The following is a 144,179-nucleotide window of genomic DNA, read 5'->3' as shown; positions in this document are numbered from 1 at the left end:
TACCCCATTCTAGAAACTACACCCCTCAACGTACGTAAAACAACTTTTATGAAGTCTGTTAACCCTTTAATTGGTTTACAGAGGTTAAAACAAAATCAGATGCAATTTTGAAATTACATTTTTTTTGCTAAATGAATGTGTTTTTCATAAAATGTACAAATTCTCAGTGGATAAAATACCAAAACGCTCCACAAAATTTGATACCCAATCTCTCCCGTGTATAATAATCCCCCGTATGTGGTGGCTATACAATCTTTATTTTTTTGGCAATTTGGACATACAGTATAAGGGCTTATTTTTTGCGACATGAGATGCACTTTACAAATACTTCATTTTAGTGGATCTGTAGCTTTTTGATGGGATTTTATTAACTCTTTAATGTATGGAGGAAAAGTAAATTTACAATTTGGGGTTTTCTTTTTTTTGCATATCTAATACTATAATATTTTTATTCTATAGATCACAACGATTATGGTGATACCTCATTTATACATTTTAAAATATATTTTACAATTTTACAGGAAAAAAACGAATATAAAGAAAATCTCATTTGTTTTTGCATCGCAATCTTTTTGGAGACATAACTTTAATATTTTTTTGGTTGACATAGCGAGTTTAGGGCTTATTTTTTACATGATGAGTAGTCCTTTTCAGTATTACCATTTAGGTGCACATAACTATTTTTTGATCACTTTTTGGAACATTTTTTTGAAGGGATTTTATGAAAATGTACATTTTTGGCGAGTTTTGGGTTTTGTTTTTACGGCGTACAGGTCCAATAACGGTTGTTTACCGTACAGGTCCAATAATGTTTCTTACTTATTGTACAGATTGTTACGGACGCGGCGATACCAAATATGTGGGGTGTTTTGGTGATTTTCAGGTTTTTTTTTACTTTATTAGATGTGTATAGGGAATGTTTGTATTTAGGGGACTTTATTTAATTAATTCTTTTTATTAAAAAGTGTGTTTATTTCGTGTTTTTAACTTTTTTCTTTACTTTTACAGATTAGCTTGAACAAGCGATCCACTGATCGCTTGTTCAAGCTATTTTTCACCTAATACAGTGTAATACAAATGTATTACACTGAATTATGTGACACACTGAGCAGTCCCGGGGGGGTCCGATTCCAGCTAAATGCCCCTGACACGCTGTGGTCAGTGCGACCGCGGCGTGTTAGGGGTTACCACCCGCGATCGGAGAAATCTCCGATCGCGGGTGTTAGAGGCGGGTGTTGGCTATAATATATAGCCGACACCCGTAGCTTCTGGCGCCAGAAGCTTGGCGTGCTATTACTGCATATTGCGGGAACGCACCTCCAGCCATGCAGTAATAGTACGTCAAATGTCAGGAAGTAACCACTTATAGTGATACATAGCAGATTTGAAAAATGGGGCTGTGGCCTAGAGGCCAAAATAGGCTGAGTCCCAAAGGGTTTAACCCTTTCCTGACATCTGACGTAATAATACAGCATGGCGGGAGTATACTGCTTCTGGCACCGGCTCCTGAACTGAGCCGGTACCAGAAGTATGGGGTGCCAGCTGTATGTTACAGCTGGCACTCGTCTCTAGTACCCGCAATCGGAGTTTCCTCCGATCGCGGGCATTAACCCCATACATGGGAGGGGGGGGGGTACGTTCCTCCGCTCCGCTGCCAGTGCCCCGGGGATGCGCGGCTTCTTCCGGGAGCCGGGTCCTGCCTTCTGAAATCTAAGCAGGTTCTGCAAAAGCGTGATTTTGAGTTTGTTATGAAAATTTGAGAAATCGTACCTAAAGTTCAAAGCCCCATAACATCTTACAAAAATGAGAGGATGCATAAAAAACATGGATACATAAAGCAGACATTCGGTTAATGTTAGTTATCAAGTTTTTTTTCTGTTATAACTACGTATAGAAAAAGTAGAACATTTTCAATTTCAAAAATCAAGACTTTTTTCCAAATTTTCACCAAATATCTGTTTTCTTTCATAAATGAACGCAACACATACCACCAAAATTTTTCAACTAACATGAACATGTACAAAGTATCACGAGAAAACAATATATAACTTAATGATTACAGGGTGGGATACTTTAGTTGAAACGCACTAGGGGGTGCTATATACCGTATATACTCAAGTTTAAGCCGATCCGAGTACAAGCTGGGACCCCTAATTTTACCAACAAAAACTGGGAAAACCTATTGACTAGAGTATAAGCCGAGGGTGTAGATACAGAAAGCCAGACCCCATTTAGTATACAGCCAGCCAGCCCCATGTAGTATACAGCCATCCCCAAATAGTATACAGCCAGTCCCAAGAAGTATACAGCCAGCCCCCTGTAGTATACAGCCAGCCCCCATGTAGTATACAGCCAGCCCCAAGTATTATACAGCCAGCCATACCCCTGCAGTATACAGCCAGCCCCCATGTAATATACAGCCAGCCCCTTGCCAAGTGCCTAAAAAAACTTAATAAAACCGAGCTGAGCTGAGGTTTTTCAGCACATTTTTTGTGCTGAAAAACCCAGCTTATACACAAGTATATAGGGTTTATGTTACCGTATTGCGGTGCTGTGCATACTGTAATTCGAGTATTATATATAAATATATTTACAGTATTTAATGAAGGGATGTTTTATATGTGTGGGTGCATGTGGTCAGTTGTGTTGTGAGGGGTATATAATATTTAGGAGCACAGTGTTGTTATCCAAGTGACTTTATACTGTAAGTGTCTGTGTTATTTATATGGACACCGGGCGGAGATGTGCTGCACGGAGCTGAAGGTATCTTGCTGTGAATTCAGCAGTGGATGAAAGAACCCGGAATAAAGTCCTCTTCCTGATGGAAGAGAATCTCATCTATAAGGTACTAGAAGCCACCAATGCCTCTCACTCAGATTTGTCAGATGTGTTCCTGTTCCCCTGCCACATATATAGCAGGAGAAAAGAGGTAGGCTACTAAAGGATTAAGGGGGGGGGGCATTTTAATTTTCGCCTCAGGCAGCAAATGGCCCTGAGTATGATGAATTCTGAAAAATTATCTCTACTGAAGACGCATCAGTTATGTATAAAGTTAAAGTTAGGAAATGGAACTTTAATAAAAGATGTTCAACATTATAACTTGGTAAAGCCAATAAGTCATTCCTAATAATCCCACTTTTCAAGTTTCCCAGAAGTCTCATAATGTTTAAAAAAAGGGACAAATTAAATAAATATGTCTATAAACTACTGTTTGACCTTTAGGATTACACTGTAAGCCTACTTTTTCCCTTTCTGAGAGTACCATGTGCTAGGAAAAATTTCAGGACCAATTCTATTGAATTTGTTTTCGTCAGTTTGTTTTATTTGGAACAAAAACAGCTTTTTCTTTGGAACACTTAAACTCCAAATGTTCAACAGGCTTAGTTACTTAGAGGCCTAGCTGACTTTATTTAGCTATGAGCCAGGTCTGAGATTGAATCATTTAATATTTCTTACTTCATATTAACTCATGAATCAACCTTTCTCAATTTCTGACTGCTAAATGTATGATGAACAAATACCATTCCTTTGAATACTACATGAGCACTTTTCAGCAGTACTGACTGCACACAAAAACCACTTCTTCGATTGCTGGCAACCAAAGATGAAGCAGAAATTAAAGGGAACCTGCTATTCAAATGAACCCACCCAAAATATATATTTAATTAAGAAACTATGATTAAAAAGCATGATTAGGGAAAGATGGTGGACAGACACACAGAGAAGAGCGCTGCCACCCACCAGCGCAAGCATGTGGCCTGGATGACGAGCGGCAGCAAGGAAGAGAGGGCTTGGGTCCGCTCCTCGTCTGCAGCACCATGCGGCCAAGATGGCGGATGGCTGCATGAAGGCAGGTTCTACCGGACCTGGTCAAGATTGTGGATAGTGGCAGGGGGAAAGCATGGTTAGGACCTGGCTGGCACGCATTATACAGGTGGAGGCCCTGATACATCCAGCCCCACCTAGGAGTCCGAGTACACCTGAGGCGTCACAGCCTGAAGGCTAGCTGCACCTTTTACCCGGGCCCTGCAAAATACTACACCCTACTCCTCCTGCCCAGACCCCAGAGCCATTGGATATCCTGATGGAGGACTCACGCCTCACGCTATGTTGTCTCATGAGGCACTCTCATACCCCCAATGTTCGCAGTGGATGGAGGGGTGGTGATGTCCTCTGCGCCCCAGCCCTGTAGCCTGAAACAGGGGAAGAATGGCCAGCAACTCATGTGGCACATACTCATGCCCTTCCCGCATGTCTTCCGCACAGCAGCTTTTTCAGGACATGGACTACAAATCCAATGCTCACAATAGCCATACTGCACCAAATACTGTTTATTCCCAAGAGGGAGTCTTTGAATCCCAGCTAGTCATGCTGTCACAAGAATTTGGTGCCATGCTCTGAGCTTTCATCTCTGCACCATTCCCACCAGGGATGATATGGAAAGCTACGTAGCCAGACTAGAACAGTCCTACACCGCTGAACTACACGCGAGGAAGTTCAATAACTAGGGGCCCATGTAACCTCCACTGAAGCTACTCAGAATGATCTTAGCGACTTCCATTGCCACTCATACCTTCCAGCTCCAATACTCGGCAGACCAGCTCGATGCCACCGAAAATAGAGGGCGGCATGATAACATCATTGTTCAGGGCCTCCCAGAATCTGTGGAGACTCCTATACTCCACAGCACCTTATGCCAGTTGTTCAACACCATCCTGGAAATACCAGTGGATATGCCTTTAGAATTGGACAGGGCTCATCACTCAACCCAAACCCTCCACATTAGATCAGCGAAGAGACTTTATCTGTAGGGTACATCGCTACCAACTTAAAGATGCAATCATGTCCAAGGCAAGATCGGTAGGGAACATTGTGTTCCAAAGATCTGACATACAACTCCTACCTGACCTGTCTAGGCTGGCCTTGAAGCCTTTCTTGGAGGAGCTACAGAAGGCTTTCCATCCACAGATTTGTCTGACAAATGGATTGTAGCAGCTGCAATGGACATTCCAGTGGCAGATATCCCGTAAGAAAAGCATATTGGAAAAATGTTAGTTTTCAGCTGTTGCAGCTATAGGAAAACTTTATACATTTTACAGGTACACTTTAAATACATTGGGGCTTATTTACTAAGGGTCCCAAGGCTGCATTTTCGCTGAGTTTTGCGACTTTTCGGGATCGTGCCAGGGATTGTGTCGCATGTGGTAGGATTTTGGTGCAATGGCGCCGGCTTTCATGTGACACAAATTGGGGGTTGGGTCGTCGGACGATCCGACGGATTTGAACAAACCGCGGGATTTAACTTTGAATTTGTGTCGTAAGATCATTTGCAGCAATGTAAGTGTTTACTGCCTGCGACAGTCATTGTTTTTGTTTGATTGTAATGTTGGGAATAAATGGGAAGGGAAAAATATCTGATTTAAAAAAAGAAACTGAATCACCCATAAGAAAAAAATTCCATTTTACATGATAGCCCCATCTGGATATATACCAGACAAAAAGCTAAGGGAGGGACTGGCGCCTGTAGAATTTTTCTTCCGAAGGATAAGTCTCTCCCGGCTTGAACATCTAGGTGGTAATAATTGGCAAAAGTCACAAAGTTTGACCATGTAGCCGTTTTACATATTTGGTCTATGGAAGTGCCTGCTTGCTCAGCCCAAGATGTCGCTAAAGCTGTAGTAGAATGAGCTCTTATGTTGTTAGGAGATTCAAACCCCTGGAGTTTGTAACAGTCCAGAATACAATTTTTTATCCATCTTGCTATGGAAGACCTTTCTGGCTCTTATTTTTTCTCTGGAGTTGTAAGACAAGATTCAGATCTTTCCGCCAAGGGTTGGTTATGTTGATGTAGTGTAGAGTAGTAGAATAATGCACCTTACATTCAAAGGAGGACTTTGGGAGAGGTATGGTTCTGACAGATAGAAGATAATACAATCTCCTGGCTTCAATGAAATTTTGAAGATATTTAAGGAATAAAGTTTGGATCAAGAATTTAAAAAATTGTATTGTCAAAAACTCTTAGATGGGTTCATTGACAGAAAGGGACTGAATTTCCACTAAAGTCTGGCTGCAGTTATAGCAACTTAAAAGGCCACTTCATGAATCAGGTCTTTAATGCTAGAGGAATCAAATGGCTTAAAAGGAGATTTAGTTACACATCTAATACTATATTTAAGTCTCAAGGGGGAACGTTGCTTCTTATTCTTGGACAGAGTTTAGAGGAAGCTTTAATAAATCTTTTCATGAATTGCCAAAGGGTGTATCAAAAAAGATGCTGAGGGCCAAAATCTGGTGGTTAGGGTGATAGTCTTCAGACGTTTCTTTAACCGCTTCCCAACGCATGGCGTAATAATACGGCACGCGTCGGGTGCAGGTGCATGGAGAGGGCTCATGGGCTGAGCCCTCTTCATAACCGGAAAGTCTTTGCTGCATATTGCCGAAGATCTATTGCTGAAGATGGTCGCTCCCCGTGACGTCATCGGGGACTAGCGGTCCATTGCTATGACAGCCTCGGGTCTTCCGAAGACCCGAGGCTGTCTCGTTTTAACCTATTCATTACAATGTGCTAATTGCACATTGTAATGAATCAGGAGAGAAATCCCCATATACGGCCATACTGTAGTATGGCAGTATATGGTAGGAACGATCAGACAACCTAGGGTTAAAGTACCCTAAGGGGTTTGAAAAATAGTGAAAGTCATATAAATATAAATAAACAATAAAAATCATAAACACATTAGGTATCGCCGTGTCCGAAAATGCCGATCTATAAAAATATAATAACCTTTTTTTTCATTGCGTTTAACCCCGTAACGGAAAATAGTGCCCAAAGTCGAAAATGACACTTTTTTGCCATTTTGAAAAATATTAAATATTCAATAAAAAGTGATCAAAATGTTGTACAGTCCTAAAAATGATATCACTGAAAACTATCACTATGAAGTGCAATTTGTTACGCAGAAAACAAGCTGTCACAGAGCTCTTTATATTTAAAAATAAAAGCGTTATAGATTTTTAAAGGTGGAGAGTGAAAAATGGAAATGGAAAAAAGTGCAAGGGGATAAAGAAACTACTGGATCCCAGAGATCATCAGATCTTGAGCTGCTACACACTGAATGCATACAGCCTGGCCATGGAGTCCGGGCTGCACAGACAGACAAATGAGCCCACAGTGCCAGGACCAGAAGGCCATCGAGGATGAGGTCTATTTCCTGCAACACTGCTCCAAATACCCAACAGTGAGGGTAGGAACAATCACTAGTAGACACACAGCGGGCATTGTAAGTCTCTACCTGTCTCTTCATGTAGCTGCACTCTCTACAGGTATTGTCTGAGACCTGATTATGTATTGCCTGTGGGCTTTTCACCATTTGTAGTCTGGCTGCTTTCCTACCAATACTTGCTATATGCTGGGACAAGGGGTGGGACAATGGGTGTGGTTTAGGGCAATGGGAGGGGCTTTTTGTCTCTCTTTCTCTAGCCCTAAAGTTTGGGAGGTTTGTTCCCCCTGTATCCCACAATCCCCTATTCTCCAAATGCTTTGGCAATGCTAATTTTATTTGGTCCTGCCAATAAAGTTTCTTTGAATATAAATATCTATATATGAAAGTAAACTTATAGTTATATGTTACTGGTGCAATCTATATTATCAGTCATTTGGTGGCATAGGTGTAGTTAAACCTTTCTACCACTGGATGTCATTATTTTATCTTGTGGTCTCTGTTTTTACAGCTTTCTTCATGCACTCTAAATGACAACTCCTCTTTACTCGGTTTTAGTGGTTTAAAAAAAAATTACAATTCTTTATACAAAAACAGAATATGCTAGTTTTGCTGCAAGTTTTAATATATTTGGGACCTAAATGACTTTTATTCAAATATTTATAGATGGAAAAATGGTGAAAAAGTGTTGATTCAGACATTTTGGACCCTATTTTCTATTATGCTGCTCACGCACAATAGGATAAGGGATAGGGCCTAACTTGCTTATCAGTGGGCGTCTCCGTGCTGAGACCCCCACAGATCATGAAAACGAGGGGTCCAATGGGGTCCCATGTCAGACCCCTTGTCGCTCCGTCGACTAATGGAGCGGGACCCCCACTGATCAGCAAGTTAGGCCCTATTCCATGGATAGGGCCTTACTTTTCATTGTGGGAAAACTGCTTTAAGCATGGAGGGTCTGATTGCTGATATATTATAATGCAATGCTACTGTATTGCAGTATATTGCAATTTCACTGCTAATCAGTATCCATGGTAGGCCTACAAGTCTCTGAGACTGTAAGCTGCCATGGCAACCACAGGGGGGGAGCTAATTAGCCATCCAAGATGGTGGCTCCCACCGGCAGGGCTGTTAGGTGCCATGGTCAGGTTCGACTGTGGCACTTAACAGGTAAACAACAGCGATTGGTGCCAGTACCAACCACTTAGTTAGAGGCACCTGCCCGTGAGCTCTCTTCATACACTGCCTGTAGCACCATGTTGTTATAGTATGTTGTGGTGTGCAAAGGGGTTAAACTAAAAACATTTAAACCTTTTGGTCTCAAGGAGATGTCATAAAGTATCCTTAATAAAATATGGGGGGTGACTGGTGGCAGTGATTACACTAGATTGAGGAATGACGTGACAGTGATTATAGTAGACTGAAGACTTACTGGTGGCAGTGATTATAGTAGACTGAAGACTGACTGGTGGCAGTGATTATAGTAGACTGAAGACTGACTGGTGGCAGTGATTATACTAATGCAGTGATGACGAACCTTTTAGAGACTGAGTGCCCAAACTGAGACCCAAAAAACACTAGCTTTTCCCAAAGTGCCAACATGGCAATTTAGGCAGTAACAAACTTATTGCTACCAGAATTTTGGTGCTCCAACCTAACCCTGTCCACACCTTTTCACTCTTTGGACAGGACCAATCAGCACAGGATGGGTCACTTTAAAATAGCAAGGCACTACTTGGACTGCCTGAGACTGCAGGAAGATGCCATGTCTGGCAAACTCTGTGTCTGGGAGACAGCCCGTGTGCAAACAGAGAGGCCTCCGAGTGTTTACAACAGACAAGAATAAAACGAATTCATCTATAACCCCTTTAACCCAGATTAGATTTTGCACTCTCAGAGACCGTCTCTGAAAGGGACGGTCAGAGACATTGGGGCAAATTTACTTACCCGGTCCATTCGCGATCCAGCGGCGCGTTCTCAGCGCTGGATTCGGGTCCGGCCGGGATTTATTAAGGCAGTTCCTCCGACGTCCACCAGGTGGCGCTGCTGCGCTGAAAAGCATCGGAACGCGCTCAAGTTCACTGGCCTATTCCTAGTGAAGGTAAGTGCAACCTCCGCAACACATTTTTTGTTTTAAATGCGGTGGTTTTTCCAAATCAGTCGGGTTTTCATTTGGCCACACCCCCGATTTCCGCCGCGTGCATGCCAGCGCCGATGCGCCACAATCCGATCGCGTGCGCCAAAATCCCAGCGCAATTCAGGGGAAATCTTCGCAAATCGGAAATATTCGGGTAACACGTCAGGAAAACGCGAAACGGGCCCTTAGTAAATGACCCCCATTAACTGAAAGAGATGGTCAGTGCCAGTCAGTGAAAAAGACTTCAGAGATAGTCACCGAAAGAGATGGTCAGTGACAGTCACTGAAAGAGGGTCAGTAATAGTCACTGATAATCAAAGAAACAGTTAGAAAGGGTCAGGGATAGAGACGGTCAGAGACAGAGATGGTCAAAGAGAGCTAAAAAAATGATGTCAGGTAGTTGATAGGGCTCTAAGGGAACCTGTCACTAGCTGTGTGTGTAAATGTGGTTACAGGTTCCCTTTAAACCTGCTAGCACCTAAAAACATTGCAAACAATATACATTTGTGCAGCTCTTGTTGACCTCACAATATAAACCTATTTGTAGTAAAGGCTGTTGTCAGGCTTACGGGATGTGGATCCACTGGACCACTGCAGATCATGACTCAAGCCACTAGCTGGGACCGGAGTCTAAGTGGTACCCAGTTTTCACCATAGCCCGCCGCAAAGCGGGTTAGACAAGCTGCGGCGTGGTACCACCCTTTCGTTCCTCAGGCATGACTTGTTTGCAGTGGCGGCCAAGGTTGAAGTACAGAAACAGCAGTCAAACTCGAGGTCACAGTCCAGGCACAGGGTCAGGGCAGGCGGCAGAGATGCAATGTCAGAGTCTGGTCTGGGGTCAGCAACAGGAGGTCCAAGCAGAAGGGTACGGGAACACAGCACACACGACAGCAGCATGGAGGAACACTGGTACACGGGAACACGGAGGAGGTCAGGTAACACAGGAACAAAGAGGGAGTCAGGAACGCAGGAGACACTGTAACGCAGGAGACACTTGAACGCAGGCAAATCGCAACAGAGCTTTCTCTAAGGCTGTGAGGCACAAAGATCCGGCAGGGTTAGATGGGAGAGGCAGATATAAATAGCCTCCTGGGAAATGACCATCGCCAATCAATGACGCGTTGGCCCTTTAAATTTCCTAGAAGTGCCGCGCGCGCCCTAAGGCACGGGGCCGCGCGCACACGGAGCGAGGCCGGGACTTGTGAGCGGGGAGAGGTGAGACACGCTGGTGCGGCACCTGCGGGGAGCGAGGGGCACGGGTGAGCCCGCGATGTGGGTCGCAGGTGCACCCGTGACTGCTGTATGATGCCAGAATTTAATGTCAAAGGGATTTTCCACTTCACATCATGTTTACTGAAATGTGTGTGTAAGTGTGGGGGCAGAATATTAGGTAATTCACCAATATACTTCTTTTAATCGTTCTCCGCTGCTTTTTTATATGTAAAATGAAGCCTCCAGTCTTTCAGACAGACATTCATGAACATAAATGGCTGCAAATGGAGGGTTATGTTAACTCTAGCTTCCATGAACAATCGCCCTGTCAAGACCTACATTCATGATTGTTGTCATAAGGTTTAGACAGGGCAATTGTTCATGGACAGATTAGATCACATGAACTTCCATCTGCAGCCATTTTATGATCTGAAAAGTCTGACTGATAAAGTAAAAGACAGGAGGTTTCACTTTACATATCAATAAAGCAGTGCAGAACTTTAGATAGATTAAGGTACAGTGGCCAACCCCTGTAATGAAATAGAATGGCTAAACAGAAAGGAAAAGAGAATTTGGAGACAGCTCCAATGAAGATATACTGAATTATAAAATACAGTGTTCCATTATTTTGGTTCAAAGAAAGAGATACTAACCTTTAAGCTTTTATCAATGTTATTATTCCTATAAGCAGATAATGCTATTTTATACAACAGGACCATTAACTTTTCAAACTGTGATCTAGCATTTGAAGACTTGCCTTTACTTTCATTGAAAGTGAGATATGGTGGAAGCCATTACTATTTTAAAAAAAGCCTATCTCCGATTATTTGTGTCTGTGAAGCCTGGCTGTGGCAGGATTCAATCGGCATAGTGTGAAAATGTCATATATTGTATTGCAATAGAGTAATCAAAGAGAGGCATCCTGTGTGGCATTCTCTCATTCAAAAGCACCAAGGTCTTGAAGATGCAGTTACTATTGAAGCGATCTCTGGAGCAGGTGAGGGGGGAGCTGCACCGAGCAACTGCTACATTACCTGAAAAGGCTTGTCAAAAGAGCTAAATCTATGTGTGTGTACACAGATTATATATTAAAAAGATGAAAATGTTCCAATCCTTAGATTTAATGAACACAAACATAATTTGGGAACATGTGCTAAGCATTGTAGGTGGCTAGTACTGTATATGTTCTTGTAACGTCCGTGCCAAGACATTTCTCTCTGCGCAGATAGCAGTTTAGGTGGCGTTCATTTCTGTTGTGTTTCCTGTGTGTGAACTGTGGCCACGGTTTCTTATGTGTTTGAATTGATTTATCCACACCCTGCTTTCTGCAGTTCAGCTCTGTCCAGCAAAGTGTTACTAGTCTAATGGGCAGCTGCTCCAGTCTGCTGCGGGAGGCATCCAATTCCATTATACTCTGCTGGTTATATTACTATATCTTAGCTGTGTATTGTGCTCACCTGTGCTATTGATGTTCAATTGCTTACTCTGTTTAATTGATCTTGGCTACTTTACCATTGGTTTATTGTATCTACTATCCCTATTTCTGTACCATATACGCTAAATTGTTGTGACCCCTGACCACATATATCATCTATACCCTTCACACAGCAATTGATCACACTGTGCTCTCATGTATCATATATACACCACAACTGACTACACTGTGCCCCCTACATATTTCATATATTCCCTCAGACCACAAAATACCCACACATATATTGTATATACCACTCAACTAATCACATAATACGGCCACATATATCATATATACTCCTAACACCACAACTGACCACACAGTACCCCCACATATATAATGTATACCCCTCACACCACAACTGACCACACAGAACCCCCACATATATCATACATACCCCTCACATCACAACTGACCACACTGTGCCCCCACATATATCATATATACCCCTCACACCACAACTGACCACACTGTGCCCCCACATATATCATATATACCCTACACACCACAGATGACCACGCTGTGCCCCCATATATCATATATGCCCCTCACACCACAACTGACCACACAATACCCCCACATATCTCATATATACAGATTTTTTGCAAAGAATGTGGGCACTAAAATAGAAACTGTCTCAGATTGTTAACAAGAATGTGTAAACAATATGTTAACAAAATGTAAACAATTTGTTAACGAAACCCAATTGTAAACAACGTGTCAACAAACCCAATCTGAAAACAATTTGTAAACAATAAATTGTAAACAACCTGTTAACAAAAAACTAATTCAATTTGCTTGTCTCGATATAATATTCAATTACAATAGTTGAAGACTAATGTTTAAGACTTTTAAAAACATATGCATGCATAAAAAAATAGCGATTATGTAGACAAAAGACACAATTATACATAGACAAAGAAGTAAAACATGAAATCCTTTTTTAAGGTACTTTCATAAAGTTCCCAAAAGGTAAAAAAAGGTTCGCAGATATTTGATAGATGAAATCTATATTTGTTGATTAACATATATGTGTTGAGGTTTACGACCAAGGGGTAAGTGTTCCAGGAGGTTTGTGTTTTCAGGTCATAGGGCCCTATGCCTGTAATACACGTTTTTGTATAAAAAAGAAAATAAAATGAAAATTAAAAATAAAAATAAAAAATAGACAATAAAATTTGTTTCTTTGAGCAGCTTTCAATCTTTTAAGACAATTGTAGCCTTCATGTGGTACCTTTATGGTTTGTAATATGCGACTGTTTGTTATATTATTTGGCACTCACGGTTAGTTGATATTCAGCTGGGCTGATGATAGCGTTTCTTAGCGGGACCGTATTGCCTTTTTCCGCAGGTTCCGATCACCAGCTATGTCTATTTCGCCGCTTTGTCGTCCCAGGGGACGTTATGTAGAGTGTCTCTGGGCTGTGCAAGCTGGATGCGTTCTTTGTTCTGTAGTGGCGTTCAGAGCGCTGTTGAAGGCGCCTTTGGCCGGCTTGTGGATCGTGGGTTTTCACCTCCTGCAGCCCAAACTAGCTGATCTTGATATCATGTGTTGTCAGCTTTTGTAGTACACACGGCGTTGAAGCTCCGGAGCAAGGTTATGTTGTACTTTCAAATAAATAGTCCACCAATGTGAATCATAGATGTTGTAAGGTATGAAGCTGCTCAATCCTTATGACATATGCTAGACGCGTTTCGAAGCGTGAAGCTTCTTCTTCAGTAGCTTTAAAAAATGTGTATACCTCCTTCTGTTCACTCACTTTTATACCCCTTGTTGGTTGTTTGTTAATACCCGTCCTGGATTCCTTCCCCTGGTCACCTTGTAAACCTGGTGTGGATTTTTCAAAAAGTTCTTTTTGAAATCGTTATATGAAGATTACCTACACCAGGTTTACAAGGTGACCAGGGGAAGGAATCCAGGACGGGTATTAACAAACAACCAACAAGGGGTATAAAAGTGAGTGAACAGAAGGAGGTATACACATTTTTTAAAGCTACTGAAGAAGAAGCTTCACGCTTCGAAACGCGTCTAGCATATGTCATAAGGATTGAGCAGCTTCATACCTTACAACATCTATGATTCACGTTGGTGGACTATTTATTTGAAAGTACAACATAACCTTGCTCCGGAGCTTCAACGCCGTGTGTACTACAAAAGCTGACAACACATGATATCAAGATCAGCTAGTTTGGGCTGCAGGAGGTGAAAACCCACGATCCACAAGCCGGCCAAAGGTGCCTTCAACAGCGCTCTGAACGCCACTACAGAACAAAGAACGCATCCAGCTTGCACAGCCCAGAGACACTCTACATAACGTCCCCTGGGACGACAAAGCGGCGAAATAGACATAGCTGGTGATCGGAACCCGCGGAAAAAGGCAATACGGTCCCGCTAAGAAACACTATCATCAGCCCAGCTGAATATCAACTAACCGTGAGTGCCAAATAATATAACAAACAGTCGCATATTACAGACCATAAAGGGACCACATGAAGGCTACAATTGTCTTAAAAGATTGAAAGCTGCTCAAAGAAACAAATTTTATTGTCTATTTTTCATTTTTATTTTTAATTTTCATTTAATTTTCTTTTTTATACAAAAAAGTGTATTACAGGCATAGGGCCCTATGACCTGAAAACACAAACCTCCTGGAATACTTACCCCTTGGTCGTAAACCTCAACACATATATGTTAATCAACAAATATAGATTTCATCTATCAAATATCTGCGAACCTTTTTTTACCTTTTGGGAACTTTATGAAAGTACCTTAAAAAAGGATTTCATGTTTTACTTCTTTGTCTATGTATAATTGTGTCTTTTGTCTACATAATCGCTATTTTTTTATGCATGCATATGTTTTTAAAAGTCTTAAACATTAGTCTTCAACTATTGTAATTGAATATTATATCCAGACAAGCAAATTGAATTAAATAGTTTTTTGTTAACAGGTTGTTTACAATTTATTGTTTACAGATTGGGTTTGTGTAACAAATTGTTTACAGATTGGGTCTGTGTCAACAGGTTGTTTTCAGATTGGGTTTGTTGACACGTTGTTTACAAATTGGGTTTCGTTAACAAATTGTTTACATTTTGTTAACATATTGTTTGCAAATTCTTGTTAACAATCTGAGACAGTTTCTATTTTAGTGCCCACATTCTTTGCAAAAAATCTGTGTATATTTGTTCCTTTTTTGGTGAAAAGGTCTTGATGGTAGCACATAGAACTGGAAAGGTTGGAAATTGATAAGTGCCACTACAATATCCCCAAGCATATCTCATATATACCCTACACACCACAGATGACCACGCTGTGCCCCCATATATCATATATGCCCCTCACACAACAACTGACCACACTGTGCCCCCACATAAATCATATATGCCCCTCACACAACAACTGACCACTCTGTGCGCCCACATATATCATATAAACCACTCATACCACAACTAATTTGACTGTGCCCCCCACATATATCATATATCCCCCTAATAGCACAACTGACCACACTGTGCCACCAAATATATCATGTATCCCCCTCATGCCACAAATGACCACACTGTGCCTCCACATATATCATATATACCCCTCACACCACTACTAATCACACAGTACCCCCATGGGCACAGCCCTCCAAAGAAATGCCACCCCACACCATTACTGACCCATTGCCAAACCGGAAATGCTAAAGGATTTGGCAGGCAGCAGATCGCTCTCCATGGTTTCTCCACACTTTCACACGTCTCTCACATGTGCTCAGTGTGAACCTACTTTCATCTGTGAAGAACACATCTGTGAATTTGCCAATCCTAGTTTTCTATGACTAATTTGGCAAGCTCTGTGTAGCGCTAAAATAAATAAAGGAATCTGGCAAATGGCAAGCAACCTGTGAGCACAACCCCCATCGGTGGACATTGGGCCTTCATACCATCCTCATGGAGTCAGTTTCTAACCGTTTGTGCAGACACATGAACATTTATGGCTACTGGAGGTCATTTTGCAGGGCTCTGGCAGTGCTCCTCCTGTTCCTTCTTGTACAAAGACGCAGGTAGCGGTCCTGCTGCTGGGTTGTTGCCCTCCTACGGACCCTCCACGCCCCCTAGTGTACTGGCCTGTCTCCTGATAGATCTGTCATGCCTTCTCAGGAATAATGCAAATACGTTTTCCAAGGTGTTAAATGGAAAACAATACCTCCTTTTGCTACCTTGAAAGGCAGCCCCCTTAACATCAAGTATGACCTACAAGAAGTCTAATAACATGATGTGGGATTTAGCCAAACCAGTATATCTATTCCATAAGGAACAGACTCCCAACTGTAGACAGCACTGTTTCAACCTGGTTGGGTCTCTTCAATACAGTGTAGGGAACTGATTTGGCTGTGTGAGAGGCTATTGACTAGGATCAGACAGTAGGTGTTCTCCTTAAGGAGACAATGCCAATTAAGGCCACCTTAAAGCCATAGATGCTCCACTAGGGAATTCTGGGAATAATGCAAATACATTTTCCAAGGTGTTAAATGGAAAGCAATACCTCCTTTTGCTACCTTGAAAGGCAGCCCCATTAACATCAAGTATGACCTACAAGAAGTCTAAAAACATGATGTGGGATTAAGCCAAACCAGTATATCTATTCCATAAGGAACAGACTGCCAACTGTAGACAGCACTGTTTCAACCTGGTTGGATCTCCTCAGTACAGTGTAGGGAACTGATTTGGCTGTGTGAGAGGCTATTGACTAGGATCAGACAGTAGGTGTTCTCCTTAAGGAGACAATGCCAATTAAGGCCACCTTAAAGGCATGTAAGGTCTCTCAAAATTTAATGACCGGCCTGAAAGTTACAGAGCATGGAGAGCTTCTTTCAGGAATGCCACAGCAGGCCTTGACCTCTCTGCAAGTGAAGAGATGGACCTGTTAGTGAAGTGGCGACGAGTCGACAGAGCATGCAAAACGCATCAGAGATATTAACATCAACTACCCGAGCAGAGGCTTGGACATGTTATGGGAGAGGCTCAATGAGTGCTACGGCTCCTCAGAGATGATAGAACAATCCCTCTTTAAAAGGTTACAGGACTTTCCTAAAATCTCAAACAAAAACTTTCACAAGCTAAGAGAATTGAGTGACCTCTTGACAGAACTACAGGTTGCCATGTCTGAAGGAGACTTGCTAGGCCTCACGTCCTTAGGTACAGCTAGAGGCATCAAATTTATAGTGCAGAAGCTACCTTACAGCTTACAGGAGAAATGGATGAACCGGGGCTCAGAGTACATAGAAAGACACAACGTGCAGTTCCCACCATTCTTCTTTTTTGTAGATTTCGTACGTCAGCAGGCGAAGATCAGGAACGATCCTAGTTTTGACCTTTCCACCGTAGACCTTGTCAACCCAGGTACAGGTAAGCCTGCTTTAATTCGTAACCCCAGAGGCACACCTATCACCGTACACAAAACAAATGTATCTCCTGACAATTCATCAAAAACCAGTGGGACATTAACAAAAGACCCAAACACTAAGTGCCCCTTGCATAAAAAGCCCCACTCACTGCAGAAGTGTAGAAGTTTTAGTAACAAATCTCTTAAGGACCGCAGAATGTTCCTCAAGGAGAATGGCATATGCTACAGGTGTTGTGCATCTACATCTCACTTAGCAACAGATTGCAATGCCAGTATTTCTTGCTCCGAATGCAACAGCCAAGAACACAATACGGCTCTACACCCAGGGCCAGCACCACAGATTCCTTCACCCTCAGACAGTACTTCAGAGCACGGCAGGGAGAGGATAGACAGTGCACCCCCTGATGTGTCACCTCTGTGTACTCAAGTTTGCGGAGAAGGTCTAGGTAACAAATCTTGCTCAAAGATGTGTCCTGTTACAGTTTACCCTATAGATCACAGAGAAAGAGCAGTTAAACTGTACGCCATCCTGGATGACCAGAGCAACAGGTCACTTGCGAGCACAGCCTTCTTTGACATTTTTCAGATCAAAGGACTTTGTTCATCCTACTCTCTTAAAACATGTACAGGAGTAAGCGAAGAAACTGGAAGAAGAGCAACAGGATACCAGATTGAATCGCTAGATGGTCAGACATCCTTGTCCCTTCCTACACTAATAGAGTGTAATTCAATCCCGAACAATAGGGAAGAGATCCCCACACCAGAAGCTGCTCTACATCATGCACATTTGAGAAGCATAGCGCATCTCATCCCCACACTCGATCCTCAAGCCAAGTTGGTCCTCTTGCTGGGCAGAGACATTATCAGAGTCCACAAAGTGAGGAAGCAGATAAATGGTCCTCATAACTCACCCTACGCTCAGAAAATAGACCTAGGATGGGTCATCATAGGGGACGTTTGCTTATGAAACACTCACAAACCAAACAACGTAAATGCTCTTTACACAAGCACATTAGAGAGCGGGCGTCCATCCTTTTTTCTACCCTGTAAACAAACTTCTTGTGAAAGAGAAGCTCACCAACCCAGCATAACTGAACACTGGAGAGGGCAGCTACGCCACTGATTACCTGTGTGACGGAGATGAAGATAATCTAGGGTGTACTATTTTCCAAAAGACCAAAGACGACCATAAGACATGCCCAGAAAAACCAGGGTTATGTATGAAAGATTGCTTCCGAATTTATCATACATCCCTGGATTTTTAGAGTACCCTGTTGTTACCCTGACGCACAGCTTATACATCATGCCGCATGCCGCACCTTCCCTTCTAAGCCCTGCCATGTGCCCAGCCTGTAGATTACTGTCCCGTATGCTTTACCCGGGAAAACATGCATCATGATTTTTAGGGTGTTTGTCTCCCATGGCAGCAGCTGGGCACAAAATGACATAATGGATATTTTTTACTATGCACTATCCATTATGCACTTTTTCACGGGTCCACCTGTGGGGTTAAAATGCTAACTATACCCCTAGATTAATTCATGGAGGGGTGTAGTTTCCAAAATAGGGTCAGTTCTTAGGGGTTTCTACTGTACTGGCCCCTATTGGCATCTACAAATCTTTCATGATGCCAAAAAAAAAAAAAGTACAATGTCTGTGCTCCAACAAGTTATTCCCTTTTGAGCCCTGCCGTGCATCCATCCTACAGATTATTGCCTCCTATGGGGTATTGCCCTAACCGGGGTAACCCGCAGAATGATTTTTGATGTGTTTTTCCCCAGTGGCATGAGTTGGGCAAAATACTTTTGTCACTTCAATGGTATATTTGATAAATTGCAATACAATTGTTTCTCTGCACTACTCACTTTGTATTACATTTTAGCCAGCACCTTAGGGGTTAAAATGCTCATACAAGCCTACATACATTCTTTGAGGGGTGCCCTTTCCAAAATGGGTTCACTACTTGGGGGTTTCTATTATACTGTTACCTCGGGGGTACCCCCCATTACCAATCTAGTGAAAACGAAGCTTGAAAACCTAAATTGTGCTTCTTTCTTCCTGACCCCTGCCGTGTGCCCAGCCTGTAAATTATTGGCACATGTGTGGTATTGCCGTACTCGGGACAACCCGCAGAATGATTTTTGGGGTGTTTGTCTAAAGTGGCATGGGTTGGGCACAGTATATGAGGCACTAAAATGACATTTTTGAGATAAAAACGCAATTTTTACTCTGCACCATTTACTTTGCATTCAATTTTGACCAGCGTGTTAAGGGTTAAAATGCTCACCACAACCACCGATAAATTCTTTTAGGGGTCTAGTTTCCGTAATGGTATCATTTATTGGGGGTTTCTATTGCACTGGCACCTCACGGGCCCTGCCAACATGACATGGCACTCCAAATCCAAACGTGTGAAAACGGAGCTGGAAAATCAAAATTTCACTCCTTCCGTTCTCATCCCTTCTGTGTGCCCAGTCTGTAAATTATTGGCACATGTGTGGTATTGCTGTACTCGGGACAACCCGCAGAATGATTTTTGGGGTGTTTGTCTAAAGTGGCGTGGGTTGGGCACAGTATATGAGGCACTAAAATGACATTTTTGAGATAAAAACGCAATTTTTACTCTGCACCATTTACTTTGCATTCAATTTTGACCAGCGTGTTGGGGGTTAAAATGCTCACCACAACCACCGATAAATTCTTTGAGGGGTCTAGTTTCTGAAATGGTGACATTTTGGGGGGTTTTCTATTGTACTTTTACTTCAGGTGCTCTTCAATTACACTGTGGCACCACAAAATATTTGCAGCCAAATTGGCCTTCCAAATTCCCAGTATCGCTAACTCTGTTCTGGACATCACTGTGCGGGGAAACAGCAGCTGACATCCAGATGTCTGGTATTGCCGTACTCGGAAGAAGCAGGGCAAGAAATTAGGAATATATATTTACCTCAAATTCCTTCTGAATGTATACATTTTAGGGTTAAATTGGAAAGATTGAAATCAAAAATTGAAATTTCAAAATTTCCACTCCATTTTCATATGCTTCCGGAAAAATAATTAAAGGGTTAACAGACTTCAATGCTGATTTGAATAGGTTGAGATGTTAGGTTCATAAAATGGTGTTACTTGTGGGGGTATATAGTACATAAGCCTTTATAGGGCACTTCCAAACTGAATTGATCACCAAAAAGTTAGCATTTTTCAAATTTCAAGAAAATCTGAGAAGTTGCTACTAAAACTTCAAACCTTCTCACATCCATAAAAAAAATGGAAACTTAAAACAAATAATGGATATAAAAAGAAGACCAATGGCAAAAGGTTTCTATCAAAAAAAATTTGTGGTATCACTTTTTGTCTAAAAAGTATAACATTTAAGAGACAATACCTTGAAGACCTTCTCTCTGATCCACCACTCCAATAAGACAGCCTCACCATTCCTTGCCCTTGCTCTGGATGCAGAAAAAGCATTCGACCGGGTGGACTGGGGATTCCTGGAGCAAACTTTATCCCAAATAGGTATTGGGAACAATATGCTATCCAAAATTAAAGCCCTGTACAACTTCCCCAAAGCGCAGATCAGGGCCAATGGCACCTACTCTACCCCGTTTACAATAAGTAACGGCACTAGACAGGGATGTCTCCCCTCTCCTCTACGCATTAATCATTGAACATCTTCTAAATGCCATTAGGAAACATCCTGAGATTAAAGGAATCCAAATAAACAAAAATATATACACATGCTCAGCATTCGCAGACGATGTTTTAATATATCTGTCCAATCCGGGCAAGTCACTCCCATGCCTAATGGAAGTTTTACAAACTTTCGGTTACTTTAGTAACCACAAAATAAATCTGTCCAAATGCACTGCTATGGGAATTGGTCTTCCAGACACTTTAATAAAAGCTCTTAAAAAGTCCTATCCATTCACATGGAAAAGTGACGCCTTCACGTACCTGGGAGTACAAGTTACCCCAAACTCTGACTCCATATATACCCACAACTATAAACACTTTCTCACCACAACCCAAAATGATCTCACAAAATGGGGAAATAAAAAGATTTCTTGGATTGGAAGAATTAATTGTGTAAAAATGACGATCCTACCAAAACTTCTTTACCTCTTCCAAACAATCCCCATCTCCCTCCCAAAAATCTTCTTCAACAAAATCACAACTATGATCAATCGCTTCATTTGGTCCTCTTCTCCACCCCGACTAGCCAGAGCCATATTGATACGCAGGAAAACACAAGGCGGTTTGGGTCTTCCAGACTTCAAAGGCTACTTTTATGCGTCAAATCTCTCAAGAATCCTAGACTGGTTTCACCAAGACACCAAACTATGGCTTAAAATCGAAAATGACATCTCACCTTTCCCACTGTCAGGCTTACCCTGGTCATCCAGCTCACTTTCACTCCCCCACCAACTAAACAATCTTCCCCTGATAGCTGCCCACACATTGAAGACAATACGAAAACCTCCAGACATAACCGAACCCCACGGCCCTCTCACTCCAATCTCAGATAACCCGGATTTCCCACCAGGCTTTGCAGCAGACTTTCTGCAACCACTCAGACCACACCAAAAACCACTAAGATTTAGAGACTTGCTCAACTTAGGATCCCTACCTTCAATAGATCAAAACACTAACCTCTCATCAAAAACCAAATGGGAATACATGCAGCTCACAAATTTCTACATAAAACACAAGAACAAACTCAACCTGCAAAGAAACCTAACTGCATTTGAAGAACTCTGCATTTCATCCTCGCCAATCACTCACACCATTTCAACAATCTATAATCTACTACTGGACAAATGGTCAACTTCCCCTGCCCACTACATCAACTCTTGGGAAAAGGAGCTTAACATCTCACTCTCCCAAGAAGATTGGTCCAAAGCTCTATTTCGCACTCACAAATCACCTTCTGTCAAAGCTCAGGAAACCAATTTCAAAATCCTCTCTAGGTGGTACTGGGTCCCATCCAAGCTCCATAAAATCTACCCCTCCAGTCCCAACGAGTGCTGGAGATGTAAGCTCACTGAAGGTACCATGTCCCATATTTGGTGGCAATGCAAAATTATACAACCTTTCTGGACTCAAGTCTGCGACACAATCTCAAAAATCTTGAACCACACGATTCCCAATGATCCCTCCATACTACTTCTCTCCATCTTCCCAGATCATCTAGACCACAATAAACATAAATTGCTTTCCTTCCTGCTTACAGCAGCACGATCGGTGATTCCAAGACTTTGGAAACTCACCAGAGCTCCATCAATCACGGAGTGGTTCCAAGAAATACTCCACATACAAAAAATGGAAGAGCTTTTGGCGCAAAGTAAAACAACTCACGAAAAATACTTAGTAAACCTGGTCCCCGTGGATAGCTTTCCAAAAGACAACAGCATTTCTTTCTCTCCCAGACTAATTAAAATACACCAATAAAAATTGTACTGATAGGTAATATAGATCATCTGGATAACCTCCCCCCACCCGCATCCTTACCCTCTTTCCCTGACTCTAGTCCCCTATCCGTTTTTGTTATTATTAAAAATTTTATAGATTTTATACCTTAAACATTGAAGCTTTGACACATTTCACTGATACGAATTACCTTATGCGCTCTTCCCGAGCTTGTCATTGTCTACATACTAATGTTCGATAACTAAATTAATGTTACTACTGTTACGAATTCCTTATGTAATGCTATATAACTTTAATTGTTATAAAATGTATGTATATCTATTTTCTCTGAATCTTCCTGCAATAAAGAATGATACAAAAAAAGTATAACATTTGAAACTTTGAAAATAGTAATTTTTTTCAAATTTTTCCTAAATTTTTGAATTTTTACCCCCCAAAAAAGGAACGGATCACCGAAATGACACTACTAACATAAACTACAATGTCTCACAAGAAAACAATCTCAAAATCACAGAGATATCTTAAAGTGTTGAAAAGTTATTATCACAGGAAGAGACACTGGTCAAATTAAAAAAAAAATGTAGCGAGCCTTAACCTGCAAACAGGCTGCGTCCTTAAGGGGTTAACTGAAGTTTGATTTATTTGGAGTTATATTGTGTAGTTTAAGTGTTCCCTTAATTTTTTTGAGCAGAGTATATAACTCTCACCCCACAACTGACCAAACTGTGCACCACATACACTCACCGGCCACTTTATTAGGTACACCTGTCCAACTGCTCGTTAACACTTAATTTCTAATCAGCCAATCACATGGCGGCAACTCAGTGCATTTAGGCATGTAGACATGGTCAAGACAATCTCCTGCAGTTCAAACCGAGCATCAGTATGGGGAACAAAGGTGATTTGAGGCCTTTGAACGTGGCATGGTTGTTGGTGCCAGAAGGGCTGGTCTGAGTATTTCAGAAACTGCTGATCTACTGGGATTTTCACGCACAACCATTTCTAGGGTTTACAGAGAATGGTCCGAAAAAGAAAAAACATCCAGTGAGCGGCAGTTCTGTGGGCGGGAAATGCCTTGTTGATGCCAGAGGTCAGAGGAGAATGGGCAGACTGGTTCGAGCTGATAGAAAGGCAACAGTGACTCAAATCGCCACCTGTTACAACCAAGGTAGGCAGAAGAGCATCTCTGAATGCACAGTACGTCGAATTATGAGGCAGATGGGCTACAGCAGTAGAAGACCACACCGGGTGCCACTCCTTTCAGCTAAGAACAGGAAACTGAGGCTACAATTTGCACAAGCTCATCGAAATTGGACAGTAGAAGATTGGAAAAACGTTGCCTGGTCTGATGAGTCTCGATTTCTGCTGCGACATTCGGATGGTAGGGTCAGAATTTGGCGTCAACAACATGAAAGCATGGATCCATCCTGCCTTGTATCAACGGTTCAGGCTGGTGGTGGTGGTGTCATGGTGTGGGGAATATTTTCTTGGCACTCTTTGGGCCCCTTGGTACCAATTGAGCATCGTTGCAATGCCACAGCCTACCTGAGTATTGTTGCTGACCATGTCCATCCCTTTATGACCACAATGTACCCAACATCTGATGGCTACTTTCAGCAGGATAATGCGCCATGTCATAAAGCTAGAATCATCTCAGACTGGTTTCTTGAACATGACAATGAGGTCACTGTACTCAAATGGCCTCCACAGTCACCAGATCTCAATCCAATAGAGCATCTTTGGGATGTGGTGGAACAGGAGATGCACATCATGGATGTGCAGCCGACAAATCTGCGGCAACTGTGTGATGCCATCATGTCAATATGGACCAAAATCTCTGAGGAATGCTTCCAGCACCTTGTTGAATCTATGCCACAAAGAATTGAGGCAGTTCTAAGGCAAAAGGGGGCCCAACCCGTTTTTAGTGTACCTAATAAAGTGGCTGGTGAGTGTATATCATAAATACCCCTCACACCAAGAATGACCACACTGTGCTCCCCCATGTATCATATATGTGGCTCACATCACAACTGACCACACAGTACCCTCACATATATCATATATTTCCGTCACACTACAACTGACCACACTGCACCCCCCACATATATCATATATACCCCACACCAAGAATGACCACACTGTGCTCCCCCATGTATCATATATGTGGCTTACATCACAACTCACCACACAGTACATCCACATATATCATATATTTCCGTCACACCACAACTGACCACATTGCGCCCCCCACATATATCATATATACCCCACACCAAGAATGACCACATTGTGCCCTCACATATATCATATATGTTGCTCACATCACAGCTGACCACAACGTACCCCCACAAATATAATATATTTCCATCACACCACAACTGACCACACTGCGCCCCTCACACCAAGAATGACCACACTGTGCCCCCACATATATCATATATGTTGCTCACATAACAACTAACCACAACGTACCCCATATATATATCATATATACCCCATTTATAATTCATTAGTCCTTGGCTGCAGTATATATATATATGGATGTGGAGTATATACTTGTATGTTGCAGTGATGTGTAGATCGTGGGACCCAGCGCCAATGATAATCAGGACCAGCTCATACATATGTCTGTGATTTACATGACTGCCCATGCCTCAAAGCTTGATTTTCCTGTCCAATTTGCGGCTCAGGCTGTCTTTTCTCTTGTCTTCAGTGTGTGATCTCACAATCTCACAATCCAATAACACAAGGGCATTGCAAGGTTGTGATTAAATATTTCACTCTTTGTTTCATTGCAGCCAATTGGTATGGTATAAGAAAAGGTTTTTTTTGGTAATTAATGTACACTCTACATCCCATCTTGACAGAAAAAAACAGCAATGTAGATATTTTTGTTATGTGGTTAATGTGATTTTTATTTTTAAAAAATGTGGTCACGTGGTTGTGTTCTTTGCAAAGTTTTTAAAGATTTACACAACCTTGGAAGTTTTTTTTTTTTTTTTAAAGAGCACACAAACTGGTGGAAAATACAATAAATCCACCCCATTGTGTGCACCCAATGTACAGTAGGCGTGTGAACCTAGGGTGTGGAAGTTTAAATAGTTAGGTCATGCCTGCCCCTGTGTTCATTTGCACCAGTTTTCTGTCTGACTTTGCGCTGAAAAGAATGTGCAAACTGCTTACACATGTATTTATAAAGTGTCTGTGCCAGTTTTGCCAGCACAAGGTTTTAAGTAAATGCGCCCCATTGTGTTATAGAATGGGGCTTTGTATTTTGCTCTTGCAATTGCTTGATATGTGTTTGGGCTTGAAGTGTTTGCATATTTTAATGCTGGATTACATATTACATTGCAAGGACTGGTTGTTTACAGTAAAACATTTTACTAGTGTCTTGTTTTGGTGGAAAAATAAATTTGGAACAATAGAAACTAACATTATCGGAAATGATATATAGATGTAGCGAAAGCAAATATTACAGCTGTGCATGTTCCAACATAAGTTCAAAGCAAACAGATTTGCTTTGTAAAGAGAAAGTACGTTGAGGGGATGCATTTGGATTCCATCAGGAAAACCATGCTATTTAGGGGACTTACTGTTGTAAGGGAGAACAGTAGTCAGTTTTTACCTCACTTACAATGGGATATGTACAGTATGAAAACCCTGTCTAGCGATTCTTTTTTACCATTTGGCATGTTTTTGAAGAACATATAGTATGGTACCATGTTATGTCATTCTGATGCAGACAATACCTTAAATGTTTTGTCTGGGCTTTAAGACCATTTTAAATAAGGCTTGGGGGGGGTTATAAAAACAATTAAAATCCTATACTCACCTCCTTTTCCACCACAGTGCCCCCCCCCCCACATCACTCCCGAGGCTTTGTTTGTTTACAGAGTCTTTTGCTCCCATTCAAACCACTGCCGTGAGCAAGATTTAGCAACGTTTTCAATGTGTAGTTAATAATAATAATTTATTATTATATAATTATATAAAGTTAATTATTTATATAGTGCACACAGATTACGCAGCGAAGCACTTGACAAACAGAAGCCTGGCATCTATAAGGTTTTTATAACCCCCAAAGCCTTAAATAAAATGTTCTAAAAGCCCGGATAACCCCTTAAAGCTAACCATTTTTGTGGATTTACCCATAAAGCCTCTTAAGAGCTCTCTAGTGACACTAATATAATGTAAAGCCATGACAGAGCAGGGAGCTATAAAGCCCTCTCTCTGCAAATCAGAATGGAGATGTTCATTAGTTTGGGGCACCAAAGATTTTTGATGTATACCAAACTGTCAGTGTCACGACTAAGGTCAACCAGTGCGTTTGGTGCCAGAACTCATACATTTCAATATTTCCTTAATGTTATTGAGTACATATGATGCACATGGTATTGCAGAATATGTGAAGCATATTATGTAACTTACCATAGGGATATAAGATATTCTTACACTCATTGTACTGACAGAAGTTTTATATTAGTGATATATAAGGTTTAAGTTTAAAAAAGAAAATGAAGAAATCTGTGAATAATATATTAAATTCCACAGCTTATTAAAGTTGGCACGAGAAAGATAGGTTTTTTTTTTTTGTCTGCTGAAGTAGAGCTATGAAGCAAAAAAATACATATTGTACCTTGCAGGTTTGTATTAATTGGTTACATTTTCTTCTTTGTTGATAATTATTTTCATTCTATTTTTTTTTTTAATTTGATTATTTTTATTAGATATTATAACCATTCCCCAGTTTCTGACACAATATTTAAAAATACTACACAATAATAAACTGAAAAACTGCTTTGGATGAGAGCAGATTGTCCCGCAAGCCAGTCCATCTATCGTATTTTTCGGACTATAAGACGCTTCTTACTGTAGGATGCACCCCAGATTTAGGCTTCCAAAAAAAGGGAAAATATATTTTACACCAATTAAAATATCCCTGTTGGTCGCACTAAAGCACAGCCCACACAGACATACATTTACACGCAGCTCTGCATCATCCATCCACATACACACACAGCTCAGCTATACACACAGAGCTCACCTATACACACTCATTTCACCTACACACACTCAGCTCACATACACATACAGCTCACCAATACACACACACAGCTCACCTATGCACACTCTGCTCAGCTATATATATATATACACACACACACACACACACACACACACACACACACACACACACACACACACACACATACATACATACTACCCCCATTCTCCTTCTTCTTACCCTGTCCCAGCGCTGCATGGCAGTATGAGACCTGTGGTGATGTAAGAATCATGTGATCAGTCACATGATTCTGACATCACCGCAGGTCCTGTAGGAATAGAGCAGTACGGAGGCTCCTCTCTGGGAGATCGGGTGCAGCTCTATATCAGGGCATCACCCGATCTCCCTTACAGAGGTCAGGAGGGCCTGGCAGTGCTGGATCCTCCTGTCCTCCGGACTATAAGACGCAGGGACTTTTTAGCAAGATTTTTTCTTGCTAAAAAGTGCGTCTTATAGTCCAGAAAATACGGTAATAAGTACAATTATAGAAGAGAGTACATGCAAGTACAAATTTATAGACAGAGACTGCAGAAAAGAAAGCTGGTAAAAGAAGTTAGTAAAAGAAAACTATAGGTCACTAATGCCCAGAAGTGTTAAACTTCACACAATGGACATCTAATTTCTGCAAAGTTTGTTAAAAGGTGAGGTAACCATTAATATTTCTATGCCCAATCATGGGTCATTTATGGCCAGATAAGATTAATTTAGTCCCCCATTAATATAATGTCCAGCAGAGTGCCCCCATTAATATAATGTCCAGCAGAGTGAGCCCACTAATATAATGTCCAGCAGAGTTCCCCCACTAGTATAATGTCCAGCAGAGCCCCCCTCCCATTAATAAAATCTCCAACAGAGATTCCCCATAAATGTAATGTCCAGCAGAGTCCCCCATTAGTATAATGTCCAACAGAGTGCCCCCATTAATATAATGTCCAACAGAGCTCCCCCATTAATATAATGTCCAACAGAGTGCCCCCATAATTGTAATGTCCAGCAGAGTCCTCTATTAGTATAATGTCCAGCAGAGTGCCGCCATCAATAAAATGCCTAGCATTGTGCTGAAAATCTCGGCTTATACTCAGGTATATACGGTATATCACTCAACTTTGATAAGGCATAAGTCTTCATATACACAAAGAATGTTGCCACTTTTCTAATATCATGAGCTGATGGCTTGAGTCATGCATTCCATTCACCATAGACTGCTTTCCTTTAACCACACCTGATGACTGTTGTCCTTCAACATCTGCAATCCTTACAATAGTTTCATGAGAAAATATGTATCAGGAAAACACTTTAATTATTAATAAAGACTGGCTTATTGTCAAGTAATCCATTTTTTACTTGAATTTGCATATCAATGTCACAGCCTAATCCTACTGACATCAGAAAGCTAAATGGATCTTTCAGCACTAAACTCAGGGAAGAAAAACACTATTCAAAGGCACAAAATGTTATGGTGTATGCCTTCTAAAACACATGCAAATCTAACAAAAAAGATTTAGATTGTTAAGATTCAAATAATTTTTTAGCTATATAAAAAAGTTCTTAAAATTATATATTGCATCATTACATTTCAGAAACAAAATAAAAATATGGAATATGAATCAATGTGTGGGGTGCCAACTTCCCTGACAACAGAAACCACACATATAACTACTGTGCCCACATGTGCTGGTGGTGACACACTGTTTCCCTGGGTTGTGTAGGCTCATATACTTTAGGCTGACCTTTTTATAATAACCTTAGCCCAGCTCTCAATGGCATCTTAGATGTTCGTCTCAAGATTGATGGTAGTTTCAGATTGCCGTTGTTAGTCCTTGAACCTTATGTTAAGGAATGACCACACTTATGTGGTCAGGACTTCTTGAATTATATATGGCTATGGTCTAAGGAGTCCTACACAACAGTAGTGGGAAACTGACCTTAGGCCCATTTCGCACTGGCCGACGGCAGTATGGTTCTGTATGTGTGGCACCATACTATGCATAGGAAAAAGATAGTGCATGATAGAAAAGTGCTCACCCCTCTATAGCGGCTCTGCCGTATGCTCACCTAGCTACGGCTAGACAAGCTTAAGTTTAGTGTTAAAGTAGCCATAATCTGATCTTTTCATTCTTAACACCAGAGACAAATACTTTTAACTGTTAGAATTTAACTTCTTTAACCCCTTAGTGCTCAGCACTCAGTACTAGTACGGCGCTGAGCCGATGCCGTTTCGGCTCTGCACCGGAGGCCGAACCAGCTTCGGGAGTTTCGGGGTGTCAGCGGTAATCTACACCTGACATCCCCGAGTAACCCCCGCTGTCGGAGTGGGCTACAACTGTGAGTGTTTAACCCGTTAAAACCTGTGCGACTGCGGCTTTTAACTTGCCTGCCAGGGGTCTCTGCCCCACGATTGGCCCCCAAGCGCTGTCTTCGGGGGCACCTATCATTCCTATGGCAACCCTGGTGTCTGCCATGTCCCATGGTGGAACTACTAAAAATGAAATAAAATAAACCTGTAGAATAAAAGTAAGTAATTATTGAACATATACAATGAATGCTGTAACAAAAACTATTAAAAACCCGCCAAAAATTATGATTTTTACCTATTATTCCACGAAAAATGGAATAAAAAGTGATAAAAAAAAATCTACTCCAGAATGATACTGTTGCAAAGTACAATATATCCTGCAAAAACCAAGCCATCAATCAGCTCTGTAGCCAAAAAAGTAAAAATGTTATGCCACTTGGAATACGGAAATGCAAAAATGATTTTTCCCCACATTAGGGTTTTATTTGGCAAATTTAACAAAACATACAAAAAAATATTCAAGTATGGTATCCCCGTAATCGTATCGACCCATAGAATAAAGATAACATGATTATTAGACTATACAATGAACACTGAAAACAAAAAGTAAAAAATCAGGTTGCTGCTTTTCTACTCCTGACCTCAAAAAAAATTCATACATTTTCAACAGTGGGGGATACCAACCCAAAAATGGTAACATTGGAAAAATCATCTCATCCTGCAAAATGCTGTCACGTGGCCCCAATAACGAATAAGCTAAATTTTATAGCCTACAAAAGGGGCCAATGAGAAAACTAAAATTCTGGCAGATGCAGTGCGCTCCTTCCCTTCTGTGCCTCCCTGTGCGCCCATAAAACAAGTCACGGCCACATGTGGGGGTTCTCTGTACTCAGGAGAAATTTTATCTTTTGGAAATGTGTAATAGGGCTAATTGAACGCATAAACGACAAAATTTGACCATTCTAAATTTCACCTCCATTTTGATTCAATTACTATGAAGATCTTCCTAAAATCTGTTTCTGATAGTTTGAGGGGTGTAGATTTCAAAATGGGTTGATTAGGTAGGGTCGTTTTAATGCAAAATATTTAAAAATTCATTCAAAACTGTATTTATCCCCTAAATAGTCAATTCTGAAAATACAGAAAAGTGATATTCGATTTGTAAGCCGTGTGACATCAAAATAAATTATCTAGACATTTCAAACATTATGAAAATGTAAAGTATGATTTTGAATTTCTAAAATGGCAAATTCATATTTTTTTTCTTTTTTTTGGAAATAAACACCATCTTTACCACTAAAATGAAGTACAACATGTGGGGAAAAAACAGTCTCAGAATCATTTTGATAAGTAACAGTGTTCAAAAGTTATAACCATTTAAAGCGATGCATTATCGCGAAGCTATAAAATGGCTGTGTCCTTAAGGGGTTTTCTTACTGATCGACATTAAAACTATGTTACATGGCAGACTTATTGCTTACATCTCCCATCTCAATACTGTACATATGCTGCATGTCTCGCTGCGCAGTTGCTTGCAAGCTAAAAGCTGCCTCAGACCTAATTTCTGCTGTGGCTCACAAGGAGAGATCATTTCCATATGTCAATGTTTGAAGCAGAAATCAATTGGTTAACAACAAGGTTTTAAAGAAGACCTGTCACCAGAATTTTACCCCTCACAACAATAATACCTGCTGGTAAAAGGTTAAAAGTGCTCCCCATATCCCCTAAAATTATCTGCCACTGAGGCGCTGTAACTTAATTAAAGCCATTATTATGATGTGCAAATAAGTAGATAAAAAGTCTATTCTTAAGGGAGGAGTCACAACTTCTCCAGGTTGCCAGTGAACCCTATTTCATGTACTCTGCAATGAACAAAGCCAAAATAGACAAAGGCAGAAAAAGTTTGGGGAGCGATTTTGCTGGTTGGAGGAGTCAGATATAAGCTGGGACCACTGCACTGCACTTTACAATAAAGGCACAGTGTGGTAGGGGGGTTAGTAAGGTTTATTTGTCTGTTGTTGATGACAGCTTCCCTTTAATGCACTCCCATTTGAAGGAACTATGCCATCCGAATAATACCTTATAATGCAGTGTCACTGACTGAATCCTCTTTGTACCCTGATACAGGACATGACCTTGTAATCCTTTCTTGTGGTCTCTTTTTCCTAAAGTCATGTTTTTTTTAAAAAAATGCTAATGAGTTGCAAGTGCTTCAGGGGGGCATGTTAGCACCTGTGCTGCAGGAGCCTTAAGGTACTTAAACTGGTAGTTTAAATGCCACTGGCTGGTTTTGTGGGTATAAAACTGTTGTTTTATAAAATGCTAAATATAAGTATAAGTATATATATATACTCACCGGCCACTTTATTAGGTATACCATGCTAGTAACGGGTTGGACCCCCTTTTGCCTTCAGAACTGCCTCAATTCTTCGTGGCATAGATTCAACAAGGTGCTGGAAGCATTCCTCAGAGTTTTTGGTCCATATTGACATGATGGCATCACACAGTTGCCGCAGATTTGTCGGCTGCACATCCATGATGCGAATCTCCCGTTCCACCACATCCCAAAGATGCTCTATTGGATTGAGATCTGGTGACTGTGGAGGCCATTTGAGTACAGTGAACTCACTGTCATGTTCAAGAAACCTGTCTGAGATGATTCCAGCTTTATGACATGGCGCATTATCCTGCTGAAAGTAGCCATCAGATGTTGGGTACATTGTGGTCATAAAGGGATGGACATGGTCAGCAACAATACTCAGGTAGGCTGTGGCGTTGCAACGATGCTCAATTGGTACCAAGGGGCCCAAAGAGTGCCAAGAAAATATTCCCCACAGCATGACACCACCAGCCTGAACCGTTGATACAAGGCAGGATGGATCCATGCTTTCATGTTGTTGATGCCAAATTCTTACCCTACCATCCGAATGTCGCAGCAGAAATCGAGACTCATCAGACCAGGCAACATTTTTCCAATCTTCTACTTTCCAATTTCGATGAGCTTGTGCAAATTGTAGCCTCAGTTTCCTGTTCTTAGCTGAAAGGAGTGGCACCCGGTGTGGTCTTCTGCTGTAGCCCATCTGCCTCAAAGTTCGACGTACTGTGCATTCAGAGATGCTCTTCTGCATACCTTGGTTGTAACGGGTGGCGATTTGAGTCACTGTTGCCTTTCTATCAGCTCAAACCAGTCTGCCCATTCTCCTCTGACCTCTGGCATCAACAAGGCATTTCCGCCCACAGAACTGCCGCTCACTGGATTTTTTTTCTTTTTCGGACCATTCTCTGTAAACCCTAGAGATGGTTGTGCGTGAAAATCCCAGTAGATCAGCAGTTTCTGAAATACTCAGACCAGCCCTTCTGGCACCAACAACCATGCCACGTTCAAAGGCACTCAAATCACCTTTCTTCCCCATACTGATGCTCGGTTTGAACTGCAGGAGATTGTCTTGACCATGTCTACATGCCTAAATGCACTGAGTTGCCGCCATGTGATTGGCTGATTAGAAATTAAGTGTTAACGAGCAGTTGGACAGGTGTACCTAATAAAGTGGCCGGTGAGTGTATGTGTATGTGTGTATATATATATATATATATATATATATATATATATATATATATATATGAATAACTAACAAAATCACTTGTCACACTATATAAAACATTGCTTAAAAGTGGAAACAACGTGGAAAACTAAGTGAGTTCTAGTTAGCACATGGATATTTCACTCTTTTACAGACTTCATGGACAAGTGATAAGATGTATCATGCTGAATACAAAGCATCCTGTTTATTTTACAATACAAACCACAAGGAAATGTGTTCATCAGAGAAAATTAGAATTTGGCAACATCATAGTTTACCAGTTTAGTCATCTTACATAAACATAAAAAGCATGTTCTTTTGTTTCGGTACTTGGAACAATTTCACCTTTGTTGCAATGGTAAGGATAGGAACTAATATGATGAAAAAAGGTTAAACCTTCATTCACACAGGCATAGAAAAAACTGCAACGCTTCGATTCGCCCTGAATCTTTCATGGCGAATCTAAACGTTGCACTTTTTTCTATGCCTGTGAGAATTAAGGTTTAACCTTTTTTCTTCATATTGGATGCTGTTGTCTTCTCTTTTTTTTGTCTTGGATTATGGATCCTGCACACTAGGACCCTGGGCTGCGTGCATCAAACAAAACAGCTTTTGGTAATTACATGGGTTGCTGTCTTTTTTTTTTTTTAAGGATAGGAACTAGGCATACTACAAATGCATTTATTATCTATTTTTCTCTTGTATTATTTTATGCCTACCATTTACCTAGTTCAGATAATATGAAGTTGAGCTAAAATTAAAAGTATGAATACAGCATTGAGACTCCTCCTTCATCTTGCTATTATCTTGTGATTTTCAACGGCAGGTCACTATCTCTATTGCCTACTTGTTGTTGTGTTTAGGGGAAATAGACAAGAATTTAATGCATTTATTCATATATGTGTATGCACATATTTATTATATATTTATTTCTAATACCACAATGATACATCCCAATCTTTGGGATCAAAGGGCACTGCATATCACCCCCAAAGCACCATCCTACTAGGGAAGGCTGTAGGTGGAAACATCATGGTGTTGGACTATTTTTTGAGATCCGGCACTAGTGTGCTTCATATCATTGAAGGAAGGATACATGGATAAATGTACAAAGACATGTCTAAAGGGAACCCATCATCAAGATTTACCAACACTTTAACACGCAGCGCATTTTCTCATCCTTTCCCCTTCATCCCTCCTAGATCCAGCAAGATGTGGAGCCAAGTCGCACTGCTAACTCCCTCCAAAGCACTTCAGCTTTGTTGTCAGATGTGCTGATAGGCATCCTATACAGAAGGCATGACAGTCATGCATTTTGTATAGGAAGCCTATAGACAGTGGCACATCTGGCATTTCAAGGCCAGATTTCCCAAAATGGGAAAAAAGGTTAGTGCTGTTTTCTGTGCATTTAACCCCTACGGGACACAGCATCTTTTGGCCTAAAGGACGCGGCCCCATTTTTCAAATCTGGCCTGTGTCACTATAAGTGGTTATAGCGTGGGAACACTGTGAGATATCCAGGGGATTTTGAGATTGTTTTCTCGTGACACGTTGTACTTCAAATTAGTTTAAAAATTTGGATGAAATCTTTTGCGTTTAGTTATGAAAAAAAACAAAATTTGGCAAAAATTTTGAAAAATTCTTTATTTTCAACGTTCTAAATTCTCTACTTTTGATTCAGAAAGTCATAGCACCCAAATAAATTCATAACTTACATTTCCCAAATGTCTGCTTTATGTTGGCATGGTTTTTTCAGATTCCACATATTTTACTAGAATGTTATGAGGCTCAGAATTTGGGTGCCATTTTTCACATTTTTTGTAAAATCGCCAAAACCTGTATTTAGATGGACCTGCACAGTTTCTAATTGACACTGAGAGGCCTAAATAATAGCGAGACTCGTAAATTACCCCATTGTGGAAACTACACCCCTCAACGTATGAAAAACCACTTTTAAGAAGTTTGTTAACCCTTTACGTGTTTTATAGGGGTTAAAACAAAATGGAGGTGGAGTCTGCAAATTGTAATATTTTTTCACAATACACTCATTTTGGGTGGAAAATTAAACATTTGTAATGGATAAAATGAAAAAAGGCTCCACAAAGTTTGATACCCAATCTCTCCCGAGTACACCGATACCCTACATGTGGTGGTAACCTGCTGTATGGGCGCACGGCCGGGCATAGAAGGGAAGGAGGCGCCATTCAAATCAGATTTGCCATGTCACATTGTACAGGCTATAATTTTTTTCTTTTTTTTATTGTGGACCTATAGGGGCTTATTTCTTTTGCCACATGAGATGCACTTTTCTAATACATAATTTTGGGGCATCTATAGCTAATTGGTGAGATTTAATTAACTCTTTGTTGGTGGAGGAAATGAAAATCATCAATTTTTAGGAAAATTTTTATGTGTTTTTTTTTTGGCCGTTAACCATACCATGAAAATAGTATATTATTTTTATTCTTTGGGTCGCCACGTTTATGAAAATACTTCATTTATATATATTTTTTTATTTTTTCCCATTTTTACTGAATAAAAAGTAATTTGGCAAAATTGTTGTTAATTTTAGCATCACCGTCTTTCATATGCATAACTTTTTTATTTTTCACCTCAAAAATCTGTTTAAGGGCTTATTTTTTGCAAGAATGATAGCTCTTTTTAGTGGTCTTATTTTAGATTGCGTAACTTTTTAAAATCACTTTTTTAGAGCATTTTTAAAGGGCATTAATAAAAAATCATCTTTATCAGAGAGAGTTTTTTTAGGTTGTTTTTTACGGGGTTCACTTTGCGGATCTAATAACGATTCTGTTTTATTATACAGATTGTTACGGACGCAGGGATACCAAATATGTGGGGGTTTTGTGTATTTTATTCAATTGTACTGAATAAAAACTAATTTGGAGAAAATCTTATTCATTTTAGCATCACCATCTTTTTATATGCATAACTTTTTTATTTTTTGGCAGATAAATCTTGTTAGGGGCTTATTTTTTGCGAGAACAGTTGTTCTTTTTAGTGGGCTTATTTTGGAGTGCATAACATTTTTTAAATCACTTTTTAGAGCATTTTTTATAGGGTATTAATTAAAAATTATCTTTTTTCGGAATGTTTTTTGCGTTTTTTTCCTCCGGCGTTTACCGTGCGGGTCCAGTAACAATTCTGTTTTATTATGCAGATTGTTACGGACGCGGCAATACCAAATATGCGGGTTTTTTTTGTGTTTTTATGTTTTTTATACTTTATTAAGTTTTTTTATGGGAAAGTGACATTTTAGGGGCTTATATTTTTATGTATTAATTTTTTATTTATTATAATGTGTAGTGTTAAGTGTTTTTACATATTTTTACTTATACATACTTGAACTTAAACCAGTGATGCTCTGATCACTGGTTTAAGTTCAATACACTGCTCTACAATACTATTTTATTGTAGAGCAGTGTAAACTGTCTGAGCAAGCTTGCGCATGCTCAGACAGTTTACAGCCAGACCCGGAAGGGGTCTGGCTGCCATGGAGACCGGGCAGCTCCGGGGCACATGCCAGTCCTCGGAGCTGCCCGGAAGAGGATCGGATCCCCCGGTAAGCGGCACGGGGGATCCGATCCACAGCGCTAACACCCTTACACGCCGCGGTCATGTTTGACCGCGGCGTGTAAGGGGTTAACACCCGCGATCGGAGCCGGCTCCGATCGCGGGTGTTAGCGCAGGCTGTCAGCTGTACTAGACAGCTGACAGCCGCTGCTTCTGGTACCGGCTCCGTTCGTGAGCCGGTGCCAGAAGCAGGACGTTATAGAACGTCCCCGTGCGCTAAGCATCTAGCCCCGGGGACGTACTATAACGTCCTGGTGCGCCTAGGGGTTAAGTATGACTACTAGTTGAAACAGCGGTTGCCTTACTACACTGACGTGTACGAAACTGAAGGACTTTGGTTTTATTGAGTTCCAGTTGATTCGTTTTTCCACCTGGTGTGTGATGTCCGTGGGCACAGATGTCTTTGGTTAATCTACACTCGGTTTTAAACAATAGGGCTTATTTACTAAGGGTCCGTGGATCACATTTCCGTCGGACTTCCCGAGGATTGCATGGCTGGGACAGGTATTTAGAAGGGGATTGTGTCGCACGCAATCGGATTTTGGCACAATCGAGCTGACTTTCATGCCACAGAAATTGGGGGATGAGCTGTGAACTCCGGCGGACCTGAGCAGGGAAGCGACAGATGCAGGATATCAGGCGCAAAATCTTTGTGAATCGCTGCAGAGTGCATTGGAGTTGGACAATGCACTTTCGGGAATCTCCAGCGGCCGGGTAAGTAAATACTCCCCAATATCTGCATTGCTGTCCCATGGAAAGATATATTAAAACAATAAGATGTTTCCAAAAATGTCACTTTTGTGATACTCTGTGTATATATGACAACCCCTTTAACTTGCAAATCTACTTGTGGTGTGGAATATATAATAACCGTATTTTAAAACTTCAGACACATCAAGTCTGGCTGTACTGCAGTGAGGCAACAACTAGGATTGACAGGAAGGACAGACAAGATAGTGAGCCCTGAGGCTAAATCCCCTTCCCAGCTGTCCATGCATAGTTGCCCAGCCTACACTATGCGCTAGGTGACAAATGATTGACATTTCCTTCCTGCGCCAAAGAACATTTATTATTGGTTTTGCTGGGCTTTTTTGGCGTAAAAAAAGTTGCATTGAGGATTTTTGGGATTTTTCACTGCTAAAACGTCTAACAGGACGATTTTTACCTCTTTATTAAGCCGGAGTAAACATAGAACTACTGCTAGTGAAACGCCCTAAAACACCATTGAAAGCCAGATTCATACCTTGGGACTTTTGCAAAAAGTCTCATATAAAGTCACATAGTTACTCCAGGCCCCTGCTGGTATGTGCTGTGACTTTATATTCACATTGAGATTTTTGGGGGACTTTTTAAAGGAATCCCACCCAGCAATTAGAGCAAATGAACATTTATTAAAGGACCAAACCACTTTTATGAGTCTGATGGGCAGTGGAGCTCCAAAAACAGACACAGAACTGTCACAAGGACAAATAAATCCCAAAGGCTGCATACACCTGACCAAGATAACTTTTGGCCACAAGAAACAAAGTTCTTATCCATTTTTCATGGTGACATCTGTATTCACAGATCCTCATAATCTTTCGTCTGTTGGTAATCAGTGAGAAACAGATTGGACTCAGAGTGGAAAAAATGGCTTACAAGGCATGATAAATGTCCCCCAGTCTTGTGAATGTATGGATTAAACAGTATTGTATTTAGTGTAGTAGTGCAGCTATCAATTAGACAGCACAATAACGACCCTAATGTCTTGTAAATGAGACCTTAGAAGAGAAACTGGGTGACTTAGAAATAGAAATATTTCTATGGGCTCATGAAATGCTATATTTACTGCATGGATAACATTGGCTCTGTCTGAATGATTTACAATTCCTGGAATCACAAAACCATTGATTCCCTACCTAGTTGCCCACCATACACTAGGCGATAGGTGACAATAGATCAGTGTTCCTTTTCTGTGCCAAAGAACAAACAAAGAGGCAAAGACTTGATGCAACAGGCATGGGTCAGAACTAAGAGGACAGTACATAATTAATAGGCAAAATATATGGTCAAAAAACAGACAAACAGTCAAGGAATCCCAAATAGTCAAGATAAACATCAGAAAGCCCAAAATAAGGATTATAACAAGTACAGGTAAAATACCAGACAAACCTTGTATGAGAGTCCCCTTCCTGAAGGTGATTGGATCAGTTCCCTGATATCCAGATAAAGCAAACCAGCAAGGAAGATGTGTGAGTAAAGGGAGATTCCATCCATCTCGGCTAACCTAACTATTGACAACCCAGAGCAAAATAAGAAAACAGGTGTGATAGAAATCAATTAAGACAACCAGGAATGGTATAAAGCAGTGTTCAGAATAGTAAGGACTGAATGTAACCTAATTTCAAATTCACACTCATCAGCACATACTCGGTCATCGTTTACAGACAGTGGAAGGTGCTGAAGCCCGAACTAGCACAGATGTTACATTGGGTTTGTACTGTACGCGTCTTGCTTTGTTGAATGCTATGGGAGCCATTGGAAATTGGCAGGTACAGCTCTCAGTTATGAATGGACTATGGAGGTCTATTCTCGTGATCGTTGGAGTCCATGCAGTCCATTTTTAACAGGATAGGGGATAACAATAATACTTGGCACAAGCCTGTTTAGGAAGAGTATTAGGTTATATGAATATGGGGCACATGCATCAAACTTTTGGCTTGCCTTGTTCTTTTATTTTTGAGACTTTTCATGGTTATTGTGCTAATTTGGGACTTTTCTATTTCCTAAAACTGTCTCCTTTCAAAGTTTGGAATTGTCTAGTTTCCTGCAGTGTTCCCTGAGTTATCACCTTAACCCAAATGTGAAAGTCGCAAAAACGTCACAAATGTTTACGCAAATCTACGGCTGCCCCCTCAAGAAATCCTCTATTTACTGGATAGAATGCATTTTCTCTGTCTGAACGATTTACATTTCCTAGAGAAGCCATTTAAAAATGTATAAAAGATTTCTATTGTAGTTTCAAAATTTTTTTGAAAGCACATAGTTATATTTTACAAAAAAGGGGTTCTGCTTTCAATCACATAATAATAGCCAATGTCATCAAATCAGGAAAACATATATTTTTTTGCAATTGAAATATTTTTGAAGATTTTGTTCTTTGCAGATATTATTAAATTTTTATGCCAGAACAAAAAAGGAAATCCAAGTCTGCTCTGTGGAGAGATTAAGGGGATTTGATGGCGTATGCTTCTTATTTTTTGGTTTGTATCTTGTACAAAATTTAAAGTTGTTTTCCTGCCCCAGGCAGGTATGTGATTGGTGGGGTTCCAGGTACCTGCAAACATACAATGGATGAAGTTTTTAGCATAAGGCTCTATTAATTGTAAACTCATTTCCATTTCAAGTATAGTAGAGGTGAGCTGCAATACCCTAAAAGTATTCAAAGGACAGAGCATTCTGCCTTTGGCTCCACCCAATGTACAGATTCTGGCAACTATGACAGTTTATTCCTGCAAGGTCTGAGTATTGGCCCTCCACAATAAGGGCCACATCTGCCATTTAATATTTAATATTCACTTTGTTACACTGCTGTAAGTGCTGCCACCAGATTCCTGATGGTGCTGCTGGAGGTCCTACACTCACCGATGCGCACTTGGAGTGGGATCACCCACTCCCATTCACACTTCCTGTCAGCTGCGGAAGTGCTATGACATGGTAGCGGAGTGGAGCCGTGCCAAGAGAAGCCGTAATGAGAGGACCGGAAGGTTGTGGAGCACTTAGAAGTGGTGCAGAGAGGACCATATAGGAAAAGAGCAGAATTGAGTGGGGAAGAGTGGAGCAGAGATGAGAGATGGAGAGAAGACCATAGGGGTTTAGGGGAGAGCCATGCAGAGAAGAGCCATGCAGAAAGGACCAGTGACGAGCAGAGATGAGAGGAGCGGAGAGGACTGGAGTGAGTGATTGAGTGATTAAGTACTTCAGCACAGTCCACCTGTGTACATCCCAATATACTTTTCTGAGGGCCCCAGGCTCAAGGGAGCAATGAAGCCCCGGTGATCTAAGGGTTAACAAAGTAGGCACATTCAGTAAGGGCAGACATAGCCACTGCTGCTTTGTTAACCCTGACAGCTCCAGGACTTCACTATTTACTTGCTTCTACATTGTTAGGCTGCAGTAGCCCCGATCGCCTGATGACGCTGGTCTAACCGGCGAAACATGTCGGGCGGGCTAGAGTGCGTTTTTTAAGTGTCATGCTTGTGGCTGCGAATAAGTAGGATCACTGCAGGGATCCAACAATGAAATGTATATATTGAGTTGACACTCATCCTTCAATCTATACAGAGTTACGACAGCAGCCCAAACTTGCAGTTTTTAAATATGTGTGATCACAGTCAGGTTACATTTTACTCTGGAATTAACAAAAGTTAAGTTTTAGGCCTGACCGAGAAGGCATCATTCTGTCTTAGGACAGATTTGTAATTAAGGTGTTAATTTGCCTTGGCAGTCCTAAAAGGGCTAACTATTCTGTAGTCACACTGACGTCAGCCATGATGGAGAGGAGAAGGGGGCCCCGACACGCATTTTGGCTCGTATTGAGCCCCCCAGACGAAGGCTCAGTACGAGCCGAAACGCAGTCATCCCCGGACATTGGAGCCCATTACACCCTAAAACTAGGTAAGGACTGTTTTTTTACCACATGTGCCTCTATATAATCCCCACATAGCACAAGCGTTGCTGTGCCAACAGTGTACCACTTGGCTGTTATCATTGTTTGTCTGTATCTTACTGCTTTTTGTCTGTACCTCACTGCTTTAACTCTGCATCAATTTTATGTTTTTTAACTACCTGTCTGTGTTGCAATATGTACCAATAAAGTTTGTTCTATATTTTCATTCTATCTGGACGTTATAGTCTTGCCTTCCTCTCAACAACAACAATAGGTTGTATATTCTGTGTTTGCTATTGGGCTGTGACTAGGTGCGATTACCCTCACAGGGATACATGATAGACTCTTTGGAGTAGGCTTTGCCTTTCCATCTCTCCCTGGCCTTTCCTGTATAATTTGTGTTATAATTATCTATGGGAACTGTATATAATTAAAGTAATTAATTAAACCATGGTGAGGAAAAAATGCAATGAAGTCCTTTCCCTGATGGAACAGACAGTCACCTGTAAGTTACTAGATACTAGATGTCACTAATGTCTGTGTCACTAATTGACTACAAATGTGTAAAACAGCATCAGTGTGTGTAGTGTCAGTGATCTGGTGGCGCTATGTGAATATGTTATTAATTGTTATTAATGCTGTCAGCATATTCAGATCAGCTTGCAGATATTTTTTAAGATTTCCCTGCAATTTCAGTGAGAAATCGATCAGGATTAGGCTTCTGAGAGATGGGGGGTAGCATTTCAATTTTCTCTTCAGGCAGCAAAAAGGCCAGAATCGGCCCTGTATACAATCTTATATTGATGATCTCTTCTTTGGATAGGCTGTAAACCCATTTTAATATAGTTTAACATTTTGTCAAATACAAAGATAAATCCCCTGGTTTTAGTTGGGCTGATTGTTCGTATTTGCTTTCTTGCTGCTTTCTTCAATACTGCTAGATCTGTACCCCCTCATCTGCACAGCGTTGGGTTGACTTGTCGATTTTCCATCTGAGGCAATACCCAAGAATGGCACACATCTTCATTCAAACTCATATTCCAGTCTTTACCAATATTGCTTAAGAGGATTATGACTTTATGTAAAGAAATATTTGTCACCTCCAGCTCACATTCATCATGATTATTGGTCTGAGCTACTGCCTTGGACAGAGGTAATTCCATATCACCCAGTAAATGTGCTTCTGAAATGGGTTGAGTATTCCACTTGCAAACATAGCATAAGAAAGGGACTAGCCATCTTCAGTACTTCAAAATATTAATGATATCTTTTTCTACTGCCTCTTGTTTAACTTACTAATTATTCTGTTACTAGCTAAAAGCAAACCTGTCACCAGGAATGTGATTATTAGCTGGTGACAGGTTCTAATAGCCTATGCTATGCTGATTTTAAAAGTGTCTTTGTCAGCATTCTGAATCATTTTAGTAGTTTACATAAGTTTAATTCACATTACCTGCTCCCTGCCAGCAGCATGTGTGTGTCTGTGCCAGGCTCCTCTCCTCCACACTCATGCAGCTCCCTCACTGCTCCCCACTTCCTGTCATGTGCATTAAGCAGGGAAGAGAGGAAGGGGAATGGTGAGGAGTAGAGGAAGAATGCATAATGAGACACAGGCACACAGAGGCTGCCGCTCTACCCTATGGGTATAACTTATATAAAGTATTGAAATGATTCAGAATGCTGACACAGGCATTTTTATAAATAGCATTAGATAGGCTAAAGGAACCTGACACTAGATAAAAATGACATTGCTTGTGACAGGCGCGTTTTACTGCAATCTCATATGCCTGAAGATGCTAGTTCAACAGGGGCTGAAAGACTTTTGATTGACCCTCTGGCAGCCTCAATAACAATTGTCTTATTGGAGTCTATCATGGCAAAAGCAATTTAAAAAACATATTTGTGTGTGCGTCTGTCTGGAGGCTGAAGTGTGGGAGGGTAGACACCCTTGGTAGAAACCTACCCTTGCTTACCACTCCTGGCTATTTACTGCAGTCTCTTGCCACAGCATTATACTCTTGCAGTGCCTTGAACCAGCATCTGCACCTGTGAACACGTGCCTGTAAAGTAAAGCAGCCTAGATAACTTTCCTGGGTGAACAGTAATCTGGCATGCAGCAAAACAATTTTTTTTAGTGGTGTGGGTGGGGTATAGGGCTGAAAGCAGCTTTGATTAACCACTTCCTTATGTGCACTGATTCATAACTTTGTGCTGCTTGTGTAAACTGTCAAACATTTGGCTCATCATCGTCTACCTGTCAAAATTTTGGCTCATCATCAATTAACCACAGCACTAAATTGTCTGTGGTTAAGTGGAAGTACCTTGTCCATAGTAAGAAATGTAAGGCCTCCCCTGAAAATAAGAACTAGCATTAGTCATTGTTACAGTTCCCCCCACACCATACATTAGTATTAGTAAATCATTTAGATACTGCAAGGTTGGGTGAGCAAGTAAAGGGGTTGTCTGATTTTTATGGATTTGCTATTTGTTTGGTGCCCAAGTAAAGTTATGTCTGGGAGCCACTGGCGTCCTGCAGAAAGTAGTGTGACTCCCGTTTGCCTTTTTACCTGATCTCAAGAGCTCCAAGTAATGGTTGATTTATGGTAAATGACCTTTTGATTATATCTTGATGACAGGAGTCATGATATTAGATATACTGCATGTGACCTTTGCAGCCAGAGGTTCAACAAATCCATCTGCTGCCTGAGGTGAAAAAGTAATTTGATGCCCCCCAAGAGCTGAAACTACCTTTTCTATGAGACCCTTCAGCACATAGGGGCTCAGGATGCATGGTTTGGTTTACAACCAAGGCTCCCTTGCCATTCATTGCATTATTTAATTGAATCTGTATATCTAATAGAAGCGAATGCATTTGATTTGGAGAGCGCTGCAGCAGGGCTTCTCCTCTGAGCCTCTGGGAGGCACCCTCTGTAGGTTGGAACTCTCCTGTGCCTTTGCAATCGCATTGATATACATATTAGGATTAAAACAAGCAAACACACTCATTCTGCGAATCATGGGCCATGTGGTGACCAAACACTGTCCGTGGGTTGTGACTAGAATCATCATGATTGATGGAGGGAGTCCATACTGAAAACATAAGTACATTTCAGTGTTGTTCCACAGTGAAGCATGGACTCCTTCCATCACACCTAACTATGATGCAGGACTTCCATCCCCAAAACTGTGTTCAGTTTGTGAAATGTGGCTAGCACATGGTCAGTTTTTGCTGGACTGAGCATATTCATGTTTTAACCATTTACAATCAGCACAATGTCCAAATAGCTTTAGCCAAACCTGCGAAATCAGATATGAAAGATTGATGCAGTATAGTGCTAAGCATCAATATAATAGATGTTAATGTTATATAATGTAATATACAATAAATACAGGTAAGGAAAAAGAGGAGTAGCACCTATCAATTATATGTTCTCACCCATAATAATACAGTCTGCTCTTGATTTCAAAACTGCATATAACAATATAGCGCACAAGGCGCAGCAACAAAAAAATGCAGCCACCAAAAAAATGGGGCAAAGCAAATAATAAATGTCTTTTTAATGTTTGTCAATAAAATGTGAAATGAATTCTGAGTAATCAATCATTCCCATCCAGAAAGGGGTCAATACATGTCAAAACTTCTATGTTCCAATTTGTTGGAATAGGCAGGACTGAATAAGCAGTAGGTAGTTTAAGAATGTGCCTTGGCTGCTGTCCACTGCATGCTTAGTTGGAGAAGAAAAATAACAAAATGAGATCTTTGTAGAGTTTTGCAGATGGCAACTTGGTTTACAAACATTCCTTAATTTTCTTTATAACTATCACATCTATTTCTGCTAATTACAATGGGAAGTTCTTCTGATAGATATATGTAATTTGCACATAGCAGAGAGAGTCTTTAGGGCAGTGATGGCTAACCTATGGCACTGGTGCCAGAGGTGGCACTCGGAGCCCTTTCTGTGGGCTCTCAGGCCATCACCAGAGATGACTCCAGGTATCTTCCTGAAGTCCCAGATAACCCAGGTTTGCTGTGCACAAAGCTTTTTTAAAGTGACAGCTCTACCTGGGACTATATTCTGCTTTATTGGTGTCCTCAGGTGCCGGTATCAATGAATACTGTGACGGAGAAGGGAGTATAAATCACAAATTACATTTCTGTGTTGGCACTTTGCGATAAATAAGCGGGTCTATGTTGTAGTTTGGGCACTCGGTCTCTAAAAGGTTTGCCATCACTGCTTTAGGGCATAATGGGGCAGATATATTGAGATGTCTGCACCTGAAGTGGAATGTTTAATAGAATGTTGAAGGGATAGGCATGAGAAGGGGGCAAGACAAACTGCCCTAATAATGCTGTTCATTACTCAGCAGTCAGACCCCACCCACTATGCTGACATTGATCTGCACACTCCTATGTGTGGGTAAAAAAATACTGGAATTGCCCATTAAAATGACAATTCCACAGTATCTTTTCTTATAACATTATATTTTGCTGTCCCTTTGTTATTCGTTCACTGTGTCCAATAATTGCAGACATTGCTGAGACAACCCCAAAAAAGCTAAACACCAAGTTGACAACTAATTCCTACAATTTTGGGAGGAGTACCGGAGGAACAGGACAGGGACATAGTTATTTTAGTTTCAACAAGATTTTATTGAATTAAAAGCATAACAGTGCCTGGCATAACATATGCCCCTCACAGGGGGATCTCATAGAACAGTGATGGCAAACCTTTTAAACACCAAGTGCCCAAACTACAACCAAAACCCACATATTTTTCACAAAGCATGTGACAATTTAAGCAGTAACTTATTACTCCCTGCTCTTTCACAGGATTGGAGGACACCAATACAGCAGAAAGAAGGAGAAGAAGTTAGGATTATCATTGTAACTTCCTTCTAGGGCCCTGGGCTGCCTGGGACTGCAAGAGGCCTTGAGTCCTGTCTGGCGAACTCTGCCCTGGGGTGATGGCAAAAGTGCCCATATAGAGGGCTCAGAGTGCCACATCTGGCACCATAGGTTCGCCACCACTGTCATAGAAGTTATTTTAGAGTGATGCATAATCAGCAACTGTACTAAACAAACTGAACAAGTGAATGGGGAAGGAGGGTGGTGGAGGGCAAAGGGTTGGGTAGGGTTGGAATGACCTGAGAATGGAGCTAATACAATATCAGTATAGGTCGCTAAAGGTGAGCGTGGTTACAAGCATGCGTATTGGTGAGCCATGTGTAATCTACCAATGTCTTTAAGGGGACAAAGTCAGAGCCTTCTCACGGGTAGGTGAACCCTGTGCAGTGATCCATGGGTTCCAAATACCTTCAAATACAGGTAGAATATCTGTCGCTGATCGCTAGGAACATAGTTATTTTAAGGTTATACAATTATTTACTAAAACAGGAAAATAGGAATAGGAGGGGAATTAACAGACACTACTAAAACTATAGCTTACAGCAATCTTGCCTTTTTCCAGTGCTCTTCAGTCATATGATTCATGCATATTCTGCCCAATATTTCTCAAATGGAAAAATCCCTTTAATGTTGCATGTAATAATATTTAGGAGGCTCTTTTTGCATCTTTGGTATTAGAAACAATGCTTTCCTCTTCAGAAAAGTGTGAAATGTAATAAAAATATATTGTTATAATAAATAATATCCACCCACATTACATGTAGTGTTATTTTTTACTTTCTAGTCCAAAAATATTTTTTTTTCCGGTTTCAGGATCTTTATTGGCAATCTTCCTAAGTGTAGAGAAATACAAGAAACAAAGAGTCTAAAATAAACGGGTAAAATAAACATGCATTATATAGTATGCATGCACATTAAAGGATCAAAAGTTCACCTGGGAATTCCTTCAGCTTTGTATTTAGAAAAAACTGTGACACATTTGTGACCAAGATATTACAAATCATACTGCACACACATCATTGTGATTCATTACTGCTGCAAGGGGCTTCTTTTGGAATGTACGTTGTTGTGATATAGGTATGACGTCAGAGTGACCATGTGGATTCTCTCATATAAATACTCATCACTTGTCCACGGAAAACAGAAGATCTTGGAATCAGCTAAGCTAAAGGAATTCAAGGATCTGCCAAGTAAATTCAGACATGAAGTTTGCTGTAACTTTCTTAGCTACTCTTGCCATCCTCCTGCTGTACACCTCAGTAACAGAAGGTACTTTTTGTATTTCTGCTTACAGCACTTTGCTTTAGACTTTGTGCATTTATAATTGTAGTAGTGTGTGTTTTAAAATGCTGAGTACTTCCATTTGTTTTTTAGCATGTTATTTGTAGAAAGAAAAACTATTTTTCAGACGTAATGCCACTATTCCCTACGCCAGCAACTGTTTATTTAAACTGAGTTATAAGAACATTTTGACAAACCCCAGAAGTGGCAGGTTCAGAAATTTACAAGCAAACATGGAGAGCAGAAAAACGGAATGGCACCAACCATCTGGAGTCTTCTTAGTGTTGCATTTATTTGTGAATACTTTATACAGGCATAGCACAAGGGTACCAGATGGAGCGCTGCACAGCACGAAACGGCCATCGTTTTGTCTCAATGAAGCCCCAAACCTTTGTTTTCTCCTCCCTCCCTATTATGGTTTGTGCCATGCCTATATAAAGTTTTTGTAAGTATTCACAAAAAAAAGAAACAACACTAAGAAGACTGCAGATGGTGAGTGCCATTCCTTTTTACTGCTCTCCATTTTTGCTTGCTAGTTTCAAATTCTCAAGTACATTGGGAATAGAGCACCACTGCCTGCTTCTGGAACTTATAGTCCACTCTCATATACGTTTGTCAAGTTACATATGGTTCATACCGTAGTAATTGGAGCAGTGTCCAATCCATCTTCTCTTTTTTCTCTCAGAATTTTACAACTTGCTATGTTTTCCATCTATTTAAGTTAACAATATGCCTGAAACCAGTTTTACTTAGGTTGCGTTCACACGTTCACAACGCGTTCACACGTTGCTGTTAAAACTGCATCAGCTTTGAGGTGGTTTTAGGTGCAGTTTTCTCAATTGAACAGGTGAAAGACATGAACTGAACGAGTGAATGACATTTGTGGAGCAGGTTTCCGCTTCAAAATCAAATTCACGTGTTCAGTTCATGTCTTTCAGCTGTTCAATTGACAAAACTGCAACTAAAACCATCTCAAAGCTGATTGGGATGCAGTTTTAACTGCAACGTGTGAACGCACCCTCAAAGTTTACCTAGTATTAAGCGTTAAGTATAAATGTATATTTACATGCAGAAAACTCCTTTGGTCCATCTTGTGGGAAGGGTTTTAGCACTATATTCTGTACATGGTATACACAAAAATAAACATGCATAATTTTCTTTTAATTTAAGGGATGTCTTTAGAAAAATCGGTGTCAGAGTTAAGATGTCAGTGTATCAACCTTGGAAGGCCAGCGAAACCTATTAAGGATATGAAAAGTTTGGAACTTATACCAAGTGGCCCCCACTGCAAAAATGCTGAAGTAATGTGAGTAGTTTATATACTGATACACATATATTCCATATAGACTAGTCTCAAAATGTTGTAGTGATGCTATAATAATATTGAATCCACTGCTTTGTGATTTATAAAGTGCCTGCTTTATATTGAACCTGCCACCAAGAATGCCATTGTTAGCTGGTGACAGATTCCAATAGCTTCTGCAATGTTGAGTTTAAAAATACCTTTGTCAACATTCTGAATCATTCCAGTTCTTTATAAAACTATATTAAATAGCAAATCACAGGGAGTGGGGGGGAGGGGTAGCTCCGATGGCCCGAGTTGCTGTTTCCTTGGTTAGCTGAGGGGATAGTGAGCAGAGGAGAGGTGCAGGGAGGGGGTGAATGAGGAGGAGAGGAGGATGAATCAAGGAGAAGAGAGGGGATGAGTGAGAAGGAGGTTATTGGAACTCCCCCTTCCTTCGTTACTCACTGGACCGTGCTGACAAGGAGCCAGGTAATGTCTAATATACTTTTATAAACTATTCAGGATACAGATAAAGGCATTTTTAAAATTATCGTTGCAAAGGTGACAGGTTCACTTTAAAGGAAATCTACAACTCAGCAAGTTCATCCCATAAAAATCTGTTGTGTCTGGGAACTTTTCAACTCCACTTTTACACCTACCTTATTTTCATGCACTAAATAGAAAATAATAGCAGCTCTCCAAGGACTTTGGTGAAAAGAAATCAATGTACTTTTGTTAAAATGTTTCACAGCAATGACAAAGCTGTGACATATAATAAACTCCTTGGAGTGCTGTCATTTTTTCTATTTTTTTTCTGTTAGATTAAATTTACTAAGGTTTTAGCCTGGGCTATATATTGTTCCTCATGTACTGCTGCTCTTTTCACTTTTGTGCCTAATTTCCTATGTCTAAGCAATGTTTCTTCCTTTATTTTCAGAATTACTCTTAAAAGTGGAGCCAGAGTTTGTGTTGACCCATCAATCCCTTGGGTTGAAAAACTTATCAAGAATATTTTGGAAAAGTAAGATCATCCTGATTTTCACTAGTCAATTCATTCTTAGTGTGTTTCAACATACAGTAATTACTACTAGTTGTCCACATATAAGGGAGGCTGAAGACCCGTCCTCAATAATTGCCTCTTTGGAAAATGAAGGTCTCATTGAAGGGTTTGTTTTATAAAGAGAAAGCTCCTTCCTAAATAGAACCTGTCCTAGCAATCATTTGGGTCAGGTTCAACAGAACAGGAATTACTCTTCACAATTTAGGTCTCTGAAGTCCATTAACCCTTACAAGGCTCATTCACTTTTAGCCTTCAGGACTTTTTCCTGTTAAGTTCTAATTGCTGTAACTTACCTTTTTTTAACGTATGTCACTGGTTGAAGGCTTTTTTTTTCAAAATGAGTAGTACTTTTTGGTGGTGTCTATTTGGGTGTCTTTAACTTATTCATTGCTTAGCTCTTTTTGGAGAGTATGTAAAAAACCCCCCTCAATTTAGCATTTATTATATAAATGTAAATTTTGTGGCATTAACCATTTGACATTATCTTTATTCTGCTGTGAAGGATATGATTTGTTTGACACCTTATTTTTACATTTATGTTTTGTTTATTGTGTTATACAATGTAAACACCATTCTAAGACATATCATTAGGTTTTACATTGCCATCTAGCTAAAGTCATACCTTGGGCAGGACCTAATTCTAGTTTCCCATCTGCCAAGGCAATGAATTGGAACCCCCCAGTCACTGTCTTTTTATCCCTTAGATACTTAGTCAGTGATGCTTTGCATCTGCACCCCCCCCCCCTACAGCCCTCACTACAGCGTACTATACCATTGTCACTCCTATGGGGGTTAGCAGGATTTAGGGAAATATTTGTCTTAACATTGATCTCTCTCTGATAAGGAACAAAGAACTAAAATTTTGCTTGTGGACAGAAGCTAGAATGATTTTCCATACAGAGATAAAAAGTGCACAAAAATGTTATTTAAATATTCTAGTTTTTACCATGCAACAATTATGTTCTTGAATTGCCTACATTCTCACAAATATTCATATAACTTGACTAATGTTTGAAAACTTTTTTCTCCAACAGACAGAAAAATGAGGAAGCGGTTTAAGATACCACCTCCATATCCCTCAAACATTACCATAAATTCTGCCATGGATTTCAGCGATGGATTCATGATCAATAACCTGTTCAATTATGTGTAGCTAGAAATCATGTCACAATGTTATTTGGGGTTTTACCATCTTCCTTATTTGTATGTAAACAGTAATCCCCTATCCTTTACTCCATTCAGTGAAGAGGCTCGGCTCAATTTATCCTTCAGTCAATGACTTAATGGAATATTGGTCTTCACCCAGAGAGAGAGAGAGTTTTTCTAGATACCTATTTTGCAATTTTATGCCAGTATAAGAGTATGACACTTTACAGAGATTTAAAGGACAGTTTAGAACATGTTGAAAACTATTTAAAATAATGAAAAATGTGTTAAACAATATGGTAAATTAAGGCTACTGATAATGCTTGGTATTATTATTTTTTATTATTTCTTGCATATTTATTTAATTATTTATTTATAACTGCTTATTTAATTTAATGGGGTTTTCTGGAATGTCATTGCGCATTATCTGTGTTTTTGATGTTAAATTCTACAGCATGTTATCAAAATCGTACAGTCACTGTTTTCAATGCTATTTTATAAAAAATTACTTTCTTGAAGAAACTGTCACCAACCAGTTATCTTGGACAATATTAGGATCACAATGATTTTATATTCTGGGATATTTTGAATTATGCTATTGACAAATGACTATTAAGAAGTCACAGAGTGGGGAAAAGTCATTTACCCCTTTGGCATTCATTGATGTCCGATGAACAACGCCACAAGTCTGATTGGGATCTCCTGAAGGTAGTACTTGATGATGTATTTGTGTTATGTGACATCAGTCAAGCCAGGAGGGGTCAGCCCTGTGTAACTCTTCCCCAGTCCATGACTCCTTACAGGAATTATTTGTTTGCATTAAAGTTCTTTTTCTGTGTAATGATGATTATCCTGGGATACAGAAGGACCACACTGTTATCCTGTCAATGACCTGCAAGTCAAATCAGTGACAGCTTTTTGGTCTAAATACCCATGACAGGTTCACTTTCAGTAACTGCTTGTTATGATTACTTATTAAAAGAAATTAAATTATGTTTTCAACCTACATTTGTGTTCTGTTACCTTTGCTTTTGATTCAACATATCGAAAACCCTCTTTAACATGATATCTATCCCTTGTGTTTTTCCATGTCTATCCTGTGGGGGGTATTTATCATACGTCAGTGCACAAACGCACCATGGTCAAACCCGATTGTGGCAGCATATGAGCGTCATCAGGAAGCACCGTTTGGCAGCCTTCCAGACCTGTGATTCAGCACTTTCTATTACAAAGTGCCAGACTTTAATTGAATAGTCTAAATATTTACTCTGGGGGGCGGGGGGATTAGAATTACACTTAGGTAGAAATGGTCATTCTTTGGGGATACCTAGCGGCTAGATTGATCGCTTCTGCTTCCCAAGGCACCAGACTGTTATTTTTGCACTGTATATATTTGTCTGTGTAATTTGTTACCCTTTTTGTATGATGACCCCTTTTTGTTTGTAAGCACTGTCATTTTGATATTAAAACTTCAATGTAAAAGGGCCTTCTTGGGCTCTAACTATTCCATAATTCAGAATAGATGTTACTTGAACTAATTGATTTATTGGTCAGTGTAATATTGTGTTTGGGCATAATTTATGCAAGGTGTCCTGTCAGCCTTATATAAGTGGTAACAGCTAAAATTACTCAGGAGAGAGATCTGTCAGATGTGTGACTCAATAGTTTAGTCTGACCCAATAGTCTTCCTTTCCAAACTTCTAAAATCTTTGATCCTGACACATAACCTCCTTGCTTCTACAATCAACTTTTAAAAGTATGCTAATGAGCCAAGAGGGTTCTGGAGGACGTTACCAGAACCCCTCCATACTCTGGTTTCACAGGCTGTAACTCCACGCAAGAGCACATCTCTCTCTACCCTTGCTCTTTCAACACTTCTCCCTACCTATCCCTGCTGTAATCACATGGTAGCAGGGAATTTTAACATATATTGGGAATGGTGAAGTACTCCAGAACAATGTAACAGCCTGTGAAGCTGCAGCATCCTGGAGCTCTGGTAACACCCCCAAAGGCCCTCTGGCTCATTAGCATAATTATGCAAGTTAATTTTATAAGGATGGTTATGGAAAACCAATATAAGAGATTACCACAGTCACAGAGCCTGGATCTACGAGTGAACTCTCCTGGTTTATCCTGAATGATGTAGGTTTCCTTTGAATGGTGCCCCTAGGAAGTACAATATGTTCTGTAAATAACAACTCCATTTATTTCTCTGCAAATTTAAAAATAAAAACCCTATATTAAAGCTTTTGGTTTACAAGAAGTAAAAATGGAAATGCAATAAATTGGAAAGGGAAGTGGTCCTGAATGGGTTAACCACCATAAGCAAAAACATTGTAAACATATGCATTCTCATAGTTTACTACAGACTCTCAACAAACATCTGGCCACAACCTGCATACCAAAGAAACAAAAAATACCCGCAGCTGAAGCTGAAAAATACCTCCCAGCTTTTAGATGTAAGAAAGAGGGATACATTTTTTTTGTCACGTCCCCCTATTGCCCCTCTGCCAAGCAGTATACTATCAACCTTAATGGCTCCCCACATAGTGTAATGATCCCCTTCTTGTGGTGAACCCCCTTATGGACCTATATAATGCCCCTTTTTCATTTTATACACCCCTTTCTGTGTGCCCACACACTTGTATTTCCGCTTCGTCCCCCATGACGGCCCAACCTGGAGGATGCCCCTTGACCTCTGCAGGGACAGGAAGAAGAGAGGTTAAATGCTCCCCCCCTTGCATCCTCCCGCCAGTGTTCTTCCTGTCCCTGCCGAGGCAGGACAAGAGAGGTGCCCTCTCTCCTCCAGGGGGGGGGGGGACGAAGTAAACTTACGGGTAGTCCTGGCTGGCTAAATCCCGGCGGGCTGGGGCGTTCGGTCGGCCTTGTGTCCTCCCTTTCGCCGCCCTTCCAGTCCGTTCGTCCTGGCCGCCGCTCCGCGATCCGTGTGTGAGCGCGCGGCGGCCGAAAAAACTACAATTCCCGGCGTCCTCGAGGTCCGATGACGACTTCCGGTCGCGACCGGAAGTGGCGGCTCACAGGACCGCAATGCATCCCTGGGATCGGGAGCACGGCGCAGGCGAAGTCTACAGGGGGATGGGCTCCCCATTAAGGTATTTAAGGTCACCTGGAGCAGGTAGTCACGCTGATCTCAGGTCTAAGATCTGTGTGTGACGCTGCGGTGCTGGTTTCCTGTGCTGTGTATTTCTGAAATTTTCCTGTGCGCTTCCACGGCTTTTATGATGGCTGACGAGGCAGACCCTACCTTCCTGCATCCTCCGGTTTCTGTAAGTGGGATTTTGTGCAGGTTTGGGTTTTTTTCTGTGTGTAAAATAGTGGGTCATTTATTATCCTCCGCTTGCCCTTTCAGGAGAAAGACCAAGGGTCTAAAACGAAAGGCAAGGAGGATAAAGGGGATAAGACGAGCAGGTCTGAAAAACCCGAGAAAAGCCGGCTTAGAAAGTGCAACATGTGTGCCCACTCTATGTCCGACTCATACAAAAAGCCGATTTGCAAGTCTTGCATCGACAATTTTATGAGAGAGGAAAAGACATCCTTCTTAGACGAATTAAAGGGGTTTATCGAGGAGAAAATAAGCTCTTCAGTGGCCGCTGCTACGTCCAGGCCTCCACCGTGTAAGAAACCTAGAGTGGAGCCGGATTCTTCTATATCTGAGGGGGGGGATGATTCTGAAGCTCCCTCATGCTCATACGTAGAAGATGATGATCCTACGGACTCACAAAAAACAGAAGATTCACGTCATCTGTTTCAGTTCGAGGAACTCGATGGTCTCTTAAAAGCAATTAGACAGACCTTGGAAATCGAGGAGATTCTTCCCCCTAGATCTAAGGAGGAGGAACTATTTGGGGGATTGAAGGCAAAACGCCAGAGGGTGTTTCCCCTGAATGACACGTTAAAGGAGCTGGTTTCTGAGGAGTGGCAAGAGCCAGAAAAAAGGGTTATCGTGTCCAAAAACTTTAAGAAGAGACTTGTTTTTGAGCCCGAGGAGTCTAAAGTATGGGACACTTGTCCAAAGATGGATGTGCAAGTTACCAAAATAGTAAAGAAGACTGACCTTCCTTTTGAGGACGCGGCCCAATTAAAGGACCCTATGGACAGGAAGTCTGACTCCCTGTTGAGAAAGGCCTGGGAGACCTCCATGCTCAGTCTGAAAACTAACTTGGCTTCCACCTCAGTCGCAAGGAACTTGCTGTACTGGCTGAATGAGTTGGAATCCCACATCAAGGAAGGGACTCCGAGATCAACAATCTTGGAGAACTTTCCTTTGCTGAAATCTGCAACAGCCTTCCTCGCAGATTCTGCTGCCGAGGGAATTCGTTTCGCTTCAAAGGAGGGAGCACTTACTAACTCTACCCGACGGGCGCTGTGGCTAAAACAGTGGAACGGGGACATCAGATCCAAGGCAAAACTGTGCAGTCTTCCCTTCTCAGGGGAGTTTGTGTTTGGCCCAGAGTTGGATGCTATACTTGAGAGAGCATCAGATAAGAAAAAGGGCTTTCCTGAGAGATCGATACCCAAGAAGCAGCCCTTTCGAGACTTCAAAAGGGATTCCTACAAGGATAAAGGGAAAAGGGGACGCTGGAGCTACCCGAAAGGAGGTAAAGGGAGAGGGTTTCTGTTCTCCACCCCAACAGACCCTAATAGAAACAAAAAACAATGATGCCATAGTAGGGGGAAGGTTGCTAAGATTCAGAGGAGAATGGACGAAGGTCACTTCAAATCCCTGGGTCTTAGATATATTACTGCATGGTTACAACATCGAATTCCTCAGACTTCCCCCTACGAAATATATGCCACCTTCACCTTCCATGTCACTTACATCCCACAGTTTAATATGGCAAGAAGTAACTTCTCTTTTGTCTTCTGGAGTGATTATACCTGTTCCACAGGATCAAGAGAAATCCGGTTTTTACTCTTCTCTTTTTTTGGTAAAGAAACCGAACGGCACAAACCGACTAATCATCAACCTGAGAGGTCTCAACGAGTTTATCGTCTACCGGAAATTCAGGATGGAGTCGGTAAGATCAGCCACACACATTATTCACCAAGATGCATTAATGTGCACTATAGACTTAAAGGATGCATATTATCACATCCCTATACACCATTTCTCACAAAGGTTTTTAAGGTTTTCTGTCTTGTCTCCAGAGGGTGCTACACTACACTTTCAATTCTGTGCACTCCCCTTTGGAATATCATCTGCACCAAGGACCTTTACAAAGGTGATGGCAGAGGTGGTGGCGTCTCTCAGACTACAGGACGTACTGATCGTCCCGTACCTAGACGACCTGCTCATTGTTGGCCAAGACAGGGGGAGCTTACTCTTCTCCAGAGATCTCACCCTAGAAACCTTAAAAAGACTGGGATGGATAGTAAACTACCAGAAGTCAGAACTTTCCCCAGCTACTGTGAGGAAATTCCTGGGTGTAAACCTGAACTCAGTTTACCAAATGTCGTTCCTTCCACAGGACAAGGGAGACCACATCAAGGATCTGATAACAAGGTTCAGGAGAAAATCAGTGATCTCTATCAGAGAAGCTATGAAGATTCTGGGCTCTCTAACAGCCTGCATCTCCTCGGTAGCCTGGTGTCAGGCCCATTCCAGAATACTCCAGGGATGGATCTTAAGATCCTGGAACAGAAAACAGGAGGATCTGGACAGGAAAATCCCAATCCCACCTGCCGTCAAGGAGGACCTGCTATGGTGGTTGGGAGACGGAAATCTGAGGAAAGGGATCTTCTGGTCAAACAGCCCTTACATCCCAATCCAGACAGACGCGAGCCAGAGGGGCTGGGGGGCAGTGATGCCTCAGCAAATTTCCCAGGGTACCTGGACAGAGGAGATTACAAGAAGGTCCTCAAATTTCCGAGAGTTGCAAGCAGTATGGGAAGCACTCAGCGCGAACACTCCTCTTCTTGCCCACCAACACCTCCTAATTCTATCAGACAATACAACTACGGTCTCCTACATAAAAAGACAAGGAGGAACCAGGTCTCCTCTCCTGAGTACCCTAGCTCGGAAAATATTTTTGTGGGCAGAACAACACACTCTGTCAATATCTGCCACTCATCTAAAAGGCACGGAGAATTCAAGGGCGGACTTTCTAAGCAGAAGAAAGATCCTACCAAACGAGTGGAGCCTCAAGGAGGAGATCTTCCAGCGGCTAACATCTTTGTGGGGTTATCCTCTAGTGGACTTGTTCGCAACAAGGGAGAATATCAAATGCCTGCATTATTTTTCTCTGGAAAAAGGGGAGAACAGGGAACGGCTGGACGCCTTCTCTCACTCCTGGGACATTCCACTAGTCTACGCCTTCCCCCCAATTCCCCTGATCGCCAGGGTCCTGAGGAAAATATTTCAGGAAAATACCAGAGCCATCTTCATCTGCCCGAACTGGCCGAAGAAAAGCTGGTACCCACTCTTGAAGAAGATGTCACCAGAGAATCCAGTCATTCTTCCGCTATCAGAGGACCTACTACATCAGGGTCCAATCCATCATCCAAACCCAGGGAAATTACAGCTGTCTGCCTGGATCCTGAATCCAGCTTCTTAAGCTCTCAGGGACTCTCATCTGAAGTCATCAAGACCCTGAAGGTGCTTGAATTTCTTCAAAAGGGTTTGGAGTTGGGTTTGTCTACCAGCACCCTGAAGGTCCAGGTGTCGGCGCTTAGTGCCTTCTTCGACCAGCCTCTCATCGAGCACAGGTGGGTCAAAAGATTTATTAAAGCTGCCTCTAGGTTAAAGCCTCAGACTGTTAAAAAATCATCAACATGGGACTTAACTCTAGTTTTGAATGCCTTAATGAAGGAACCATTTGAACCTATTGATTCCTCCAGTGTTAAAAACCTGACACTTAAGACAGTTTTCCTGATAGCCATCACTTCTGCTAGAAGGTTAGGTGAACTTCAGGCTATATCGATTAGGGAACCCTACATGAAAATTCTAGATGATAGAATTGTGTTGATGTTGGATCCAAATTTTGTTCCCAAGGTGGTTTCCGACTTTCATAGGAATCAGGAGATTATCCTACCCTCCTTCTGTGAGAACCCTTCTTCGGCAAGAGAACGCGAATGGAGTTCTTTGGATGTAAGACGTTCTGTCCTAAAATACCTACAAATTACAGAGGCCTGGCGTATTGACTCTAACCTTTTCATCCAATTTCAGGGGAAAAATAAGGGGAGGAAGGCGTCGAAGGCGACTATTGCAAGATGGCTGAGACTGGCAATTGCCTCATGTTACGACCTACAGAAAAGCCCGATACCAGCAGGAATCCGAGCTCACTCGACCAGGGCTATGTCCACATCTTGGGCGGAAAGAAGAGGAGCGTCACTAGATCAGATTTGCAGAGCTGCAACGTGGTCTTCATCCACTACATTCTCCAAGCATTATAGGCTGGACTTGCACTTGTCAAAAGACCTATCTTTTGGACGCAAGGTGTTACAGGCTGTAATCCCTCCCTAAAAAAGCTTACTAATTTTGTAAGTCTCCAGGTTGGGCCGTCATGGGGGACGAAGCGGAAATTGTGAATTAGATTACTCACCGGTAATTCTATTTCCGTTAGTCCACCATGACGGCCTATATATTTTCCCTCCCAGCTGGATTTCTTCCTTTCTTTGTATTATTATTTCCAGATAATTTTCCTTTGTATGTGGAGCAAACATACTAAATAAATCTGGTTGTATCTTCCTCAGCATGGTTATTTTGTAATCACTGGCGGGAGGATGCAAGGGGGGGAGCATTTAACCTCTCTTCTTCCTGTCCCTGCAGAGGTCAAGGGGCATCCTCCAGGTTGGGCCGTCATGGTGGACTAACGGAAATAGAATTACCGGTGAGTAATCTAATTCACAATTTCCCTAGATTTCTGTACTCCTACCCCCTTCCCTTTCATATTGTGGCCTCCTGCCCTCTATTTCCATTATATTGTAACCCGTTTTCTCATATTGCAGCTTCCTGTCCTCCATCTCCCTCATATTGTGGCTCCTGTCGACCATCCCCCTCATATTGTGACCCCCTGTCCTCCATCTCCCTCATATTGTGGCTCCTGTCCACCATCCCCTCATATTGTGCCCCCCTGCCATCCATCTCTCGCATTTTGTGGCCTCCTGTACTCCAACCTCCTCATTTTGTAGCCCCCTGTCCTCCATCTCCCTTATATTGTGGCCTATTGTTCTTCATCCCCCTCATATTTTGGCCCTCTCATATTGTGGGCTTTCTTTTCCATCCCCCTAGTATTGTTGCCCCTAGTCCTCCATCCCTTTTTATATTGTGCCCCCCTGTCCTCCTCCTGTAACTGTATTATATACAAATACAGTACACGCTACTGCACCCAAAGTTCTCCTCACTGTGGTGGTGCAGTGAGAAGAAAAAGGGAAATTGAGTCCTCCTTAGCAACGTTCAGGGGTCCTTCAAAAATCATGAATATAGCACCTATACTTTGGAATGCTGTTCATTGGAAAACATTCTAATCAATAAATGAATACATAATAAACTAATTTCATTTTTCACTGTATATGTAAGCACTTTTCTTTTGAATGAGGATTTAACTATAACTATCTTCTGCAGTCCTACTCCTGACCAGATGATGGTGACAGAGAGCCTCTAAACAAATTTAAGGCATACCTAGATATTTCCACAATTAAATAAGCTGAGCCCTCGCCATACAAGGTGGACATTTTCTGCATAACTGCTGCAAACACCCATCGGGTTACACTAGTGGTCGGTGCTAGCACCAATCACAAGTGTTAACCCTGTAAATGCCTTTATCAAAGTTGCAGGAGACATTTAAATCCCAGAGGCGCATGGGTGGTGCCATCTTGGAATCGATCGCTACCCCCTGTGAAGTCATCAGGGGGTGGCTATCGGTTACTATGGCAGCCTTGAGTCTTACAAAGACTTAACTCCATAACGGAAAATAGCACACAAAGTTGAAAATGACACTTTTTTGCCTATTTGAAATATAAAAAAAATTCAAATAAAGTGATCAAAGGCTTTACAGTCCTTAAATGGTAGCACTAAAAACATCATCAAAAGTCGCAAAAAATAACACCGCCCATAGTCCTGTACACTACTATGAAAGTATGAAAAAGGAATTAGTTCCAGAAAATGGCAAAATGAAGATATATTTTTTTGTACAGGAAGTTTTAATTTTTGTAAATGTATGCAAACATTATAAAAATGCATTTTTTTCAGTAATCTCACTGCATTTGGAATTTTTTCCCACTTTCCACTACATGGCATGGAATATTAAATACTGTCACTATGAAGTGCAATGGAAAAATGAAAAAGTTATGGATTTCTGAAGGTGAAAAATGAAAACGCAAAAAACAAAAAAGGCCTGGTCGGTAAGATATAACCACCATATACTGTATGTCCGGAGGATCCAGTATCCTTCTGTTGTGTTTCCATGCAACCGTAGTGTGCATAGTGTATGCTATTCTGTTAAAGGGGTTTTCCAACAAAGCATGTTAGGTCTTCTGGATAGTGCCTAACTTGCTGATCTTGGGCGTCTCAGTGTTGGGACCCACACAGATCACTAGAAAGGGGTCTGATGTACCCCTGTTGCACCCCTCTTAGCACCACCAAGATGGCCAGAACAGCCGGTTGCGCATGGTCTGCCTTCCCCGTTCAACTCTATCGAGCTGGTATAGATTGCCGAGTACAGCTATATTAACGGTACGGCTAAATTAGCATTATAACATCTTAGCGAAAGTTATTAATGATGTGGCACTACCCATTTTGTACTCTAAATTGAATTTCATCCAATTTTTTTTGCAATATTTTTTTAAATTTTGATGCAAATTTGTGCAAAATCATCCTGACCTAATACTTTGAGATTAAGCGAATCACAAAATATATAGATAGTACTGAACCTGTAAAAGTTCAACTTAATGGGGCTCATTTACTAAGGGCCCCACAGACCGCACTGGGACATCCCGATGATTTCCATTTTGCACCGCTGGGACAGGGATTTAAAAGGGGCTTTCAAGCGCCACAAATCGGGGGACGGGCCATCAGAAAACCTGACGGATTCGGACAAATCGCAGGATTTAACTTAAAAATTGTGCTGCAAGCCAAGCACTTACATGCACCAGGAAGAAGAAGGTGAACTCCGGTGGACCTCAGCGGGGAATCGACACATGCAGGATATCGGGCGCATGATCTTCATCAATCATGGAAGAGTTCATCCCCGTCGGATAGTCTGGATTGTGCCCCAATATGTCAATACTCAGGCCTTTATGACATAGATATTGGTCAATGACTGTGTTTCATTTAAGACACATATAACATTATGCATACTGTAATGAACCCCCAACCTGAGGTCACATCACTGGGTGCACTTACGCTAGAGAGCTTCACAATTTAGTACATACCTACCTACATAGGAAAGATGGCTCCTTTAAGCTAAATTCTTACCATAATAAGCGGTGAATAGGCGCCTGTGTATATAAAATAAAATGGGGTAAACACGAATTGACCTTACTAGTGAAATGGAAGACTTATGCGACTGAATGGTTTGTCAGAAGAACTTTTGGACAGCCTGTCCAGTTGAAAATGGCACTTCCAGAGACTAATAAAGGGTTTTTTTTTAGCTTGCTAATTTAAACTTGCTAACTTTCTTGAGCTTGCTAATTGGGTTTTTGCTCCCACCCCAGTAATGTCACTGAGATGATGATGTTCCCCTCTCCTCAGTGAGTTACCCTTTTCTAAAAGTTTCTTGTTAAACTCCATAACTTTTAATAGGAGGATGGAATTGTTGCGCAATTGCATCCAATCAACTGTGCACCTTGTTACCTTTTACCCTATATCAGACAAGAGAGATGTGTGTTCCAAGAATGGGGGTGGTTTTACCATATTCCCAAATACCTAAAATCCTGAAATTTAAAAGGCATGTGAAATAACCCCCCCCCCCCTTTTTGGCTAAACCAACTTCAAACAATAGGTTATGGACATATATGAGGCAACACATATCATCAGTTTTCACAAGAAACAAGTCTCATCAATTGCATTTTATTGTTCTTTGTTACATAACATTCATCATCAAGAAGCATTCCTTTATAAATTGCACTTACTTCTGAAAAGGATGAATGTACATACCAGATGTTGGGAAATAGTTTATTACATACATGATTAAAGAGATCTTGTATGAATAAAATGGGATTTGTTTATTTGGCATAAAGATCCAATATTAGGATGATCCCAGCTATCTTATTATAAATAGAAAAAAGTCACATGTGCCTTAACCTATCCATTGTCTTTAAGTATTTAAAAAGTCGGACAATCCCTTTAACCTAATATTAACCAGATCTCTAGCTTGAAGTATACCTAATCTTTTGGATAACCTGACATGTATGTACATGAGTAATCACAATATTTCCATTATAATTTTATTCTAGCAGATAATGTTGTATCCCTTGGTGTCTATGTATCATTTATGGTCACTATTAAATGTTAAGTAATTTATCCTTAATTAGATTGTTTTACTTAACATTTCATAAAGCATAGCACACATAGTACACTCAGTACAAACAGCAAATGCAGCATACATGCAGTTCACACATTAGTGCAGCACACAATATACACACTTTAGATATGTATTTCCATAGGGAAAATACATTTTATCTTGAACAGTAGGCAGTAGCAGAGGATCCCATCACTTCAAAAGCACAGAACACATGTCCTTTCCTCATGCATCCCATCTACCAGCCATTCCCTCCTGCAACCACCAAGGTTGAGAGGGGGAAAGGCATGATGTTAAGCAGAGATACGCTTCATCTGCAAAGTGCCATCTTACCCAGCAGGAAATGCATCAAATGAGTTTTAGAAGTCTGGCATGCAGCCCAGGCATTTCCTGCTCCATAGCAACTACGTGGTCTGCCATCATTGGTTTCTCTTGTAGCATATCTTTGCAATGCTGGCATATCCTTCTCCTCTGCAGACACTCCCCTCATTTACCTCATTACTGCAGTGGGGGTCCCTTATCTTATCCAAATATATATCTTCCTCCTTTTCATGGGTGCTGGCATTCAGCTCCAGTTCCTCCTCCTCCCATGAGTTGGGCACATTAATGTTCCCAAGCCTATCTATGTACAGCATACCCTTTACCACAGCGTTTAAACAATCTGTTTGACTCTTGGCTTGCTTCTTAATTCCAGTGCTCAGTGAAGATCCTCGGATCCATACTCTAAGGATACATTCACACTGCCGTGAGCCCGCCGCACCGTAGCACAGCGGGCACATGGCAGCGCGGGGAGAGGAGGAGGAGGTGAGCGCAGCTCACCCCCGCCCCTCTCCATAGCGATATAAGGCTGCGGCGCCGTAATACGGGAAAAGATAGGACATGTCCTATCTTTTCCCGGGCTACGGAGCGGTACGGTGCCGCAAGTGTGCTGGGCCGTGAGCACATAGAAGTGTATGGGGGACGTATATCGGCCGCATATACGTCGGCCGTATATACGTCCCCCATACTGTAGTGTGAATGTAGCCTTAGTGAAAGAACCCAGGAAGTTTCTGACCTACAATCCTAACCACTTGGGCCTATTACCTTATTCTGGACTTTGCGTGTACAACATCTGCCCTGTCCCTGACCCTAACCATTTTCTGGTTTGACACCTTTGTAATACACAATGGTGTCTCTTGGCCTGTTTGGTAAGCTGCCATGCACACCATCAGATCCTTAGGGTTTGCAAACTTATATGCAAACTGTAAAGACTAAATTTATCATCATTCACAGGCCCTTTCTCTCTCCACAATTTAATAGCCTGATTCTTGAGAGCTATCTCTGCCATTTTGTGATCCCTCAAAATGTCAATCGGTCACAGCTACCTCGGCGGGCATATTTCTCATATGAATAATTATAAGAGTAAGGCTACAAGACCAAAAGAGAAACAAAGGGAGTGTGTATCGGCCACCAATATATATACAAATCTTTATTTATTTATAATTATACACATAACAAAACATGCATGTTCTTAAAAACACCTAAAACGTACAAAAAGTACATACAATTTGACCCATGTATATGACCACAATAGGTCTATACATTAACACATAACCCTATATAGACAACAAATGCTGATCGGTTGCCTGTTTTTTGCCCTGTGTGAACAATATCTACAAAGGGGGAGCTGGTATGGCACAAAACAGTGTCAAAGTCCACTACTGATGGTTCCCTCAAGTATAATACACATGTTAAGACACAGACAGGAGCAAATAACGAAAGCACACTCAAAATAAATACAGATAAGTTGCTGGTATAAGATTACCCATCCATCTGATTAGCCTGGAGTGGACAAGTGTGCAAAGGGTGATGTGGGCTAGCAAATCCCCACGCGTTTCGTCGCTACATGCGACTTCCTCAGGGGTCCATGATGTATTAGCGGACAATGGTCCGGTATTAATACACCTGTGCCCCTCCCCAGGGTGAAAAATAGCCACTCACATACCTCCCATTGATCATGCAGCTGTGATCTTTAAGCGTTCGCGGCAACGCGACCGCCGTCTGCTGGTCATGTGACCCATTTTTGGTCTCGCGGTAGTTGGAAAGGCATGTGACAAGTCACGCGGGACTTGTGAGTCGGCGACATAGCGCATGCGTGCACCTAGCTAATACATTGTGTTGCCGGCAACAAACTAGCAGTATGCGCATGCGCTGGTACAATGTCCAATGGTTATAAGGTAAGTTGGTACAAAGTGAAGTACTCAATTGAATACAGTCCAGGCATTAAATGTCTGAATGATGTGCTTAAAGGATAATAATAATTAAGTTCATATCAGTACCCATTCCAGAGAGGATAACAACTGCACCTGGAATTTAAATATTAGAAAGTGAGTTTTGGCTAACACCCTGGGGAGGGAAATTAAAAACAAATACATGTCATGCAAGGTAAGGGTAAGTTATGTAATCAATATTGCCAATACAGAAAATAAATATAAAGAGTAAACTCATTATATAGCATCCATGTTGATGTCAGAACATCGGCAGTCATTTCGGTGAGAGGAGCTCCAAGATGATAAAAATACTTTGTGGATAGATTATATTAGAAAGACGGAAGTTTTCCATAAATGTTCGTTCAATTTAATTTGTACCGGATTGTCCCAAGGTAACAGATCTGCATCCTCGGCACTTTGGTGCTCCTGTGCTTGATTCGATCCTGTGGGTCAGGGAGTATAACCCCGGTGTCAAAAGGGGGGGAGCATCAAAGGCTAATAAAGGTCCCAAGGAGGCCACGAAGCAGAGCCACAGCATACTATGTAGAAGAGCCCCAGGTAGGTATTCACTGGATATTCTGGTGGTTTGGAGATGGTTATTTAGACCTCCATTCAATCTGTTCTTAAGGGCAAAAAGGTACAGTTGTTACAAGTATAAGCAAGCCAAAGTATTGTTCCATAATACGGGAGGTCCAACCAGAATGTGCCAGCAGAAAAGACAAAGTGGAGAAAAGAAGAAAAGGGAGAAAAAAAGGAGAAGAATAAAGGGAAGGTAAGTACAGAATGAGGGAGGTGAGGGACAAGGATGCAGGTGAGTAAGCTGTGGGCGAACGTGAGATTAAGGGTGGGAATGTGATGATGTGATGAAAGGTCCAAGAAGGACAGGGGTAGTGTGGGCCTTGAGAAAGGTGAGTGAAAGAGTGCTAAGGGACCATAAGGGTCCAGGCCAAAAAAAGGGGATGCCCTGAGCCGGGGGTCTCAAGTGATAACGTGATGGAGGGCCGTAAGGGTCCAAGACTACAAAGGAAGTGCCCACCCAGACAAAAGTACGTGTGCTACTAAATAATAAAAAAGTATCTATGATTATGGTGTAAACACATAAGTGTGCGTGCATGTGCCGCCATTGTGTGTAGCGCCCATTTTGTGTCAGGTGTATATCCATGTGCAATCGCCCAGCTGTATTATAAGAGATTAAATAGATGTGATATATGAACAATAGTGCCATACATTATAGGGAGAATAAGGGTATCTGCATAATACTCACCAGCAGTGAAAACACCTTCTAGCGTTGTTTATAAAATCCTGTGAAGAGGAGATCTTCATTGATACCTGCAGGTGCAATACATCCTAGGTTATAAATCCAACGGGCCTCCCTACGCAGTAGTTCGGGGACCAAATCTCCACCACGTATGCTGCCCTGTACTCGGTCCAGCCCCACTACTTTGATACCATGTGTCAAACCCCCATGAAAGAGTCTAAAATGTGTCGCAACAGTGGAAAGGACCTTACCCTGATTAAAGTACTTCGTAGAATTCCGGATACTCGAGAGGTGCTGTTGTATCCTCTTTCTTAGTTCTTGCGTTGTCTGACCCACATAAGTTTTTCCACATGGGCAGATGAGGCCGTAGATCACATTTTTACTCTTGCAATTGATGTAATGGTAGATATCGAAAGATCTATGATTAGTGGGGTTGGTCACCCGTTTACATGGCAGCATTAGGGGGCAGACCGTGCATCCTCCACATACGTATGAGCCCTTGATCCTTTCTCCATGTCCCAGAGATCTTTTGTTTAGTTGAAAGTGGCTTCTTGTCAAATTATCTTTTAGATTTCTTGCTCTCCTTGCAATTAGGGATGGTTTTTCAGAAATCCAAGTATTTAGACGTTTTTCAGCTCTCAGGATATTCCAGTTGTTCTCTAGAATTTTTCTAACTTCTTCCCATTGGTTATTGTAGGTGGTTATGACTCCCAATTTGGGCCCTGTAGTTTTTTCACGTGGTCTCAAGAACTGGTCCCGATCGTTGTGTGCGGTTCTAAGATATGCTTTAGAAATAACTTTCCTTGGGTATCCCCTGCGTCTGAAGCGATCAGTAAGGTCACTTGCATTTTTGCGAAAATCCTCGTTGGTGGTACAGTTCCTTTTGATACGGGCGAACTGTCCCACCGGTATGCTGTCCTTCAGATGGCGCGGGTGGAAACTCCCATAGTGTAGGAGGGCGTTCGTGGAGGTCTTTTTCCTATAGAGATCAGTGTGTAAGTGTTGGTCTCGGAGTAGTATCTTCAAGTCCAGAAAATCAATACTATCCTGCGAAAAGTGTGAGGTGAGAAAGATGTTTAGACCGTTGTCATTAAGTCTATTAATGAATTCTTCACACAAGTTCAATGGTCCATTCCACAGGAGGAGGACGTCATCATTAAATCTGTACCATCCCAACACATGTTGAGTAAATAGTTCCGATGGGTACACGAGCGCGTCCTCCCACCACCCTAAAAACAGGTTGGCGTAGGAGGGCGCACATCGTGCACCCATCGCTGTTCCAGAAATCTGCCTGTAATACTTAGAATTAAAGGTGAAGTAACTCTGTCTTAGCACAAACTCCATAAGTTCCAAAAGGAAGGGGTCGTGCCTGCGATCGCCCGTGCAGCACTTGTCTAAGTAGTAGGCTATGGCTCTCAGCCCATCCCGGTGTGCTATGTTAGTATAAAGCGCCTCCACGTCTAACGTCACAATCCAGGTGTTTTTGGGTATGATGACATTGCGTATTTTCACAATCAAGTCAGAAGAATCCCTGATGTAAGAGCGCAGCTCTAATACCAACGGTTGCAAATAGTAGTCTAAATACATGCATGCCCTCTCACACAGTCCCCCTATGCCAGATACTATTGGTCTCCCAGGGGGACGTGTGAGAGACTTGTGCACCTTAGGGAGCATATAGAAAGTGGGTGTCACTGGGTTTTGGACCTTCAAGAAGTGATGTTCGCTTTTGGTAATTATGCCATAATTATAGGCTGTATCTAATAATTGGTCCATCTTCTTCTGAAAGATCTCAGTCGGGTCGGCAGGTAGGGGGGTGTAATAGGTTACATTATCAAGTTGGCGTTTGGCCTCATCGATATACATGTCAGTTGGCCAGAGTACTATATTGCCCCCTTTATCCGCCTCCTTTATCAGGAAGGTTGAATTATTTCTCAGGGATTTGATCGCCATCCTTTCATTATGGGTCAAGTTCTCATGGGTATGTTTGTTCGGTGTTAGGGCCTCAATGTCACGTACGACCTGGTTGTAAAATAATTGAAGGGCAGGGACCAACCCCAAATTTGGGGTGATCTGAGAGGGTACACGAAGAGGGCATGGTTGCCTACCTGTACGTTCTTGTTGTTCATTTTCATGTAGTAAGTCAAGTAGATCCTTAAAGGTTTGTCGGTCTTCCTCAGGGAAGTTCTAAATAAGCGACGGCTGTTGGTATAGGACTTTAAAGGATAACTGTCTGCAAAAAAGGAAAATGTCCTTTATTAGTTCAAATTTGTCGAGTCTATTCATTGGGGAAAAGGTCAGCCCTTTACTCAGGACCTTAGTCTCATCAGCATTTAAGGTGTAAGATGATAGATTAATGATGCATAAATCAGCTTTGTTAGTACCTGAGGTCTCAGGGGAGGGTTCTAAACACGTTTCTTGCCCCTCTTGTATGTGGGGGATCTGGTCGTGTGTCCTGGTCTCCTCTTCCTGGTATTTATGGGGTCTGGACCTGCCCCGTCTGATCTTGCCTCCATATCGCTGCTTCCTGATAAAAAATCATCACTTGTTGTGTTATCCTGTAAAGACGTTGCTTTTCGGGGACCCCTGTATATCCTCCTACGGTTGCCCTTATGGTTCCAATGATATGCACGGTGTCTGTCATAATCCGTCTTGTCCCTACACATTTTGTTTCTTTTGCCCTGAATAACATCCTTTTCCAATTTATCGATAACATCTTTCAGATCAATTTTGAAGGGTTGCACCAATGTGGTCTGATCAAAAGCATTGAGTTTGTTTTCCAGGCCCTTAATCTGTTCTCGAGTTTGTGCCATAAGTTCTTTGTCATGTGTCAACAACATGTGCATGATAATGTGGGAACATTGTGCCAAGCCCCTCTCCCAATTGCATTTAAACTCCTCCTCAACCTCCCATGAAGGAAAGATTTGGACCCTTAGGCCCCTTGGGACTAGGTTCAATTTCATGTATTCTTCCAGGCTTCTAATGTTCCAATAAGTCTTAGTCAGCGTTTTATGAGCTTCCATAAGCTCCTTAGTTATTGCTTGGAATTCATTGTTGCCCTTATCTGTATTGGTGGAGTCAAACAGGGAGCCTGACTGACTCGACCAAACGGACTCCCTAGTTCTAAGATCCATGGATGATACAAAATATCAATAACAATAAAAATTTGAATACCAACCAGCGTGCATAAAGGGTTTCAGAAAAAACTCCCTATGGACAGAAGGGAGCTAACTCAATTATGGTGCAAAAGAAGATAGAAACCCGAACAGCAAAGGTATGTTCAACAAAGTGCCTTATTAGGCCACCACACTCTAATTACAAGTACAAGACCAAAAGAGAAACAAAGGGAGTGTGTATAGGCCACCAATATATATACAAATCTTTATTTATTTATAATTATACACATAACAAAACATGCATGTTCTTAAAAACACCTAAAACGTACAAAAAGTACATACAATTTGACCCATGTATATGACCACAATAGGTCTATACATTAACACATAACCCTATATAGACAACAAATGCTGATCGGTTGCCTGTTTTTTGCCCTGTGTGAACAATATCTACAAAGGGGGAGCTGCTATGGCACAAAACAGTGTCAAAGTCCACTACTGATGGTTCCCTCAAGTATAATACACATGTTAAGACACAGACAGGAGCAAATAACGAAAGCACACTCAAAATAAATACAGATAAGTTGCTGGTATAAGATTACCCATCCATCTGATTAGCCTGGAGTGGACAAGTGTGCAAAGGGTGATGTGGGCTAGCAAATCCCCACGCGTTTCGTCGCTACATGCGACTTCCTCAGGGGTCCATGATGTATTAGCGGACAATGGTCCGGTATTAATACACCTGTGCCCCTCCCCAGGGTGAAAAATAGCCACTCACATACCTCCCATTGATCATGCAGCTGTGATCTTTAAGCGTTCGCGGCAACGCGACCGCCGTCTACTGGTCATGTGACCCATTTTTGGTCTCGCGGTAGTTGGAAAGGCATGTGACAAGTCACGCGGGACTTGTGAGTCGGCGACATAGCGCATGCGTGCACCTAGCTAATACATTGTGTTGCCGGCAACAAACTAGCAGTATGCGCATGCGCTGGTACAATGTCCAATGGTTATAAGGTAAGTTGGTACAAAGTGAAGTACTCAATTGAATACTGTCCAGGCATTAAATGTCTGAATGATGTGCTTAAAGGATAATAATAATTAAGTTCATATCAGTACCCATTCCAGAGAGGATAACAACTGCACCTGGAATTTAAATATTAGAAAGTGAGTTTTGGCTAACACCCTGGGGAGGGAAATTAAAAACAAATACATGTCATGCAAGGTAAGGGTAAGTTATGTAATCAATATTGCCAATACAGAAAATAAATATAAAGAGTAAACTCATTATATAGCATCCATGTTGATGTCAGAACATCGGCAGTCATTTCGGTGAGAGGAGCTCCAAGATGATAAAAATACTTTGTGGATAGATTATATTAGAAAGACGGAAGTTTTCCATAAATGTTCGTTCAATTTAATTTGTACCGGATTGTCCCAAGGTAACAGATCTGCATCCTCGGCACTTTGGTGCTCTTGTGCTTGATTCGATTCTGTGGGTCAGGGAGTATAACCCCGGTGTCAAAAGGGGGGAGCATCAAAGGCTAATAAAGGTCCCAAGGAGGCCACGAAGCAGAGCCACAGCATACTATGTAGAAGAGCCCCAGGTAGGTATTCACTGGATATTCTGGTGGTTTGGAGATGGTTATTTAGACCTCCATTCAATCTGTTCTTAAGGGCAAAAAGGTACAGACACTCCCCTTATTTACCTCATTACTGCAGTGGGGGTCCCTTATCTTATCCAAATATATATCTTCCTCCTTTTCATGGGTGCTGGCATTTAGCTCCAGTTCCTCCTCCTCCCATGAGTTGGGCACATTAATGTTCCCAAGCCTATCTATGTACAGCATACCCTTTACCACAGCGTTTAAACAATCTGTTTGACTCTTGGCTTGCTTCCTAATTCCAGTGCTCAGTGAAGATCCTCGGATCCATACTCTAAGGCTACATTCACACTGCCGTGAGCCCGCCGCACCGTAGCACAGCGGGCACATGGCAGCGCGGGGAGAGGAGGAGGAGGTGAGCGCAGCTCACCCCCGCCCCTCTCCATAGCAATATAAGGCTGCGGCGCCGTAATACGGGAAAAGATAGGACATGTCCTATCTTTTCCCGGGCTACGGAGCGGTACGGTGCCGCAAGTGTGCTGGGCCGTGAGTCCATAGAAGTGTATATACGTCCCCCATACTGTAGTGTGAATGTAGCCTTAGTGAAAGAACCCAGGAAGTTTCTGACCTACAATCCTAACCACTTGGGCCTATTACCTTATTCTGGACTTTGCGTGTACAACATCTGCCCTGTCCCTGACCCTAACCATTTTCTGGTTTGACACCTTTGTAATACACAATGGTGTCTCTTGGCCTGTTTGGTAAGCTGCCATGCACACCATCAGATCCTTAGGGTTTGCAAACTTATATGCAAACTGTAAAGACTAAATTTATCATCATTCACAGGCCCTTTCTCTCTCCACAATTTAATAGCCTGATTCTTGAGAGCTATCTCTGCCATTTTGTGATCCCTCAAAATGTCAATCGGTCACAGCTACCTCGGCGGGCATATTTCTCATATGAATAATTATAAGAGTAAGGCTACATTCACACAAACGTATGGGAGACCCCATACACTTCTGTAGGCTCTAGGCCCTGCACACGTGCAGCACCATACTGCTCCATATCCCGTAAAAAGATAGGACATGTCCTATCTTTCTAAGTAATACGGCGCCGTGTGCTGTGTATTCCTATGGAGAGGGGCGGGGGAGAGCTGCGCTCATGCCCCTGCTCCTCTTTGCAGCACCGATGTATGCTTGCCGTACCGTAGTACCCTAGTACCATAGTACGTACCATCATGTGAATGTAGCCTAAGTCTGCTAATACTGTAATAAAATTCTACACTTTATAAAGCTTACATAATAAGAATAATCTTTATATAGCATCGTCATATTTCATAGCACTTTACAATTCATCTTCATATTCCTCTTTCTGTGCTTGCTAACTGTGAAATTTGTGGATCTTATGGAAGTTTCCTTCAGCTAAATCTGTGATCTTGCAGGAAGTGGCTCATATAATAAAAAAATTTTTTAGCGCCATCAAATTCTGCAGTGCTTTATAAATCTTAGAGGACATATACAAATGTAATATTACATTACAGAGTACATACATTAATATGGAACAATAGGAGTGAGGGCCCTGCTCGCAAGAGCTTACAGTCTATGAGGAAGAGGGGGTTACACAATACATAACAAGCTTGTATAATGGTCCAACCATTCTTTATAAGGAAACAGTATAAAAATAATGTAATAAATAAAATGTCTGCTGCTTGAACCAGCCATCAGCCGCCATCTTATATACATATCCAAGGTGAAAGTGACTGCAGAGAAGCCTGGAGCTTGGTATATATCTGGTGTTTGCTGGATAACCGACAGAAGGAAGAAATGGGATTGATTAGTAAAGAGAGAGTTGATGTTTCATGCAGTTAGCGAGTGTGATAGGCTATATAGGCCTATATAACAAATTCTGCTTGACAATTTAACAATTTATTAGGTTTCCTTATACATATAGAAGGGAGTATAAGCCGACCCAAGTACAAGCCGAGGTACCTAATTTTAACACAAAAAACTGGAAAAAACTTTTGACTCGAATATAAGCCGAGGTTGGGAAATGCATTAGTCACAGCCCCCCCCAGTATATTGACTGCCAGCCCCTGTAGTGTATAGCCTGCCAGCCCTGTAGAATATAGCCTGCCAACCCCCTGTAGAATGTAGCCCGTCAGCCCACTGTAGAATATAGCCTGCCATCCCCTCTAGCATATAGCCTGCCAGTCCCTGTAGTATATAAACTGCCAGCCCCTGTAGTATATAGCCTGCCAGCCCCTGTAGAATATAGCCTGCCAACCCCCTGTAGAATATAGCCTGCCAGCCCCTCTAGTATATATCCTGCCAACCCCTGTAGTATAAAGCTTGCCAGCCCCCTAGGATATAGCCTGCTAGCCCCCTGTAGTATATAGCCTGCAAGACCCATAGTATATAGCCAGCCTTCCCCCCTGTTGTAACAAAAAAATTAACACTGTGCTCACCTTTCCGACGCACCCTGTAGGTCCTCTTTATGCTTCAGATCCTCTTCGGGTCCATCAGTCTTCTTTGTCTCCTCCTCGGGTCTTTGCGCTTGGCTGGCACACAGAATGACGTCATCTACTTGCCAACGTCATTGTTTGTGAGCAGCCGGCATCACGAGGGGACCAGAAGAGGAAAGGAACGATCCGAAGAGGAGCTGAAGATGAACGGAAGGACCCAAAGAGGCACTGGAGCATCGGAAGCAAGAAAAGGACCTACGGGGGGTGTTGGAAAGGTGAGTACAGTGTTAATTTTTTTATAGACTCGAGTATAAGCCGAGTTAGGGTTTTTTAGCACGAATTTTGTAATTTATAAGGTGGCATATATGTCCAAAGGTCATTTTAAAACATCATAATTGCTTAGAATTCCATTTAATCTATACTGGGGGTAATTTATCACTTCAATTTGTCTCAATGTTCAATTCCATTTTTGTTTTATCTGAATTCTTCAAGTCAGTCTCTGTATGTTGTAGTATTTTTTTTGTTTGTTTCATAATCTTGCTTTAAATTTAGTAGTGGATTTTGTCCTATTTCTATGCCAGGGGGTTACTGAAGTCATTGGGGCACATTTACTTACCTGGTCCCTGCGCAATCCCCGGAATGTCCAACAAGAATGAAGTCTTCCGTAATTCACTATGAGTGTGCACCCGATATCCTGTATCTGTCGCTTCCCCGATCAGGTCCGCTGGAGTTCACCTTCTTCTTCCCGGTGCATGTAAGTGCTTGGCTTGCGCTACAAATTTTAAATGTTAAATCCTGCGCGTTGTCCGAATCCGTCGGATCATCCAATGGCCCGCCCCCTAATTTGTGTTGCGTGAAAGCTGGCGTGATTGCGACACAATCCTATCCTGTGTGACGCAACCTCCGGTGCGATCCTCGAAAACATTGGACAACCCCGCGGAAATGGGGCCGCGTTAAATAAACCCCATTGTGTGCCAAAACATGTGCCTTAACAATATCAAATATAGACAAAAATATTAATGATAAATTACCCACACAAAATAATCTAATAATACTTTTATAACCAAGTTGGGATTGAGACCACTCAAACTATTCTAGATGTGAATGATACATTTATTATGTTTGTAAGGCAGACAGAAATGTTAGAGTTTATACATGAGTGTAGAGAAAAGTAAAAGCTGTGCACACTACCTTGAGGTTTTCACATCTATAAATGTAATTGTTATCTAACTAGATGCACATAGTGGTTATTTTTTCTCATGGGGCAATAAGTAAGTACCCCTTCACTTTGTTTATTTTACATTTCACATAAACTGAATTTAAACTTCTTCAAAAATATGTCATTCTGATTCTTAGAACTAAGCCACTTCTACTTTTAGGATTCGGTTCTTTATATTCACTGCATTGTATTTTTCCATGGAAAATATGGTTTTAATAAATAACGTAATTAACCCTTTAAAACGAACCAGTCACCAGGGACCTCATTTTAACTAAAGACAGGTTACAGAAGTCCATTACAGCGGCATTGCAAATATGCCTTTCTGCTTTCTCTAAGCATTTGCAATACAATATAATTGTATGTTATAACTTACCTTGCACCCTGACAGAATTATCTGTTTAGTCCCAGGGGTTGGGGTTTGGTTTGGTTGCATTTCAAAAAACAACACGTGACTTGTCTGTGCTGCAGACTGTTCAGCTCTTGGCCCCCACCTTTGTGCTCCTGTACAACTCCTCCCTCCCCCACTAATGTCAGCTCACCAGCCTGTGAGCTCAGTGAAGGAGCAGGAGGGAGGAGCTGTACAGTAGCAAAAGGTGAGTGAGTGAATGAGCAGTACAGACAAGTCAAATTTTTTTTTCTGAAATGCAAACCAAAGCCCAACCCCTGGGACTACATCGAGGACACTATCCGGGTGCAAGGTAAGTTGTAACATACAATCATACTGTAATGCAAATGCTTAGAGAATGCCGAAAAGCATATTTACAAGGAAGCTCTATTGGGATTCTGTAACCTGTCTTTAGTGAAAATTAGATCCCAGGTGACAGATTCCCTTTAAGAACAGATATTTTTGGGAGCAGTAAAGGCTATAAACACCTGGGCATATGTCATAAATGTCCAACATGAACTCCACTGATTTGAACTGATTCTTATGGTGACTATGGATTATGATTGATGTGGTGGGAATGCTACCTGGTTAATATAATAATGGTAACTGAGTTGAACATGTAATACCATAAAATATTTTGCCATGTTATATGGACATGTTCATCATCAACTATTTTATTGTTTCATATTAGACCAAGATAAGTGTCATGTCACCCTCTCCATGGCAGCTGCCCTCCCCAGCCCACTTCCCTCTCCTTCTCTCATCCGGGCTTCCTAGCGCGCTCGTCCCCGCTTGCAAATTTAAAGGGCCAGAGCACTGCTGATTGGCGGTGGCCACTTCCCGGGATTGTTTAAAAGCCGGCTTCTCCCAGCATCCCCCCATGGATCTTTGTGCACTATGCCTCAGAGAAGCTGTTACCTGTGACCTGTTCCCGTGTATTGACCTCCCGTTGTGACCCCGGACCTGTTCCCAATTTTGCTCCTCCGCTGCCAGCTGACCTCCTGCTTCATCTCTGACCCTAAACCTTTACCACCTGTCTTGACCTCCTGCCTGTCTCCGACCGCGAGATTGCCCGTTGACTTTGTACCTCGATGGTGACTGCCACTGCGGACAATTTGCACCTGTGAAACGACCTGGTTGTACCACGCCGCAGAAAGTCCAACCCACTTTGCAGTGGCTCTGGTGAAAACTGGGTGCCACTTAGATTCCGGTCCCAGGGGATTCACTACCCCAGAAGCCTGACATGTCATTAGATGACTACAGAAATTCAAACACTAATTAAAATTTTGGTCGTGATCTTTCATTTATCATGGCATATGCTTGTAATAATGCATGTAACACAAAAGCTTTGTCTTACTTATGTATCTGCAATGCGACCGATAATAGTTAAAAGTCACAGGGCTCCTCTGTAGCCAATAGTCACAAAGCTCCCATAGTAACCAATAATAACAGTGTGTTCAGTAGCCAATAGTCATAATGCCTCTCTGTAGTCAATAGACTACATAAACTAATATAACAGAATAGACTAATATAAAACCTCACCTCTCTGCTACTAAATACCTCCGTGCAGGTGGCAGATGCAATCTTTCTATCCCACAGGCTGCAGGCTTACAGTACTACCTTCTTGTTCCCTTAATGCAGGGGTCTCAAACTCAATTTACCTGGGGGCCGCTGGAGGTAGATTATAGGTAAGGCTGGGCCGCATCAAGTTTTCCACACAAAATGCGCTTACAAAATATCATTATTCAGATTCAAATGTCATGGCGTCTCCCAGCGCAAGGAAAGCCCCGAGCGGGGAGACGTGTTTTCTCTATGAACGCGTCCTGTGCTCCGAGGGGTCCCAAGCTCCTACCGCACTGAGCCCAGTCAGGGACACTCCATCCCCCCCTCCCCCCCCCGGTACTTGCCTCCCCGTGTCCCTCCCATCGAAGAAGATGAAGTCGCCGCTCTGACCTGCACCAAGTGCGTTCAGAGCGGCGACTTCATCTTCTTCAAGTACCGGAGGGAAGGGGATTAACCGGTTACGGGCCCTTTCCTGTTTTTTCATGTCCATTTTTCACTCCCCACCTTCAAAAATCTATAACTTTTTTATTTTTACACGTAAAGAGCTGTGTGATTGCTTGTTTTCTGCTTAACAAATTGCACTTCATAGTGATGGTATTAAATATTACATGCCATGTACTCGGAAGCGGGAAAAAAATTCCAAATGCAATGAAAATGCATTTGCGCCATTTTCTTGTGGGCTTGGATATTACGTCTTTCACTGAGCGCCCCAAATGACATGTCTACTTTATTCTTTGGGTCGGTACGATTAAGGGGATACCAAATTTGTATAGGTTTTATAATGTTTTCATACATTTACAAAAATTAAAACCTCCTGTACAAAAATTATTTTTTTTGATTTTGCCAAATTCTGGCGCTAATAACTTTTTTATACTTTGGTGTACGGAGCTGTGGGTGGTGTCATTTTTTGCGAAATTTGATAATATGTTCAATGATATCATTTTTAGGACTGTACGACCTTTTGATCACTTTTTTATAGATTTTTTTATATTTTTCAAAATGGCAAAAAAGTGCCATTTTCGACTTTGGGCGCTATTTTCCGTAACGGGGTTAAACGCATTGTAAAAAACGTTATCATATTTTGATAGATCGGGCATTTTCGGACGCGTCGATACCTGATGTGTTTATGATTTTTACTGTTTATTTATATTTATGTCAGTTCTAGGGAAAGGGGGGTAATTTGAAATTTAATGTTTTTTTTATTCTAATTTTTTTTTTAAAAACTTTTTTTTATTTTTATTTATACTATTTTTCAGACTCCCTAGGGTACTTTAACCCTAGGTTGTCTGATCGATCCTATCATATACTGCCATACTACAGTATGGCAGTATAAGGGGATTTTCCTCCTCATTCATTACAATGTGCTATCAGCACATTGTAATGAAGGGGTTAAAACGAAATAGCCTCGGGTCTTCGGAAGACCCGAGGCTACCATGGAGACCGTTCGCCGCCCCCGGGGGAGCGGCGATCCTAGGTAAGATGGCGGCGCCCATGCGCCGCTATCTTTTTGAGGCTGCCGGCAGCTTTGCCGGCAGCCATCGCTGTGAAAGCACCCGCGATCGGTGCTGGCACCGATCGCGGGTGTTACCGGTAAGCCTTTGCTGCAATATGCAGCAAAGACTTACCGGCTATGGAGAGGGCTCAGCCCGTGAGCCCTCTCCATGCAGCGCGACCAGGTGCTTTTCCAGGTGCGGTGCTTTTCCAGGTGGGGGCCGCAAAATGTTGTCCCGCGGGCCGCAGTTGGCCCGCGGGCCGCGAGTTTGAGACCCCTGCCTTAATGGGTTTTAGCAGTTTTATCCCAATCTAGACAGTCCAGTATTTGAAGCACTCCTTAGCTGCTGGATCTCATGCAGTGCTCTCACCCCCAAGACAAGTCCGTACATACGATTCCACTAAAGAATGGAGCGGCACTCACTCTCGATGATCCTTAGATTTTATTAGTGATTAAAAGCAGATTCATAGGAACGCCATTGTTCCAAAGGTGACAGGCTGTTTTGTGCGTTTAGTGCTTTATCAGAAGCGCACCTTTAAAATAGAGCATGTGACACAATTCTGTTGAGTCCCTGTATTAAATGTGGCACACAGTCCGACTCTGCACCAGAACGCCACTTTATGTGCAGAATTTTGTGGCGCTTCGGGTATAGTGCAGCCGCTACACAATACTGGCACAAACACTTCATTAGTAAACTGCAAGCAGTTTGCACATTCTTTTCAGTGCAAAGTCAGACAGAAATCTGGTGCAAACCAGTTTAATAATTTAATAAATGTGGCCCATAGGGATTCTGTGGACTTCTGCCAGGGTGTCCTATTAACATTAAGAACCCATCAGATACCATGACCTGCATCATAAATTAGGTAGGCAAACAACTTATATGCAACAGGTTGGAGCTAAAGTAGACCATAATCACAAATTATTGTGATTGATTGATTGATTTTAGACAGCTTTTGTTATTTCTGTTTAAATAGTTTTTATTAACAAATTTTGTGCATTACAATAGTGAAATATGATATACAGTGTCGAGCAGTAAGAGGAACAGAAGGAATACACGTATATTACAATCTGTACAAGGTTATACATCATATCTGTAGCGGTTAGGCTGTTTAAAATTGCTCATTTGTTGCCGAGCCTCCACTTACTCACACTGTTTAGGATACACATATTTTATCTAGATCTTCATATGCTTGTGTAGCATCAAATACAGAATATAACATTTAACCAGGTCAAGGACCAACAAATAACATTTGAAAAACCTAGCGGGTTACCAATTCTCCTATCTACTGATTTGTCTATGTGGTGTCCGGTGTGAGTTTTTCCTTTTCTTGAGTACTCTCTGCATGAGAAATCCCCCGATTGAAGTTCACCGCCAGAGCCCCACCCGTTCTGTCATTACAGGTTTCTGTAAGTTTTCCAGGGATGCCAAATCAAGTTAATAGGCTGGGTTTTTAGGAATCCCAATGATAATGCGTTTTCATATTTGTATATTTTGTCTATTCTAGCGAGCCATTCCGTTAGTGATGGGACATTTGGTGTTTTCCAGTATTTAGCAATCGTAATTCTTGTTATTGCAAAAATCTTGCATAATAGTATTCTTTGTACCCCGGGGAGATTGTGTAGTCCCAAGCTTAACAATGCAAGCCCGGGTGTTCTGTCTATGTTGCGTCTCATGATTTGGTTTAGGACCGCATATATAGCATCCCAAAAGGGGCGTATGTTGGGGCAGTCCCAAAAGATATGCTTTAGTGTACCTTTACTTCCACATCCTCTCCAGCATACTGGGGGAATGTTAGGGTAGGCTATGTTTATTCTATCCGGGGTGTAGTACCACCTCAGCGTTAGCTTAGTTGCATTTTCCATGTGTGATGTACATTTTAATGCTTTATGTGTTAGGGAGGTTGCTTTGCACCACTCTTTTGGATCAACGGACTGACCCAAATCTCTCTCCCACAGTCTATATGCATAATGATTGCGAAATTGGGTGTTAGCAGTTAGGTGCGTATATAATGTGCGAAAACCCTTTGTGGGGAGTTGAATCATTTTCCATAACATTTTATCGTATGTATACTTTGCTTCTCTAACTGTGCCCAGAAAATGTTTGAGCCTCAGATATGTGAACAGAGCTACACTTGGCAGTTTAAATGTTTTTTGTAAGTCATTAAAGTCTAATAATTGATTGTCCTCCATTATTTGACCGATCGTATTTACTCCCGCGTCTTTCCACCCTTGAAGGTCAATGTCTGCTATGGCATATTCCACCGACTCCAGTGGCATATCCACTAAGTGTAACTCTGCCTTTTTGGTATTTCCTGAAACATGTGCCTGTGTCCAGACTTCCAGCATGTTGCGTGTTATTGGTAATGGGGGAGTGGGTGGTTTTTGTCCCCATAATCTGGCATGTAATACAGCTCTTAAGTCTATTGTACCTAGAGCTGTTGACTCTATTTGCATCCATGGCATTATTCTTATGGCTTGTAGCCAACCAGCCGCCTGTTGAAGTATTATGGCTCTGTAATACCCTTTGATATCTGGGACTCCCAGACCTCCAACCCTTTTATGTTTAGACAAGATAGCTCTTGCTAGTCGTGGTTTGTTTCCCTTCCAAATATAGAAGGACATTATTTTTTGGGCTCTGGCGAAGAACCTCTCCGGCAAGGATATTGGGAGAGTGCGGAATAAGTATAGTAGTCTTGGAAGCAGTAGCATTTTATACGCCGCCACTCTACCCAACCATGATACTTCCATATTGAGCATCGACTTTGCTTCTTTATGTATAGCCTCTAGTAAGGTTTCATAATTTACTGTATATAGTTTCGATGACGGGTATGTTACCTGAATTCCCAAGTATTGGAGACTATGTGTTTTCCAATCGAACGGATATTTATTTTGCATAAAATAAAGAGTTTCAGATCTTAGTGACATTGGTAACGCCTGGGTTTTGGACGTGTTAAGCTTATAGTATGATAACCTGCCAAATTCTTGTATTAAGTCCATAGCCGATTCTAGTGATTTTACTGGTTGTGTCAGGGAGAGTATGATATCATCCGCGTATAGTGATATTATGTGGTCTTGATCTCCTACTTTCACTCCATGTATGGAGGGGGAGTTCTGTATCGCCCAAGCTAAGGGCTCTAAGGATAATATAAAAATCAGTGGGGAAAGGGGGCATCCCTGTCTCGTTCCATTTGTGATGTGGAACGGGTCCGATAGGGTACCATTCGTAAAGACTCTTGCGGACGGGGCAGTATACAGGGCCCTAATGGCCTTTATTATGTCTCCCCCAAAACCCATTTCCCCAAGCGCCGAGAAGGCATACGACCAATGTATTCGGTCGAACGCCTTCTCGGCATCCAAGGCCAGAAACACCGAGGGGACATGTTGGTGTTCTATAAGGTGGACCAGGTCTACAATTTTCCTGGTATTGTCTGAGGCCTGCCTGTGTTTAATAAAACCCACTTGATTGTCGCTAATCAGGTCAGGAAGGAATTTCATGAGTCGAGTCGCTAAAATTTTTGCATATACCTTGGTGTCTGCGTTTAATAGGGATATCGGCCTAAAGTTTTGGGGGTTGTCCGCTGGCTTGCCAGGTTTAGGGATCGTGACTATCAGTGCTTCCTGATTCTCCCTGGGCATCGTTCCCTCTGCTATCATTTGATTAAATGCAGTGGCCATCGGCGCTGAGAGGATATTATTAAATAGTCTGTAATATTCTCCTATAATCCCATCAGGTCCCGGGGCTTTATGTGGGGGGAGTTCTCTGAGAGCTCTGGATACTTCCTCAATGGTTATTGGGGCCGATATTTCCTCTGTTTGTTCCCTAGTTAATGTTTTCAATTTTAGGTTTTGTAAGAAGGTTTTGATCTCACTTTGGGAGGGTTGGTAGGTAAAGGGGTCCTCCTTCAGATTATATAGATTTGAGTAATAATCTTTGAACCTGTTGGCAATATCCTTGGGAGTGAGAAGTTTCCCTTTATTATCGGGTGTGTATAGGTAAGGGATTTTGGCCTTAATCTGTTTTGACTTAAATCTTTTGGCTAGTAGCTTACCCGCTTTATCTCCCTCTGCGTAGTATAGGGCACCCGATTTTTGCAACCTTTTGTCATATATGTGTATTAACAGAAGTCTCAAACACTCTCGTTTACTGAGTAGGTCTGCTGCAATATTGGCGGAAGGGTTCTTTTTATTTTCCTTATCTAGCTTGGCAATATCCTCTAAAATGTTAGTAATCTCTTTAGTTCTTTGTTTCCTATCCTGTATTCCCAATTTAATAAAGGTGCCTCTTATATAAGTCTTATGCGCGTTCCACAGCAGGATGGGGTCTCTAACTGAGGCAGGATTAAATTTGTAGTATTCCTTCAAATCCCGTTCAAATATGTGTTTATATTTGGGTTGACTCAATATGTAATTGTTACATCTCCAAATATACGTGGGCGTTTGATCATGGGCGTCAGAGATAGTGATCGTTATAGCTGCGTGGTCTGACCACGTGATGTTGTCTATGGATGAGTCTACTACCTTTGTAAGAAGGGATCTATTGACAAGGAGCAGGTCAATTCTTGAATATGAATTGTGTACATTGGAGTGAAAGGTATAATCTCGCTCTGTACTGTGTTGCGCTCGCCATATGTCGTATAAGTCAGCTTGCCACAACTCTTTACTCAAGTGAGGTGGACGCCTCGTTGGTGTTGAGGAACAGTCCAGCTCCGGGTCAGGGGTGATGTTAAAGTCCCCTCCTAATATGATTTCTCCCTGCGCATGCTTTTTTATCAACCTCATAATTTTACGAAAGAAATGTATCTGACGGGTATTAGGTGCATACACTGAAACTAGGGTGTACGGTTCATTATTAAGTAGGCAAGCAACTAGAACATATCTACCTGCTGTGTCTCTCAACACTTTCAATTCCTGGAATGCTACAGATGTCTTAATAGCTATCGTAACCCCTCTGCTTTTTGTATGAAAGTGGGATTGGTAAATATGGGGAAAATTAGGGTTCTTTAGGCGTCCTGCATCTGCTTGCTTAAGATGTGTCTCTTGAATGTATAGTACATCACAGGCTTGATTGTGTGCCTCTCTCCAAATTTGGGACCTTTTGTAAGGACTGTTTAGTCCCTTCGTGTTCATGGATAAAATCTTGATACCCATAAGTTATTTTTTATTTAATGCTTGTCTAGAAGCTATTCTAGTCATGTGGGAGCACTTCTGTGTGTTCGGCATTATACCACTAACACCACATCTTCCACCACCCCATTGTCTTATAGCAGGGCCCGCAACAACAGAACATAACAACTTGGCATATAACATTGCTGTCTAAACAATAAGAACGCTGCAGCTAATTTGCTGCACACTTAGGGGGTAAAAAGCAACAGTTCGGGGGCGTGGCCTGGATACCGGTCTGCATGGACGTGTGAGCAACTAGCTCCTGCACGGACTTCAGCCTAAAGCGACTTTCACCGCATAATACCCGACAAAAAGCAGATACGGAGGTACTATACCCTAGCGGGAACATGACGAAGAGGAGAAAAAACATCTCTAAACCCCGCAAACTTACGGAATTTTACTTTCCGACTCCTCCGGACTCGATCCAAGATGGCGCTGACCGCATGCAAGCGAGTTTCCCGCGCGCACAATGTCAGCAATCGGAAGAAGAGGGAGAGAGAGCACTGAGCCACAACAGAAGATCCAGCTCAGCTCCGGTTTCCCCGACCCCTGCAGAAAGAGAGGATGATGAGAACATGTCGGAGGATCGAGAGGGCCGAGGCCGAGAAACACTGCGGCGCAGCAACTCTGCAATATGGCCGTCGCCTCCCTCCCCAACTGTGCCTGTTAACACTACCTGGCTATCAAACGCAGCGCTAGCGCAGAGCAGCTTATCATCTGAAACAGAGGGCTCCTCCAATACACTATCCTCATCTCGGGACGCCTTCGACCTACTTCCAGCATCAGATAAGGTACTTACTGAATGTACGATGAAAAACATGCTGATAGCATGGAGACAGTCCTTCCAAAGTGATATGCATAACATGCTGACCCCCATAAATGCCGAAGTACAAAAGCTGGGTCAAAGAACCCTCCATAATGAGGAGAAAATGGGAGAACTGGTTAAATCTCATAATGAACTCATAGATGCCCACTATAGCTTGGAAGAGGAGGTCAATCGGCTTCAAGCTAAAATGGCTGACCTGGAAGACCGGTCACGCCGGAATAATGTCAAATTCCGGGGTATCCCTGAACTGATCTTGCAAAATGAACTAACTCCTTATCTGAAAAAACTAATGCATGCCTTATTGCCTGACTGCAATACACAAGAGCTCTGCATAGACCGAGCACACAGGCTACCCAGACCACAGCACTTAGAGGAGACGACTCCCCGAGATGTACTGGCTCGTATCCATTTTTACACGGTTAAAGAAAGATTGATGATGGCAGCCAAAAAGAGAGGATCCCTACCCCAGCCGTATCAAGATATAATCCTGTTTACGGACTTGTCGGCCTCTACGCTCAAGTTTAGAAAACAACTACAGCTTTTGTTATTTCAACAGGACTACATTCCATATGCTTTGATGTCTTTGTGAATATTTCTATTGGAAGTTAGGTATACATGTGAAAATCTGATGACAAATTCACTTTTGATTGACTTTACTTGTTTTATTCTCAAGGGAACATTTAAGGAATTAATTAATTAAACCTTTAAGAATTAATTAAATGTAGCCTTGAGTAAAGCACATTACATGCTCAGACATACCATTCTTGTTTACCAGGGATCTGTCATTTTAGAGAAAATTCAGTTTTTATACTTATTCAAATAGGCTTTTCAGTGTACCAGGGACATGACTGTGCCTGCTGGTGGACCTGTTTACTTTTCTCTATTCTTTCCAGCACCATCTCTTTGATAAAAGACTGACATGTTTTACAGAAAGAAAGTTGTAAAAAAAGAAAACAGGGTTGAGAGCAGGGTTGGTCCTGGTGCACAGATAACATATTAGATGACATTAGCATAAAGATAAAAAACTGATTTTTCTCCAAAAATACATATCATTGGGAAACAGGAAATATATTCCTAAAAAGCTTATGATATGCTGTACACAAAGTTGCTCCCAAATAACTGACTCAAAGATCTATGACACTGATTCATAAGGGAAACCAGAAAGAGCTTAAATGTAGAAAAAACACGTAGCGGAAATGTAATCTTACTCAAATTCTTTTAAGTTTTGTGCCCATATTACCAACTGCCCAATTGCAAAACCAAAATGGGATTGAAAAAGACTAATTTACTGTCTCCACTATTTAAACTCTTAAACACTTGTAGAAAAACAAAAAGGTTTACAGAGCTGTCCGCTCACTCACGTGTGCCGCTCTTAGAAAGAGGGTAGGAGTTTCTGCATAGTCCCGGTGCACGAGTCCAAGACGGCTTGTCGGAGACCAGTTTAAATATCCAAGAAAAGTAGAGTATGACCGGCACTCAAAAATTGCTTTAAAACTCAAGGCTTTATTCCATATCCATTAAAATCGGAGTGTACATTGCAGATAGCAGACGACCTACGCGTTTCGAACGTAGATATTTAGTTCTTATTCATGGTCTAAGACAATACTGCATGCAGTGAATAAGAACTAACTATGCATCCAGTATTGCATGCAGAATAAGAACTAACTATGCATGCAGTATTGTCTTAGACCATGAATAAGAACTAAATATCTACATTCGAAACGCGCAGGTCGTCTGCTATCTGCAATGTACACTCCGATTTTAATGGATATGGAATAAAGCCTTGAGTTTTAAAGCAATTTTTGAGTGCCGGTCATACTCTACTTTTCTTAATTACTTGTACCAACTAAAAATTTTAATTGGACTAAGTACATTTTAAGATGTGGGACAGACAACAATATCATGAACTAGACATCCGTAAACTGGATTGTGATAAATTTGGGATTGGCTATATCATGTTGCCCACTTGCTTCCAGTTTTGGTCAAGTTTAAAGACATCTCAATTAACATCTTACATTTATTTTGAAACAAGTGGCAAGATGGTGTGTTTAACCAATTGATTAAGTAAATAAAGTATATGGCAAAGTAATTTTTATTTAAGCCCCTGACTATGGGCTTTATACTTTTTGAGAATTGCTCTGTTGGGCAAAATATCTAGAAAGTATCCTTGTAATTTTAATGTACAATTTTGACGTCACTGCCTTACCTTGGTCATTTGATTTATTTTATTATAGGTAATTTTTTTTAAATTAAAATGAAATCAAAGGGAGCATCATGTTTATAAACCCCATTTATAGGAAATCATTTATTTACTAAATAGTTCCATTTATCTTGTAGAAACTGGGGGGCACAGCTTAGTTTGAGGATTAGTAGTAGTAACTGCAGGTAATCTTCAGAGAGAGAGCAAAACAGCAAAAAATTAAAACTATGATTTAATTACAATGGACAATACATCCAACCATTTACATGGCTGATTTGCAGACTGTACCATACCATAAACGTGAGGTTTAAAAATATGGAGCATGCCCTCAAATATTTCCACCCTGTACTCCCCACAAAAGTCAATGGGAACTTAACAAAAACAAACAAGAAAAACAGGAGCTGTGGGAGGACCTTCCTGTGAGGTTGTTGTAGTAGAAGTGGACAGAGGGAGACCAAAATTTTACATCAAATTGCCTCCAAAATTGCCACCAAATTTGCCACCAAAACTTTGTGAAGATGGGGCAACTTATTGAATTGGTTCAGGCAAATTTCATCATTTGGGAAAAGCACATGGACACCTTTGCTGATGTGTCCAAAAATACATCACTAAATAAATAATAAATAAATCACTACACAAATGCACAAGAACAAGAAGAACTCGTGAGGGCTGTTTTCCCACTGTGTCCCAATCAGGTCCCGAGACCAATACAAGAGAGAGAAGCTGCAGAAAGAACAAAGCAGTAGCGGGCATATTTTGAAGAGGCCATACATATATAATAATACCCTAATAATAACCTCCAGTGTCCTCTTCTCCCAGCAGCATGTCTTTGGGTTCCCGGCCAGGTCGGCAGACGCACGTCTATGCGATCTGTTGGCACAGAAAGTATAATTCGGCAGTATGGCTGCTTGCTGATGATCATAGTTGTTGTGTGTGGTGTGTGTTGGCAAATCACATAGACGTACATCTGCCTGCCCAGCCAGGAACCAAAAGAAGTGCTGCGGGGGGAGAGGATGCCAGGGGTCAGCACCAGAGGGTGAGTACTACGTTAATTTTTTTAAGGGGGCTTTCTGCTGGACATTACATTAATGGGGACACTCTGCTTGGCATTACATTAATAGAGGCACTCTGCTGGACATTACATTTATGGGGGAACTCTGCTGGAAATTACACTTATGGGGCACTCTGCTGGACATTTTATTAATGGGACACACTGTTGAACATCATATTAATGATGGCACTCTGAAACCACATCTTCATCTTGCTACATAATGGGACTGGGCGTCAAGGCCTCCACCCTCAAAATACGGAACTACTTCCAAACATATTCAATACCATATAAGAAAAAGAGGAGCCACTCAGTTCTCAATTGAGAACTGAGTGGCTACTCTTTTTCTTATATGGTATTTAATGATGGCACTCTACTGGACATGTTATAAATGGGGGCACTCTACTAGACATTATATAAATGGGGGCACTTTGCTGGACCTTATACTAATGAGGAACTGCTGGACATAATAACAATGGGGGCACTCTGCAGGACATTATATTATTGGGGCACTCTGCTGGATATAATTATTCTGTAGCATTCTGTAGCACTTCACAACTCATAGGGGATGTATGCAAATAAAATAAAACATTACAGAGTACAAATAGACATATGGAACAATAGGAGCTTACAGTCTATGAGGATAAGGGGGTAACACAAGAGGTATAAGAGCTTGTGCAATGGCCCAGCCATTCTTGATAAGGGAATAGAGTACATAATTTATTAACCCCTTAAAGGACACCTGTCATCAGGTCTCTGCCACTTGTCCTGTCACCTCTACCTGTTGGAGCAGCTCACAAGGATCCCATCCCAGCCTTTATCTAGTTATTTCATACATTATTCATTGTAAAATCATCTATTTTTTATTATGTAAATGAGGCTGGTCACATGGTCAGAGGCAGTGATGTCACCCCTGTTACTCCCCCCCTCTCCTCCCCCTGCTCATGTCTGTGTGTAATGTATAGTAAAGCATGGATAGTGTCTGTGCTGCATCTGCTGACATGTTGCATCCTCCTAATATACAGGAGAGAGACACAGACATCAGCTACACATGAATCTGACATGTTCTGCTGTAACATGGCTGCAGCCTGGAGCTGCTGTATCTCTCCTATACACACACATGCACACACAGGCTGCAGGGGGCGTGGCCACCAGCACCAGGAAGCACATCATTATACAGCCTCACATCATTACACAGGCTGTCAGTCATGCACTGGGGGTGTGGCTGTGCCTCCCACTCATGAATAGAGTGGACAGCTTGAATATGCTAATGCTTCATTGGACATTTCACAGGTCATTTGCATACAGCTTTAGGACCTCATTGCTTAGGTTTACAGGCATGTAGAGGGACAATGAAGGGATAGAGGCAATGCTCTCTAATGGCAGTTTATGAAAATATATTTCGTTTAGGGGGGTTATTTTGCATGACAGGTTCTCTTTAAGGACGCAGGGTTTTTCGGCTGATTTCTCGCTCTCCAACTTAAAAAATCCATAACTTTTTCATTTTTACGTGTACAGACCTCTGTGAGGGCTTATTTTGTGCGTAACAAATTTTAATTTCCCGTGATGTTATTTATTTTAACATGCCGTGTACTACGAAGCTGAAAAAAAATTCCAAATGTGGAAAAATTGAAAAAAAACCGCACGTGCGTCACGTTCTTGTGGGCTCAGTTTTTACGACTTTCACTCTTCGCTCCAAATAACACGCCTACTTTATTCTTTGGTTCGGTGCGATTGCGGTGATACCAAATATATATACGTTTTATTGTGTTTTAATACATTTTCAAAAATTAAACGAATGTGTACAAAAAAGAAAAAAAAATTTTTGCCATCTTCTGACGCTAATAACTTTTTCATACTTTGGCGCACGGAGATGTGTGAGGGGTCATTTTTTGCGAAATGAGGCGATGTTTTCATTGCTACCATTTTGAGGTCTATGCGACATTTTGATCATTTTTTATTTCATTTTTTATGTTATGTAAAAAGGTGTAAAAGTCGCATTTCGGACATTTGGGCGCCATTTCCCGCCTCGGAGGTCACCGCCGGCCGTAACCATTTTATATTTTGATAGATCGGGCATTTTGGGACGCGGTGATACCTAATATGTCTGTGATTTTTACTGTTTGTTATGTTTTATATCAGTTCTAGGGAAAGGGGAGTGATTTGAACTTTTAATATTTTATTAATTTTTTTTATTTTTTAAACTTTTTTTTTTCTTTTTTTTTACACTATTTATTAGACCATCTAGGGTACTTTAACCCTAGATGGTTAGATCGCTCCTACCATATACTGCAATACTACAGTATTGCAATATATGGCATTTTTGCAGGTCATACATTACAATGAGCCACTGGCTCATTGTAACGAACCTGCATAAGCCATGTAGCCTCGTGTCAAAAGAAGACCCGAGGCTACCATGGTAACCGATCGCGTTTAGAAGGTTAATAGCCGCGATCGGTGCAAGCACCGACCGCGGTTATTAGCGGTGGGGGTTTTGTGCAAAATGCAAAAACCCCCACCTCTGTATGAAGAGGACTCAGCCCGTGAGCCCTCTTCATACATCCCTTATACCTCTGCAACGTAGTGCTATGGCGCAGAGCGTTAAGGGGTTAAATGAAGATGCTGCTGCTTGAACCAACCATCAAGCGCCATATGCAAAGTATGTATGCTTTATCATAGTATCATAGTATATAAGGCTGGAAGGAGACGCAAGTCCATCAAGTCCAACCTTTAAGAATTAAATAAATGTTTTATCCCCATAACCAGTGATATTTTTTCTCTCCAGAAAGGCATCCAGGCCTCTCTTGAACATGTACATAGAGTCCGCCATAACAACCTCCTGCGGCAAAGAGTTCCACAGTCTCACTGCTCTTACAGTAAAGAACCTTTGTCTATGGTGATGGTAAAATCGCCTCTCCTCTAGGCGTAGAGGATGCCCCCTTGTCCTGGTCACAGGCCGAGGTATAAAAAGATCTTTGGAGAGATCCTTGTACTGTCCGTTCAGGTATTTGTACATTGTAATGAGGTCTCCCCTCAGTCATCTTTTTTCTAAACTGAATAATCCCAAATTTTGTAATCTGTCATTGTATTCTATTCCCCCCATTTCCCTAATAATCCTGGTTGCTCTCCTCTGAACCCGTTCCAGCTCTACTATATCCTTTTTATACACTGGTGCCCAAAACTGTACACAATATTCCATGTGTGGTCTGACCAGGGATTTGTATAAGGGCAAAACTATGTCTTTATCATGAGAATCTATTCCTCTCTTGATACATCCCATTATTTTATTTGCTTTAGCAGCAGCCGCCTGGCTCTGGTCACTAAAATTAAGTTTACCATCCACCAATACCCCCAAGTCCTTTTCAACTAAAGTTTTACTAAGTAATTGACCGTTTAGAACATATACTTTTTGTTTCAATGGCCCAAGTGCATAACTTTACATTTATCTACATTAAACCTCATCAACCATTTCTCTGCCCATCCCTCAAGCTTCCACAAATCCCTCTGTAATGCTAAACTATCGACCTCAGTATTTATTACTTTAGACAGCTTAGTATCATCTGCAAATATTGAAACTTGACTGTGTAAACCCACTACAAGGTCATTAATAAAAATATTAAAAAGAAGTGGCCCCAATACTGACCCCTGTGGCACTCCACTGGTAACGTCAACCCAATCTGATAATGTGCCATTAATGACGACCCTCTGTTTTCTATCACTAAGCCAATTACTTACCCAAATACACAGATTTTCCCCTATTCCCAGCAGTCTCATTTTATATACCAAGCTTTTATGCGGCACGGTGTCAAATGCCTTTGAAAAGTACAGATATACAGCATCCACAGCGTCCCCCAGATCCAGTCTTGAACTTACCTCCTCGTAGAAACCAATCAGATTAGTCTGACAGGACCGATCTCTCATATGGGATTATTTTTGCTCTCTCTGGCTATATTTCTCTCAGTCTCTATTTTTGCGGCCTTTATCTGCTTTTTACAGGATTTATTTTTCTCTCTATAATCCTGTAATGCCTCATCGCTACCTTCACGTTTTAGCACCTTAAACGCTTTATCTTTCTCGCTTATTGCTTTCCTTACAAGACTAGTTAGCCACATAGGGTTTTTCTTGTTCCTTTTATGCTTTTTCCCATAAGGTATGTGTTTCTCACAGGACTTTTTCAGAATATATGAAAAAAAGTCCCATTTTTGGGGGGGGCTTTTGTCTTTGAGAACATTATCCCAGTCTATGCCTTTAAGGTCTTCCCTTAGTTGCTGAAAATTTGCCCTGAAAATGGATGCAGTGCTGGATGTTGGAGCGTAAATTTTTTGCTTTCTTTTGCAAAAATGTTTATATTAACGGACATCAGTTTTGATGGTAGACATGTTCTTCTAAATTCCCTGAGGAATGATGTTCCTCAGTACTTATTTTCTATATGTATGCGATTGCGGCAATATGAAGTGAAACATTATGCAAATTAACCTGAGGTGCTTTGGCTAAAAGCCTGCCTAAGAGCAGGTGACTGGCCTCATGTACATACCTTATATATTATACTAGTAACGGAACAGGGGGAGTGAACACATTATTAGACAAGGCACTGTGGTGATGTAGCTGTGGCACCACGGGCTAATTTTTTGCCAGGATAAAGTTTGTCAAATGATTCTGAGGTGCACCAGCTTCAACAGCTGGATTGAGGCTATAGCCCCTCTGTCTCCTTTCCATACAAACCAATATCCTCTGCCATGGAGAATGACAAACCTTTGCACACAACATGAAAATTATTCTGCACGGTAGAAGGGAATGCTTTTGATTTGCACACAGATTTTAATTCTTCTTCCCACCGAAGACAACTATATTTGAAACAAAGAAGGTGGGATCATTGAGTAATTGTACACCAGTGTGGATCCCTAAGTATTGCACCAAAAGATGTTGCTGCACATGCTAAACATAAATCCTATTGTCCTGGAGGGGAGGAATCCCTTACCAGGATGAAGAAAAAGGCAGACTAAAAGGGATATGAAGAAATATAAAGACCTTTATTGCGTACAGTACATTTTAAAACTTGTTAAAACATCAGATGATGAAAGAGGAGGACTATAGGAGACATCACCGGACAGTGCATGGAGGCCAGTGGATATATATATCAATGGGAATAGACAAACTTAAATGTTGGTGAGCATTCCAAGAAAAATTCACATCGAAGGAAAGTACATATTCAGTAAAGTAATATAACAACAAAGTTATATTGTTGTAAATGTCTTACCCTGGTAGGTAGATAACGTACTCCACAGTCCGGGATGGCACCTTCCCACCGAACTGCAGATAAACTAGAAGAGATTCCTCCCACTAGGTCTTCGGAATGTTCAGAGAGACATCTACAGGCCCAGTCTGGTGAAGAGTCGCAGAACCTTGGATGTTGTTCCTCAAGGTCACACTCAGAAGCAGCATCTTAGAAGAGAAGAATAATGCAGGCTTGCACTACAACCTACACATTGGGGGTTATTTACTAAGGGCCCGATTCGCGTTTTCCCGACGTGTTACCCAAATATTTCCAATTTGCTGGCATGCACGCGACGGAAATCGGGGGGCCTGGCTGAACGAAAACCCGACGGATTCGGGAAAAAAAGCTGCATTTAAAAAAAAAAATGTCGCGAAGCTTGCACTTACCTTCACTCAGCCCGGCTCGGTGTACTCCAGTGCGTTCCGATGCTCTTCAGCGCAGCAGCGCCACCTGGTGGACGGCGGAGGGACTACCTTAATGAATCCCGGCCGGACCCGAATCCACCGCAGAGAACGCACCGCTGGATCGCGAATGGGCCGGGTAAGTAAATCTGCCCCATTGTCTTCACCCATCTGAATTGAGCTATGGACACCCCGCCATTTGCCACTAAGGATCCTAAAGGCACATACCGCACAGTGTTCAGTTGGTGTTCAGTTGCACCTCTGATCTTCCAAACTACTCTGAGGGAATGGTCACAACACATGACGGGAAAGTCCAAAGCCTTCAGGTAGACATCTTGATGCTGGCAGGACAAGCTGCTTGGAGCAAAGCTTGTCACCCATTCTAGAAACCCTGAAGATTGCTGCATCCGCAGAGCTTCTGTAGACCCCAATATCCACAATTACAAACTTGTCACTGTCAGCCAAAGCCAACAAGACCCCCGAGAAATATTGCTAGTAATTGAAAAATTGGGACCCTGATTGAGACAGCTTCTATGCATGAATTTGTTCCCCATCAGATGCAATTTGTAAACTTTTGGAGTCCTGGAAAACTTCAGAAATCCGGATCTTCAGCAGTCGGATCAGGCATCACTGCAGCTCTCAGTAGCTTCCAAATCACTTTGTCGCTCGCTCTTACAATCAATGAAATTGTGAAAACAAACAGCAGGAACCCATAATGCATTGATTCCTTATTCAGTCAGTATAGCTTCTACAGCACCACTTTTAGAAAAGATATAAGGAAACGGCAGCAGGCCGTGCTCCAGAAGCAGAAAGATAAGTAGTTTCTACTGAACCTCCAGCCTGGCAAGGTGGTGGGCCACAATGGCCGGAACCTTGTAGCAGTTTTGGGCTAAGCCAATTTGACACATGTTCCATTTATTGCGCATGTGCTTAATTGGTGGTTCAAGGTTCCTGGCCAAGTATACAGTCCAGTCGGAACTGCTGCTCACAAAGAATTATTTTCGTTTGGTAATGATTTTTACTTGCAGCTACAGGGATCCTCAATGGGATCTCCTGTAGCTCCAAGGAATGCCAACATTTTCATGTCATTTTTTGAAAGGAAATATGCATTTGTAGTTTAAGAACATATTGCGGCACATTTACTTACCCGGTCCCTGCACGATCCCCTATCTGGAATGTCCGCCGGAATGCCCATCTGCCGCGATTCATGAAGATCGTGCGCCCGATATCCTGCATGTGTCACTTCCCCAATCAGGTCCGTCGGAGTTCACCATCTTCCTCCTTGATTTGTAACAGCCTGTGAGTAGTCCGAATCCGTCAGATCGTCCGATGGCCCGCCTCCCGATTTGTATTACGTGAAAGGCGATTGCGACACAAAACAATCACGTGCGATACAATCCCTGGTGCAATGCCTGAAAAGTCGGGAAACCCAACGAAAATGCGGCCGTGGGACCCTTAGTAAATAAGCCCCATTGTATTATTGACAGGATATGTGGATGATATATGCTTGTTATGGAATGGGGATCTTAACCCCTTAATGACCGCCGTATCGGCTTTTTACAGCGGTCATTAAGGGTACTTCTTCTGACGCAACGCCTTTCTACGGTGGCGCGTCAGAAGAAGATTTCGGGACACCGGGTTTCGCTGGTGCCGGTGTCGGGCTGTGATATCACAGCACAGACTCGGCACTAACATCCATGATCGGAAAAACTCCGATCTCGGCTGTTTAACCCCTTACACACCGTGGATCGGACTCTCCCCCCCCCTTCCCGATGTGCTTACTGGGGGATCCCGCCGCTGCCCCGGGTTCCGACAAGTGACCCGAGGCTGTCGGCTCCTCTCTGTGCTGGGCTGTATGTAACTGGGCATGCTCAGTGTATTGCAGTGTAAAGTGTAAAGGGTTTGAACAAGCGATCGGATAATCGCTTGTTCAAGCCAAGAAGTAGAAAATGTAAAAAAGTTAAGAAAAAAAGCTTTAGTCATTTTATAATATCATTAAATAATTAAATAAAATAAAAGTCCCATAATCTAGCCAGTTACACATAAAATGCAAATAAAGTGTATAAAACACAAAAACACGTACATATTTGGTATCACCGCGTCCGTATAATCTGTACATTAAATATAAATCAATATTTTACCCGCTCAGTGAACGATATTAAAAAAACTCAAAAAACTTCCCGTAATATACAATTTTTCATCAAACACCATCACTAAAAATGTTCTAAAAAGTGATCCAAAAAAGTTACGTTCCCTAATATGGTACGACTGAAAACAACAACTCTTTTCGCAAAAAATAAGCCCTAAACTAGATCTGACAACAGAAAAATACAGAAGTTATGGCCCTAAAAATTTGTCAATAGTAAAAACAATGTGATTTTCTCCAATATTGGTTTAGCTCAGGAAAATTGAGCAAAGATTAGAAAAACTATATAAATGAGGTATCACCGCAGTCGTAGTGAACCAGAGAATAAAGATAAAATATTATTTTTACATAACGGTGAGCGGGGGAAAAAGAATGCTAAAAATCCAAGATAGAGAATGGGTAGAAGCGTGTTCACACTATACAGAGCAAACACCCACCATGTGCACCACCAAAGGATTAAAGTGTATATGAAGGGGAGTTTTTGGGGAAGAGGGAAAAGTTGTGAGTGTATCACTTTAAAATGTAACTTTTATTTGTTCTTATATTAAAATAACCAAGACTCGTGTGCGTCTACATACACCATGAGGTTCTGTGTGGCAATACAAACCACACTTAATCAATGTCACCGTGGCTATATACTGTAAGCCTGGGACAGTAATACAGGAGGAAGTCCCCTTAGTTTGAACAGTCCTCCTGTAGTCCAATGTCACGTCTTCTTAATAATTTTTCTAAGAGGACAAGAGGAGACAGTGGTATATTGTTTGCATCATCCAGTGGCAGGTGCTAATATTCTGCATGCCGCCTGAGAGCACAATGCATCTATGTGTGAATACAGACACAGTGCCGCGCTGTGTCAGATTCCTTGCTGGTATCGATGCGCTGTGCCGCATGTGTCTAGACACAGTGCGCCAGCAGCTTGCTGTAGCTAGTCTCCGTGCACACACACGGTATGAATTGTATCAGGCGCACAAACCCAGCGCTCCACTGGCTCACTATTGGTATGTATGCTAGCATTGTCCCTCAGTTAATTGTCCCTATTCTGTGAGCATTGATTAGTGAAGAGTGTCCCGACACGTGTTTCGCCAGGTCACCCTGGCTTCTTCTAGGGGGATTTGTGATCAAAACAATGACAAATTTGTTACCACATTCTACTCTAAGGAAACTGAAATAATCTATTGATGGTTGATAGTCACCATGTCCTAAAAAAATTGAGTATTGGGGTGGCATGGTGGCATAGTGGGTAGTGCAGTAACCTGGGAGCAATGGGCTTACTGGGTGTTGTGGTGTCACGTGGCGATATGCAGCACAAGAGTTCCCAAGTACCACACGGACCCCTTCAGTTCTTCCGGAACACATTTGTGCAGTGTGCAGGGTAAATAACTTCTATCACAAAGTTCAGGTGAACCAGGTACTCTTTACTGAATGTAGTGCCAGAAAACTATCACAGTCATTTGTTATATAACAGTTGCTTAGCAGTGTATAGCTGATAGATTCACTAGTAATCTCCTCCACTCTCTCTCTTGGGATGGGTAGGCAAGGATTAAGGAAACAGTCTCTTGTGCAGATTAGGAAAATGGAGGCTCCTAGCTCAATGACTTTACTGCAATCCAGGGGACTTCCACAGCTTGGCTTACCGTGGGTAATAAGGTGGTCCAACTCGATTGACGGATCCGTCTACTTAAGCGTATTGCACTGGGGAACCCATTAAAGGCGACAATACTAGGCAGAGAAGCCCTTGACTCAATGTTATCTTCTCTGACGAATAACTGCAGGAATGTCTTGAAGAAAATTACCAAAAGTTCCTCCTGGTTGCGGAGCTGGGCTCAACAATGCGTATAGTGTGCTTTGAATCAAAATAGCAAACCTGAGTCTTCGACTCTAGCCACCAGGGCAGCTGCTTAAGGTAGGTTATGGATGGAGAGAGCAGAAGCAGGCCTCTGGCCTGGCTGAGGCCCAGCACACACTACCTGTGTAAGCCCAGGGAAAACAAACTAAAACACACCTCCTACAGGGGTGTTGACCTTGCACAGGGTCTCCCCAGCCACATAGCAGGGAGCCCTGTGTAAACACACTATGTAAGGTCTTCACACAGGGACTTCTGGAGGGTTCCAGAAGATTCTGAGTGAATCCAAGAGTGAGAGAGGAGGAGAGAAGATCCCTACAGTGACCTATCAGCTCTTACATAACTATAGCAATCACATTTCAATCACAATGTCAAGTCAGTATAGGAAGTATAGGAAGTATAAAACAATATCAATCTGAAAATAGGTGTTTTTGTGCAAACCTGTAAAACAACACAGTGCAATACATTACCTATACAGTGCAAATATAACACCTGCCATCAAAGGTACAGGAAAACCCTAAAACATCCCAAAGTGGCCCCTCTGGGTCACTGCAGTAGCACTTCTGCCTTATAGCACTGGGGACCAGGGTTCAAGTCCCAGGGTCAACATCTGCAAAGAGTTTTTATGTTCTCTCTGTGTTTGCATGGGTTTCCTCCAGTTTCCTCCCACACTCCAAAACATACTGGAAGGTTGTTTTGATTGTGAGCCCCATTGGGGACAAGGACCAATTTGTCATGCTTTGTGCAACACTACATGCTTTGTACAGCACTGCATGTAAGCACTATATAAAGAATTATTACTATTATTATTCTATGAGGTCAGTTTAAATGTATATTCTTGTAGATAAATTTGTAAACGTGGGTACCCTAGGGACAATGTGATCTCTACAGGTTTCGAAGGGGTTAACCTGCCAATTATTGAAGTATGAAAGTTAAACGTTATGTTAAATGTTATGTTATGATTGGAAGTATTTTCCCTAGCCCGTTGAGAGCAGGGCAACTACCCTGGTATTTCAACCATATTATAGCCCTCTAGGCCTCCATGCCCCATTTTACAGCCATTGTTGGGTGTTAAAATCCAGTTCCCATTGACTTAAATGGGGCTTGTGTTAGGGTCAAGTTCATCCTACAGTCTGGTTCTTGACAAAAATTTTGTCACTAAATTTGGACGGATCCATGGAACCCAAAGTTCGAGCAACTCGCTCATGTCTAGTCTGGATCATTCCAACCGTCAAGGCTTACTGCTTCTGGAGGACTCGTGCATATGCAGTTTCCTCCTGATCATGGAAATATGCATAGTCCTCTGACTCACTTCTCATCACATGCTGTCAGCAGCTTCAAGAGAATTAACTTTGCAACTGGAGTTGTCAAGAGAAGTTGAAGAAACATGTGACTGATGCCTGAGGAATTGCTATTGTGACAGCATGACTTAGATACAGCAGATCACCTATTTTTGCTAATTTTCAAATAAAGGAATTTTTACTTCTACACTTTTGAACATATATCAAGTAAATGAGAGGCATGACTGTTAAAGATTACATTACGCTAAATCCTACTCCACTAGCACACCCAGTCAATTCAATTCTCATATGAGGAAAACCAAACACACTGAATCCCAGACACAACACACCACGCACACACAGCCCAGGGGGACACAAGCACACTATGTACCGCCCTTACCACTTACGTGCCTATGAAACGCTACTGCACCCGTATATTCTATACAACTTATCTCTGCCACCACTCGGAAGGAGCTCACACCAGGAACGCACACACAGAGACATATAACAGATAAAAAAGTCTAAATCATAACACTAAACCCACATATATAGTATCACCGTAGAATAAAGATAACAGGATTATTAGGCTTTATGGTGAACACGAAAAAAAAAAGATTAAAAAAATCCAGTGCAGAATTGATGCTTTTCCACTCCTGCCCTCAAACTAAAGTTCCTAAATTTTCAACAATAGGGGATAAGAACCCCAAAATGGTAACACTGGAAAAAGCATCTCATCCCGCAAATAAAAATGGTGTCACATGGCCCCAATAACAAAAAAGCAAAAATTTTATGGCCTGCAGAAGGGGCCAATGAGGAAACTAAAACCTTGCAGCTGCAGGGCGCTCCTTCCCTTCTGCACCTTGCTGTGCGCCCCTACAACAAGTAACAACCACATGTAGGGGGTCTCTGTACTCGGGAGAAATTGCATAATAAATTATATGGTGGGTTTTCTCTTTTTATCTTTTGGAAATTTTTAAATTTTAGGGCTAAATGAACGCATAACCGACAAAATTTGACCATTCTAAATTTCACCTCCATTTTAATGTAATAACTTTGAAGATCTCAAGGGGTTAACAATCTTCCTAAAAGTTGTTTCTGATAGATTGAGGGGTGCAGATTTGAAAATGGGTTGATTATGTTAGGGTTTTTTTGATGGTAAATGTGTAAAATTTCATTCAAAACTGTATTTATCCCCAAAATAGTCAATTTTGAAAATACGGAGAACCTATGTTTGATTTGTAAGCCGCGTGACATCAAAATAAATTATTCAGACATTTCAAAAATTATGAAAATGTAAAGTAGACATATGGGAAATGTTATTCAGCAACTTATTTAGATGGTAAATCTATCGGCCTGAAAACGCAATGATTTCGAATTTCAAAAATTCATCATTTTTTCTTTTTTTGTAAATAAAGGCAAAAATTATCAGCCACAATTTACCACTAAAATGAAGTACAACATGTGGGGAAAAAAACAATCTCAGAATCACTTTGATTTAATATGCAAAATAGGCACATAGTACATAATAGGCTTAATAGTTATAAAAAGGGTGAACTAACAGACAAAAGCAAACAGCAAAATAAAATGGGATAAAATAAAGAAAAGACAGACCTCTTACTAATTGGATTGGCATTGAGATCCACGGTGGAGATACTGTGAAGACCCTGCAAAGTCCTGCAAGCTTAATGCATTCTCCATAGACTTACAAGAATTGAATGGTGGCATGTTACTTTTAACTAAGCACCTAATCTGCCCCCTTGGTCATGTTAGAGGGTGTGGCTACACCTGAATCAAGGTGAAAAGTTTGGGACATATTTCCAAATCATGTAATATCTTCTCCCATGGGTTTCCTGAGAAGATATATCCACCACATTTCCCAGTATGAATTAACAAATATAACAATACCAAACACCATTATGAAATGTTGGCCCAATGGTCTAAATTTCTGGGCTCCCCAACTCCGAAATCCTAGGTGCTCAACACTCCAGGATAAGCAGGTTATGCTTATCACATATTTGTTGACCAGAATTGAAATATTTGATTTATGACTATGTTTTCTTTGAAGTATAATTTTGTCATGTTCTTAAGTAGCCATTTTAAGGCACCTTTTTAAGCCATTTTAAGGCAGTCAGTACCAATTCAAGGGACAGAGGAAACCAATTACCAATTCTACTGATTAGGACAGGAAACTCAGAGGGGGAGTTGGGGCAGTTGGTCTTCTGACCAGGTGATAATTACGTTATCTTTTAGGGGAAACATAACTTCCCCTTAGCACCTATCATTAGAAGGGACCGCATACCCCAACACTTTATCACAAGCATCAATTCAGGACATATTCAACGTTAATACATTAAAGTGTAGTAGGCATGTTTCTTTTACAAACGACCTCATTTTCACACTACGTAGGACTCTGGTCACATTCATTGCCTCATAAGGTTTACATTACTAAAACAACAGTCTCATATGATCTACAATAGCTTTTAAGAAATCACATATTATGCAATAAGTAAATTAACTTGGCAATGTGGGGGATTTCCTGTTCTGCAGTCTCTTCATATATTTTTTACACAAACTTCCTTTTTGGGGGAATAAGTGCATACTAGATACATTTAGATGATCATAGGATATCCAAGGAAAAATTTAGCTGGAGGGTATGATTGCTGTAATTAGTTCCTCTTGTGAGTCAATGGGAAATTCTTGTATGACATAATATATAAATGGTATAATATAATTAGAAATAATACATAATGCTTTATCATTTCTGCTGTATAATAACAGGAGATCAATAACATATATGTTACCGTATTTTTCGGACTATAAGACGCTTCTTACTATAGGACACACCCCAGATTTAGGCTTCCAAAATAAGGAAAAATATATTTTACACCAATTAAAATATCCCTGTTGGTCGCACTAAAGCACAGCACACACAGACATACATTTACACAGACAGCTCTGCATCATCCATAGTTACACACTCAGCTCTGCATCATCCATCCACATACACACTCAGCTCTGCATCATCCATCCATATACACACTCAGCTCTGCATCATCCATCCACCCACATACACACTCAGCTCTGCATCATCCATCCACACACACACTCAGCTCTGCATCCTCCATCCACATACACACTCACACTGCATCATCCATCCACATACACACTCAGCTCTGCTTCATCCATCCACATACACACTCATCTCTGCATCATCCATCCACATACACACTCAGTCTGCATCATCCATCCACATACACACTCAGTCTGCATCATCCATCCACATACACACTCAGCTCTGCATCATCCATCCACATACACACTCAGCTCTGCATCATCCATCCACATACACACTCAGCTCTGCATCATCCATCCACATACACACTCTGCACTGCATCATTCATCCACATACACACACAGCTCAGCTATAGACATTCAGCTCAGCTACACGCACACACAGAACCACACGCATGTGATCAGTCACATGATTCTGACATCACCGCAGGTCCTGTACCTGTAGGAAGAGAGCTGTTCGGAGGCTCATCACCCAATCTCCCTTACAGTGGTCAGGAGGGTCTGGCAGTGCTGGATCCTCTTGACCTACGGTCTATAAGACGCAGGCACTTTTTAGCAAGATTTTTTTTTGCTAAAAAGTGCGTCTTATAGTCCAGAAAATACGGTACATAATATGTATAGCACCAGAGGAATAAGTTTAAAGGACACCTGTCATCAGGTCTGTGTCACTTGTCCTGTCACTACTACCTGTTGGAGCAGCTCACAAGGATCCCATCCCAGCCTTTATCTAGTTATTTCATACATTATTCATTGTAAAATCATCTATTCTTTATCATGTAAATGATGCTGGTCACATGGTCAGAGGCAGTGATGTCACCCCTGTTACCCCTCCCCTCTCCTCCCCCTGCTCATGTCTGTGTGTAATGTATAGTAAAGCATGGCTAGTGTGTGTCCTGCATCTGCTGACATGCTGCATCCTCCTAATATACAGGTGAGAGACACGGACATCAGCTACACATGAATCTGACATGTTCTGCTGTAACATGGCTGCCTGGAGCTGCTGTATCTCTCCTAAACACACACATGCACACACAGGCTGCAGGGGGCGTGGCCACCAGCACCAGGAAGCACATCATTATACAGCCTCACATCATTATACAGGCTGTCAGTCAAGCACTGGGGGTGTGGCTGTGCCTCCCACTCATGAATAGAGTGGACAGCTTGAATATGCTAATGCTTCATTGGACATTTCACAGGTCATTTGCATACAGCTTTAGGATCTCATTGCTTAGGTTTACAGGCATGTAGAGGGACAATAAAGGGATAGAGGCAATGCTCTCTAATGGCAGTTTATGAAAATATATTTAGTTTAGGGGGGTTATTTTGCATGACGGGTTCTCTTTAAAACCTTAAGCATCATTGAACACAACTGCAACCCAACCCCCCTGTTTGCCTCTTTAACCAATTAAGGACCAGCCCTTTACTGTTTTTTCATTTCCATTTTTTATTTTTACACATAAAGAGCTCTGTGATGGCTTGTTTTCTGCGTAACAAATTACATTTCATAGTGGCACCCCCAGATTCAGTACGAGCCATCGGGGACACAGTCATCCTTGGGCATTGGAGTTCATTATACCTTCTTATCTGGTAAGGACTGGTATTCCATCATATGTGCCCTTTTATAACTTTTACATGGCACAAGCTTTGGCTGTGCAATACTCAGTATCAGCTTATTACAGCTTGTGGGGCTCGCCTTTCAGTTTCTAACCAGTCCTCTTTTGTGCCATTTATTATATATCTCCAATGTTTGTCCAGGCATGACTGCCTTTGTCTGTGTACCACCATTGTAACTCTGCATCAATTTATTGTATTTTAATACCTTATATATTTGTCTGGATATGTATTAATGTTAATAAAGATTGTAATATATTTTTACCTCATTCGAATGTCACATCTTGCCTTATCTCTCCTTTTTTGAGGAGTATAATAGGATATATATATCATACGTTGAGGGGTGTAGCTTCCATAATTTATGAGTCTAGCTATTATTTAGGACTCTCACATTTAATTAAAAGTTGAGCAGGTCCATCTAAACACAGGGTTTGGAGATTTTCCAAAAATTTTAAAAATGGCACCCAAATTCTAAGCCTCATAACATTTTAGTTAAATACGTGGAATCTTAAAAAACCATGGCAACATAAAGCAGACATTTGGGAAGTATAACTTATGAATTAATTTGGGTGCTATAACTATCTGCTTCGAAAGTGGAGAATTTAGAACTTTGAAATTAAAGAATTTTTCAGAATGTTTACCAAATTTCAGTTAATATCTAAACACAAAAGATATCATCCAATTTTTTTAACTAATTTGAAGTACAATATGTCACAAGAAAACAATCTTTCTGGATATGTTAAAGTGTTCCACAGCTATAACCGCTTATAGTGACACAGGGCAGATTTGAAAAATTGGGCCGCATCCTAGAGGCCATAACAGGCTGAGTCCTGAAGGGGTTAAAGTTATAAGTCCAATGGATACCAAAACACAGACAAAAGTACAATACAGCACTGTATTATACCTCTTATACTACTACATTTTTGTCTGCAATGTGATGTATTAATAAATATTGTAGTGGTAAAATACCCCCAATACTAAACATGTATGGCAATTTGGGATCAGTTCACATGGCAGATTATGTGAATTCACTTTTGTTGGTAAATACACTAGGGTTATTTGCCTTTTTTGTGAAATTTATGGAGGGGTTGTGTGGGATTTAAAAAAAATTCACATATGGCTGGTAGAGGGGGCTATAAACATCTTATACTCACCTGCTTCGGAACTCCCATGTAGCTGCAGTGCGGCCCGTGAAAACCAGCCTCTGTTTGTTTACAGAGGCCAGCAGTGCCATCCCCAGTACAGCCATGGGCCTTATACAGCCTGAAACTTATGCTGTAGAATGTGCATGGCTGTGGTCAGGACCGCCATTGGAGGGTAGAAGTATGTTGTGCGTCTGTTTTGCATCCGATCTGTTTCATTCAAGTTTAAATGTTTCTGCAACCCCTTAGCGCTCTGCGCCGTAGCTGTACTGCGCAGCTTACCACTATTGCCGCTCAGCGCAGTACAGCTACTGCGCAGAGACGATGCCGATTCAGCGCTGCATAGCAGTCGAACCGGCATCGTTAGCCTGTGACGTCATCTTAAAGGCAAAGTGTCAGCCTATGCATCTGCATAGGCTGGCACTGCTAATACCCTGCAATACATCAGTATTGCAGAGTATTATCATGAACAAGCAATCAAATGATTGCTTGTTCATATCCCATGGTGGATCAAGTAAAAAAAAAAAGTTTTTCAATAAAAAAATAACTTTATAAATCACTAAAAATGCCCATAAGCCCCAAAACATATAAAGAGACATATAACGCTCAAAAAAGTCTAAATCATAACACAAACCCCACATATATAGTATCACCGCGTCCATAACAATCCATAGAATAAAATTAAATAATTATTGAACCCATATGATGAACGCCGTAAAAAAAAACGTTAAAAACCCGCCCAAAATTATGATTTTTACCTATTATATCCCACTAAAAATGCAATAAAAAGTGATCAACAAAACATATGTACTCCAGAATGATACTGTTGCAAAGAACAACATGTCCCGCAAAAAACAAGCCATCAACCAGCTCTGTAGCCAAAAATGTAACAATGTTATGCCACTTGGAAGACGGCGATACAAAAATGATAGATTTTTCCACACATTAGGGTTTTATTTGGCAAATTTAGTAAAACATAAGAAAAAATATTCATGTCTGGTATCCCCGTAATCGTATCGACCCATAGAATAAATGTAACATGATTATTAGGCTATACGGTGTACACGGAAAAAAAAAAAAGTAAAAAATCCAGTACAGAATTGATGCTTTTCTACTCATGACCTCAAAAAAAGTTCCTAAATTTTCAATAATAAGTGATACCAACCCCAAAATGGTAACACTGGAAAAAGCATCTCATTGCGCAAAAAAAAATGCTGTCACATGACCCAAATAACGGAAAAGCGAAAATTTTATAGCCTTCAAAAGGGGGCAACGAGAAAACTAAAATCCTGGCAGCTGCAGGTCCCTCCTTCCCTTCTGCGCCTCGCTGTGCCCCCATAACACAAGTAATGTCCACATGTGGGGGGTCGCTGCACTCAGGAGAAATTGTAAAACAAATTTTATGGTGGGTTTTCTCTTTTTATCTTTTGGAAATGTGTAAATTTTAGGGCTAAATGAATGTATAACCGACAAAATTTGACCATTCTAAATTTCACCGCCATTTTGATTCAATTACTATGAAGATCTCAAGGGGTTAACAATCTTTGTAAATGCTGTTTCTGATAGTTTGTGGGGTGCAGATTTGAAAATGGGTTGGTTATATAGGGGATTTTTGATGCTAAATATGTAACATTTCATTTCAAACAGTATTTATCCCCAAAATAGTCAATTCTGAAAATACGAAAAATCGCTATTCGATTTGTAGGCCGCGTGACGTCAAAATAAATTATCCAAACATTTCAAAAATTATGAAAATGTAAAATAGACAAATGGGAAATGTTATTCAGCAAGTTATTTAGGTGGTAAATCGATCTGCCTGAAAACGCGGTGATTTTGAATTTCGAAAATGGCAAATTTTTCTAAAAATTCATAATTTTTTTCCTTTTTTTGTAAATAAACGCAAAACTTATCAGCCAAAATTTACCACTAAAATGAAGTACAACATGTGGGGAAAAAACAATCTCAGAATCGCTTTGATAAGTAAAAGTGTTCAAAAGTTATAACCATATAAAGAGACGCAGGTCAGAATCCAAAAAATGGGACTGAGCCTTAAGCTGTAAAATGGCTGCGTCCTTAAGGGGGTAATATTGAGATGAACTGATACACCTCAAAAGTACTTAGGTCCATTCCTTTGTGTTATACATGATATTTAGAGCTTACAGTGTTATTCATGTCTTCAGTGTCATTGGTGACATTTGGGTTCAATTATAACTAATTTGTACCACATGCAAATTTGGAAAATGGACAAATCAAACCATTGAAATACTCCCATCTATGGCATATTACACAAACTGAATAATAAGTATTATTTTGAAACTTATACCCTATTCACAGAAATGTAATACATTTAGATCCCATGAATTTTATGTAACATCCTCTGTAGTTTTCAAACTTAGGAAGTAGAGGTCATATTTAGTTTCATATCCTTAAATCCATAAAATAACTGAAATAAACCAATAGGTTTAATATCAACAATAGTAGAGAGTAGGAAAAGATTGCGGGTCTATCCAGTCCTACTTATAATCTTAAAATGTTGATTCAGAGAAAGGCAAAAGAAAAACTCATATGACTGCATGGAAACAATTCTTTCCACATTCCAGAAGAAATTATTGGATCATTATCGCAACAATCTAGTTCCATAAGATGTGATTTTACTTTGAAGAAAGACTTCCAGGCCCCTCTTAGACTTCAAGTGTATCAATCATCACAACATGCACTTTCTGATATCAAATTCTCACAATGAATGCTTATACCACTCCAAATGGGTAAAAAAGAAGGTTTTTTTAGTCTGTCTATTTGTGGCACCAGTTTATCTCAGGTAACAAAATGCACATAGTTCAAAATAGGGTTACATTTCAGGAAGGCTTTTGAGATTGCGTCTGTACCAGTTTTCTGAAGTAAAAGTTAAATAAATAAATACATTTTTCATAAATCTGTTCTGATGGTCTGTTAACCATAAACCAATTTTCTTAAAGAGGCTGGGCATTTTGCATTAAAAAAAAACTTTTCATACTTTGAAAGATTTATCACAGCGAGTGTGAAGCCAGCTCACCTTTCCAAGTGCTTCTGTCTTAATCAACCGCAGGTGCTTGAGGATCCATGCTAAAGTTTAAAGGGGTATTCAGGGAATATGAATGTTTGATACAAATAACCATGATGCTATAAATAAATGAATATAACAAAAAATGGCATTAATCACAAAAGGGAGCTTAAATAGTTTGATTTTATGATTCACAAAATTTTATGGCCTCTCTAAAGTATGCAGAGTTATCACCAAGATGGCTGCCACTGGAAACTACAAGTCCCATCATCCTTTAGTTCTCAGTAACTCCACCTCCCTGTGATGATCTAACAGACTTTCTTGCTCTGTTACCATAGTAATGATGTGTGTAACTGCCTTTCCTGAACATCACCACAACACTGGCCATACTGGATACACTACAATCAACCGATTGCAGTCAATCATAGTGGTGATCACATGACCTGCCCAGGTAGGTGCAGGACATGTGATGTGGACATGTGACCAGCAGCCATCTTCTGTCCTGTGTCTGCTCCGCGCAGAGGAAATCAACTGACTGATTAAAGAGCAGTAGCATTTAAATTCTTCATTGCAGTGTATGTCCAAAGCGATTTTCTGCTAAGGGGAGCAAAATTTTAAATAAAAACTAATTACATATTAGCTTATAGTTTAAGGATCCATTTGTATATGACTTAGGCTTATTCCTTGAATACCCCTTTAAAGCATATCAAACCAAGTTTTCCAACGATTCCGGCAGAAACCAGCGGTTTTGTAGAAGAAGCCACAGGTGAGACTAAGGACCGCCCCAGCTCCCACGGAGGAGGCATCAACTTCCAAAAGGAAAGGCCTTTTGGGATCAGGTCGGTTAAGAACTGATGCAGAGGAAAAGGCATTATAAACAAGCAAGTTGTCAACCCGGACGTCACCGCTGCAACAATTCGTGCAGAGTTTAAGAACAGTCCGATTGGCACTGTAAAGTATGACGACCAAACGTGTCGATATTACAGTACCAGATAATGACAGTACTAAATCACCTTAATTAAGTCAATATAAAGCAGCACATGTGAACCTCATAAAACATAACCTTTAATAAGTTACAATTAAAAGTGGATAATTAATCCTGTATTCCAATAAAAGTAAAAAAAGCTGAATGCCGCCGCACAGCCATAAAGATATATAATCACTTGAAAAAATATTGAGACCTCTGGGCAAGTTTACCAAGTGACAACTGGTGCATGTAGTCCTCTGGGATATACAACAATATATTCAATGTTAGTTATATAAGAGGCATATGTTAATGATCAGCATAACCACAAAATTTACAGGAAGAAGTTGGAACACTCTCACCAAGTCCTGAAGTGGGCTCGATCACCGATGAAACCGACAGGATAACAGGAGATGTCCAGGTCCCTAGTATAGCTGTTCCTATGCCCCAGTCAAAGTTGCTCCCGCCCTAACAAGGACGGTCCCATGCTTGCCCTGGTCCCTATACAGTCCCTAGATGTATCAGGGTACAGAGATGTATCCCGTCCCGACGCGTTTCCCCCAGTTATTATGGGGTTCATCAGGGGATAGGACGGGACGCGTCGGGACGGGATAAATCTCTGTACCCTGATACATCTACGGACAGTATGGGGACCAGGGCAAGCATGGGACCGTACTTGTTAGGGCGGGAGCAACTTTGACTGGGGCATAGGAACAGCTATACTAGGGACCTGGACATCTCCTGTTATCCTGTCGGTTTCATCGGTGATCGAGCCCACTTCAGGACTTGGTGAGAGTGTTCCAACTTCTTCCTGTAAATTTTGTGGTTATGCTGATCATTAACATATGCCTCTTATATAACTAACATTGAATATATTGTTGTATATTCCAGAGGACTACATGCACCAGTTGTCACTTGGTAAACTTGCCCAGAGGTCTCAATATTTTTTCAAGTGATTATATATCTTTATGGCTGTGCGGCGGCATTCAGCTTTTTTTACTTATATTGGAATACAGGATTAATTATCCACTTTTAATTGTAACTTATTAAAGGTTATATTTTATGAGGTTCACATGTGCTGCTTTATACAGAGGAAAAGGCAGTCTAAATTTCATGAAGGCCTCCTCTGCTGCTGGAGACCAGACACAGGGATTGGCACCTTTCCTCGTAAGCGCCACCATCGGAGCTACCAGAAATGTGGGATAAATTGTCTATAATGATTTGCGAAGCCCAGAAATTTCTGAATAGCACATAGTCCCACTGGGCATGGTCACTGAAGAACTGCAGAAAACTTGGCAGGATCCACCTACAAGCCTGAGGCAGCTGAGCACTTGCCGTACGTGGACTGGTGGGACTCAAGTTCAGCAGAGTACACAAGAATGTCATCCAGGTAAACCATAACACAACTGTACAATAAGTTCCTGAAAACGTTGTTAACGGTTGAACAGCTCCATAATCAGTGGCAGAGGATAGGATTCTTAATGGTGACCTTGTTTAGACTGCGATAGTCTATTCACGGGCGGAGAGAGCACCCTTTGTGGTGACAAAAAAGAAACCTGCCCCAGCTAGAGAGGTGGATTTGCATATGAAGCCTCTTTGCAGATTCTCCTTGATATATTCAGATATGGCAGTAGTCTCAGGTACTGAGAGCGGGTACACCTGACCCCGCAGTAATGGGGCAATCATAGGAACGATGTGGAGGAAGAGTCTTAACTAGAGATGAGCGAACACTAAAATGCTCGGGTACTCGTTATTCGAGACGAACTTTTCCCGATGCTCGAGTGCTCGTCTCGAATAACGAACCCCATTGAAGTCAATGGGAGACTCGAGCATTTTTCAAGGGGACCAAGGCTCTGCACAGGGAAGCTTGGCCAAACACCTGGGAACCTCAGAAAAGGATGGAAACACCACGGAAATGGACAGGAAACAGCAGGGGCAGCATGCATGGATGCCTCTGAGGCTGCATAATCGCACCATTATGCCAAAATTATGGGCAACAGCATGGCCATGACAGAGTGACAGAATGAAGCTAGATAGCATCTAAAACATCCAATAATTGACCCTGACACTATAGGGGACGGCATGCAGAGGCAGCGGCAGCAGGCTAGAGAGTGTCATGGCGACATACCCTAAATGGACTCAGGCTTCAAACCAATGGGTGGCAGAGAGGAACCAAAGGAGGTGAGCAAGAAGCGCTCAAATAATATCGGTACATGATAAAAGTTTGCCAGTATATTTTGTGGATTACACAGCAGGGTGGCGACAAAGTTAACATGGAAGCCATGAAAACAACCCAAAATTCTGCCTGACACAGCTCGTTTGATAAGGGGACGATGTATGGAGGCAGTGAACTAGTAGTAGATTAAAGGTGCTGCAGTTAAAACTATGTTAGTTGGATCTTGGCATGGAGCTGGCGCTCCGCTGCCAGGCGAGCTTTCGCCAATCCAAGCCCCTGTCTATAGGCTACTCCCCAAACAGCACTTCTAAGAACCTTTTGTATAAGATCAAGTGTAGTAGCGTTCTTATAAGTTTAGGATATGGCGGGTGAGGGGAATGTAAACAGATGCGCAAGAAGCGCTGAAATAATATCCCTAAATGGTAAAAGTTTGCAAGTATATTTTGGGGATTACACAGCAGGGTGGCGACAAAGTTAACAACTTTGATGTGGAATGCCCTGTAATAGCTCTTGGGCGGTGTGCCTTTTATCGCCTAGGCTCAGCAGTTTCAGCACCGCCTGCTGTCGCTTAGCGACGGCACTGCTGCTGTGCCTAGAGCTACCGACTGATGGCGCCATGCCCACGGATGGTAATTCGGAGGAGGAGGAGGTGGAGGAGGGGTGGGAGGAGGTATAGTAGGCCTTTGAGACCTGGACCGAGGTAGGCCCCGCAATTCTCTGCGTCGGCAGTATATGACCAGCCCCAGGGTCAGACTCGGTCCCAGCCTGCACCAAGTTAAGTGTAGTAGCGTTCTCATAAGTTTGGGATATGGCGGGTGAGGGGAATGTAAACAGATGCGCAAGAAGCGCATGATGCGCATGGAGCTGGCGTTCCGCTGCCAGGCGAGCTTTCGCCAATCCAAGCCCCTGTCTCTAGGCTACTCCCCAAACAGCACTTCTAAGAACCTTTTGTATAAGATCAAGTGTAGTAGCGTTCTTATAAGTTTAGGATATGCCGGGTGAGGGGAATGTAAACAGATGCGCAAGAAGCGCTGAAATAATATCCCTAAATGGTAAAAGTTTGCCAGTATATTTTGTGGATAACACAGCAGGGTGGCGACAAAGTTAACAACTTTGATGTGGAATCCATGAAAACAACCCAAATTTCTGCCTGACACACCTCGTTTGATAAAGGGACGATGTATGGAGGCAGCTATATGGACGACTTTTGGAGGTAGCAATGGAGACAACGTGTGGAGGCTGCTATGGAGACAATTTAATTTGGATAGTGCCTGTATGTGGCAGTCCCAAACATTTTTCAAACCAGAGGAGCAGGTAGGTGGCCCTCCAGTAAAATGGGATAGATTGAGTGCCTGTATGTGGCAGTCCCAAAAATGTTTCAAACCAGAGGAGCAGGTAGGTGGCCCTCCAGTAAAATGGAATAGATTGAGTGCCTGTATGTGGCAGTCCCAAAAATTGTTCAAACCAGAGGAGCAGGTAGGTGGCCCTGCAGTAAAATGGAATAGATTGAGTGCCTGTATGTGGCAGTCCCAAAAATTGTTCAAACCAGAGGAGCAGGTAGGTGGCCCTGCAGTAAAATGGAATAGATTGAGTGCCTGTATGTGGCAGTCCCAAAAATGTTTCAAACCAGAGGAGCAGGTAGGTGGCCCTGCAGTAAAATGGAATAGATTGAGTGCCTGTATGTGGCAGTCCCAAAAATTGTTCAAACCAGAGGAGCAGGTAGGTGGCCCTGCAGTAAAATGGAATAGATTGAGTGCCTGTATGTGGCAGTCCCAAAAATGTTTCAAACCAGAGGAGCAGGTAGGTGGCCCTCCAGTAAAATGGAATAGATTGAGTGCCTGTATGTGGCAGTCCCAAAAATTGTTCAAACCAGAGGAGCAGGTAGGTGGCCCTGCAGTAAAATGGAATAGATTGAGTGCCTGTATGTGGCAGTCCCAAAAATTGTTCAAACCAGAGGAGCAGGTAGGTGGCCCTGCAGTAAAATGGAATAGATTGAGTGCCTGTATGTGGCAGTCCCAAAAATGTTTCAAACCAGAGGAGCAGGTAGGTGGCCCTGCAGTAAAATGGAATAGATTGAGTGCCTGTATGTGGCAGTCCCAAAAATTGTTCAAACCAGAGGAGCAGGTAGGTGGCCCTGCAGTAAAATGGAATAGATTGAGTGCCTGTATGTGGCAGTCCCAAAAATTGTTCAAACCAGAGGAGCAGGTAGGTGGCCCTGCAGTAAAATGGAATAGATTGAGTGCCTGTATGTGGCAGTCCCAAAAATGTTTCAAACCAGAGGAGCAGGTAGGTGGCCCTGCAGTAAAATGGAATAGATTGAGTGCCTGTATGTGGCAGTCCCAAAAATTGTTCAAACCAGAGGAGCAGGTAGGTGGCCCTGCAGTAAAATGGAATAGATTGAGTGCCTGTATGTGGCAGTCCCAAAAATTGTTCAAACCAGAGGAGCAGGTAGGTGGCCCTGCAGTAAAATGGAATAGATTGAGTGCCTGTATGTGGCAGTCCCAAAAATGTTTCAAACCAGAGGAGCAGGTAGGTGGCCCTGCAGTAAAATGGAATAGATTGAGTGCCTGTATGTGGCACTCACAAAAATTGTTTCAAACAGAGGACCGGGTAGGTGGCCCTCCAGAAAAATTAAATGCATGAAGTACTATAGCAAGAGCCAGTGGGCCCTGTCAAAAAATAGCCAGTTTCCTCTGCTTTACTGTACAAAGAGGAGGAGAAGGAGGAAAATGAGGAGGAGGAGGAGGAGTGGATCAATTATTCAGGTTGAGCTTCCTTCACCTGGTGGAGATTGGAAATTCTGAGAAATCCAGCCTTTATTCATTTTAATAAGCGTCAGCCTGTCAGCGCTGTCAGTCGACAGGCGTGTACGCTTATCGGTGATGATGCCACCAGCTGCACTGAAAACCCGCTCGGACAAGACGCTAGCGGCAGGGCAGGCAAGAACCTCCAAGGCGTAGAGCGCCAGTTCGTGCCACATGTCCAGCTTTGAAACCCAGTAGTTGTAGGGAGCTGTGTGATCATTTAGGACGATGGTATGGTCAGCTACGTACTCCCTCACCATCTTTCTGTAAAGATCAGCCCTACTCTGCCGAGACTGGGGACAGGTGACAGTGTCTTGCTGGGGTGACATAAAGCTGGCAAAAGCCTTGTAAAGCGTACCCTTGCCAGTGCTGGACAAGCTGCCTGCTCGCCTACTCTCCCTCGCTACTTGTCCCGCAGAACTACGCACTCTGCCGCTAGCGCTGTCAGAAGGGAAATACTGTTTCAGCTTGTGCACCAGGGCCTGCTGGTATTCATGCATTCTCACACTCCTTTCCTCTCCAGGGATGAGAGTGGGAAGATTTTGCTTGTACCGTGGGTCCAGGAGAGTGAACACCCAGTAATCGGTGCTGGAATAAATTCTTTGAACGCGAGGGTCACGGGATAGGCAGCCTAGCATGAAATCTGCCATATGCGCCAGAGTACCAACGCGTAAGAATTCACTCCCCTCACTGGCCTGACTGTCCATTTCCTCCTCCTCCAACTCCTCCAACTCCTCTTCTTCTGCCCATACACGCTGAACAGTGAAGGACTCAACAATGGTCCCCTCTTGTGTCTCGCCAACATTCTCCTCCTCTTCCTCCTCATCCTCCTCCACCTCCACCTCCTCCGATATGCGCTGAGAAACAGACCTCAGGGTGCTTTGGCTATCAACAAGGGAATATTCTTCCCCCGTCTCTTGTGACGAGCGCAAAGCTTCCGACTTCATGCTGACCAGAGAGTTTTTCAACAGGCCAAGCAGCGGGATGGTGAGGCTGATGATGGCGGCATCGCCACTGACCATCTGTGTTGACTCCTCAAAGTTACTCAGCACCTGACAGATATCAGACATCCACGTCCACTCCTCATTGTAGACTTGAGGAAGCTGACTGACCTGACTACCAGTTCTGGTGGAAGTTGACATCTGGCAGTCTACAATCGCTCTGCGCTGCTGGTAAACTCTGGATAACATGGTCAGTGTTGAATTCCACCTCGTGGGCACGTCGCACAACAGTCGGTGAGCGGGCAGTTGGAGGCGGCGCTGCGCTGCCCTGAGAGTGGCAGCATCTGGGCTGGACTTCCTGAAATGCGCACAGATGCGGCGCACCTTCGTGAGCAAATCAGACAGATTGGGGTATGTCTTGAGGAAACGCTGCACTATCAGATTTAACACATGGGCCAGGCATGGCACATGTGTCAGTCTGCCGAGTTGCAGAGCCGCCACCAGGTTACGGCCGTTGTCACACACAACCATTCCCGGCTTGAGGTTCAGCGGTGCCAGCCACAGATCAGTCTGCGCCGTGATGCCCTGTAATAGCTCTTGGGCGGTGTGCCTTTTGTCGCCTAGGCTCAGCAGTTTGAGCACCGCCTGCTGTCGCTTAGCGACGGCACTGCTGCTGTGCCTAGAGCTACCGACTGATGGCGCCGTGCCCACGGATGGTAGTTCGGAGGAGGAGGTGGAGGAGGCGTGGGAGGAGGAGGAGGCATAGTAGGCCTGAAACACCTGGACCGAGGTAGGCCCCGCAATCCTCGGCGTCGGCAGTATATGAGCAGCCCCAGGGTCAGACTCGGTCCCAGCCTCCACCAAGTTAACCCAATGTGCCGTCAGCGATATATAGTGGCCCTGCCCGGCAGCACTCGTCCACGTGTCCGTGGTCAGGTGGACCTTGTCAGAAACGGCGTTGGTCAGGGCACGGATGATGTTGTCTGACACGTGCTGGTGCAGGGCTGGGACGGCACATCGGGAAAAGTAGTGGCGGCTGGGGACCGAATACCGAGGGGCGGCCGCCGCCATGAGGTTGCGAAAGGCCTCGGTCTCTACTAGCCTATAGGGCAGCATCTCCAGGCTAAGCAATCTGGAGATGTGCACATTAAGGGCTTGGGCGTGCGGGTGGGTTGCACTATATTTGCGTTTCCGCTCCAGCGTCTGGGGTATGGAGAGCTGAACGCTGGTGGATGCTGTGGAGGATCGTGGAGGCGACGATGGGGTTTTTGTGCCAGGGTCCTGGGCAGGGGGCTGACTATCAGCTGACACAGGGGAAGGAGCAGTGGTGTGCACGGCCGGAGGTGAACGGGCTTGTTGCCACTGAGTGGGGTGCTTAGCATTCATATGCCTGCGCATACTGGTGGTAGTTAAGCTAGTAGTGGTGGAACCCCTGCTGAGCCTGGTTTGGCAAATGTTGCACACCACAGTCCGTCGGTCATCCGGTGTTTCCTTAAAGAACCTCCACACTTCTGAAGATCTAGCCCTCGCCGCAAGAGCCCTCACCACGGGAGCTTCACTAGTTGACAGTGGCGCTGATGCACCAGCTCTGGCCCTGCCTCTCCGTCTGGACCCACCACTGCCTCTTCCAACCTGTTCAGGTCGAGGACTCTCCTCCGTCTCAGAAGCACTGTGTTCACCCGGCCTCTCAACCCAGCTTGGGTCTGTCACCTCATATCCCTAAATGGTAAAAGTTTGCAAGTATATTTTGGGGATTACACAGCAGGGTGGCGACAAAGTTAACAACTTTGATGTGGAATGCCCTGTAATAGCTCTTGGGCGGTGTGCCTTTTATCGCCTAGGCTCAGCAGTTTCAGCACCGCCTGCTGTCGCTTAGCGACGGCACTGCTGCTGTGCCTAGAGCTACCGACTGATGGCGCCATGCCCACGGATGGTAATTCGGAGGAGGAGGAGGTGGAGGAGGGGTGGGAGGAGGTATAGTAGGCCTTTGAGACCTGGACCGAGGTAGGCCCCGCAATTCTCTGCGTCGGCAGTATATGACCAGCCCCAGGGTCAGACTCGGTCCCAGCCTGCACCAAGTTAAGTGTAGTAGCGTTCTCATAAGTTTGGGATATGGCGGGTGAGGGGAATGTAAACAGATGCGCAAGAAGCGCATGATGCGCATGGAGCTGGCGTTCCGCTGCCAGGCGAGCTTTCGCCAATCCAAGCCCCTGTCTCTAGGCTACTCCCCAAACAGCACTTCTAAGAACCTTTTGTATAAGATCAAGTGTAGTAGCGTTCTTATAAGTTTAGGATATGCCGGGTGAGGGGAATGTAAACAGATGCGCAAGAAGCGCTGAAATAATATCCCTAAATGGTAAAAGTTTGCCAGTATATTTTGTGGATAACACAGCAGGGTGGCGACAAAGTTAACAACTTTGATGTGGAATCCATGAAAACAACCCAAATTTCTGCCTGACACACCTCGTTTGATAAAGGGACGATGTATGGAGGCAGCTATATGGACGACTTTTGGAGGTAGCAATGGAGACAACGTGTGGAGGCTGCTATGGAGACAATTTAATTTGGATAGTGCCTGTATGTGGCAGTCCCAAACATTTTTCAAACCAGAGGAGCAGGTAGGTGGCCCTCCAGTAAAATGGGATAGATTGAGTGCCTGTATGTGGCAGTCCCAAAAATGTTTCAAACCAGAGGAGCAGGTAGGTGGCCCTCCAGTAAAATGGAATAGATTGAGTGCCTGTATGTGGCAGTCCCAAAAATTGTTCAAACCAGAGGAGCAGGTAGGTGGCCCTGCAGTAAAATGGAATAGATTGAGTGCCTGTATGTGGCAGTCCCAAAAATTGTTCAAACCAGAGGAGCAGGTAGGTGGCCCTGCAGTAAAATGGAATAGATTGAGTGCCTGTATGTGGCAGTCCCAAAAATGTTTCAAACCAGAGGAGCAGGTAGGTGGCCCTGCAGTAAAATGGAATAGATTGAGTGCCTGTATGTGGCAGTCCCAAAAATTGTTCAAACCAGAGGAGCAGGTAGGTGGCCCTGCAGTAAAATGGAATAGATTGAGTGCCTGTATGTGGCAGTCCCAAAAATGTTTCAAACCAGAGGAGCAGGTAGGTGGCCCTCCAGTAAAATGGAATAGATTGAGTGCCTGTATGTGGCAGTCCCAAAAATTGTTCAAACCAGAGGAGCAGGTAGGTGGCCCTGCAGTAAAATGGAATAGATTGAGTGCCTGTATGTGGCAGTCCCAAAAATTGTTCAAACCAGAGGAGCAGGTAGGTGGCCCTGCAGTAAAATGGAATAGATTGAGTGCCTGTATGTGGCAGTCCCAAAAATGTTTCAAACCAGAGGAGCAGGTAGGTGGCCCTGCAGTAAAATGGAATAGATTGAGTGCCTGTATGTGGCAGTCCCAAAAATTGTTCAAACCAGAGGAGCAGGTAGGTGGCCCTGCAGTAAAATGGAATAGATTGAGTGCCTGTATGTGGCAGTCCCAAAAATTGTTCAAACCAGAGGAGCAGGTAGGTGGCCCTGCAGTAAAATGGAATAGATTGAGTGCCTGTATGTGGCAGTCCCAAAAATGTTTCAAACCAGAGGAGCAGGTAGGTGGCCCTGCAGTAAAATGGAATAGATTGAGTGCCTGTATGTGGCAGTCCCAAAAATTGTTCAAACCAGAGGAGCAGGTAGGTGGCCCTGCAGTAAAATGGAATAGATTGAGTGCCTGTATGTGGCAGTCCCAAAAATTGTTCAAACCAGAGGAGCAGGTAGGTGGCCCTGCAGTAAAATGGAATAGATTGAGTGCCTGTATGTGGCAGTCCCAAAAATGTTTCAAACCAGAGGAGCAGGTAGGTGGCCCTGCAGTAAAATGGAATAGATTGAGTGCCTGTATGTGGCACTCACAAAAATTGTTTCAAACAGAGGACCGGGTAGGTGGCCCTCCAGAAAAATTAAATGCATGAAGTACTATAGCAAGAGCCAGTGGGCCCTGTCAAAAAATAGCCAGTTTCCTCTGCTTTACTGTACAAAGAGGAGGAGAAGGAGGAAAATGAGGAGGAGGAGGAGGAGTGGATCAATTATTCAGGTTGAGCTTCCTTCACCTGGTGGAGATTGGAAATTCTGAGAAATCCAGCCTTTATTCATTTTAATAAGCGTCAGCCTGTCAGCGCTGTCAGTCGACAGGCGTGTACGCTTATCGGTGATGATGCCACCAGCTGCACTGAAAACCCGCTCGGACAAGACGCTAGCGGCAGGGCAGGCAAGAACCTCCAAGGCGTAGAGCGCCAGTTCGTGCCACATGTCCAGCTTTGAAACCCAGTAGTTGTAGGGAGCTGTGTGATCATTTAGGACGATGGTATGGTCAGCTACGTACTCCCTCACCATCTTTCTGTAAAGATCAGCCCTACTCTGCCGAGACTGGGGACAGGTGACAGTGTCTTGCTGGGGTGACATAAAGCTGGCAAAAGCCTTGTAAAGCGTACCCTTGCCAGTGCTGGACAAGCTGCCTGCTCGCCTACTCTCCCTCGCTACTTGTCCCGCAGAACTACGCACTCTGCCGCTAGCGCTGTCAGAAGGGAAATACTGTTTCAGCTTGTGCACCAGGGCCTGCTGGTATTCATGCATTCTCACACTCCTTTCCTCTCCAGGGATGAGAGTGGGAAGATTTTGCTTGTACCGTGGGTCCAGGAGAGTGAACACCCAGTAATCGGTGCTGGAATAAATTCTTTGAACGCGAGGGTCACGGGATAGGCAGCCTAGCATGAAATCTGCCATATGCGCCAGAGTACCAACGCGTAAGAATTCACTCCCCTCACTGGCCTGACTGTCCATTTCCTCCTCCTCCAACTCCTCCAACTCCTCTTCTTCTGCCCATACACGCTGAACAGTGAAGGACTCAACAATGGTCCCCTCTTGTGTCTCGCCAACATTCTCCTCCTCTTCCTCCTCATCCTCCTCCACCTCCACCTCCTCCGATATGCGCTGAGAAACAGACCTCAGGGTGCTTTGGCTATCAACAAGGGAATATTCTTCCCCCGTCTCTTGTGACGAGCGCAAAGCTTCCGACTTCATGCTGACCAGAGAGTTTTTCAACAGGCCAAGCAGCGGGATGGTGAGGCTGATGATGGCGGCATCGCCACTGACCATCTGTGTTGACTCCTCAAAGTTACTCAGCACCTGACAGATATCAGACATCCACGTCCACTCCTCATTGTAGACTTGAGGAAGCTGACTGACCTGACTACCAGTTCTGGTGGAAGTTGACATCTGGCAGTCTACAATCGCTCTGCGCTGCTGGTAAACTCTGGATAACATGGTCAGTGTTGAATTCCACCTCGTGGGCACGTCGCACAACAGTCGGTGAGCGGGCAGTTGGAGGCGGCGCTGCGCTGCCCTGAGAGTGGCAGCATCTGGGCTGGACTTCCTGAAATGCGCACAGATGCGGCGCACCTTCGTGAGCAAATCAGACAGATTGGGGTATGTCTTGAGGAAACGCTGCACTATCAGATTTAACACATGGGCCAGGCATGGCACATGTGTCAGTCTGCCGAGTTGCAGAGCCGCCACCAGGTTACGGCCGTTGTCACACACAACCATTCCCGGCTTGAGGTTCAGCGGTGCCAGCCACAGATCAGTCTGCGCCGTGATGCCCTGTAATAGCTCTTGGGCGGTGTGCCTTTTGTCGCCTAGGCTCAGCAGTTTGAGCACCGCCTGCTGTCGCTTAGCGACGGCACTGCTGCTGTGCCTAGAGCTACCGACTGATGGCGCCGTGCCCACGGATGGTAGTTCGGAGGAGGAGGTGGAGGAGGCGTGGGAGGAGGAGGAGGCATAGTAGGCCTGAAACACCTGGACCGAGGTAGGCCCCGCAATCCTCGGCGTCGGCAGTATATGAGCAGCCCCAGGGTCAGACTCGGTCCCAGCCTCCACCAAGTTAACCCAATGTGCCGTCAGCGATATATAGTGGCCCTGCCCGGCAGCACTCGTCCACGTGTCCGTGGTCAGGTGGACCTTGTCAGAAACGGCGTTGGTCAGGGCACGGATGATGTTGTCTGACACGTGCTGGTGCAGGGCTGGGACGGCACATCGGGAAAAGTAGTGGCGGCTGGGGACCGAATACCGAGGGGCGGCCGCCGCCATGAGGTTGCGAAAGGCCTCGGTCTCTACTAGCCTATAGGGCAGCATCTCCAGGCTAAGCAATCTGGAGATGTGCACATTAAGGGCTTGGGCGTGCGGGTGGGTTGCACTATATTTGCGTTTCCGCTCCAGCGTCTGGGGTATGGAGAGCTGAACGCTGGTGGATGCTGTGGAGGATCGTGGAGGCGACGATGGGGTTTTTGTGCCAGGGTCCTGGGCAGGGGGCTGACTATCAGCTGACACAGGGGAAGGAGCAGTGGTGTGCACGGCCGGAGGTGAACGGGCTTGTTGCCACTGAGTGGGGTGCTTAGCATTCATATGCCTGCGCATACTGGTGGTAGTTAAGCTAGTAGTGGTGGAACCCCTGCTGAGCCTGGTTTGGCAAATGTTGCACACCACAGTCCGTCGGTCATCCGGTGTTTCCTTAAAGAACCTCCACACTTCTGAAGATCTAGCCCTCGCCGCAAGAGCCCTCACCACGGGAGCTTCACTAGTTGACAGTGGCGCTGATGCACCAGCTCTGGCCCTGCCTCTCCGTCTGGACCCACCACTGCCTCTTCCAACCTGTTCAGGTCGAGGACTCTCCTCCGTCTCAGAAGCACTGTGTTCACCCGGCCTCTCAACCCAGCTTGGGTCTGTCACCTCATATCCCTAAATGGTAAAAGTTTGCAAGTATATTTTGGGGATTACACAGCAGGGTGGCGACAAAGTTAACAACTTTGATGTGGAATGCCCTGTAATAGCTCTTGGGCGGTGTGCCTTTTATCGCCTAGGCTCAGCAGTTTCAGCACCGCCTGCTGTCGCTTAGCGACGGCACTGCTGCTGTGCCTAGAGCTACCGACTGATGGCGCCATGCCCACGGATGGTAATTCGGAGGAGGAGGAGGTGGAGGAGGGGTGGGAGGAGGTATAGTAGGCCTTTGAGACCTGGACCGAGGTAGGCCCCGCAATTCTCTGCGTCGGCAGTATATGACCAGCCCCAGGGTCAGACTCGGTCCCAGCCTGCACCAAGTTAAGTGTAGTAGCGTTCTCATAAGTTTGGGATATGGCGGGTGAGGGGAATGTAAACAGATGCGCAAGAAGCGCATGATGCGCATGGAGCTGGCGTTCCGCTGCCAGGCGAGCTTTCGCCAATCCAAGCCCCTGTCTCTAGGCTACTCCCCAAACAGCACTTCTAAGAACCTTTTGTATAAGATCAAGTGTAGTAGCGTTCTTATAAGTTTAGGATATGCCGGGTGAGGGGAATGTAAACAGATGCGCAAGAAGCGCTGAAATAATATCCCTAAATGGTAAAAGTTTGCCAGTATATTTTGTGGATAACACAGCAGGGTGGCGACAAAGTTAACAACTTTGATGTGGAATCCATGAAAACAACCCAAATTTCTGCCTGACACACCTCGTTTGATAAAGGGACGATGTATGGAGGCAGCTATATGGACGACTTTTGGAGGTAGCAATGGAGACAACGTGTGGAGGCTGCTATGGAGACAATTTAATTTGGATAGTGCCTGTATGTGGCAGTCCCAAACATTTTTCAAACCAGAGGAGCAGGTAGGTGGCCCTCCAGTAAAATGGGATAGATTGAGTGCCTGTATGTGGCAGTCCCAAAAATGTTTCAAACCAGAGGAGCAGGTAGGTGGCCCTCCAGTAAAATGGAATAGATTGAGTGCCTGTATGTGGCAGTCCCAAAAATTGTTCAAACCAGAGGAGCAGGTAGGTGGCCCTGCAGTAAAATGGAATAGATTGAGTGCCTGTATGTGGCAGTCCCAAAAATTGTTCAAACCAGAGGAGCAGGTAGGTGGCCCTGCAGTAAAATGGAATAGATTGAGTGCCTGTATGTGGCAGTCCCAAAAATGTTTCAAACCAGAGGAGCAGGTAGGTGGCCCTGCAGTAAAATGGAATAGATTGAGTGCCTGTATGTGGCAGTCCCAAAAATTGTTCAAACCAGAGGAGCAGGTAGGTGGCCCTGCAGTAAAATGGAATAGATTGAGTGCCTGTATGTGGCAGTCCCAAAAATGTTTCAAACCAGAGGAGCAGGTAGGTGGCCCTCCAGTAAAATGGAATAGATTGAGTGCCTGTATGTGGCAGTCCCAAAAATTGTTCAAACCAGAGGAGCAGGTAGGTGGCCCTGCAGTAAAATGGAATAGATTGAGTGCCTGTATGTGGCAGTCCCAAAAATTGTTCAAACCAGAGGAGCAGGTAGGTGGCCCTGCAGTAAAATGGAATAGATTGAGTGCCTGTATGTGGCAGTCCCAAAAATGTTTCAAACCAGAGGAGCAGGTAGGTGGCCCTGCAGTAAAATGGAATAGATTGAGTGCCTGTATGTGGCAGTCCCAAAAATTGTTCAAACCAGAGGAGCAGGTAGGTGGCCCTGCAGTAAAATGGAATAGATTGAGTGCCTGTATGTGGCAGTCCCAAAAATTGTTCAAACCAGAGGAGCAAGTAGGTGGCCCTGCAGTAAAATGGAATAGATTGAGTGCCTGTATGTGGCAGTCCCAAAAATGTTTCAAACCAGAGGAGCAGGTAGGTGGCCCTGCAGTAAAATGGAATAGATTGAGTGCCTGTATGTGGCAGTCCCAAAAATTGTTCAAACCAGAGGAGCAGGTAGGTGGCCCTGCAGTAAAATGGAATAGATTGAGTGCCTGTATGTGGCAGTCCCAAAAATTGTTCAAACCAGAGGAGCAGGTAGGTGGCCCTGCAGTAAAATGGAATAGATTGAGTGCCTGTATGTGGCAGTCCCAAAAATGTTTCAAACCAGAGGAGCAGGTAGGTGGCCCTGCAGTAAAATGGAATAGATTGAGTGCCTGTATGTGGCACTCACAAAAATTGTTTCAAACAGAGGACCGGGTAGGTGGCCCTCCAGAAAAATTAAATGCATGAAGTACTATAGCAAGAGCCAGTGGGCCCTGTCAAAAAATAGCCAGTTTCCTCTGCTTTACTGTACAAAGAGGAGGAGAAGGAGGAAAATGAGGAGGAGGAGGAGGAGGAGTGGATCAATTATTCAGGTTGAGCTTCCTTCACCTGGTGGAGATTGGAAATTCTGAGAAATCCAGCCTTTATTCATTTTAATAAGCGTCAGCCTGTCAGCGCTGTCAGTCGACAGGCGTGTACGCTTATCGGTGATGATGCCACCAGCTGCACTGAAAACCCGCTCGGACAAGACGCTAGCGGCAGGGCAGGCAAGAACCTCCAAGGCGTAGAGCGCCAGTTCGTGCCACATGTCCAGCTTTGAAACCCAGTAGTTGTAGGGAGCTGTGTGATCATTTAGGACGATGGTATGGTCAGCTACGTACTCCCTCACCATCTTTCTGTAAAGATCAGCCCTACTCTGCCGAGACTGGGGACAGGTGACAGTGTCTTGCTGGGGTGACATAAAGCTGGCAAAAGCCTTGTAAAGCGTACCCTTGCCAGTGCTGGACAAGCTGCCTGCTCGCCTACTCTCCCTCGCTACTTGTCCCGCAGAACTACGCACTCTGCCGCTAGCGCTGTCAGAAGGGAAATACTGTTTCAGCTTGTGCACCAGGGCCTGCTGGTATTCATGCATTCTCACACTCCTTTCCTCTCCAGGGATGAGAGTGGGAAGATTTTGCTTGTACCGTGGGTCCAGGAGAGTGAACACCCAGTAATCGGTGCTGGAATAAATTCTTTGAACGCGAGGGTCACGGGATAGGCAGCCTAGCATGAAATCTGCCATATGCGCCAGAGTACCAACGCGTAAGAATTCACTCCCCTCACTGGCCTGACTGTCCATTTCCTCCTCCTCCAACTCCTCCAACTCCTCTTCTTCTGCCCATACACGCTGAACAGTGAAGGACTCAACAATGGTCCCCTCTTGTGTCTCGCCAACATTCTCCTCCTCTTCCTCCTCATCCTCCTCCACCTCCACCTCCTCCGATATGCGCTGAGAAACAGACCTCAGGGTGCTTTGGCTATCAACAAGGGAATATTCTTCCCCCGTCTCTTGTGACGAGCGCAAAGCTTCCGACTTCATGCTGACCAGAGAGTTTTTCAACAGGCCAAGCAGCGGGATGGTGAGGCTGATGATGGCGGCATCGCCACTGACCATCTGTGTTGACTCCTCAAAGTTACTCAGCACCTGACAGATATCAGACATCCACGTCCACTCCTCATTGTAGACTTGAGGAAGCTGACTGACCTGACTACCAGTTCTGGTGGAAGTTGACATCTGGCAGTCTACAATCGCTCTGCGCTGCTGGTAAACTCTGGATAACATGGTCAGTGTTGAATTCCACCTCGTGGGCACGTCGCACAACAGTCGGTGAGCGGGCAGTTGGAGGCGGCGCTGCGCTGCCCTGAGAGTGGCAGCATCTGGGCTGGACTTCCTGAAATGCGCACAGATGCGGCGCACCTTCGTGAGCAAATCAGACAGATTGGGGTATGTCTTGAGGAAACGCTGCACTATCAGATTTAACACATGGGCCAGGCATGGCACATGTGTCAGTCTGCCGAGTTGCAGAGCCGCCACCAGGTTACGGCCGTTGTCACACACAACCATTCCCGGCTTGAGGTTCAGCGGTGCCAGCCACAGATCAGTCTGCGCCGTGATGCCCTGTAATAGCTCTTGGGCGGTGTGCCTTTTGTCGCCTAGGCTCAGCAGTTTGAGCACCGCCTGCTGTCGCTTAGCGACGGCACTGCTGCTGTGCCTAGAGCTACCGACTGATGGCGCCGTGCCCACGGATGGTAGTTCGGAGGAGGAGGTGGAGGAGGCGTGGGAGGAGGAGGAGGCATAGTAGGCCTGAAACACCTGGACCGAGGTAGGCCCCGCAATCCTCGGCGTCGGCAGTATATGAGCAGCCCCAGGGTCAGACTCGGTCCCAGCCTCCACCAAGTTAACCCAATGTGCCGTCAGCGATATATAGTGGCCCTGCCCGGCAGCACTCGTCCACGTGTCCGTGGTCAGGTGGACCTTGTCAGAAACGGCGTTGGTCAGGGCACGGATGATGTTGTCTGACACGTGCTGGTGCAGGGCTGGGACGGCACATCGGGAAAAGTAGTGGCGGCTGGGGACCGAATACCGAGGGGCGGCCGCCGCCATGAGGTTGCGAAAGGCCTCGGTCTCTACTAGCCTATAGGGCAGCATCTCCAGGCTAAGCAATCTGGAGATGTGCACATTAAGGGCTTGGGCGTGCGGGTGGGTTGCACTATATTTGCGTTTCCGCTCCAGCGTCTGGGGTATGGAGAGCTGAACGCTGGTGGATGCTGTGGAGGATCGTGGAGGCGACGATGGGGTTTTTGTGCCAGGGTCCTGGGCAGGGGGCTGACTATCAGCTGACACAGGGGAAGGAGCAGTGGTGTGCACGGCCGGAGGTGAACGGGCTTGTTGCCACTGAGTGGGGTGCTTAGCATTCATATGCCTGCGCATACTGGTGGTAGTTAAGCTAGTAGTGGTGGAACCCCTGCTGAGCCTGGTTTGGCAAATGTTGCACACCACAGTCCGTCGGTCATCCGGTGTTTCCTTAAAGAACCTCCACACTTCTGAAGATCTAGCCCTCGCCGCAAGAGCCCTCACCACGGGAGCTTCACTAGTTGACAGTGGCGCTGATGCACCAGCTCTGGCCCTGCCTCTCCGTCTGGCCCCACCACTGCCTCTTCCAACCTGTTCAGGTCGAGGACTCTCCTCCGTCTCAGAAGCACTGTGTTCACCCGGCCTCTCAACCCAGCTTGGGTCTGTCACCTCATCATCCTCCGATCCCTCAGTCTGCTCCCCCCTCGGACTTCCTGCCCTGACAACAACTTCCCCACTGTCTGACAACCGTGTCTCCTCATCGTCGGACAGCTCTTTACACACTTCCACTACGTCAAGAAGGTCATCATCACCCACAGACTGTGACTGGTGGAAAACCTGGGCATCGGAAAATTGCTCAGCAGCAACCGGACAAGTGGTTTGTGACTGTGGGAAGGGTCCAGAAAACAGTTCCTCAGAGTATGCCGGTTCAAATGCCAAATTTTCCTGGGAGGGGGCAGACTGGGGGGGAGGAGGCTGAGGTGCAGGAGCTGGAGGAGTGGCGATTTCGGTGACATGGGTGGACTGCGTGGAAGACTGACTGGTGGTGGACAAATTGCTCGAAGCATTGTCAGCAATCCACGACATCACCTGTTCGCACTGTTCTGGCCTCAACAGTGCTCTACCACGAGTCCCAGTAACTTCAGACATGAACCTAGGGAGTGTAGCTCTGCGGCGTTCCCCTGCTCCCTCATCAGCAGGTGGTGTCTCACCCCGCCCAGGACCACGGCCTCTGACCCCTGCAGTAGTTGGACGCCCACGTCCCCGCCCTCGTCCTCTACCCCTAGCCCTCGGGTTAAACATTTTTAAAATGAGAGTTATAACTTTATTTTTATTTTTTTACTTTTTTTTGTTTTTTTTTGTGTTTTTTTTTTTTTTTGTGTTTTTTGTTTTTTTTTGAGTTTTTAAAACCAAACAATGCTATCCTATTGCTATGGCTATTTTCTAGCCAAGTATCAAAGCACACTACTATGCCAGATGAGATGACACTGAGTTATTGCCTAATAGAAATCCAACCCCTACTGAATTTTGCCACTTCGGCCTTTGCTATGGATATGTGCGCCACTAAGCGCAGAACACAGCGGTCGCAAGTCTCACTACAAATTGCTCAGAATTGGCAAGTACATGCACTGCAGAAACTACAGCCACCAGCAGATCAACCAGAAATCAAATATATAGAACGCTACTGTAGGCTTCAAGAAGCTGTTTGTATTCTCCTATGGCTATTTTCTAGCCAAGTATCAAAGGAAGCACAGTACTATGCCAGATGAGATGACACTGAGTTATTGCCTAATAGAAATCCAACCCCTACTGAATTTTGCCACTTCGGCCTTTGCTATGGATATGTGCGCCACTAAGCGCAGAACACAGCGGTCGCAAGTCTCACTACAAATTGCTCAGAATTGGCAAGTACATGCACTGCAGAAACTACAGCCACCAGCAGATCAACCAGAAATCAAATATATAGAACGCTACTGTAGGCTTCAAGAAGCTGTTTGTATTCTCCTATGGCTATTTTCTAGCCAAGTATCAAAGGAAGCACAGTACTATGCCAGATGAGATGACACTGAGTTATTGCCTAATAGAAATCCAACCCCTACTGAATTTTGCCACTTCGGCCTTTGCTATGGATATGTGCGCCACTAAGCGCAGAACACAGCGGTCGCAAGTCTCACTACAAATTGCTCAGAATTGGCAAGTACATGCACTGCAGAAACTACAGCCACCAGCAGATCAACCAGAAATCAAATATATAGAACGCTACTGTAGGCTTCAAGAAGCTGTTTGTATTCTCCTATGGCTATTTTCTAGCCAAGTATCAAAGGAAGCACAGTACTATGCCAGATGAGATGACACTGAGTTATTGCCTAATAGAAATCCAACCCCTACTGAATTTTGCCACTTCGGCCTTTGCTATGGATATGTGCGCCACTAAGCGCAGAACACAGCGGTCGCAAGTCTCACTACAAATTGCTCAGAATTGGCAAGTACATGCACTGCAGAAACTACAGCCACCAGCAGATCAACCAGAAATCAAATATATAGAACGCTACTGTAGGCTTCAAGAAGCTGTTTGTATTCTCCTATGGCTATTTTCTAGCCAAGTATCAAAGGAAGCACAGTACTATGCCAGATGAGATGACACTGAGTTATTGCCTAATAGAAATCCAACCCCTACTGAATTTTGCCACTTCGGCCTTTGCTATGGATATGTGCGCCACTAAGCGCAGAACACAGCGGTCGCAAGTCTCACTACAAATTGCTCAGAATTGGCAAGTACATGCACTGCAGAAACTACAGCCACCAGCAGATCAACCAGAAATCAAATATATAGAACGCTACTGTAGGCTTCAAGAAGCTGTTTGTATTCTCCTATGGCTATTTTCTAGCCAAGTATCAAAGGAAGCACAGTACTATGCCAGATGAGATGACACTGAGTTATTGCCTAATAGAAATCCAACCCCTACTGAATTTTGCCACTTCGGCCTTTGCTATGGATATGTGCGCCACTAAGCGCAGAACACAGCGGTCGCAAGTCTCACTACAAATTGCTCAGAATTGGCAAGTACATGCACTGCAGAAACTACAGCCACCAGCAGATCAACCAGAAATCAAATATATAGAACGCTACTGTAGGCTTCAAGAAGCTGTTTGTATTCTCCTATGGCTATTTTCTAGCCAAGTATCAAAGGAAGCACAGTACTATGCCAGATGAGATGACACTGAGTTATTGCCTAATAGAAATCCAACCCCTACTGAATTTTGCCACTTCGGCCTTTGCTATGGATATGTGCGCCACTAAGCGCAGAACACAGCGGTCGCAAGTCTCACTACAAATTGCTCAGAATTGGCAAGTACATGCACTGCAGAAACTACAGCCACCAGCAGATCAACCAGAAATCAAATATATAGAACGCTACTGTAGGCTTCAAGAAGCTGTTTGTATTCTCCTATGGCTATTTTCTAGCCAAGTATCAAAGGAAGCACAGTACTATGCCAGATGAGATGACACTGAGTTATTGCCTAATAGAAATCCAACCCCTACTGAATTTTCCCACTTCGGTCTTTGCTATGGATATGTGTGCCACTAAGAGCTAAACACAACGGTAGCAAGTCCCCCTGCTAATTCCTCACAAAATGGTAAAAGATGCAAATTAAAATAAAAAAAGTAGAACGTTATTGTAGCCCTAAGAAGGGCTGTTGGGTTCTTTGAGAATCACTCCTGCCTAACAGTAAGCTAATAGAACACCCTAACGCTTTCCCTGACCAGCAGCAGCTCTCTCCCTAGCGGCATCCAGAGACAGAATGATCCGAGCAGCGCGGCCAGCGGCTAGTCTATCCCAGGGTCACCTGATCTGGCCAGCCAACCACTGCTATCGACGTGTAAGGGTACCACGTCATGCTGGGTGGAGTGCAGAGTCTCCTGGCTTGTGATTGGCTCTGTTTCTGGCCGCCAAAAAGCAAAACGGCGGGAGCTGCCATTTTCTCGAGCGGGCGAAGTATTCGTCCGAGTAACGAGCAGTTTCGAGTACCCTAATGCTCGACCGAGCATCAAGCTCGGACGAGCATGTTCGCTCATCTCTAGTCTTAACCTGTTTCTGGGAGAACACATCTGTGAAGTCCAGGTATGAAGCGGGAAGCCCCTCCAGAGGCTTGGGAGGCAACATAGAAGACCAGTCTAGCACAGGGGCATGATGCTGCAACCAGGGGAAACCCAACAGAAAAGCGGAAGTGCTTTGGGGTTGCACAAACAAAGAAAGTCTCTCTTTATGTGAGGCACCAAATTGCAGGAGCAGGGTTTCCATGCAGAACCAGATGAGCACGGAGAGAATCTGGCCACTGACCAAGGCAATGGACAATGGTTTCTCGAGACCACCGGGAAGTGATGCTGGGAGACCAGGGCAGCGTCCACAAAGTTTGCTGTAGAGCTAGAATCCAGGAAAGCTAAAACGTGGATCTGTGTGCCGGTGCCAACGCTCAGGAACACAGGAATAGTCAGGCGTGGAGAAGCTTTGCTCACACCTGGGGGTTCTTTTCTCAAGAAGCCTAGGTACTGGCATTTCCTGGACGTTGGGGACAGACAGGACAAGATCCGATAAAGTGCTCTGGGCTGGCACAATACAGGCAGAGGATCTCCTGATGACGTCTGAATGCTCCTGTAGGGAGAGCCGGATTCTGTCCACCTGCAAAGGTTCCTCAGCAGACGATACAGGCAGAGGCTGGAGTGGCTTTTGGAAGGCAGGTGCCAAGCGAGGAAAATGTCTAACACGAGCTTGAGGGTGCTTGGAGCATAGTTCCTTGGCGCACTCCTTAAACCGAGCATCAATCTGAGTGGCCAGTGTAATGAGACGGCAGGTCACGAGCCGCTAGAGCAGTGGTGGTGAACCTATGGCACCGTTGCCATCACCCCAGGGCAGGGTTTCCAGACAGGACTTAAAGGACATCTACTATGAGGATGAAGAATTGTAAACCAAACACACTGACATACTGGTGTGTGCCCCCTCTGGTAGGGTCTTCTCTTCTTTTATCTTCATATTCCCTGTTTTGTTTTGTTTTTTTAAAAAAAAGGCTTTTAAAATTAAGCAAACAAGCTTAGGGAGATCCAGGCTCCATAGGTGTTAATGGAGCCTGTAGCCCCTTAGGCTCATTTGCTAAATTTTTAAAGACTTTTTTTTTAGTATAAACCAGGGCGTAAGAAAATATAAGAAGAACATATCCTGCCATAGGGGGCACGCTCCAGTATGTCAGGGTGCTTAGTTGGCAATCCATCTTCCTGGTGCTAGGTATGTCCTTTAAGGCCTCTTGCAGTCCCAGTAAGCCCAGGACCCTAGAAGGAAGCTACAATGATAATCCAAACTTCTTCTCCTTTCTACTGTATTGGTGTCCTCAGATGCTGATACAATTCAGACCTGGGAAAGAGCACGGAGTAATAAGTTACTGCTTAAATTGTTGCATTGGCACTTTGCCATATACATGAGTTTTGGTTGTAGTTTGGGCACTCGGTGTCTAAAAGGCTTGCCATCACTGAGCTAGAGCGTCTTTGAACTGTGCAGAGAGGGCTGCATCGTTCCAGGCAAGTTCAGAGGCCAGGGTGCGAAACTGAACTGCATACTCTCCCACAGACGAGTTGCCTTGGCGCAGGTTCAACAATGCAGTCTCGGCAGAGGAGGCCCATGCAGGTTCTTTGAACTTGAACTCTGACAGAAATGCCGTGAGAATAGAGGGGTAGCCCAGACCAGGGCCTTCCCGGAGAGGAGGCTGCGGATAAATGCCACTTTAGATTGCTCAGTGGAAAATACATATTATTGGCGCGCTGGCGCTTTATACGTTTGAAAGCTGACGCGCGGGCACCATAAGAGACAGGGAAGCGTGCGCCGGACTGCGGGAGCAGCAGAGACCGCCACTGGAGCCAGGAGAGGTGAGTTCCCCGGGGGCACTCGGAGGGACATCAGTGCGCCCGCGATCCGAGACCCATGACAGGGGATTTAAATGTCTGTCTGAAAGAGACTTCTTAGCCAGCCACTTAAGAGATTTTACTTCTGAACGTTTTTTTAAAAACTCTCCAACAATAAACCTGAACCCGGATGCTTCCATTGTATTGGCATCTTATATGATGATGCCAGAGACTATGGACAGATGAAGTTGGGCATGAAGAGAAGTTGAGAGGGGGGGTCTATGTTTTTTCAATTGTGCCTTTGAAGCTTTAGCTATATCCCTGGGGTGAGCCAATTTACAGCTTTTTTTTTTTTTTTTTTTTTACGAAAATCTGCAATTCATAACATCTGAAGCTAGAAAGGAGAGAATTCCTGTCCAGTGTTGGACTTTATTCCTGCTTGTTGATCTTATCTCATTCTTGGATGACATTCCACATGCAGATGTGCCCCTTGTAAAATGTGACTTTTCTTGTAGCTGACCACAGTAGTTCCTCAAAGCTGTAAAGTGTCTAGAATAGTATTTTGGGAGCTGGCTGCTGTGGGTATGAATAATCACAGTTCCTGTGTAGATTGTTCACACTGTTTTTTATTTAGCTGTATTTTGTAAAACAGTAATGGAGAGCAGTTAGATGTACTATAATCCATAGTTCATAGTTATGTATGGGTGTTGTTAAAGAGCTTGGTGGTGAAAACATATTAGGAACATGAGCCAACATGTTTGTCATTTCATTTCTTTAGAAGAGCCCTGCCCTGCAATCTACAACTGCTCTGACTAAAGTGCTTTCCTAACTTCAGTCACCTTTTTATTTAAGCTTTAACCATTTTTTCAAGTCAAATTCTGCCAATGCTTTCATCTATACCTGGTATGTTACATTATAATGTGTCAATGTAGGAAACAACTGGATGGTTGGAGATGTTAAGCAAAAAATGTGACATTCTGATACAAAACAGGTAAGGATAGAATTTTTCACTCTAAATCTAGTCTTTATAGATAAACATTGGTTTATCAGAGCTCGTACTTCAGTATTCTCACATATAAGCCGCTGCTGCTCTGCCAGGAATTGTGACTATTTTCCCCTTACACCGCCTAGCCATGCCTGAGTATGACCTATAGCCTATTGTAGAAATTGGCGCAAGCTACAGAACAGTTCTATGCCAGACAGGATTTAAAATTGTCCGACAGAATGTTCGAGAGGATAGAGGCAACCAGGACAGACACACTACCTGTATTTGAAGGTATTTAGAACCCATGGATCACTGCACAGGGTTCAACTACCCTTGAGAGGACTCTGACTTTGTCCCCTTAAGGACATTGGTAGATTACACATGGCTCACCAATATGCATGCTTGTTACCACTCTCACCTTTAGCGACCACCTAAACAGATCTTGTACTAACTCCATTCTTTGCTTTTAATTCAATAAAATCTTGTTGAAACTAAAATTGTCTGACAGCAGTTATCCACCGGATAAAAGGAGCCCGTAGACTTTCAATATACCCAGCACTTGTAGGGGGCAGTGTTAACATCATACTGTGGTGCATTGCGATATATCCCCCCCCCCCCCCCAACTAAAAGAACTGTCTAATGAGAGCATGTTAACATTATAGGGGGCTCACATACTCAAAATTCCTCTGAAGGTCAAAACATGGAGTCACAATGTAAAAGTGATTCTTTGTGTACGTGAGCTATCCCCATGCTCTAATGATGATGCCAATTAATACCAGAACAGCAAGTACAGCGTCCTGGTGGAATCAGCTGTTTCGCCAAGTCTACTGATGGCTTACTGAGCATTGTTTATGATTTTTTTAATGGATTTTATAAGGTCACATGCCTATATAGCTCAATTGACTTTTTGATATAGATACAGTAGAAAAATACAGTAGCATATACAACATGTAGGGTTTATCTGCTTATGATGTTTGTTTTGGCCATAGGATGCAATTGTAAGCAAATAAAGACATCTAAAGAAATTTTACCTATTTAAAAGGTCAAACTAGTGTTCTCTGCAAATCCAGAGCAAGGGTGTGCACCTAGAGATATATAAACAGAAAAGTACTAGTTCTCTTAAAGTGAATAACTTATCCTTAGGACACCCCTTCCCTGCCATAGGCTCCCAGCTTTCTCATATGTATGGGGGGCTTCAAACCTTTAAGGTGCTTTTGCGTGTACAGATATTTTAAAAATTTAAAGTCCAGTCAGAACAAGCAAGGTTAATTGTTTTGTGTTTATTTGGGTTGAATTACTTCTCATGTTTCCTGTCTGATCATCTGTTATCTGTTATCATCAAGACCTTGCTGTTTCCCATAATAGAGTTGTCTTCCAGATGCAGCTTAACCCCTTTATCACCAACACTAGTTTTCAGCTCAATGACCAGAATCGATTTTTCAAATCTGCCCTATGTCACGATAATTGGATATAACCTCAGAAGGCTTTAACATATCCTGGTGATTTTGAGACTGTTTTCTCGTGACACATTGTACGTCATGTTAGTTACAAAATGTAAGTGATAAGTTTTCCGTTTTGTTCGGAAAAAAAGTGAAAATTTGGCAAAAGTTTGTCAAAATTCTTCATTTTCCAAGTTTGAAATGTTCTGCTTTCCAGACAGGAAGTAAAACTACCCAAAAAGCTTGATAATTAACATTTACGGAATGTCTGCTTTATGTTGAGATGATATTTTATGCATCCTCTCATTTTTCGAGGATGTTATGAGGCGCAGAACTTTAGGTGCCATTTTTCTCATTTTTATGAAAATTGCCAAAACTCACAGTTTAAGGGACAACTCAGCTTCCAAGTGACTTTGAAAGGCCTAAATAATAGTAAAACCCCATAAATTAGGCCACTATAGAAACGTCACCCCTCAACGTGTGTAAAACAACTTCTATTAAGTCTATTAACCATATAAGTGTTTCACATGGGTTAAATCAATATGGACCTGCGATTTAGAAACTTTAGAATTTTTTTTGGAAAGTACATTAATTTAGGCCAAAACTGACAGTTTCAGAATAAATTAAATGATGAAACGCACTGCAAAATTTGATGCCCAATTCCTCCCGAGTGTAGCGATACCGCGATACCCCATATGTGGTGGCGTCCTGCTGTATGGGCGCACGGCCGGGCATCGAATGAAAGCAGTGCCATTCACAGCAGATTTGTATTGTCACATTGTACAACCTACAATTTTTTTGGTAATGCGAACATATGAGGCTTATTATTTACTGGATGATATACAATGTATATATAATTCATTTTGGGAGTCTAAAGCTTATTCATGAGATTTTATTAACTATTTCAAGGGGGACACAAACAAAATCATCAATTTTTATTTTGGATTTTTAGCATTCTTTTTCCCCCACTCACCGTAATGTAAAAATAATATTTTATCTTTATTCTCTGGTTCACTACGACTGCGGTGATACCTCATTTATATAGTTTTTCTAATCTTTGCTCAATTTTCCTGAGCAAAACCAATATTGGAGAAAATCGCATTGTTTTTACTATTGACAAATTTTTAGGGCCATAACTTCTGTATTTTTCTGTTGTCAGATCTTGTTGAGGGCTTATTTTTTGCGAAAAGAGTTGTTGTTTTCAGTCGTATCATATTAGGGAACGTAACTTTTTTGGATCACTTTTTAGAACATTTTTAGTGATGGTGTTTGATGAAAAATTGTATATTATGGGAAGTTTTTCGAGTTTTTTTTTAATATGGTTCACTGAGCGTGTTCAATATTGATTTATATTTATTGTACAGATTGATACGGACGCTGTGATACCAAATATGTACGTGTTTTTGTGTTTTATATACTTTATTTGCATTTTATGTGTAACTGGGGAGATTATGGGACTTTTATTTTATTTAATTATTTAATGATATTATAAAATGACTAAAGCTTTTTTTCTTAACTTTTTTACATTTTCTACTTCTTGGCTTGAACAAGCGATCGTCCGATCGCTTGTTCAAGACTTTACACTGCAATACACTTGTATTGCAGTGCATAGTGTTAGTAACTGAGCATGCTGAGCATGCCCAGTTACATACAGCCGGGTTCTGCCAGGAGGCGGAACCCGGCACAGCGAGGAGCCGACAGCCTCGGGTCACTCGTTGGAACCCGGGGCAGCGGCGGGAGGGATCGGATCCCCCGGTAAGCACCCATATGTGGTGGTAACTGCTGTATGGGCGCACGGCTGGGCATAGGATGAATGGAAGCGCCCTTCACAGCAGATTTGTATTGTCACATTGTACGACCTATAAATTTTTATTTTTTTTGGTAATGCGAACATATGAGGCTTATTATGTACGGGATGAGATACAATGTATATATAATTCATTTTGGGAGTCTAAAGCTTATTCATGAGATTTTATTAACTATTAAAAGGGGGACACAAACAAAATCATCAATTTTTATTTGGGATTTTTAGCATTTTTTTTCCCCTTTTCCCGTATTGTAAAAATAATATTTTATCTTTATTCTCTGGTTCACTACGATTGCGGTGATACCTCATTTATATAGTTTTTCTCATCTTTGCTCAATTTTCCTGAGCAAAACCAATATTGGAGAAAATCGCATTGTTTTTACTATTGACAAATTTTTAGGGCCATAACTTCTGTATTTTTCCATTGGCAGATCTGGTTGAGGGCTTATTTTTTGCGAAAAGAGTTGTTCTTTTCAGTCGTATCATATTATGGAATGTAACTTTTTTTGATCACTTTTTAGAAAATTTTTAGTGATGGTGTTTGATGAAAAATTGTATATTACGGGAAGTTTTTCGAGTTTTTTTTTTTTACGTCATTCACCGAGCGGGTTCAATATTGATTTAGATTTATTGTACAGATTGATACAGATGTGGTGATACCAAATATGTATGTGTTTTTGTGTTTTATATACTTTATTTGCATTTTATGGAACTTTTATTTTTGTGTTTTATATACTTTATTTGCATTTTATGGGACTTTTATTTTATTTATTTATTTAATTATATTCTAAAATAACTAAATCTTTTTTTTTAACTTTTTTACATTTATACTTCTTGGCTTGAACAAGCGATCATCCGATCGCTTGTTCAAGCCCTTACACTGCAATACACTTGTATTGCAGTGTATAGTGTAAGTAACTGAGCATGCTGAGCATGCTCAGTTACACACAGCCGAGTCCTGCCAGGAGGCGGAACCCGGCACAGAGAGGAGCTGATAGCCTCGGGTAACTCGTCGGAACCGGGGGCTGAGGCAGGAGGGATCGGATCCCCCGGTAAGCACACCGGGGGTTCCGATCCATGGTGTGGTGTGGACATGTGGTCATGCTTGACCGCGGCGTGTAAGGGGTTAAACACCCGGGATCAAGTTTTTCTGACACTGACACTAACCTAACCCGATGTCCCAAAATCTTCTTCTGACGCGCCGCCGTAGAAAGGCGTCGCGTCAGAAGAAGTACCCTTAATGACCGCCGTAAAAAGCCGATACGGCGGTCATTAAGGGGTCAAACACCATGGTGCAAACTAATGGAAGTAATAAATGGGAGCTGCAGTAAGATGACAGGAACACTACACAGAGAACAGTGCTGCCTGCTTCCCATTCCTTTCTCCTCTTTTCGGATTTGATATTGAGTGACTATTTAGGGATGGGTCATATATATTTTTAGCTTGAAAAACCCCTTTAGCCCATCGACCTTTCTTTGCAGGCCGCGTGTCATCAACGGATGACACACACCTGCACAGGCCGCTACATGGGCAAGAATAGGACTCACACTATCCTTTGCATACGCTCAGCTCATGCATGGGGCATGGAATCCACAGTTATGTGAGTAAGCCCATAGAAGAGAATGGGGATGTGTGCTAGCTGTAGTTGTGTGCAGGCAGCCTCACATATTGTTGAAACATGGCAGATTTTTTTTTGTAGAAAATTCCTCAATTCCCCTATCAAAATTGCAAAAAATCATAACACAGGTTATAACCTGACTTCAATCTTCTATACACATTCTGTATTACAGTGATTTCATTCACCTTCATTTAATCTGCCTTACATGTTTTGTGGTTAATGATATCATTAATAGTGGCTCTTACACAATTCATCCATTGTCCTGGGAATGAAAGATGCAAGAGATGTGTTTTTTAAAGCTGCATACTTCCTCATCTGTACAACATTCACTTTGGAGGAAATTTGATTTTGGTAAAACATTTTAAAATTGATATATATTCATTTACATACCCTATTTACAATGACTTGGGAACAAACAGAAATTAAAGCATTATAAAATGTCATACATTCTCTCCGTTACTTATGCCAAATTATCTGAATCATGATTACAACTTAAATATGTTAGGTATCCCTGCATCCTAAAACGCCCACCCTGGGGTGGCTCCAGGTTAGCCACAGGGCCGTGTGCATAAACTGACCTGGAGTTGGCGCACTTGAAGCAAGAATAGAAGCTGGCTACACACTGCACCGGGCTGGCTGTCTATATACTACAGGGGGCTGGCTATATACCACAGGGTGCTAGCTGTATACTACAGGGGGCTAGCTGTAGACTAAAGGGGGCTAGCTATATACTGCAGGGTGCTTGCTATATTCTACAGGGGGCTACCTTGTACTACAGGGGTTTGGCAACATAGTACTGGGGGCTTGCTATATACTACAGGGGCCTGGCTGACCATATACTACAGGAGGTGGCTATACAATACAGGGGGCTGGCTATACACTACAGGGGCTAGCTATATCCTACTGGGGGCTGGCTATTTACCATTGGGGCCCCACTGGCTATATACCACTGGGGGCTGGCTGGCTATATACTACTGGGGGCTTGCTGTCTATATACTTGGGAGGCTGTGACCAATGCATTTTCCATTCTAGGCTTATACACGAGTCAATTGATTTTCCCGGTTTTTGGTTGTAAAATTAGGTGCCTCGGCTTATACTCGATCGGCTTATAGTCGAGTAAATACGGTACGTTGAGATTTTTTTTATGTGTACAATACACCTTTAGAAATTCGATATTTCCATGATCTTACACACTAAAAAAACAGGGATGTGTCCAGTGCATTAACGACTGAAAACTGTATTACTGTATTTGGAATATTTTTTACAGCTTCCCGGTGCAATGTTTAGAATATTAAGTGGTACCAGTAGGAAGTACATTTTGGTACTAAAAATAAAGAAGTTATAGCTTTTGAAAAATTAGGTGTATAAAACTGTATATGTGGAAAACATAATTAGTATTTCCTCCAGTTTAGAAGAGGAGACAACCTAAACAACACACTTTGAGATAGAACCAGTATACAACTCCTATGTATGGAGGAGCTAAAACATAAAGTATTATTAAAATAAATGGTGTACAGCTAACATTTTTACAGTGTTGTTTTATTTAAAAAAAAGGGGTTTTAAATGACTTAGCAGTACAACACTTGAACTATACTAGCAATCAGAAATTAGTGATTGCATACAATTGGAATTAATTATTGATATACATGTACATAGAATATAATAAATAAACATCCTGTTTTGGGGTGAAAAAACCCACTTAATCTATTCCTTAAACATGTGGTGACTGGATTCTCCGAGTTGGGATTTCCCAAAGGCATGTGTAGCAAGACACTCAATGATCCTTAGGGGAAATTCCTATTATGTGATCCCCACCTCCTGTCTGCACAGGATAAAAGCACTCAGCAGCAGTTTTAAGAGCAGAAGTGTTGGGACACAGATAGAAGCCACAGTTGAAACCAAAGACAGAGGAAGCACATTCCTAAGCATGAAAACAATCATGACTACCCTTTCACTGCTGGCGGTCTGCCTGACATACATTTCACTTTCAGAAGGTAAGATCTTACTTACAGTGATAGGAAGTAAGTTATACACAGCCAGGTTCTGATCTACTATGGATGATACTGTAGCACTGTAGAATGCTAAATTGTATCTTTAATATTCATATATTTTAATTCATTACAGGAATGCCATTAAAAAGGGTTGCAGAGCTTAGATGTCAATGTGTGAAAACAGAACGTGCAGTAATACCTTTAAAGCAAATCCTGAACTTTGAAATAATCCGTAAAGGTCCACACTGCAGGCATTTGGAGGTTATGTAAGTAGTAGTCTCAGTTTTTCTATAATGTTATCTAAACTATAATCTTGTAATCGATAAGAATAAGTGCACATTATCAGGACATGCTCCAAACAAAACTCAGATTCCTGCTAATTTGTATGTTGATTTACACATATATTAACTAAATTGCTAAAAAGTTGAGGTGTATCAGCGTCTTTAAAATGCCCAGCGAAATCAAGAACATCACCACATTTGTATCCAAACAAAACAATATTATTCTATTTATGTTACCAAAGTGTATAAGGGCAAGGATACAATTGAAATTTGTTCAGCCACATCCAGTGAATACATTTTGCCAATATTTTATGACAAAATTATTAGTTAGTGACTATAGGCAAAATTTGTTAATTGGATGTGTTCAGCCACATTCGTGTATTCTAACCCTTAAGGTATAAAGGTGTGTGAGTTTGTTATAATAATGTATCATGTCACATCATGTCTGTATGCATATTAATTAACTTGATCTATTAATCCACAGTGCCCTAATAAAAACCCGTAAAGAAACTAGTCAAGAAGTATGTTTAGATCCCACCGCTCCATGGGTCAAGAAGATCATTGACAGAGTTTTGGATTCGTAAGTAGACATTTTAATATTTATTATTTTTGCTTGGAAAATTCTTGATCCCTCAGACTCTCAATGATCACATTTTTAAACGATTTTTAAAAGCAGCAATGTGCCTAACTGTAAATAATAAAAGTGGAAAAGTAAAACCACATTTACCATTATTTTGTGGAACCAATACTAAACAGGGCTTTTTTTCCTTTTCAAATTCAGGTCGAAGACTTCAGCATCTACCAAATAAAACACCCTTTTAAAGCTATAAATCTTCTGATGTCTGGAATGAAGGAATTTATCTGTAGATTAGGAATATACATATGAAAATACCTAAAGAGACCCACCTAGCTGCTGGAGAGGACATTATCTACTATGTAGATCACCAAATTGTCCAAATAAAAATGAATGGAAAGCTTATATGAAGCTACCTCATATAATCTTTTGACCTCTTTTTTAAAATATGGACAGTAGCTACAAAGGTGTATTTAAACTGGTAGCATGAAACATATTAAGGAGTATAAGAGTACCCAGATTTTAACTGACAATAATGTATTAAAGAACATAGAAATGTTTTAGTTTCTTCCAAAGTATTTGTCCTGTTACAAACATGTCAGTATTAAATCCATTGTGTCATTTTTAAGCTGTAGGATATTTTAAAAATATTTTTAAATCTTTGTAATATATACTGTAACAACATTAAAATTACTGTAAATGTTATTTATTTCTCCAATAAGTTTTTCTGTAATCTGTCTAATCTTTTAAATTATTAATATTTCAGTATCAAATCATTCTAGCCATGTTTTCTATTTTTTTTAAATTTATTGTGTTATCAATATTTGTTTAAATAAAATATTTTTTAATAAAATTTTGTTCTTAAATGGATTTGTAAGTGTGTTAGGAGTTGCTTTACCTAGCACAGAGTACTTGTCATGCTTGTCTAGGGGTTTCTATGGAGTCCAGGGTCTCTACCAAATAGTGTCCCTCCATATTGTCTCTGCTGCATTACATGTAGGCTATGGTGGCACAGGACTGGCAGAATTAGAGTACAATAAAGAATAGAATATTTTGTTTGTTTATGTACTCCATGATCTGATAGCACTGCAGATTATGATGGACTATATAAAGAATAATTATTATTCCTCCTTTCTACCCTATCACTACTTGCCACACCACCCTTCTCATGACTCCGTTACAGAGGTATCACCTTTTATTTGCCACTGCTCTGTCTGCTAGCAAAAAAACAATTGGGAGGGATTTATCATGACTAGCATGGAGCATTGAGCACCAGTCATGATATACCCCAATTGGCACACAATGCGCAAATTTTCTGTGCCTGTATTACTTTGTCACATGGGCCTGGCATGGAATTGCGCTAAAACTTGTGATGGACTGAGAAACCCCACCTTGTTACACCCAGTTGGTGTAGGATAGAAAAAGGAATTGTGGCTTATATACCTGAAATGATCGTACTTGTAGTCCTAGTAGTTCTCTTCACCGATCATTCCTGGGATGCCCATTATCTCCTTCTGTCCGGTACCGGATGTAGCCTTTCGTTTCATAATTTTGTTTTTAACTTATTTAAATATCTATTTATACTTTTTATGGTAATTTGTATTTTTATATATGCTTCATTATGCATTTGTTGTCTGTTTCTAAGAGGAATTCTACTGCGACTTATTTCATGTCTAAATCACTCCATCCTTAACCGGAAATGACTATAGGTTGCCCGCGGCTATAAGTGACATCCTGCACGCAATACCACTATAGGAACCTGACGAAGCGCTCAGTCCGAGCGCGAAACGCGTTGTTTTATCTCATCCCTCCCCATTGGTTTTATTATATTATATTACCAAATAAACTAAATAACTTTTTTACACTGATTAGTCTTAGCGCTATTTTATCGCTCCACCATATGCGCATCGGTGATGCGTTCTACTGTCCAGATCAGTATTGTAGTTACTGAGTAACCTTCTAGTGTGTATGTATGTATGTACTGTTATACCTATAGGATCAGAGAGCCAGGTGTGGTGCAGGACGCCAGAGTAGGGTTATTGTTATCAGTTCTTATAAAGGCTTTCAGCATTTCCTTAATGGAAGGTTATTGTGCAGTGCAAACACTTACATCCCTAACCACAGCCCAGCCAACAGCAGAAAGCCCAGGAAACAAGGGGTAACTCTTATACTATCCCTAACATTAATGCCCTGATATAACGTCACCACCGCAGCCCCTGTACACAAACTACACAAACCAAGAGCCGAGCACTAGCAGAAAGGGAGTGAGGGAGAAAGGACTTAGTTTATCCTTTACTTCACTGCCACAGCTAGTGATTAGAAATGCCCTTATCCCAGAACATTTCTATGGAGTAGTAGCTGGGCCCACAAAATCAATTTCACTGGTGGACCCCAGGCACCCCGGTCCAAGCCTGCTCCCCAGTATATAGCCAGCTAGCCCCCTGCAGTATATAGCCAGAAATCCATGGCACAGTTGTGGTACAAATGCTGTCTTGGCCCTTTCCATTTTGCCAATGTGTGCTGCGCTCCGAAGCGCGGGCCCGGCCGCCTGGCTGTAGATTGAATGACAGAACCCAGGACCCCAGGAAGATTAACAGCGTGGAGAAGGCCAGAGGTGACAGCAGCTTTAAAGGCAGGAGGGTAATGTATTAAATAACTTAAATAATCGGGCAGCAGACGTTATCTATCCCTGTGAGACTTTAAGTGTAGGTGGGGGCACTGCTGGGCTGGTGAGGGACTCACTATTTGTAAGTAAAACTACATTAGATTATTATTAGGAGGGCTGAGCACTAATTATTCAAATACTAATTAACCCCTTCCCGACGCGCGCCGTACTAGTACGGCGCGCGCCGGGTCCCGGTGCATGGAGAGGGCTCGCGGGCCGAGCCCTCTCCATAGCCGGTAAGTCTTTGCTGCATATTGCAGCAAAGGCTTACCGGTAACACCCGCGATCGGTGCTTTCACCGCGATCGCCTCCGGCAATGCTGCCGGAGGCTTCAAAAAGATGGCGCCGCATGGGCGCCGCCATCTTGGCGCGGATCTCCGCTCCCCGATGACGTCACGGGGAGCGGTGATCCGTTGCCATGACAGCATCGGGCCTCACGAAGGCCCGAAGCTGTCTTGTTTTAACCTATTCATTACAATGTGCTATCAGCACATTGTAATGAATGAGGAGTAAAATCCCCATATACTGCCATATTGCAGTATGGCAGTATATGGTAGGATCGATCAGACAACCTAGGGTTAAAGTACCCTAGGGAGTCTGAAAAATAGTTAAAGTAAAAGTAAAAAAAAGTTTTAAAAAAAAAAATTATATTAAAAAAACCTAAAAATTCAAATCACCCCCCTTTCCCTAGAACTGATATTAATATTAATAAACAGTAAAAATCATAAACACATTAGGTATCACCGCGTCCGAAAATGTCCGATCTATCAAAATATTATAACGGTTTTTCACTGCGTTTAACCCCGTAACGGAAAATAGCGTCCAAAGTCAAAAATGACATTTTTTTGCCATTTTGGAAAATATAAAAAAATTTATAAAAAGTGATCAAAAGGTAGCACAGTCCTAACAATGATAGCAATGAAAACGCCATCAAAAGTCGCAAAAAATGACCCCACCCACAGCTTCGTACACCAAAGTATGAAAAAGTTATTAGCGCCAGAAGATGGCAAAATCAAAAAAAAAATTTTTGTACAGGAGGTTTTAATTTTTTTAAATGTATGAAAACATTATAAAACCTGTACAAATGTGGTATCCCTGTGATCGTAGCAACCCAAAGAATAAAATAGACCTGTCATTTGGGACGCAGAGTGAAAGCTGTGAAATCCAAGCCCACAAGAAAACGTTGCAAATGTGTTTTTTCACCAATTTCACTGCATTTGGAATTTTTTTCCCGCTTCCCAGTATGCGCCATGGAATATTAAATACCGTCACTACGAAGTGCAATTTGTTACGCAGAAAATAAGCCATAA

At 42.5% G+C, this 144,179-nt stretch overlaps 3 protein-coding genes across 4 annotated transcripts; all 3 read left to right on the top strand.

Moving 5' to 3' along the window:
* The first annotated feature begins 48,079 nt into the window (after window positions 1-48,079).
* Window positions 48,080-140,984, top strand: LOC140070348 (uncharacterized). Its single transcript, XM_072116781.1, has 7 exons — window positions 48,080-48,218; window positions 49,401-49,536; window positions 50,453-50,536; window positions 139,189-139,352; window positions 139,483-139,615; window positions 140,115-140,210; window positions 140,412-140,984. The coding sequence occupies exons 1-7, from the start codon at window positions 48,152-48,154 to the stop codon at window positions 140,437-140,439; spliced, it is 708 nt and encodes a 235-aa protein (XP_071972882.1). The 5' UTR covers window positions 48,080-48,151; the 3' UTR covers window positions 140,440-140,984.
* On the top strand, window positions 54,373-56,409 carry LOC140070284 (uncharacterized). Its single transcript, XM_072116641.1, has 2 exons — window positions 54,373-55,008; window positions 55,092-56,409. Exons 1-2 carry the CDS (start codon window positions 54,961-54,963, stop codon window positions 56,400-56,402), a joined length of 1,359 nt encoding a protein of 452 aa, XP_071972742.1. The 5' UTR covers window positions 54,373-54,960; the 3' UTR covers window positions 56,403-56,409.
* Window positions 56,442-59,433, top strand: LOC140070268 (uncharacterized). 2 transcript variants are annotated; one of them, XM_072116631.1, is made up of 3 exons: window positions 56,442-58,447; window positions 58,734-58,829; window positions 58,908-59,110. In XM_072116631.1, the coding sequence occupies exons 1-3, from the start codon at window positions 56,442-56,444 to the stop codon at window positions 58,957-58,959; spliced, it is 2,154 nt and encodes a 717-aa protein (XP_071972732.1). In that variant the 3' UTR covers window positions 58,960-59,110. The 2 variants fall into 2 exon arrangements, with proteins under 2 accessions (XP_071972732.1, XP_071972724.1); XM_072116623.1 differs by having other exon boundaries at window positions 56,442-58,829; window positions 58,908-59,433.
* Window positions 140,985-144,179: the final 3,195 nt, after the last annotated feature.

The sequence above is a fragment of the Engystomops pustulosus genome, chromosome 1, assembly GCF_040894005.1.
Source record: "Engystomops pustulosus chromosome 1, aEngPut4.maternal, whole genome shotgun sequence".
Lineage (NCBI taxonomy): Eukaryota > Metazoa > Chordata > Amphibia > Anura > Leptodactylidae > Engystomops > Engystomops pustulosus.
This window is presented reverse-complemented; position numbering and strand designations above follow the sequence as displayed.

What these genes read in the sequence shown, in the direction of transcription:
- LOC140070348 (XM_072116781.1), top strand. Translation starts at nt 48,152, where the DNA reads ATGAAGTTTGCTGTAACTTTCTTAGCTACTCTTGCCATCCTCCTGCTG. An exon ending in ATACATTTCACTTTCAGAAG is followed by an intron (nt 139,353 to 139,482) that starts GTAAGATCTTAC and finishes AATTCATTACAG; the next exon opens with GAATGCCATTAAAAAGGGTT. An exon ending in TGCAGGCATTTGGAGGTTAT is followed by an intron (nt 139,616 to 140,114) that starts GTAAGTAGTAGT and finishes ATTAATCCACAG; the next exon opens with TGCCCTAATAAAAACCCGTA.
- LOC140070284 (XM_072116641.1), top strand. Translation starts at nt 54,961, where the DNA reads ATGATGGCTGACGAGGCAGACCCTACCTTCCTGCATCCTCCGGTTTCT. An exon ending in TCCTGCATCCTCCGGTTTCT is followed by an intron (nt 55,009 to 55,091) that starts GTAAGTGGGATT and finishes TTGCCCTTTCAG; the next exon opens with GAGAAAGACCAAGGGTCTAA.
- LOC140070268 (XM_072116623.1), top strand. Translation starts at nt 56,442, where the DNA reads ATGGACGAAGGTCACTTCAAATCCCTGGGTCTTAGATATATTACTGCA. An exon ending in GCGAATGGAGTTCTTTGGAT is followed by an intron (nt 58,830 to 58,907) that starts GTAAGACGTTCT and finishes ATCCAATTTCAG; the next exon opens with GGGAAAAATAAGGGGAGGAA.